General features: G+C 53.4%; 7 protein-coding genes, 2 long non-coding RNA genes and 2 pseudogenes across 14 annotated transcripts; 3 read left to right on the top strand and 8 right to left on the bottom strand.

The window, feature by feature from the left end:
• Nucleotides 1–3531: 3531 nt before the first annotated feature.
• NAT16 (N-acetyltransferase 16 (putative)) lies at nucleotides 3532–11997 on the bottom strand. The gene is given in 10 exon segments (XM_060405835.1): nucleotides 3532–5481; nucleotides 5484–5554; nucleotides 5556–5695; nucleotides 5697–5906; nucleotides 5973–6004; nucleotides 6528–6717; nucleotides 6719–6837; nucleotides 6869–6962; nucleotides 8014–8099; nucleotides 11738–11997. Coding segments are annotated over 9 exon segments (999 nt in total). The 5' UTR covers nucleotides 8092–8099; nucleotides 11738–11997; the 3' UTR covers nucleotides 3532–5416.
• Nucleotides 11998–16142: 4145 nt separating this feature from the next.
• LOC114110599 (2-acylglycerol O-acyltransferase 3-like) lies at nucleotides 16143–26174 on the bottom strand (annotated as a pseudogene).
• Nucleotides 26175–29139: 2965 nt separating this feature from the next.
• On the bottom strand, nucleotides 29140–40170 carry LOC101122246 (2-acylglycerol O-acyltransferase 3). Of its 3 annotated transcripts, XM_027961519.3 has the most exons (11): nucleotides 39915–40170; nucleotides 38275–39464; nucleotides 37214–37383; nucleotides 36422–36657; nucleotides 32460–33311; nucleotides 31697–31804; nucleotides 31370–31440; nucleotides 30898–31102; nucleotides 30413–30587; nucleotides 29640–29842; nucleotides 29140–29549 (listed from the first exon to the last, which is right to left on the bottom strand). In XM_027961519.3, the coding sequence occupies exons 5-11, from the start codon at nucleotides 32584–32586 to the stop codon at nucleotides 29395–29397; spliced, it is 1044 nt and encodes a 347-aa protein (XP_027817320.2). In that variant the 5' UTR covers nucleotides 32587–33311; nucleotides 36422–36657; nucleotides 37214–37383; nucleotides 38275–39464; nucleotides 39915–40170; the 3' UTR covers nucleotides 29140–29394. The 3 variants fall into 3 exon arrangements, with proteins under 3 accessions (XP_027817320.2, XP_060261607.1, XP_060261606.1); XM_060405624.1 differs by adding an exon at nucleotides 39578–39653 and having other exon boundaries at nucleotides 30898–33311; XM_060405623.1 differs by lacking the exon at nucleotides 38275–39464 and having other exon boundaries at nucleotides 30898–33311.
• A 10187-nt stretch (nucleotides 40171–50357) lies between these two features.
• Nucleotides 50358–55690, top strand: LOC132658587 (uncharacterized). Its single transcript, XR_009598421.1, has 2 exons — nucleotides 50358–53797; nucleotides 55199–55690. It is a non-coding gene; the product is annotated as an uncharacterized LOC132658587 (long non-coding RNA).
• Nucleotides 55691–56367: 677 nt separating this feature from the next.
• Nucleotides 56368–69286, bottom strand: LOC101117229 (2-acylglycerol O-acyltransferase 3). The gene is given in 13 exon segments (XM_027961520.3): nucleotides 56368–56775; nucleotides 56866–57068; nucleotides 57639–57705; nucleotides 57708–57812; nucleotides 58122–58326; nucleotides 58594–58664; nucleotides 58921–59028; nucleotides 59661–60505; nucleotides 61664–63520; nucleotides 63611–64877; nucleotides 65398–66101; nucleotides 66315–68306; nucleotides 68432–69286. Coding segments are annotated over 8 exon segments (1041 nt in total). The 5' UTR covers nucleotides 59788–60505; nucleotides 61664–63520; nucleotides 63611–64877; nucleotides 65398–66101; nucleotides 66315–68306; nucleotides 68432–69286; the 3' UTR covers nucleotides 56368–56620.
• On the bottom strand, nucleotides 63060–69286 carry LOC101118847 (2-acylglycerol O-acyltransferase 3-like; annotated as a pseudogene).
• A 2755-nt stretch (nucleotides 69287–72041) lies between these two features.
• On the bottom strand, nucleotides 72042–79982 carry PLOD3 (procollagen-lysine,2-oxoglutarate 5-dioxygenase 3). The gene is made up of 19 exons (XM_042240578.2): nucleotides 79509–79982; nucleotides 78825–78916; nucleotides 78515–78651; nucleotides 78267–78430; nucleotides 78024–78136; nucleotides 77799–77862; nucleotides 77148–77245; nucleotides 76817–76918; nucleotides 76487–76612; nucleotides 76159–76280; nucleotides 75829–75933; nucleotides 75588–75713; nucleotides 75133–75274; nucleotides 74930–75043; nucleotides 74674–74742; nucleotides 74053–74157; nucleotides 73390–73536; nucleotides 72832–72957; nucleotides 72042–72487 (listed from the first exon to the last, which is right to left on the bottom strand). The coding sequence occupies exons 1-19, from the start codon at nucleotides 79654–79656 to the stop codon at nucleotides 72332–72334; spliced, it is 2256 nt and encodes a 751-aa protein (XP_042096512.1). The 5' UTR covers nucleotides 79657–79982; the 3' UTR covers nucleotides 72042–72331.
• Nucleotides 79983–80589: 607 nt separating this feature from the next.
• On the top strand, nucleotides 80590–87156 carry ZNHIT1 (zinc finger HIT-type containing 1). The gene is made up of 5 exons (XM_004020994.6): nucleotides 80590–80633; nucleotides 85838–86008; nucleotides 86478–86557; nucleotides 86663–86832; nucleotides 86925–87156. Exons 1-5 carry the CDS (start codon nucleotides 80612–80614, stop codon nucleotides 86944–86946), a joined length of 465 nt encoding a protein of 154 aa, XP_004021043.1. The 5' UTR covers nucleotides 80590–80611; the 3' UTR covers nucleotides 86947–87156.
• A 4624-nt stretch (nucleotides 87157–91780) lies between these two features.
• On the bottom strand, nucleotides 91781–97071 carry CLDN15 (claudin 15). 2 transcript variants are annotated; one of them, XM_012104520.4, is made up of 5 exons: nucleotides 96628–97071; nucleotides 93776–93940; nucleotides 92576–92657; nucleotides 92378–92494; nucleotides 91781–92298 (listed from the first exon to the last, which is right to left on the bottom strand). In XM_012104520.4, the coding sequence occupies exons 1-5, from the start codon at nucleotides 96842–96844 to the stop codon at nucleotides 92172–92174; spliced, it is 708 nt and encodes a 235-aa protein (XP_011959910.1). In that variant the 5' UTR covers nucleotides 96845–97071; the 3' UTR covers nucleotides 91781–92171. The 2 variants fall into 2 exon arrangements, with proteins under 2 accessions (XP_011959910.1, XP_027816918.1); XM_027961117.2 differs by having other exon boundaries at nucleotides 93776–93871.
• Nucleotides 97072–98915: 1844 nt separating this feature from the next.
• Nucleotides 98916–102553, bottom strand: FIS1 (fission, mitochondrial 1). 2 transcript variants are annotated; one of them, XM_027961118.2, is made up of 5 exons: nucleotides 102446–102553; nucleotides 101433–101565; nucleotides 100097–100173; nucleotides 99555–99660; nucleotides 98916–99226 (listed from the first exon to the last, which is right to left on the bottom strand). In XM_027961118.2, exons 1-5 carry the CDS (start codon nucleotides 102488–102490, stop codon nucleotides 99129–99131), a joined length of 459 nt encoding a protein of 152 aa, XP_027816919.1. In that variant the 5' UTR covers nucleotides 102491–102553; the 3' UTR covers nucleotides 98916–99128. The 2 variants fall into 2 exon arrangements, with proteins under 2 accessions (XP_027816919.1, XP_060261985.1); XM_060406002.1 differs by having other exon boundaries at nucleotides 98916–99660.
• A 113-nt stretch (nucleotides 102554–102666) lies between these two features.
• Nucleotides 102667–113051, top strand: LOC121817907 (uncharacterized). 2 transcript variants are annotated; one of them, XR_006058005.2, is made up of 3 exons: nucleotides 102667–102876; nucleotides 106020–106146; nucleotides 106813–113051. It is a non-coding gene; the product is annotated as an uncharacterized LOC121817907 (long non-coding RNA). The 2 variants fall into 2 exon arrangements; XR_009598420.1 differs by lacking the exon at nucleotides 106020–106146 and having other exon boundaries at nucleotides 106925–113051.
• Nucleotides 113052–115649: the final 2598 nt, after the last annotated feature.

Raw genomic sequence — 115649 nt, 5'->3', positions numbered from 1 at the left:
CACACACACACACACACACACACACACACTCACGTGCTTTCCCTCTATAGCCAGCAGTGGCTTCTCGGGTCCATCACTGGCTCCACTTTCCCAGAAGAAAGCCCATCAGCTCTGCGGGGAAAAAGGTGGGGAGGAGTAGAGACAGAGGAAAGAGAAGAGATGGGGGCAGGAGAGGGAGGCAGGGAGGCAGGCATCTGGAACAGGTAGAAGGATCAGGCTAAAGAAAAAAAAAAAAAAGGAGAACCAAGGTGATTGTGAAGATGCCAAAGAAGGGAGGGAGAGAAGGGGGCAGCAGACCTGAGACTGGGCTTCATCCCCCCCCCAACTATCTAGGGCCTCCCCCTCCCCCTATGGGTTCCCCTCATTCCTCTTCCTCTTCATCCCACCTCCCCTTTATTCTCCCTGCCTGGTTACTGAGAGCAGTGGAATGGGGAGGGGGGGGGTCACGTTACCTTCCTGAGGAGGATGAATCAGAGAGAGATGGCTCAGACATCTGGTGGGGGGAGGGGAAGCCATCCAAGAGAGAAGGAAAGAGGGAGGGAGGCAAGGGGGACAGAGCGAGAGGCTGATGGGGCTAAGAGACCAAGTATGAGATGAGGGAGACAGGCATCTAGAGAAACTGGGTTCCCACGGGCTTGTGTATGTGCACGTACATATGTGCGCATTGGGTTTGTGTGTATAGAGATTAATGAAACAGGGGTGGAAGGAAAGGGAATGGGGAGGCCAGTTATGCATTTAATCAGATAGAGAGTGGATAGGCATGGGAGCGTTCCAATTTAAATACGTGAATTTTCTCTTTCAACCTGTGGGGCTGTGTTTTCGCCTGTTTCCAGGTGTCTGTGTGTAGCTATTAGTGTCTGTGGGCCCTGATCCCCTGAGCGCCTGTATACCTGTGCGGTTGGGGGTCTGAGTGAATCCACTCTGGGCATCTGCTGGTGTCTGAAAAGCATCATCTGGCTTGGTGCGTCAACAATGTGTGTGTACCCCTGTGTCTTTGTGCATTTCTCTGGATCCTTCCGTGCTTATTCATATATGTTGTTATGTGACTTCTGCATGCCTTTGATCTTTCCCACCTCTCCCCCACATTTACCTTCATCTCTAAATTTCTGTGCAGGAAAGTCTCAGTGTCTTGGCTGCTCTTCTGCAGCCCCCAAGTTCAAGCTTTCCCCCCCCCTTTTTTAAAGCGTATTCCCTCCTTCCTTCATTCTTCTCCAACCCTTTCTTCCTCCACTCAGCCCAGAAGTCCAGGGGAGCTTCTCAGAAATCGACATCCCAAGAGTCTCAGTCATTATGGCATGGGGGAGGGGACAGTGAGGTAGGAGGCAAGGCAGCAGTCTTGGTGATTCCACCATCTAGAATACGTCTGCATGGGCTCTGAATCTCCGGGTCTGATTGTGCCTCTCTCCATCCCAGTTCCCTGCCTGGGGTCAGTTCATTCACACACACCCCACCTCTCAAAGATGTGCTGTGCCTTTCACATCCTACTGTCTCTAGGGGCTTCTGGAAAAGAGCTGGACTAGGGACAGGTTCCTGGAATTGGAGAGAGGAGGGAGATGGCAGGAAAGAAGGAGCAATGAGACAGAGCTGGAAAAGGCAAAGCTGAGACGGGGAGTAGGAGGAGATGCCTGTTTGCTCTGAGATACTTGTACAAATCCATCTCTATGTCTTTGTTTCTAAATCTCTCATACTCTCCAGGAGGGTGCTAAGAGAAGATGGGGTCCAACCAAGTAGAGATCCAAGCTGAAGGTTTGGAAAACCAAGGAAGAGGGACAGAGCACTGGGTCTTTTCCCTGAGAAGGTTTGGGAAAGAAGAGGGTAGGGGGTTGGGTTCTCCTCCCCACCTTGCAGCTGACTCCCCTCTCTTCTTCCCTTCCCCCCAACCGGTGACTCACCTCTGCAGCCTTTAATGCGTCAGCGATGAGGGGGGGGGACTTGCAGGGAGGGGCACTTTATGAGGGAGGCTGGGGTCTTCACTTTGAATTGAAAGAAGGTGCTTAAGAACCCCCTGGAAATGACCCCATTAGAATGCATCATTGCCTATCCCCTGCCCACCACAGTTCAGGAGGGTTTGGAGTCCTGGGAAGGGGACTGAAAGAGGGCTAGGGGCTACTGGTGGGTCTGGGAAGGATGAATAATAGAAAGGGGGTCCTCACCCTGATTTTTAATCCCAGGGTCCTATTACCTCATACCCCCACCCACTCCTAGGTGGGGGAGGGGAGACCCAGCAAGACGGAGGAGGGCAAAGCCGCAGAGATGAGTCACCAAGACAGGAAAAGAGAGAGAGGAAAAGAGACAGAGATGAGGAGAGACACAAAGAGAGACAGCTACTGGAAAGACTGAGAAAGGAAAACACACACATACACCCCCCCATCACACCATGAAGATGGTGTCCACAAACTAACAAGAGAAAGGAGACTGCATTTCCATAATCCTGAGCCAGACTTCTCCAACATCCACTTGCCACACACACCACTATCATTCACAGTTACACTGATATCCTGAGACACACCCTCTTACACAAACACGATGTCACACCTAGTCTAGCAGAGTCACCCAGACACATGGTGAAGATGTAACCAAGACAGTGGAAGGGAGGTTCAGGTTGAGAGCCCTCGATTTCTTTTACACGGGATGATGGGAGGAGGTAAAAGCCCTAAAGGGATATAACTTCAAAAACCCAAGACTCACAGGCTATGCCTTGCACACGCAACAATACAGAGTCCCTCACCTCCCCATGCACACATACATGGTAACCTATCAAGAACCCTCCTTATCAAGAAGCCACTTGAAGTGCCTGGTTCTGGGGTACGCCAGGCATGTAGCCCCGAATACATCCCACCCAGACACCCCGTGACTCGTACACACATGTACAGAAACACAGACACACAAAGACGCCCATGGACACACTCACACGGACGGAAACCACCTTGCGCTCGCTGCCTCGCCCGCGTCCGCGCAGGTCCTGGCGCCCCCGCGTGGTACTTTTTGGGATCGCAGTCCCCGCCGCCCCGGAGCTCGGCTCCCGCGGGGCGGCGCCCAGGCTCCCTCCACCTCTTGCCCCTCCGGTGCGGTGCCCACCCAGGAACCGGGAGAAGAGGAGCGCACTGGCCACGAGAGAGCCGACAGCTGGGTGTTAGACCCCTGAGTCGTGGGGATGAGGCAGGCTGGTTCCGGATGCCACGGGGAACTTGCGAGAAGAGCAAGAATTTGAAACAGCAGTGGGCCACCCCTCCCCGCCACGCCGGCCAGCACACACACCCGCCCCCGGCCCAGGGGAAAGCGAGGCCCGGGGCCGGTCCAGGCGCCACGCCGCTGCCCGCCTCTGTTCTGAGCAATCACTTCTCTCTGCCGCTTGGGGTGGGGGTGGGGGCGCGCCACGGCCAGCAGCCCTCCCCAGCTCCCCTCCAGGAAGTCATTAGCCCGGTTGCCACAGGGCTTAGAGATCCTCTCTAATACAGGCTGCTGGGGAAGTGGGGGAGGACAATGCATCTCAGCCCTCCCCACTGACAAGAAGTGAAACAGACACAGAAGGTGGGCTAAGGGGCCCGTTTTATTGCAACACAGCCATGGTTGAAGTGGCAGGGAGGCTCGGCAGCTCGACCAGGCACAGGAAGCAACCAAGCAAGTCAGGGCAGCACAGCCGGAACGGGGGAAAGTGGGGGAACAGAGGCTGTCCCCTTGGCCCATCCCGGTGCACCCCCTGTCGCCCTCCGCTGTTCACGTCTTTGATTCCACCACCCCCCACCCCCACCCTGCCGTGCCGGCTCTCAGTGACTCCCTTTGGACAATGACTGTCCATTGTCCAACAGGAAGCTCCAGCTACAGTGAGGTTCTGACCTGTGCTCTGGTCTGGGGACACCTGGTTTCTAGTCCTTGCCAGGCTCCCAGCTATTGTGAGCCACTTGGAAGTCACTCAGGTCTTTCGGAGCCTCCGTGTCCTCCCTCTGCGGGAGACGTCAGGATCCCGTGGTGGAGACAGCGCTGTGCAAATGCAGCTGTTACTACTTGCATTTAAATAGAAGACTGTCAAAGTCCACAGAAAGCGTTAAGAGGATGGGAGGGGTGTCCAGAAATATCTGGAGGTGGGGGTTCCAGTTGTGCTAGAAGGCAGCCCGGCTAGAAGGACGAGATAGCCTCACACCAGGCTCTGGGACCTGCCCTCTGCTATACCAGACTCCCCACCTGGGACTCTCTGATTCACAGGCCTGGTTCAGGCTCCCAGTTGGTGGCATAGGGAAGGGAGCCAGCAAAATCCTGCAAAGCTGGGGGAAACCCTAGTCAGGGGAGGCAGCCTCAGAAAGGTGCATTGCCAGAGCATAAGCAGGGGCCAGATGGAGGTGGAGCATTATAAATATATTTCCTTTACAGAGTCTTTCTCCATATTACACACAGAGGGTGAGGAAGGGTTCATAGGGAACGGGAATGGGGGGGGGGTGCGGGGGGCGGGGGGAGGTGCAGGTAAATGAGAAATGGAGAACTAAGAGAGGTCCAGGCACAGGAGGCTAAGACTGGGCGAGGGAGGAGCGCGAGGCAAGCTCTGAGGGCCTGAGAAAAATGGGGAGGAAGAAAAATAGTATGAATTGGGCGGTTGAGCTGTCGGCTGGGCGCCGGGCGTTGCGCGCACTTCTGCCAGCTTCCCTCCAAGAAGGGGCAGAAGGGATAAGCCAGAAAGAGCAAAGTCCATTCCTAGGCCGGGGCACCGACTGGGAAAGGCTCTGAAGCTGTGAAGGAACTCATTCTTTGGCCGGGAAAGAGGATGGGTGGACAGTAACAGTAAGTGGCTCCCCCAAACTCGGCGGTTCAGATCGAGGTGTGGGCAACTGCATTTGGGGGCGCTAGAGTCCAGATGGCAGAGAGGTAAGGGGAAAAGGGAAGGGAGGAACAGACCGCGGGGAAGTGCAGGCGTCAGAGAGAGGAAGAGTTGATGCTTTTGAACTGTGGTGTCGGAGAAGACTCCTGGGAGTCCCTCGGACTGCAAGGAGATCCAACCAGTCAATCCTAAAGGAAATTAATCTTGAATGTTCACTGGAAGGACTGATGCTGAAGCTGAAGCTCCAATACTTTGGCCACCTGATGCACAGGGCCGACTCACTGGAGAAGACCCTGATTCTGGGAAGATTGAAGGTAGGAGGAGAAGGGGACGACAGAGGACGTGATGGTTGGATGGCAAAACCGACTCACTGGACATGAATATGAGCAAGCTTGGGGAGATGGTGATGGACAGGGAAGCCTGGCGAGCTGCAGCCCATGGGGTCGCCAAAGGTCGGACACGACTGAGCGGCTGAACAACAGACTGAGGACCAAGAGCAGGGCGGAACTTGAAAATAGGGGCAGGGCTTGGGCGGGGGCAGGGATCCGCGCAAGGAGGTGGGTCTAAAGTGCACCTTCTCTCCTCTCCAACTCGACTGGAGAGGCCTTAGTTGTCGGCTTCCAGCAAGTACTGTTCAGTATAACCTTGACCAGCGCGAGCTCCCAGCGAGCCTGATGGAAGTCAGCCACCTGTGACCACAACTGGGGCGCCGGGCAGAGCTGGCACACGATGCTGAGGCTGAAATGGGCTCTGGAGCTGCAGATGCCACAGAAGCTGGCTCTGCCTTTGCGCACCGTCGCTGCTGAAGGCGTCGATGCCGAGGTAGCGCCACGTGCTGTCGCCGCGGAGAGGGATGCGGAAAGGGCGCGTGCACAGCGTGAGCACCGCGCGGGCGCGCGCGGCTGTCCACGCGCCACTCCAGGCCTTTGGCCGCCAGGAGGCGCAGGTTACTCTCACTCGGCCAGTAGGGCGGCCACTCCTGGGATGGTTTCTCCTGTCGCGCTGCAAGGAGGGCGACAGCAGGAGGGAGGCGTGCCAGGTCGCCGCCAGCCTTCCATACGGCCTCCCCGGGCAGCTTCGAGAAGACGCCGGAGGCCTAGCAGCGCCTACAAGTTGACTTGGACCAAAAGGATGCCCTGCGTGGGGCACGAGTGAGCACGGCTCTGGGCGGCGGGAGAGCTGAGAGCCTGGCGCCTCTTGGCATCTTCACTTCCACAGTCACACCCATGGGCTCCCATCTGGGTCCCGGGGGAGGGCCGACGGTGCGAGGCTGGGTGGGGAGCATGGAGGAACCAGGAGCAAGGCCTCCGAATACCTGGCTCCCCGAGGGGAACTGGGGATGTGGGCCTCAACAGTGGAATCAGGGGAAGCTGATCGCAGGAGGCCCCTGATCGCGGTAGGATGGGGGAGGCGGAGGTAAAGGACAAAGGCTCAGATTAGGATGCTTCGGTCCCTAGACCGAGGCGGGACCCATGTAGGGGAGGCAGGGTCACGAAGCCTGGACGCCTGGGCTCCAGCCTCCCAGGGTAAGGATCAAGGGTTTAAAGATTGGAAGTGGAAGCTGTTTGATTTTCCCTGGGCAGCAAGGCCTGGGTAAGGACTGGGATTCCCAGGGCAGGGCTCATAGGCGCCTCCACTGGGCAGAGCGGGCCGCGAAAGAAAGGCGGTGACAGACTGCAGGAGAGGGGACAAAGCCCGGAGGCCCTTGAGGAGAGGCCCGGCCCGGCCCTCCGAGCTCCTTTGTTCTGCTTGGTGATTAGGCGGAATTTCTTCAGCCCCTGGGGCCCCAACTGATTGTCCCTGGTGAGTCGTGCCACTTTGATCCCCCGGGTGCTGTCTCTTACCAGCTGCGAACAGAAGTGCTCTAGCAGCCGGGCCACCCTCTTGCCGCGCTCCGGGGACGCCACTGCGCAGTCCCTCCGCCAGCGCCGTCTCCCCGGCGTCGATCTCGTGTACCGACTCCCTCTCGATCTGCGACCGAGGCCATTGTGTGTGTGTGTAGGGGGGTTGCTCTCCGACGGGGCTCTCCGTTCAAAGGACTCGCCTCTTCTCACAAGCTGAGCACTCCGTCGTCATTCCCCCGGGGAGCCAGGCCAGACCTGTGACCTGCCCAAGGAGCTCTCCTCAGCACCCGGTTCTCGGATTCGAGAGCCTGCAGAAAGATCATTCCCGGGCGTCTATTTCACCGCTTGAGATGCTCCAGACCCCTGCCCGTTCGCCACGCCCCCTCGCATTGGCTCCACCCCGGCGCTTGCCACGCCCCGCTGCCTCTTAGCCCCGCCCCCAGCCCATCTCTGAGCCAGCCCTGTATCCAGGCTCTCTTTGCTGGGAGAGTTCAGTCTACTCAGGGGTCCGGACCCCATTCCGGCTGCTTCCATCCCCAGACTCCTCCTTCTTGACTGCTCCCCTTTTTGTGTGTTCTTACCCCCAGAAACTCCTCAAAAGAATCCTAAAATACTGAAGCTGTGATCCTTCTCTCGGGTTCTTCGGCCGTTCCAACTCTACACACCCCACACCCACCGTCACTGACCAGGCCCCTGGATTCACACGCCCTACTCTTTGGTTCCAAAAGCAGATTCTATTTCCTTAGCAAACGGTCCAGGGCCGAGGAGAGGCTCCATTCGTCCTCTCCCAAGTCCCATGCACCCAACTCCCTTTTCACCTGCCTCCCGAACCCTCGGCTCTCACCGGTTCCTCCTAGAGCCAGCTGTGGAAGCGGCTGGGAAGGTAGTCAAGGTCACCGTCAATGGCCCCCACCCCGCCCCCAACACATACCGACACCCGAGATGGTCAACACCTCTTCAAATTCCCTTTCTGTGGCCACTCCGTGGTGGTTCAGAGGTTAAAGCATTTGCCTCCAATGTGGGAGACACGGGTTTGATCCCTGGGTCGGGAAGATCCCCTGGAGAAGGAAATGGTAACCCACTCCAGTATTCTTGCCTGGAGAATTCCATGGATGTAGAAGCCTGGTAGGCTACAGTCCACAGGGTCGCAAAGAGTCAGACACGACTGAGCGAAATTCCTCATGAAGTCCAAAGGGCCAGCCTCGGCCTCATTCCCCCATCCAGAACTGGGCTTGGACCCAGGGACTTGGCCTTGGCCTCAGGTCCTGACTCAGTCCCTAGCCTGGGAGCTTGAACTCAGCCTCAAGCCCTGATCTGGGATTGGACTTGGCCCTGGCCTCCTGGGATCTCTGAGCATACCTCTGCATCTGGCTCCATGTCTTTTTCGGGCTTAGAAACCTCTGAGGTGGCTCCATCACTGCTGGCTTCCAGTGTCATGCATGATCCTGCAGAAAAGAGAGAACCCAGTGCGGGGGTCAGAGCCCCCCCCCCACCCCCGTTTCCACAGCAGGCCCCCTCCATGCGATCCACACAAGCCCTTCCTACTTAAACACCCCTTCTCTTCTCACAGACCCTGGGAATAGAGGGCCGGCAGCTCCCCTCCCACCACCAGCTCCTAGAGCTCCCAATCTTGCGTTGTTCCACCCTCTGGGATGCTCTTCACACACTCAGGACCCCCTGAATTCCTTCATCCCTGATCACCCTGGTCACCCCCAGAACTGAGATTAAGAACAGAAGGCCCCTGGGGGATAATAGAGGGACCCCACCCCCCTTCAAGGGCCACACCACCTCTCTGCAGAACACAGGTGAAGAAATTCCCATCACCTCCACTCCCTCCAGGGCTCCTCCCAGCTGGCAGAAAGAGGGGACGGAGAGGGTTCAACTGCCCCGGCTCCCACTGCTGCTCATTCCAGAACAAAGAGTGGGGGTGTAGACATCAGATCTCTCCATATCGCTGCCCCAGTGGCCCCCACCCCACATATTCAAACATAAATTAAGGAGTGGACAGATGGACAGTTCTATTAGAAAATGTCAAGCCGTTCCTCTCAGGGTAATCAAAACCGCCCTTTCCTTCCTCTTTGAGGCTGTTCCCTCCTTTTCCAGAGGGAGACTTGGCTCCATTCCAGGGCTAGGTGATTATTTTGAAAAGAGCTCTGTTGGAGCTTCAGCAAACAAATATCCACCAAGATTACCTATGCCCTCTCCCCGCTGACTTCACCTCTAGAGATGCAGTCCCTTCCCTTCTCTCTCTCTTCTTTTTTGGAAATTTCTTCCTGTGATCCTTGCTTCATGTCCCACTCAGGCTGCCCCTGCTCTTCCCATTCCTCCAAGTCTCCTTTTTGGGTCAGAACCTTGTGTATCTGCTACGCCTTTGGCATCCAATTCTTCTTCCCCCCTCCTGCTCAGGGGCAGGGCCAAAGAGAAAGCTCCCTGCCCAAGGCCAGATGACTCCTCATTGCTAGACCTCTCTTTTCCAGACCAACAAAATAAGCCAATCAAATCCCCTCCTCTCTCAGCCAGGTAGAACTGTTCCCTGATGTAACCTACATAAGCCTCAGTAACCAACATCCCAGGGGACACACATGCCAGCTGCTTTGTGGGGGGCGATATTAATTTGAGATTGAGAGAATGAATACAAGGATGATAAGGAAAATGCTGCCCCCTTTCCTGGAACCTGGCCCAGGGGGTGCTTGAACTACATCTCCCATAGTGCCCTGGGGCACAGGGCTGCCTCAGCCTTATAGAACATGACATGGGTTTGGGAGATGGGACCAGCAACGGGTGGCTGAGCTGGTAAAGAATCCGCCTGCAATTCAGGAGACCTGGGTTTGATCCTTGGGTTGGGAAGATCCCCTGCGGTTACCCACTCCAGGTATTCTGGCCTGGAGAATTCCCTGGACTGCATAGTCCATGGGGTCACAAAGAGGTGGACACGACTGAGCGACTTTCAGTTTAGTTTCCATATCGCAAACATGGCTTATGTAAACACAATGTGCTTCCTATACCAGCAAGTTTCAAACAAGGGCTCCATCTCCTTTTTTTTTTCTTTCAGTCTAATGTTGATGCTCAAGGCTCTGCCATGTAAGCTAGGGTGTGGTCAGATAGCTCAGGCCAGTATCATAAAAGGGGGAGGGGAAGCACAGGCTCAGAGGATCTTAGGATCTTAGGGCCATCAGGGACCATCTGGCTCCATCCTTTCATGGAGATAAAATCAATCGAGGCCCAAGATGGTTAAGATCTTGCCTAAGGTGACTCAGCTTGGGCAAAGCCAGGCAAAAACTTCCATTTTACTGGCTCTGAGGCCAGTGGGGAGATCTCTGACCCCAGCCTGAAGAGCAAGGATAGGAAAGACTGGGTCCTTGGCAGGAGTCAAAGGTTCCAAGTGCTAAGGGCTAAGCTGACTCAGAACGAGAGACGAGCTTGCGAGAGGAACCCTCACTGCCATCTCTCCACTGTCAGCAATTTCTATGCCAAAAATGAGATCAATCAGACTCCTCATGCCAGGCTCTAGGAATGACGGGTCCCAGAGATGAATAGGTTAGCTTGAGGCTCCCATTTGGATTTCCAGACAACCTCACCAGCGGTTCCTGAATCCCTGGAAGATACAAGCTGGCAATTCAGTGATAACTCCAACAATTCTCCACTGCTGCCCAAAGCGGGCAGAACGTGAGCCACCTGAAGACAGCCGCTCATGCAACGGGACGTTGGTTTCCCTCTCTCTTTCAAGACGGGGAGACTGTTTCCAAAGAGTGTGTCTACATCTCAGATACGGACATGTATAAGGGGAGGGGATTCCCAGGGCCACAGGGAAGGAGAGGGAGCCTGCCCAGCCACCCTGCTTCTTTTCTCCCCAGCACTCTCTACTCCTATTCCCTTGCAGGAGCTGGAGAGGTTCCAAGGTCCGTAAGCCTTGGGGGAGGTGGGTGCTGCGGTAAAAGTGCGTTAGGGAGTCCAGGCCAAGCCAAAACAACCAGCTGGCCCCCACAACCCTTGTTACACACTCTGATCCATTCCCACCCTCCAACCTGGCTCCTTGAATTATAACTTCCATTAGGTGTGGAGGCAGAGGAGGAGGCAGCCCTATGCCCCAGGGCACTATGGGAGATGTAGTCCAAGCACCCCCGGGGCCAGGTTCCAGGAAAGGGGGCAGCATTTTCCTTATCATCCTTGTATCCATTCTCTCAGTCTCATAGATATGAATGATCCACACTGGTGAGAGGATAACTGTAGTCATCCCTGGGCATGCCAGGAGCCCAATCCCCTCTCCCCTCCTCCCTCACCCCGCACACCTGAAATATTAATGCCGCTGAGGTCGCAGCTTCTCTGAGCTGGAAGACAAACGGAGAGAGGAAAGGCAGGGACAAAGAGACGGCGGCTACACGAAGCGCCCAAAGAAAAGAGAGACAAGGATCAGAATTGAGCCAGAAAGGAGACAAAGGCCATCAAGAGAGGATCTGGGGGGCACGGATAATGAGTCACAGACAAGACACCTGGTGATTCAGAGCCCAGTAGACGCAAAAAGAAAAAAAAAAAAAAAAAAACAAACCTTTCTAGCTTGCACCCCCTCCCCAAAGAGATCAGAAATGGAAAGCAGAGTGACACGCCCCCTTCTCCCAGCGGGTGTGTGGTGGGGAAAGGGGTCAAGTAAGAGGTGACAAGGTGAAGTGGGGGCAGAGGCAAGGGATGGGGAACACCGTGGAGCTGGGGAGGGGGGTGCCTGGGGCCCCAGAGGGCCAGAATCATGGAGAGGGGGTGCTGTACTGGAGGGTCGTCCGGTCTGTTGGGGAAGCAGGAGGCAGGCGGATCCCAAAGGAAGCTACTTGGCAAGGGTCCCCCCGGACACTGCCAGACTCTGGGGAACGGTAGGAGCCAAATGATGATGGGGTGAAGGAGGGAAGGCGCCTCTGAACATCTGAACAAAGTCGGGTCTCAAGTTACTATCATCCCGGGGACTGGCAGGGGTTGGGCAGTAGGGGGCGCGGCGGCCTGCTTCTCCTGGGGGGGCGTGGCCTTCCGCTGTCCCCATCCCGCGGGGGAGGAGCACGCCAGCCTCCCGCCCCCAGGCCCCGCTGCATCCCCCTACCTCTCCCGAGCTAGGGCCAGGGCCGGGGTGCTGAGAAGCCGATCGAGGCCGGCCGCAAAGAGAGGGGTCCCCTCGGAGCTCCGAGGGTCAAATTCCGATGAGGCGCGGGGATCCGGCCGCGCCGTCCGGTCCCGACTCGGAGTTCTCATAGAAGGCGGGGTCAGCACCACCGCTCAGACCGGCTCGCGGGCTCGGGTTCCCAGCGCTTCGGGATTCGGGCGGTGCGGGTGGCACCCGCCGCTACGCTCCGGCTCGGCCCCGGCGGCGGCGCTCGGAGGGGCGGAGACCCCAGCGATGCGAAGGAAACCCGGCGCGGATCTGGAGCGGACTGTGCTGCGGCCGGGGGCTGGCTGGGGCGCGGGGCAGGAGATGGGGTGGCGGGGCGCGGGGGAAAGCGGAGCTGCCCTGGGCGGTGAGGTGGGCGCAGCTGAGTGGCCTCTAGCGTTGCAGATGAGGCCCCCTCCCCTTGTCCCCGGTGGGGAGCGGGACTGAGGGTGGGCAGGTGTCTTGAGTTTTGGTGGAGTGGAGTGACAGAGTTATCGCATCGTGCCAGCAGCATCTTTAAGTTCGGTCCCGGGAGTTCACCCCGCCGCTCAAGTTCCCCTTCTCCAGGCCCCCCAGCAAAGTCAGCCAGGCTCTCCTATCTCTGGCCGCCAGATTAGTAAGAGCAGCTGGAAAGGGGACACGGAGCCGAACACCCTGCCCAGGTCGGAGAAGCCGACAGGGGAAACGGGAAACCCAAGACGGTTGGGAAGGGAGGAGACCCCAAGAGGCAGAAGCGGGACACGGAAAGGAGCAGAGCGAGGCCTGCTCTGGGCCAGATGACCCCCGCGCCCCGGGGTCGCCGAGCAGCCTCGCCCAGCTCCGCTCAGCCGCGGGCATCTCTCCCGCCGTCAGGCCGCAAGGCCCCCACGGGGCAGCACGAGTGCACGGGGCCGTACACCTGTGGACTTCCAGGGACACCTGTGGGCATCCGAGTACACGAACACAGACCTCTGTGCGCACCGCCGGGCTCCTGGGCTGACTCCGGTGGGTGGAAGGAAGGGCCCAGCGAGCCGATTGGAACTGGAGGGACTGCAGGGCCGCCTCTGACTCTAACAAGCTAGTGGCCCAGACTCTTAACTCCTGGTGGGAGCTCCCCACCCCCATGAAGTGAGGTAAAACACCTGCAGTTGTATCTGCAAGGAGCCAGGAAAGTGATGGATGTGAACGTCCTTTAAAACCCGCACAGTGCTACTGAGGCTGGGACACCCTCCCTTGTCCCTCCTCCCACCTCCTGCCCAGCTCCCATGCTCCCTCTTCCCACCAAAGCTGACCTCTCACCTACCTCTTTCTAGTTTCACACTTTCCAAGGTGTTTGCTCTGCAACCTGGTAATCGTATCCCATTGGCTGAGCTAATGTGACAAGATGGAGGATTTGAAGGAGTTCCCGGACTCCCGCCAGCAAAGCCACCCCAAGAGTTAAAGGGATCAGAGTCATCTCTTCAGTTCAAAGGCAAGCAAGCCAATAGGTAAGTCTCCCCCATTTCTGATTTTTGAAGCTGCTAACACACTATGCATCTCATAAAGCTGCGGTTATGGTGGAATATGTTCATTCATGCGAAAGGACCTCAAAAAGCTAAAAGATGGAGGAAAAAGTCACCAGTGGCAGAATGGAGAGGCCACTCTCATTCCTCGCCTTTCTCCTGAAGCCTCCCCTCTGTGATCAGAAATGCTTGGATTGGTCCAACTTTCACCCACCTCCAGTTCTCTCAACTAATCAGAATGGAAAGTTTCCCAAAGTTCCAGTTCTCTCCTGTCCAATCTATAGGTGGTGCTGCCTTCTTCTATGCTGCTGCTAAGTCGCTTCAGTCATGTCCGACTCTGTGCTACCCCATAGACGGCAGCCCACCAGACTCCCCTGTCCCTGGGATTCTCCAGGCAAGAACACTGGAGTGGATTGCCATTTCCTTCTCCAATGCATGAAAGTGAAAAGTGAAAGGGAAGTCGCTCAGTCGTGTCCAACTCTTAGCGACCCCATGGACTGCAGCCCACCAGGCTCCTCCATCCATGGGATTTTCCAGGCAAGAGTACTGGAGTGGGGTGCCATTGCCTTCTCCGGCATTATTCTATAAAAGGCTCAAATATGGTTGCATTATTGGAATTTTCTCAGATATGAATGCTCAAGATTTAAATCCAATCAGTTGTTAGGGGCTGCAAAATAGTGATATTCTTGTTCTTTCTGTTTTTTCTTCTCCCCCCGCCCAAACTGGAATATGCTTATAAAAGGAAATTTGTTCTCTTTTACTATGATTACTCTCAGAGATAGTTTGTGATGGAAAGACTGGATAAATGCTTGAATTTCTCCCTTTATTTGTTAACTTTTAAAATAATGTGATGGTTCCCCAGCATCCTTCAACGGTGATCAATTATTAACTTTCAGGACCATTATGAACTCATGGATTTTAAGCAAGCTTAATGTAATGCATTAGGGCATCCCAGGTGGCTTAATGGTAAAGAATCCACCTGTCCATGCAGGAGATAAGGGTTTGATCCCTGGCTCGGGAAGATCCTCGAGTAGAAAATGACAAACCCACTCCAGTATTCTTGCCTGGGAAATCCCAAGGACAGAGGAACCTGGTGGGCTACAGTCCATGGGGTTGCAAAGAGTCAGACACGACTTAGTGACTAAAACACAAAGTAATGTGATGCAATCCAGCGCAGTTATTGTTCCTAACGCTGAAGCTATCCAGCTCTTTTGTAAATTGATATTTTAAAGCAACATAGAAGACAGTGCTAGATCTTCAGGAAGTGCAGCGTGGATGCAGAGGGGAAGGTGTCCTGGACCAGCTTGGCAGGTTGGCAGGTAGAAGGATATATACTGGACGTGAGACCCAAACTGAAACTCAAAAACTCCTCGCCAGATAACAAAGGAGGGCAGGGTCCCTCCTGCGGGAAGGGAAACCTGAGCTAAGCCCAGAGCTGAGAAACACCTTGCTTTGCAAGAACAAGCAATGCTGGGTTGCACCCATCCTGTAGACTGGGGCTGGCCAGTCAGCCAACGGCTTTAAGCAACAAAGTGACAGATTTGCCTTGTGAGTAGAGGGTGCCCTCTGGTGGCTACACGAAGAATGTCAGGGAAGGAAGACGTCCTGCCAAAAGGCTGTGCTTACAAGGCAAGGGGATCAAACCAGTCAATCCTAAAGGAAATCAACCCTGAATATTCATTGAAAGGAATGCTGCTGAAGCTGAAGCTCCAATACTTTGGCCACCTGATGCAAAGAGCCAACTCATTGGAAAAGACATTGATGCTGGGAGAGACTGAAGGCAAAAGGAGAAGGGGGCGGCAGAGGATGAGATAGATGGTTAGATACCATCACAGGCTCAATGGACATGAATTTGAGTAAACTCTGGGAGACAGTGGAGGACAGAGGAGCTCGGCATCCTGCATGTAGGTCACGGAGGATATGGACTGGCATGCTGCAGTCCACTGGGTTGCAAAGAGGTGGACATGATTTGTGACAGTACAACAACAATAAGGCTTAGATTAGTAAGTTAGGCTCTTCCAGATCGGAGGAGAACTCACAGAGTTCAGGGAGTCATTATTGAGATACACGGAAGGAGAAATGGTGCAGGGAAGCTCATTAATGGCTCTGAGAATAGATCCTTTAGGAAGTCTAGTGATCCATCTTCTCTCCATGCACCTGGCATGTACATTTCCCCAAAGAAATGCTCACACAGCAAATGTTTGTTATTGCCCAGGAAAACTCCTTTTCTAGTTTGCACAAAGACCATGTCTCAGTGGATGCAACCCCAGACACAAGCAGACAGTACTTTTGTGTGTCTGGGCTGGGCTCTGTTTGTGGAGTGTCTCAAATGCTGTGCCGAGGAGTTCATACCTTCTAACAGTGAGGAGCCAGCACCAGTGAGTGGGGACAATGACACGACGAAAGCAGTGTTTTAAGAAAAGCCATCTGTCATCTTGCCAGCGTGAAAAGAAGTTAGATGGGAGATGAGAGGCAAGACCTCTGCTCACCGAAGAGTGGTCACAGAGGAAGTCCACGGGAGAGATGGGGGCCTGGAGTAAGAGAAGAAGCTACGAAGCCAGGAGGCCAGGAAGTGTGACTGGCGTTCTGGAAGCTGCAGAGAGAGGAAGGAGGTGAAGGTGATTCTGGCATCCCCAACATGGAACCAGGGAATGATGTTGTCTGATGTTGTCTGTTGTCTGATGTTGGATGACGGCAGCAGGTAGTACAGGGTATAGAGCTCATTGGATACAAAGATTCTAGGCTTTGCCTGTAGATAGCTTGGCTTTTTTGGCTTCCCTGATGGCTCAGATGGTAAAGAATCTGCCTGCAATGCAGGAGACCAGGTTCCATCCCTGGGTCAGGAAGATCCCCTGGAGAAGAGAATGGCAACCCACTCCGGTATTCTTGCCTGGAGAATTCCCCAGACAGAGGAGCCTGGCAGGCTATAGTCCTTGGTATCACAAAGAGTTGAACATGACTGAGCGACTAACACACACACACGCACACACACACACACACACACACACATTTTGGCTTTTCGGGGCCAGAGGGATGAGCAGTTGGGGAGGACACAGAGGGCTAGAGCTCAGGTGAAAGGACCAGTAGGAGAAGTGGGGAGAAGCCCACATCGGGGCTTGCATGTGCAGCGGTTGAGTGGGCATGGCCCCCGGCGCAGGGCTGAAGTCTGACCCAGCGGGATTCTATCTGGGGCTGGAGCTTCCCAAACAGCTGTAAAGATGCTCTAATCTCCCTTAACCTCCTCCAGCCTCCTGGGTCAACTCCTCTACCATTTCTAAAGGCTCCGCTCCAGGCAAGCCCTTCCCCGTGCTGACCCATCTCTGCTTTCTCTCAAATGCCTTCCAGATGTTTGTTCCTGGCTCCCTGCTGGGTGAGTGGGCAGGCACCCAGAAGAGAAGTCCGAGGGTTGTGTAGCGGGGGAGCCAGTGGGTGGCAGTTCTCCTCAATCCACACACAGAGATGCCAGAGCTGCTGTCCTAGAAGCGTGAGTGCACCTCACGCACTTCCCAGGACCATCCTGTGCAAGCTCAGTTGATGAGAAACTCAGCTAGTGCCCTGGCGACTCGGCTCACAGGGCTCCCGGTGAGGGGCTTCCCTGACGGATCAGATGGTTAAAAACAAAACAACCCACATGTAATGCAGGAGACCCAGGTTCGATCCCTCAGTTGGAAAGATCCTTTGGAGAAGAGATTGGCTATCCACTCCAGTATCTTGCCTGGAGAATTCCATGGACAGAGGAGGCCTGGCGGGCTACAGTCCACGGGGTCTCAAAGAGCTGGACATGACTGAGGGACTAACATTTTCACTTCACTGTGTTATATTTCAGTAAAAAGTTTAAAGATCCCACAACTCTGAAGTAAGCAGCTCCACTGTACCAGGGGGAAACTGAAGCTTGGAAGGTTAAGTGACTTGGCCAAGGTCATGGTCAGTTGCTGGTGCCAGGTCTGTGGGACTCGCTGCTGGATGCTCTTTCTGTGCTGACCACTCAGTGGCCCTTTCTCTCTAGTGCTTCCCCATCGGTGCTGAGATGGTCCGTGGACCACTCTGGGTCCACAAACCCAGGTTCTTTGTCAAGCCTCTCCTTGGAAATATATGTCATCCAACGCTGTCCTATCTCTGCTCCCCCAAAATGATCAGTGTCACAGCACCAGGGCAGCCACGTGGCACACTTTTCTTTGAGGACCCAGGACCTGGAGGCTGGAACCAGAAGGACCAAGCTGCCTCCTCTGAGGCCTGGGCTCAAACTTGTCCTGTTTCATCTTGATTCCTGTGAGGGCCCGGGCCTGAGTCTGAATCCATCGGCCAGGCTGACAGTTGAGTTGAGGGGCTTTCGTTCCAAGTTTGGAACCCACATGACAGCAGCTGCTGGGACTGCTGTGCAAAACGCCATTCTGGGCGCTCCCCCGGTGGTCTAGTGGTGACGAAGGCACTGTGCAATACAGGGGACACAAGTCGGACCCCTGGATGGGGATCAAAGATCCCACATGCTGCAGAGCAGCTAAGCCCACACAACTCCTGAGACTTGCAACTCTGGCCTGGCAGAGCTCGTGTGTCACAGTTGAAGAGCCTGAGCGACAGAACTGCTGAAATCAACATGCTGCAACTAAGATCCTGCCAAATAAACAGACAAGCATGCACAGTGTTTTAAGGAGACAGTGAGCACATCCATCACTCCCTAAAGTGTTCTAAAAAGAAGAGCCATTTGAAATGATTTGCCTGGTACCTCGGTCCAGCGAGCTGTGCCCCTTGCCCAGATGTGGTCTGTGGTCTGCATGGACCAGCAGGAGGCTGTGCCAGGGCCCTGCCACCGGGACTCTCTACCCTTCTCCATGCCAGGCTGCAGCTCCTTAGACCAAGTCTCACCCAAGACAGATGTCTGCTGCGGGAGGGCTAGAAAGCCAGATGACAGGAGGGAAAAGGGAGTGAGGGGACATTTCCTGTACCCTTAGAGAGGCTGGGGTCAGAGCATGGCAGCAGAGCTTGCCTGGGGAGGCTCAGCAATGGGTGAGAAGCATGGCCTATGGCTTCCTCCCTGTTTTGGACGGCTTCCTGGAGAGAAGGGCACACTTAGAAGGGGGATGGTGGTGGAGGAGGCAGCCTGTGACTGGTCGCATGGGACAGGATGCCAAGCTGACTAGTCATCACCAAGTGGCATTTACCTGACTCAAGTGGACCCTGGAGGGACATTAAAGGGAGCGGCACACCTGTCGTGTTTCCAAGTTTCGTGACCCAGCTCACTTCCCAAAACCCTCAGTAGTAACAACATATCCTCTTTGGCCCACTCACCTCTGGATGCCAAGTCTCCCTTCTAGACCCAGAAGCCTGATCTTGACCTTCCTGTGCTTTTCTGCGTCATGTGGTGGCCCCTCCCCGACCCAGATGCTTTCCACGGAGGGTCATGTCCCCTTCAGACTCTTGTCTCTCCATTGGGATCAAATCTGGCCCCTTTTCTAAGAAACCTGCTCAACTGGCATCACAGGTCTTGGGAACATTTTTCCGCTTTGATTACATCTCTACCTCCGGGGCTTGTCTCACTTTCTCACTGGACTCCTTGACTTCTTCTGCTCGTCTCCAGACTCGGGCCATCCCCCCCGCAACCCCGGCAACTCCAGTTTTGTTGGTCTTGGATTTCAGGCAAAGAACTGATGGGAGATGAAGTCCCCTCCTCTCTCCCCAACCCCTGCTGCTGCTGCTGCTAAGTTGCTTCAGTCGTGTCTGACTCTGTGCGACCCCATAGACAGCAGCCCACCAGGCTCCCCTGTCCCTGGGATTCTCTAGGTAAGAACACTGGAGTGGGTTGCCATTTCCTTCTCCAATGCATGAAAGTGAAAACTGAAAGGGAAGTTGCTCAGTTGTGTCCAACTCTTAGCGACCCCATGGACTGCAGCCCACCAGGCTCCTCTGTCCATGGGACTTTCCAGGCAAGAGTACTGGAGTGGGGTGCCATTGCCCCAACCCCTACTCCTATACAAAGGTCTCGTTACTCACCTACGACCTGGCACAACCGCACGGCTTCAGAGAAAGGCATCTACTGCTCACAGGGAAGAAGGGCAGGGGGCTTCTTGGAGGAAGATCTGATCCTCGCACCCCAGCTCTTGGTAGCTGGTTCTCACTGAAGAGAGTCCATTTGCCCCTCAGGGTAAGAATCCAGGGGAAAACACATACAATGCTGATCTTGAAGTCTGGGCTTTTCATGAACATATAGTAACTAGGTCCTGCTTTCCAAAAAGGGCCAGACCAGATCACATGCAGTGTTTTCAAGCCAATGGTTGAGAAAGCAACTCTTGAGCCCCTTCCCCATCATAAGATCAGAGTTGGGAGAAGAAAGAGAAAGGGATTTGGGGAGGACTTTTAGAGCCCTACCTGCAAAGGGGAAGTCAACCAGGTTGGTGGTGAACGGCGTCAAGACTCTACGGACCTGGGGATGTCCCCAGTGTTTAGGGGCTGTGCTTGTGTGAGAAATGGAGTGGCTGACTGTATATGCCCACCCAAGAAAGAAGGGTGGACAAGTGGATGCCCTCCAAGTGTATCCAGGCCCATGATGCCCAAGCCTGGAGCTGGCTTTTTTTTTTCCCCATCCCTCTCTGCCATCTCTCTCCTCATCCTCTGACCTGGGAAACTGATGGAGTTTCTACAGGGAAACCTACATGGAATCCATGGGCAGAAAACCAGGGACCAGTGCTGAGGTACGGAAGTTCCCAGGGGACCTTAAGGGAAAACTCCAAAGAACCCATGAGAAGACTCACAAGGGAAAGAAATTAGCTTCAAAGACCTGGAACCCAGAGGACACATTGCTTCCTTAGGACAGAGCAATCAAGAACTTGGGGGGCTCCCTTTTCACTGGCTAGTGAGGGGGTTGCATGACATCCCTCCACTGCCTCTATTTCTGGCCAAGCAGGTGCACCCCCCCACTCTCACCCCCTGCTTGCAGCCAACTCACCCTCGCTCTAGACAGGAAATTTCTGTCCTTGATGAAGATCGAAGTGTTGATTGCTAATCCCACTGAGCTTTTCTAGGTACCAACATTAGTGAATGTAGAACTCATCTATCACCTGAGAAGGGCCCAGATAAGTTACAAGACTGCCGAGATTTTTATCTAGTGACAAAAGAAAAATTGTTCCACTGAATAAACTCTGAGATGGCAGAAGACAGAATTGCACTCAGTTACATTTGAACAAGTTCTTCTCGTTTAAGTTATGGATCCAGACAAAGCCAGTCAGCAAATAGGATCGACACAAGTCAAAGGATGCTATGACCTCGTAAGGTCACTCAGACTGTTTCAATTGACCATCTCCTTTCCTTCATGCCCTGACTGTGATGATGAAGGTGATGATTGTAGTAAATTCATTGGCTCATATAACCAACCTCTGTACTAAGTCCTTAAATCTTAATAATTTAATCCTCACAACAGTTCTCTCTATTTGAGCAAATGATTTTATGTGGACCTAAGGCTAGGCTTAAGGACCTAAGGAGCGGTGGCTGTGTGGGCGCAGGAGGGCCGAGAGGAGCTACTCCATGTTCAAGGTCAGGAGGGGCGGCCATGAGGAGATAGCCCTTGTCCAAGGTAAGAGAAACCCAAGTAAGACAGTAGGTGTTCCGAGAAGGCATCAGAGGGCAGACACACTGAAACCATAATCACAGAACACTAGTCAATCTAATCACACGGACCACAGCCTTGTCTGACGCAATGAAACTAAGCTATGCCCTGTGGGGCCACCCAAGATGCACGGGTCATGGTGGAGAGGTCTGACAGAATGTGGTCCACTGGAGAAGGGAATGGCAAACCACCTCAGTATTCTTGCCTTGAGAACCCCATGAACAGTATGAAAAGGCAAGATGATAGGATACTGAAAGAGGAACTCCCCAGGTCAGTAGGTGCCCCATATGCTACTGGAGATCAGTGGAGAAATAACTTCAGAAAGAATGAAGGGATGGAGCCAAAGCAAAAACAATACCCAGTTGTGGATGTGACTGGTGATAGAAGCAAGGTCTGAAGCTGTAAAGAGCAATGTTGCATAGGAACCTGGAATGTTAGGTCCATGAATCCAGGCAAATTGGAAGTGGTCAAACAGGAGATGGCAACAGTGAACGTCAACATTCTAGGAATCAGCGAACTAAAATGGACCGGAGTGGGTGAATTTAACTCATATGACCATTATGTCTACTACTGTGGGCAGGAATCCCTTAGAAGAAATGGAGTAGCCATCATGGTCAACAAGAGAGTCCGAAATGCAGTACTTGGATGCAGTCTCACAAATGACAGAATGATCTCTGTTCGTTTCCAAGGCAAACCATTCACTATCACAGTAATCCAAGTCTATCCCCAACCAGTAATGCTGAAGAAGTTGAAGTTGAACGGTTCTATGAAGACCTAAAAGACCTTTTAGAACTAACACCCAGAAGAGATGTCCTTCCCATTATAGGGGACTGGAATGCAAAAGTAGGAAGTCAAGAAACACCTGGAGTAACAGGCAAATTTGGCCTTGGAACACAGAATGAAGCAGGGCAAAGACTAATAGAGTTTTGCCAAGAGAACACACTGGTCATAGCAAACACCCTCTTCCAACAACACAAGAGAAGACTCTACATGTGGACATCACCAGATGGTCAATATCGAAATCAGATTGATTATATTCTTTGCAGCCAAAGATGGAGACGCTCTATACAGTCAGCAAAAACAAGACTGGGTGCTGACTGTGGCTCAGATCATGAACTCCTTATTGCCAAATTCAGACTTAAATTGAAGAAAGTAGGGAAAACCACTAGACCATTCATGTATGAACTAAATCAAATCCCTTATGATTATACAGTGGAAGTGAGAAATAGATTTAAGGGCCTAGATCTGATAGATAGAGTGCCTGATGAACTATGGACGGAGGTTCGTGACATTGTACAGGAGACAGGGATCAAGACCATCCTCATGGAAAAGAAATGCAAAAAAGCAAAATGGCTGTTTGGAGAGGCCTTAAAAATAGTTGTGAAAAGAAGAGAAGTGAAAAGCAAGGAGAAGAGGAAAGATATAAGCATCTGAATGCAGAGTTCCAAAGAATAGCAAGATGAGATAAGAAAGCCTTCCTCAGCGATCAATGCAAAGAAATAGAGGAAACCAACAGAATGGGAAAGGCTAGAGATCTCTTCAAGAAAATTAGAGATACCAAGGGAACATTTCATGCAAAGATGGGCTCGATAAAGGACAGAAATGGTATGGACCTAACCGAAGCAGAAGATATTAAGAAGAGGTGGCAAGAATACACAGAAGAACTGTACAAAGAAGATCTTCATGACCCAGATAATCGCGATGGTGTGATCACTCACCTAGAGCCAGACATCCTGGAATGTGAAGTCAAGTGGGCCTTAGGAAGCATCACTATGAACAAAGCTGGTGGAGGTGATGGAATTCCAGTTGAGCTATTTCAAATTCTGAAAGATGATGCTGTGAAAGTGCTGCACTCAGTATGCCAGCAAATTTGGAAAACTCAGCAGTGGTCACAGGACTAGAAAAGGTCAGTTTTTATTCCAATCCCAAAGAAAGGCAATACCAAAGAATGCTCAAACTACTGCACAGTTGCACTCATCTCACACGCTAGTAAAGTAATGCTCAAAATTCTCTAATCCAGGCTTCAGCAATATGTGAACCATGAACTTCCAGATGTTCAAGCTGGTTTTAGAAAGGGCAGAGGAACGAGGGATCAAATTGCCAGCATCTCCTGGATCATGGAAAAAGCAAGAGAGTTCCAGAAAAACATCTATTTCTGCTTTATTGACTATGCCAAAGCCTTTGACTGTGTGGATCACAATAAACGGTGGAAAATTTTGAAAGAGATGGGAATACCAGACCACCTGACTTGCCTCTTGAGAAATCTATATGCAGGTCAGGAAGCAACAGTTAGAACTGGACATGGAACAACACACTGGTTCCAAATAGGAGAAGGAGGACATCAAGGCTGTATATTGTCACCCTGCTTATTTACCTTCTATGCAGAGTACATCATGAGAAACGCTGGGCTGGAGGAAGCACAAGCTGGAGTCCAGATTGCCGGGAGAAATATCAATAACCTCAGATATGCAGACAACACCACCCTTATGGCAGAAAGTGAAGAGGAACTAAAGAGCCACTTGATAAAAGTGAAAGGGGAGAGTGAAAAAGTTGGCTTAAAGCTCGACATTCAGAAAACGAAGATCATGGCATCTGGTCCCATCACTTCACGGGAAATAGATGGGGAAACAATGGAAACAGTGTCAGACTTTATTTGTTTGGGCTCCAAAATCACTGGAGATGGTGATTGCAGCGATGAAATTAAAAGACTCTTACTCCTTGGAGGAAAGTTATGACCAACCTAGATAGTATATTCAAAAGCAGAGACATTCCTTTGCCAGCAAAGGTCCATCTAGTCAAGGCTATGGTTTTCCCAGTGGTCATGTATGGATGTGAGAGTTGGACTGTGAAGAAAGCTGAGTGCCGAAGAATTGATGCTTTTGAACTGTGGTGTTGGAGAAGACTCTTGAGAGTCCCTTGGACTGCAAGGAGATCCACCCAGTCCATTCTAAAGGAGATCAGCCCTGGGATTTCTTTGGAAGGAATGATGCTAAGGCTGAAACTCCAGTAATATGGCCACCTCATGCAGAGTTGACTCATTGGAAAAGACTCTGATGCTGGGAGGGATTGGGGGCAGGAGGAGAAGGGGATGACAGAGGATGAGATGGTTGGATGGCATCACCAACTTGATGGACATGAGTTTGAGTGAACTCCGGGAGTTGGTGATGGACACGGCAGCCTGGCGTGCTGCGATTCACGGGGTTGCAAGAGTCGGATATGACTGAGTGACTGAACTGAACTGATCCTCACATCCAGAGGGAGAGCCTGAGCTCTGCCAGCGTCTGACTTTACCAAGCAGTGGTGAGAGAACTGGCTCTTATTGGCACAGTAGCATGGCAGTTGGTGGGGGGCTCGGGCACTGGGATCAGGGGTTGGGGGTGCTGTGAGGTGGGGGAGGGTGAGGCCAGGGCTAGATGAAGGTGAGGTGAGTAGAAGCCGGGATGCCGCAGCTCTCCTAGTGGTCCTCAAACAGTTGCTCCAGAGCCTTCATGTAGAGCCTGTGACAGTGGTCCACCTGCTGCTCGGTGGGCTGCGGGCACTGGGGCACCGGGATGGGGCGGCCCGCTGCAGGGACAGAGGCCACAGGTCGGGGAGGGGCCTCGGCTGCACACACAGTTGATGGAGTCCTTCTTGGAGACGGACACTCACCCACAGTGGTGATGGGTCTGGCCAAGGGCACCAGGCCCCAGGACTTGGCTGAGAAGAGACGCGGAAGGAGATGCAAGGAGAAATGGCCAGGAACTTCTTGAAGGTGATGCTGCCAGGAGTCCGGGGCAAAAGCCTTAACTCTGAAGATGTCATTCTCCCCAAAGGAGTACACGGGCACCAGGGAGGCGCTGGGAAAGTGGGGAGACAAGAGAGAAGAGGGCTGGTCAGATCAGCGGCTCTCGGAGGGTCCCCACATTCCTCCCCAACAGGTTCCCACTTCCCGAGGCCATCTGAAGCCAATGATGGTGCTCCAAAGAAATATCTAGAAGAAGGGACTTACATTTCTTAAGATTCGTGTATACTCTAACTTCCTATATACATTTTCTCATACAGTCTCAACTACAATGTGTTGAGAGGTGGGTGGCAAGGTGGATGTTAACCCTATTTCACAAGTAAAGAAACATGCAAGGTATTGCCTGTGAGAGGGTATCATAAAAAAATGTGAGCTGAGGGAGTCTGAACTCCAGGGTCCAGCAATTCGCACTGTGATCCTGTGTCTCTGCGTGGGAGGAAGCCTGGGGAATGGGCACCAGGGCTGGGCACAGAGCAAACACCCAAGGTCTGCCCAGAGTGCCCTCTAGAGGTGGTCACCGTGTAAGCTGTGGGAACACACAGTCCACCTCCAGGGGGCGGGTGTGTAGGCATAGAGTGTAGCTCCCCAGACACACTGTGAGGCTCTGACCATCGAAGGCATCCCTGGCTGGGCCCCCGCTCACCCGTGTCTCAGTGCCAGGCGGACGAAGCCTTTACGATTCCAGAGAGTGAGGTAGTGCTCCCTGGGATGGCATACAGGGCCTTCTGGGCTCCCCCTGACTTGGATGACCACAGCCTGGCCCAGCTGGGGCTGCAACAGAATAAAATCCAGGCTCTTGTGGCTTGTAGAACATAGCCCTGTGGACAAGAGGGGGTGCAGGAACAGTGAGTACCCCCTCCTTGTACCCTTAGTACCTCACCCTGCCCTTTAGCTCAGGAAAGGTGAGATACCACCCCTTTTTTTTTCCAAACTCCTTCCCCCGTGCCTCAGTCCGTGTACCCTACAGCGCCTCTCCCAGGAAGGATGCAGGACACTTGCTCCAAAGCCCCTTCCTGACCCCCTTGGTGAGCCTGGTCAATGTTCAAGCCAAGTGCCTGCGCTGGGTGGTGAGCGGGGACCACTCTTTCCGGATTGAGGTGGGGTTGCCTTCTGTCACTCCGCCCTGGTCTCACGGCAGGACGTAACATGGTCTCCACAGACTGGGCGGTGGAACATGCCGTTCAGCGTGAACCTGAGAACCGAGACACTGGGAACTGCTGGGAGGAGCCAGTGCTCTCAGCGCAGGAGTTACAGAAGCTTCCAACATCCATGACCCCATGTGGGCGGGACACTGGCATGTAGCTCCTGTCTGGGGGCAGCTCTGCTGTTTTCACCAGCTGTGGCGGCAGGGGGCAGGATGAAGGAAAGAAAGCAGAGAAGGCAGGACCCCAGCTGAAAGGGTATCCGCCCCCACCAAGAGACCTGAGAGTTTAGGGTCTAAGATTGGGTCAAAGGCATGAGGGTCCAGTCTGGAACACCATCCCACCCCCTGCCCCGTTACCTGAACGTAAGCAGCCAGAGGTGAGAATCCATCATGGGAAGGAGAGACGAGGTGGGAGGTAAGGGAGCGGGAGGAGTGGAGTGTCACTTGGAGGGTGACCTGTTACCTTAATGGGGAAATAATTTCTCAGGTGTTTCCAAGCAGTCCAGTTCTTCAACCACTGATAACGCCTTCCACCTTGGGCAGAGAGATAAGGGGGGAAGAATCACTGTAGACACCATTTATCACCGCTCACTACCGGGGCCCTTGTTTAGTAACCTTGGGGAGCTGTGTCCTGGTCCAGAAAGAATCACACCACGTAGAGCACAGAGAAAACCAGATGGAGGTGAAGAGGAGGAGGAAGGCAAGAAGGGAAAAGAAAGGGCCTGGGGAGAGACGAGAAAGGAAAATGACCTGGATTGTGAAACCATGATGACGTCTCCCCTCCATACTGACAGGTGAGATCCTTGGGCATCTCCCAGCTGACTTCTGGCCCCTCCTCCCTTTGCCCCTCACATCCAGGTATGGGGTGGGGGTCTGTAGCGTTTTTCTCCCCACACTCCCCCTTCCCTTCTTCCATCATGGACCCCGCAGCCTGCTCCCCTCACCCAGAAAGAGTCAACAGAGCCCGTCTGTGTAGACGTCCAGTGCTTCCAGCCACTGTTTCTGCAGGGTTTTCATCGTGGGGGAGGGCGGCTGGGCGGTGGAGGCTCTCTGGTGCTCCCCTTCTGCCAGCAGGACTCTAGGACTCCAGAAAAAGAATGCTGGTTTTTTTTAAGAGTCCTGGAAGCCTTTCTGGTCTAGTGGCCAAACCCTTGTGGCCTCCGGGGATCTCTTGCAGGGCCTGTGTGGATGTGGAGACTCTTGGGTCCAGAGCCCCAGACATTTCAGGCCTCTCTACACACTGATCATGAACTTCTCCAGTGGGTCAGTCCAGGCCGGCCACTGGGTAGGGCAGGGAGGCAGGGCAGGGAGCGTGCCACAGAGGTCCACCCCCAGATGCATCCAAAATCCTGTGGGGCAGAGGTTGCAAAAGAATCCAGAGAGCCCACCCACTGGGTCCCAGCCTCAACTGTGATCTCAAAGATCCTGGACAAGCGCCCTTGTCCATTTGTGGGTCTCTGGGAGTATCAAGGCCACAAGGAGACGTGGCTTGGAGAGGGTATCTCATCCCCAAGGTCGAACACGTCAGTGGCACAAGTATGTTCCCACTTTTCATTTCAGGCCTTGCCCAGAGTCACTAAGGGGCCAGTAGTTGCCTAAGTGAGGAGGTGCCTGTGGGTGGGGACACGTACCGCGCCCCGAGCTCTTGGAACAACTGCGTGCGTGGCTCCATCTGCACGGGAGTAGGCCCCCTGGTTCCTTGTAACCTCATCGGGGTCGCCACTGTGGGCAGAGGAGCAGTCAAGAAGGGTGGTCGCTGAGATGCCTTTACGTCCCCTTCTCTCCTGAGGGATTCACTTGGACAGAGTCCAGCCTGGGTGCGAGGCTGGCAGCCAAGAGTTCAGGTCCCGTCCTGGGACTCTCACCTCCTGACCATGCCAGGGCCTGAGCCTGTGGTGGAGTTGGGGACAGAGCAGGTAGAAGCGGGGCTCATCGTCGGTGTGGATAAGCGTGAGGACCGGCAGGAGGAGGATCCAGGGAACGAGGAACAGTGGCAGGCCCACTCTCAGCCGTGGCTACACCTCCTCCTCTGCCCTTCCCCGGGTGCAGCTAGCTCCCCCCTGTTGTAAGTGAAAGTCACTCAGTTGTGTCCGCCTCTCCGGGACCCCATGGGCTGTAGCCTGCCAGGCCCCTGTGTCCCTGGAGTTCTCCCGACCAGAATACGGGAGTGGGTAGCCTCTCCATTCTCTACAGGACCTTCCCAACCCAGGGAGCAAACTGGACTCTCCTGCATTGCCGGTGGATTCTTTACCAGCTGAGGAAGTGAAAGCTGCTCAGTCGTGTCCGACTATTTGCAATCCCATGGACTTTGCTCTAACCAGCCAGGTTCCATGGGATTCTCCAGGCAAGAATACTGGAGTGGGTTGCTTTGCCCTTCAACAGAGGATCTTCCTGATCCAGGGATGGAACCTGGGTCTCCAGCATGCCAGGTTGATTATTTACATCTCAGCCAGCAGGGATGCCTTTAGCACCTGAGTTACCAGGGATTCCCAGCCTCAGATGCAGATCCAAGTGTTGATTGCTAACCCACCTGAACATTTCTAGACATGAACGTTAAGTGAATGTAGAAGTTGTCACCTGAGAACGACCCAGATAATTCATGAGACTGCTAAGAGTTTTCGCTTGGACAAGAGAAAATTCTTCCACTGAATAAAATTTCCAGCATGGTGGAGAGCAAATCGATTTGTACTCAGCTACTTTCCAAAAAGTGCTTCTCATTTAAGTCATGGATACAGGCACAATGATAGTCAGCAATAGGAGGCACGTAAGTCAAAGGATGCTATGACCACATAAGGTCCCTCCCAGTGTTTCAGGGATCCTTGGTATTTCACTGGTGCCGTGACCGTGAGGATGATAGTGGTGATGGACATGATGGTGATAAATTGGTTGGCTCTTATTTTCCTAAACTCTTTTAAATTTTTTGATGTTAATAAGGTAATTTTGGGACGAGTCCTTTCTCACCCACCCAGTGAATGAGGTTCATGTGGACCTAATGCTGGGCTTGCAGTAGGGCTTCATATGGTAAAATAAATCCCCGCTTCATATGCTCTCCCAGCCCCCAGGGAATAGGAAGGAGATGCAGATAGGAAACTCTCTCTTTTCTATCACAAGAGATCAATCGAAATCTGCCTACTAAAGGTTCCCTTGACCCCTGTCAGCTTTTGCTCACAGTATTTCACCAGCTACCCTATTGTCGTCACTTACCTACACCTCCTGTCTGCACTTGAGAGCCTAGCCCGTTGGGATCTACCCTCCCCGAAACCATTTTGATTGTCCTATATTTCTCAGCTACGTAGATGCCTTTATTTACAGAGGGAGAAAGGCCCCAACCAAGGGAAGAGATGAGACAGAGGCTGATAGACCAGAATTTAATATCTAGGAGAATTCAGGGCTCAGCTCTCAGTCTAAGGCGGCAAGTCTCTGTCGATTAGCGTGGTGGTGGAACACACGTGGGCAAACTTGCTCAAAGAGAGAGATTCTATCAAGCAGAGGTGAGAAAGCTTACTTTTACTGGCACAGTAGCATGGCAGTAGGTGGGGCTCTCAGGCGCTGGGATTAGGGGCTGGGGGCGGGGGCCAGGCTGTGAGGTGGCGAGGGGTGAGGCCAGGGCTAGATGAAGGTGAGGCGAGCAGAAGCCGGGAGGCCGCAGCTCTCCTTGTGCTCCTCAAACAGTTGCTCCAGAGCCTTCATGTACAGTGTGTGATAGTGGTCCACCTGCTCCTCGGTGGGCTGCGGGCACTGGGGCACCGGGATGGGGCGGCCCACTGCAGAGACAGGGGGACACAGGTCAGGGGAGGGGCCTGGGTTGCATGCACAGCTGATAGTGGCCTTCTTCCCTGCACATGGGCACTCACCCACAGTGGTGATGGGTCTGGCGAGGGGCAGCAGGCCCCAGGACTTGGCTGAGAAGAGACCACGGCCCCAGAAGATGCAAGGACAGAAGCTCAGGAGCTTCTTGATGGTGACTTGGAGCAGATGCTGCCAGGAGTCTGGGGCAAAAGCCTTAACTCTGAAGATGTCATTCTCCCCAAAGGAGTACACGGGCACCAGGGAGGCGCTGGGAAGGGAGGGGTAAGAGAAAATGGCTGGGCACATCAGGGGCTCGAGGAGCCCTCCCAAACTCCTCCCCCATAGGTTCCCACTTTCCTAGGCATTAGCAGCAAATGATGGTTCTACAAGAAAGATCTGGATGAAGGGATTTTCTTTCTTAAGCCCAGTGTGTCCTGGACCTTCTCATATTTATTTTCTCACACAGTCTCAACTACAACGTGGTGGCAAGGCGGGCCTTAGCTCTGTTTCACAAGTAAGAGGTGTGCAAGGTCTTGCCTGTGAGGGGGCATCATAAAAGAATGGGAGCCGAGGGCATAGGAGCCCCCAGGGTCCAGCGCTTCGCACTGTGATCCTGTCTCTCTCTGCGTGGGAGGAAGCCTGGGGAATGGGCACCAGGGCTGGGCACAGAGCAAACACCCAAGGTCCGCCTAGAGCGCCCTCTAGAGGTGGGCGCGATGGAAGCGCTGGGGACACACAGCCCACCTCCAGGGAGCCGAAGTGTACAGATAGGGGGTAGACGGCCACACACGGTGAGGTTCTGCCCACTGAAGGCAGCCGCGGCTGGGCCCCCGCTCACCCGTGCCTCAGTGCCAGGCGGACGAAGCCTTTCCGATTCCGGAGAGTGAGGCAGTGCTCCCCCGGGACGGCATACAGGGCTTCATTGGCCCCTCCGACCACGATGACCACAGCCCTGCCCAGCTGAGATTGAGACAGAACATAATCCAGGCTCTGACGGTTCACAGAACACGCTCCTGTGGGCATGAGGAGGTTCAGGGACAGTTGGTACCCCCTCACTGGCTCCATAGTCCCTCTGCTGTCCCTTTAGCACACTGAGTATTCGACATCATCCCATTCTCTCCGAATTCCCTACCCCGTGCCCCTGTCCACGTGTCCCACAGTGCCTCTCCCAGCAAGGATGCAGGACGCTTGGGGCCAAGCCACCCCCTGACCCCCATTGTGAACCAGGCCAAGTCAAGCCAAGTGCCTGGGGTGGGTGGTGACTGGGGGTCACTCTGGCCAGACTGGGGTGGGGTCACCCTCTGTCACTCAGCTCAAACTCACCACAGGACAGAAAGTACTCTCGATGGCCTGGAAGGTACAAGAGACAATTCAACACGGCCAGTGAGAACCGAAGCCCTGGGAAGACCTGCGAGAGGCCAGTGCCCTCTGTGGCAAAGTTACAGACGGTTCCGACGGCTATGATCCCATGTGGGTGGGATCCTAGAACGTAGTTCCTGTCTGGGGGCAGCTCTGCTGTCTTCACCAGCTGTGGCGGCAGGGGGCAGGATGAGGGCAAGAAAACAGGGAAGGCAAGAGCCCAGCTGAAAGGGCGTCCCTCCCCACCAAGATCTTGAGAGCTCAGGATAAGATGGGGCCAAAGGCACGAGGGTCCAGTCTGGAACACCATCCCACCCCCTGCCCCGTTACCTGAACGTAAGCAGCCAGAGGTGAGAATCCATCATGGGGAGGAGAGAGGAGGTGGGAGGTAAGGGAGCGGGAGGAGTGGAGCATCCCTTGGAGGGTGACCTGTTACCTTAAGGGGGAAATAATCGCTCAGGTGTTTCCAAGCAGTCCAGTTCCGCAACCACTGATAACGCCTTCCACCTTGGGCAGAGAGATAAGGGGGGCAGAATCGCTGCAGACACCACTTATCACCTCCTTCTACCCAGGCCCTTGCTTTTGCTGTTTAGCTGCTAACTGGTGTCTCTCTGTGACCCCATGGACTGCAGCATGCCAGCCTTCCCTGTCCTTCACTGTTTCCCAGAGGTTGCTCAGACTCATGTCCACCGAGTCCATGATGCCATCCATCCGTCTCGTCCTCTGTCACCCCCTCCTCCTCCTGCCCTTGCTTAGCACTCACCTTGCTGGGGTGTGTCCCAGTCCAGGAATAACCATACCAAGTAGAGAAGAGAGAGATACCAGAGCGAGGTGAAGAGGAGGAGGAAGCCAGCAAGGGAAAAGAAAAGGCCTGGGGAACGGTGAGAAAGCAAAATGAGTTAGATTGTGATATCGCAGTGACTTCTCCCCTCTCCCCTCACCAGTGAGATTGTTGCCTGTCTCCCTGCTAGACTTTGACTCGTCCCTCCCTTTGCCCTGGGCTTCCCTGGCAGCTCAGTTGGTAAAGAATCTGCTTGCAATGCAGGAGACCCGGGTTCGATTCCTGGGTTGGGAAGATTTCCTGGAGAAGGAAATGGCAACCCACTCCAGTATTCTTGCCTGGAAAATCCCATGGACAGAGGAGCCTGGCGGGCTACAGTCCATGGGGTCGCAAGAGTCGGGCACGACTTAGCGACTAAACCATCCCTTTGCCCTAGGCTTCCCTAGTGGCTCAGATGGTAAAGCATCTGTCTGCAATGCAGGAGACCCAGGTTCAATCCTTGAGTCGGGAAGATCCCCTGGAGAAGAAAACGGCAGCTCACTCCAGTATTCTTGCCTGGAAAATCCTATGGACAGAGGAGCCTCGTAGACTACAGTCCGTGGGGTGGGGAAAAGTGGGACAGGACTGAGAGACCTCACGTCCCTCCCTTTGCCCTGGTGGTCCAGTAGGGGGTGCTCCAGCCTTCCTCCCTCTACCTTCCCCTTTTGCCACCTTCCCAGCTGGACCCCTGCCCGGCTCCCCTTACCCAGGAAGCAGAAACAGAGCACATATTGGTAGGTGCTCAGTACTTCTAACCACTGTTTCTTTAGGGTTTTCATGCTGGGGGTGGGTGGTGGGGTGGTGGAGACTCCCAGGTGCTCCCCTTCAGCCATCAGGGCTCCCAAACCAGAAAAAATGGGACGAAGGCTTTGGTTGGAGCGCAAGAAATCTTTCTGGTCTGAGTGGCCAAGCACTTGGAGCCTCCCAGGATTGCTTGCAGGGGGCTGTGTGCGTGGGGAGACTCTCTCATCAGAGCCCCAGAAGTCTCCAGTCTGCTCTCACTTATGAACTTCTCCAGTGGGTTGGACTGGGCTGGTCCCTTCTTGCGACTGGGAGATGTACTAGGGGGCGTGCCCTGGAGGCCCAGCCCTCGGTGCATTAGAAATCATTGTGGGCGGGAGTGCTTCTTTTTGCAGAAGAAGCCAGAGAGCCCACCCACTGGGTCCCAGCCCTGATTCTTCCTGGACGAGCACACCCTAGTGTTTGTGGGTCTGGGAGTGTCTAGGCCACTTGGATGGAGAAGGCAATGGCGACCCACTCCAGTACTCTCGCCTGGAAAATCCCATGGACGGAGGAGCCTGGAAGGCTGTAGTCCATGGGGTCACGAAGAGTCGGACACTTCCTGAGCGACTTCACTTTCAGTTTTCACTTTCATGCATTGGAGAAGGAAATGGCAACCCACTCCAGTGTTCTTGCCTGGAGAATCCCAGGGACGGTGGAGCCTGGTGGGCTACCGTCTGTGGGGTCACACAGAGTCAGACACGACTGAAGCGACTTAGCAGCAGTACCAGCAGCAGCAGGCCACTCAGAGGCGTTAATTAGCGCCGGTATCTCAACCCTGAGGAGAAACACACCAACACACAAGTTTATTCCCAGGTTGAATTTCAGTCGCCAGCCACACTCCTTCAGGGGCCGGAGGCTAACTTGATGAAGAGGAGGTGTCCGTGGGCGGGGACCGGGTAGCATGGGGTCTGATCTTGGAACAGCTGTGAGCCACTCAACTGAGACCGGAGACCCAGAGCAGCGCGTGTGCATGTGCTGAAGTACCCCTTCCGCCCCGACACCCCACCCAGTTGTACCGGGATGGGGGCCCCGGCTTTGGGCAGAAGAGGATCAAGAGGGGTGATCACTGAGATGCTTTGAGGTGCCCTTCCCTCTCAAGGGATCCAGTGGGACAGAGTTCGGGGCTGGTGGGTTGGCCAAATGCCAGCCTGGGGGCGGGGCTGGCACCAAGTATTCAGGCCCCAACGTGCGACCTTCACCTCCCAACCATGCAGGGGCCTTGAGCCCGGGAGTGGGGTGTGGGCTGGGGAGCCTGGGAGCAGAGCAGGCAGAAGTTTCAGGTTTGGAAGGGCAGGAGGAGGCCCTGGGGCCTGGAACATTCGTAGAGCCACTCTCAGCAGCGGCCCAGTGTTTCCTGTGTCTTTCCACCTAGAACCCCGGTGCGTTCAGAAACTGTGGAAGGCCTCATTCTCCCCCAAAGAGAAGACTGGCACCGGGGAGGCTCTGGGGGCACAGGGGACTCCTGACTCCTGGGCCCCAGAGGCGGGGCTCCTCCCCAGCAGCCTTGCCCCAGAGGCTAGGCCCGGCTACCAACCCCGCCCCCTCTGCCAAGTTGACAAATCCCTTCTGATTGCAGATCTGCAAGCTCAATGATCTGATCTGGGATCTGGGCATTGACTCCAGCTGGTCCCTGGGCTCACTGGGCCAGAGGTCTGTGCCAGTTGGGCTTGCCATGTGGGTGTGTACCCTGAATAGCAGGGCTCCCCGTTTAACCCCGTAGCCTGCCCCTGAGGGGTAGAGGATGTGCAGGAAGCTTTAATCCCTAAGGAGTAGCTTAGGCCCCGGTGGAGAGACCTCTAGGGACATGGCTTTTTCAGAAATGCTAGGAACTGGGGAGCCCCTCTAAGAGAGAGTCCACTGCGCTGGGCACACCCTCAGGTGGACTGGGGCTGGTCCTCACGATGACCATGGCCCAGGTCAACAATGACCAGAGGTGGTGAACCGGCAGCTTTCAGGTCAAGGAAAGTGTTCTTTCGTGTTGTTGTTGTTGAGCTCCGCCGTGCCCTGTGGGATTTTACTTCCTGACTAAGGACTGAACCAGGGCTCTAGGCATTGTGAACTCACAGTCCCGTCCATTGTACCACCTGGGAATTCCTGGATCATCACTTTTTAAAATAATTTTTTAATGAAAAGCAAATTGGACTTCCCTGGTGGTCCAGCACTTAGGAATCTTCTTGGGAAGGCAGGAGGTATGGGTTCGATCCCTGGTCAGGGAAGATTCCACATGCCGTGAGGCAACTAAGTCTACGTGCTCCAACTACTTAGCTGGAGCCACAACTACCGAAACCTGAGCATTCTAGAGTCTGTTTTCAGCAACACGGAAGCCAGGGCCCGAGACGCACGTGCACCGCCAGTAGAGAGTAGCCCTGGCTTTGGGCAACTAGAGAAAGCCCGGCATGTAAAAGCAAGACCAACGCAGCTAAAAATAAAATAGAAGAAAATAAAATTTAAAAAGTCTTGCAAATATTTCAAATTATCTGTTTATCATTGGCTGTGCTGGGTCTTTGTTAGTGTGCAAGGCCTTTCTCTGGTTGCAGCCAATGGGGCTACTCTGCCTTGCTGTGCATGGACTTCTCATCGTGGAGCCTGCTCTACTTTCAGAATACAGGCTCTATGCTCACGGCTTCAGTAGTTGTGGCTTCCAAGCTCAGGGGTTGCGGCTCCTGGTCCCCACAGAGATTCAGTCTCTGTGGCCTTTGGGCTTAGTTGGTCCTTGGCATCCTTAGTCGCTCCGTGGGATCCTCTCGGACCAGGGGTCCCATCTGCGTCCCCGGCACTGGCAGGCCGGTTCCCATCCACTGGATCACATAAAGTCCCTCACAATATTTCACTGGTGCCATGCCTGTGATGATGATGGTGGTGTTGACGGACACGATAGTGATAAATTCATTGGCTCTTCTTTTGCCAAACTCTGTTAAAGTTTTTGATCCTAATAAGTTAGTTTTGCCAAGAATCCCTTCTCACTGAGTGAATGAGGTCAGGTGGACCTAATGCTGGGCTTGCAGTAGGGCTTCATATGGTAAAATAAACCCCTGCATCACGTGAGCTCCCAGCCCCGAGGCAACAGGAAGGATGGGAGCAGAGGCAAAAGGAAGCTGTGTACTTAACTCTTTCTTTCCTATCACGAAGGCTCATTCCAACTCTCCCTTCCGAGAGGTACTCTTGATCCATGTCAGCTTTTGTTGACAGTATTTCACCACCTACCTTACTGTCTGCACCCACCTAATCCTGTCCACACTTCAGAGAATAGTTCTTCAGGGATCTACCTTCCCCAATACCATTCTAGGCCCTATAACTCTTAGCTAAGCAGATGCCTTTATTTAGAGGGAGAAAGGCCCAGCCAAGGGAAGAGATTAGGTGGAAGCCGAGAGAGCAGAACTCAGTCTCTGGGGGCAGAATTCAGGGCCCTGCTGTCAGTCTCAGGCAGGGAGTCTGTCTCGATCAGGTGGAGATGGAACCCACGTGGGCAGGCTCACGCCCAGAGAGACTCTACGAAGCAGTGGTGAGAGAACTGGCTCTTATTGGCACAGTAGCATGGCAGCCGGTGGGCGGCTCGGGCACTGGGATCAGGGGCTGGGAGGGCCAGGAGGTGGGGAGGGGTGAGGCCAGGGCGAAGGTGAGGCGAGTAGAAGCCGGGAGGCCGCAGCTCTCCTGTGCTCCTCCAACAGTTGCTCCACAGCCTTCATGTAGAGCACGTGATAGCGGTCCACCTGTTCCTCGGGGGGCTGCGGGCACTGGGGCACCGGGATGGGGTGGCCACTGCAGGGACAGGGGCCACCGGGATGGGACGGCCCACTTCAGGGACAGGGGAACACAGGTCAAGGCATGAATCTCGGCTGCCCACATTGCTCATAGTGGCCTTCTTCCCTGGAGCTGGTCACTTACCCACAGAGGCGATGAGTCTGGCCAAGGGCACCAGGCCCTAGGACTTGGCTGAGAAGAGACCGCAGCCCCAGAGGATGCAAGGAGAAAAGTACATGAGCTGCTTGAAGGTGGTCTGAAACAGATGCTGCCAGGAGTCTGGCGCAGGAGGCTTAACTGTGAAGGCTCCATTCTCGTAAATCCTAGGCCCTATATCTGGATTTAGGTAACCAAAGGAGTACATGGGCACCTGAGTGAACCTGGGAAGACGGAGGCGAGAAGAGGACATCAGGGCCCCTAGGAACACCCCCAGATTATCCCCCATTGGTTACTACTTCCCAAGTCCATTTGAGGCAAAGAGAGTTCTACTAAGATAGATCTGGGAGACGGGAATTACATTTCTTAAGAAGACTGATGCAGGGCCTTCCTGTATATTTTTTCTGATACGGTCTCAGTTACAACACGGTGGCCAGGGGAGCACTAACACTATTTCACAAGTGAATGAGTTTGGAAGGTCTTGCCTGCGAGGTTGTCAGGAAGAATTTCAACAGAGGGCATGTGAGCCCCAGGGTCCTGTGACCAGCACTGTCACCCTATCTCTCTTTTCGTGGGAGGAACCCGGAGAATGCACACCGGTGGTGGGCACAGAGAAACACCCAAGCTCTGCCAGGATCACCCTGTAGGTGGTCACGGCGGAAGCTCTGGGGACACACAGCCCACCTCCAGGGGGTGGGTGTGTAGGGATAGCGTGCAGGTCCCCAGAAACACCGTGAGGCTCTGACCACTGAAGGCAGCCCCGGCTGGGCCCCAGCTCACCCGTGCCTTAGTGCCAGGCGGACGAAGCCTTTACGATTCCAGAGAGTAAGGCAGTGCTCCCCTGGAGGGCACACAGGGGAGTTCTCCCCCAGCCAGGATGACCACAGCCTGGCCGAGCTGGGGCTGGAACAGGATAAAATCCAGTCTCTGGTGGCTTGCAGAACATAGCCCTGGAGGAAAGAGGGTGTGCAAGCATTTTACAGTCCCTTACTTGGCTCCCTATGCATTCACCCTACCTGTTGGCACAGGAAGGCTGAGATAACCATCCCTTTCTTTCCAAACTCCTTACCCCTGTGCCCCGTCAGCATGCCCTGCACCTCTCCCTTTAAGGAGGCAGGACACTTGCTCCAAAGCTATCCTCTAAAGCCCACTGTGCGCCCAGCCCCTGTTCCCGTCAGGTTCCTGCTCCAGGTGGTGGTTGGGGGCACCTCTGATGGACAGGGGGTTAGTTTGCAGTTTCCCACTGAGCTGAAGACCCACCATAGCCCATCATGTCTTCGCGATAGACAGAAATGTAGAAGATGCCATTCATCATGCCGGACCAGGGCCAAAGCCCCGGGGTCAGGTGGGAGAACCCTGTGCTCTCAGTGCAGAAGCTACAGAAGGTTCTGACGCTGGTGGTCCCATGAGATGGGGGACCAGCAAGTAGTTCCCAATGGGGGCCAACTCTGTGGTGGTCCCCAGCTGTTGGAGGTGGAGAGGATGATAAGAAAGGAGTAGAGAAAGCAGGATACCAGCTGTAAAGAGTTCCCTCTACACTAACAGACTTCAGGGTTCAAGGTACAACAATGGGGTCAAGTGCACGAGGGTCCCCTCTGAAACACCATCGCAAAAGCTGCCCAGTGTGGGAACTTAGGCAGCCAGGGCTCACACTCCAGCATGGGGAGGGGTGAGGAGGTGAGGGCGGGAAGGGGAGAGGGAGGAGGAGAGCATCCCTTGGAGGGTGAACTGTGACCTTCAGTTCAGTCACTCAGTCGTGTGTGACTCTTTGCAACCCCATGAATCGCAGCACGCCAGGCCTCCCTGTCCATCACCATCTCCCGGAGTTCACTCAAACTCACGTCCATCGAGTCGATGATGCCATCCAAGTATCTCATCCTTTGTCGTCCCCTTCTCCTCCTGCCCCCAATCCCTCCCAGCATCAGGGTCTTTTCCAATGAGTCAGCTCTTTGCATGAGGTGGCCAAAGTACTGGAGGTTCAGCTTCAGCATCATTCCTTCCAAAGAAATCCCAGGGCTGATCTCCTTAGAATGAACTGGCTGGATGTCCTTGCAGTGCTAGGGACTCTCAAGAGTCTTCTCCAACACCACAGTTCAAAAGAATCAATTCTTCACAGTCAGCTCAGCTTTCATCACAGTCCAACTCTCACATCCATACATGACCACTGGGAAAACCATAGCCTTGACTAGCCGGACTTTTGCTGGCAAAGGAATGTCTCTGATTTTCAGTATCCTATCTGGGTTGGTGATAACTTTCTTTCCAAGGAGTAAGCATCTTTTAATTTCATGGCTGCAGACACCATCTGCAGTGATTTTGGAGCCCAAAAAATAAAGTCTGACACTCTATCCACTGTTTCCCCATCTATTTCCCATGAAGTGATGGAACCAGATGCCATGATCTTCGTTTTCTGAATGTCGAGCTTTAAGCCAACTTTTCGCTCTCCTCTTTCACTTTTATCAAGAGGCTCTTTAGTTCCTCTTCACTTTCTGCCATAAGGGTGGTGTCATCTGCATATCTGAGGTTATTGATATTTCTCCTGGCAATCTGGACTCCAGCTTGTGCTTCTTCCAGCCCAGCGTTTCTCATGATGTACTCTGCATAGAAAGTAAATAAGCAGGGTGACAATATACAGCCTTGACGTCCTCCTTTTCCTATTTGGAACCAGTGTGTTGTTCCATGTCCCGTTCTAACTGTTGCTTCCTGACCTGCTTATAGGTTTCTCAAGAGGCAGGTCAGGTGGTCTGGTATTCCCATCTCTTTCAGAATTTTCCACCGTTTATTGTGATCCACACAGTCAAAGGCTTTGGCATAGTCAATAAAGCAGAAATAGATGTTTTCCTGGAATTCTCTTGCTTTTCCCATGATCCAGCAGATGTTGGCAATTTGATCTCTGGTTCCTCTGCCTTTTCTAAAGCCAGCTTGAACATCTGGAAGTTCACAGTTCACGGACTGCCTGTGACCTCAGTGGGGAAATAATCCCTCAGGTGTTTCCAAACAGTCCAATTCCTCATCCACTGAGAACGCCTTCCTCCTAGGGCAGAGATAAGGGGGGAGAATTCCTGGAGACACCCTTCATCACCTCTCACTACATGGCCCTTGTTTAGTGCTCACTTTGCTGGGGTGTGTTCCGGCCCAGAAACAAACCTTATGGAGTGGAGAACAGAGAAACCGCGGAGTGAGGAGAAGAGGAGGCAGAAGGTGAGGAGAGACAAGCAAGGGCCTGGGGGAAGATGAGGGAGAAAAATGAATTAGCTGTCGGAAGCACACTGACTTCTCGCCTCCTGCTCACCAGTGAGATCTTTGCCCATCTCCCAGCCTGCCCTGTGTCCTCTCCCTTCCCTTTGTCCAAGGGCTTCCACGCAGGTGGGCCTCCAACCTTTCTTCCCCCACCCTTCCTCTTCCTTCTGTCGCAGTGGAAGCATGCCCTGCTCCCCTCGCCCATGAAGAGGAAAGAGAGCGCGCTTTGTTAGGCGTTCAGTACCTCGAGCCCTGTTTGTCCACGGTTTCTATGCTGCGGGAAGATGGCTGGGCGGTGGAGGCTCCCAGGCACTGCCCTTCTGCTGCAGGGCTCCAGGTCCTCGGGGGGCAGGGATGAAGGTTTCAGTAGGAGCCCAGGAAGGCTTACTGGTGTGAGTGGCTAAGCCCCTGGGGCTTCCGCAGGATTGCTGGGATGGGAAGCAATGTGTGGATGGGGAGACCCTGGGATCCGGACTCCAGATGTCTCCAGCCTCCTCACAGTGATCACTGACTTTCTCCAGTGGGTCAGACTGAATCCGAATGGGTCAGACTGAGCAATCTGTTGGCGGTGTATGGGGCGTGCCGCCCAGGTCCAGTGCTTGGATCATTAGGAATATTTAGGAATCTCGAGGCGGGGAGGTATCTGAAGAAGCCAGAGAACACACCCCCTGGGACCCAGTGGAGATGTGTGATCTGGAGTAGACAGCTGATCCTTAACGTGAGCCCATGCTCTGTCTGTGGGTCTCCTGGAGTATCTAGGCCACTGGGAGGCGAGGCCGGGCATGGGGACTTCTGCCAAAACAAACAAACACACACCGCAGGTGTGTTCCCACCTTTTTTTAAAAGCTGAATTTACTTAAAAATAGTTTAAACCATTTTTTCCATTTATGTAAAAGCTCTACAGAAAATAGCGTTCTAATATGGAACACAGCCCACCTGTGCTTTACCCTGTTGTGAACACCTTGCATTATTAGGGATGTTGGTTACAACTGATGGAACACTTGACCCAGGACTGTCAGCTAAAGTCCGTAGGTCCCATTCAGGCTCCCTCACTGTGTCCCACAGTTCTGTGGGTTTTGACAAATACATCTACCATTACATAAAATACAGGGTATCCTAATCGCCCTAAAAATCTCCTATGCACCGTGAAAGTGTTAGTCGCTCAGTCGTGTCTGCCTCTCTGCGACCCATGGACTATTGATTTCCACCAAGGCTCCTCTGTCCTTGGAACGCTCCAGGCAAGAATACCGGAGGGGCTTGCCATTCCCTTCTCCAGGGGATCTTCGCTACCCAGGGATTGAATCTGGGTGTCTGCCCTGCAAGCGGTTTCTTTACCAACTGAGCCACTAGGGGAGACCCTGATGCAGCAAGGTCCAGCCTTTAATTTCACTCTCCAGCACAGTCATCCAGGCAGCTGCTGGGGCCCAGAGGTGCCCCTAGGTGAAGACGCGGTGCCTGTGTGCCGGGATGCCGCAGGGCGCCTTGTCCTTTTCCAACCGCTGCCTCAGCAGCTCCATGTAGACCGTGTGCGCCTGCGCGCTGCTGGGCCTCAAGCTCGCTGTACCAGGGTCGGGGACCCCCACTGTGCCCGGACCAGGAGACATGAAAGGTGGTCACAGAGCCTCCTGCAAGGCCCCTTCTCTCCCACCGGGATCGACTGTGACAGAGTTCAGGGCTGGTGGAGTTGCGAGAGGCCAGCCTGGGGACGAGGCTGGCAGCCAAGAATGCAGGCAACAGTCTGGGAACCTTCAGCCTGGGAGTAGCCGGCTGGCAGGCATGAGAGCAGGGAGCGGAGACCCTGCCGATGGGCCGGTGGAAGGGCGGGAGGAGGCCCCGGGGGGTTGCGGGGTGGGGGACGGGAAGAGCGGAGGGACCCTCGGCGCTTCTCACCCAGGCGCCGGGCCGGTCTGAAATTAGATCTCCTTCTTCCCCAAAGAGAGGATGGCACTCGAGAGACCAGGGAGAGCAGGGGCTGCCTGCCAGCAGAACTCTGCACTCCTCCCCCGCAGCGGTGCCCCAGAGGCTGCAGGTAGGCCCCGCGTTCCCTCGCTGACTTGAGAAATCCCTCTGATTGCAGCTGCGAAAGCAAAGCGATCCAGGCTGTGTCTCCAGGGCCTCTAGCGGCCAACCCTTGGCCAGGACGGCCACCGGGCCTGGAGAGGAGACAGGAGGCACGGGCCTTACAGGCAACACCAAACCTGGGGAGGCAGGAAGGCCTGCCATCTGAGTCTTCCAGAAAGAGGGAGGAGGGCACTGGGAGATGGAGCTGGACCAGGCGCCCCCAGAGGGAGGAGGGCAGCGAGGAGGTGACCACAGGGTCTGGGGTCCTGAGACCCAGGGCTCCCCTGCTCACCAGCACGCAGGATGTAGTCCCGGAAGACAGGAAGATGGATACGATGGCACAGCTGGAGCAGGTGGGGCCAGAGGCCAGGCAAGAGGCAGGAAAAGCCTCTGGTCTCTGTGCTGAGGGTGCTGAAGACCCCAAGGACCTGGACTCCGAGAGGGTGGGAGCTCCACCAAGAGGTAGTTGTGGGAGGGACCCAAGTCTGTGGTGCCTCCAGCTGGGGACACAGGGGCACACCAGGGGGGTGGGGGTGCCATGTTTGGACTTTGGGGGTGACTGTCCCAAGAGTCTACCCTGAAGCCCAGCTCGCACCCAGCACAGAGTTCCAGAGTGCCTCTCCGAGATGGGGAGGTGGTCTTGGAAAAGTCTCCAGACGGCCCAGTGTGGACCTAGGCAGAGATATGGTCTCCTCCCGAGGTATGTTTCTCTCTCTGTCAAGCCCGTCCAGGTTGAGGACCACTAGGATCCAAGCCTGGCTTGGGAGTACAAGGAGCAAGGCAGCCAGGCACCCCTGGACTGGAGGTGGGGGCACGACGTGGAAGGACTCTGATTTCAGAAGTTTAAGCCCCAGATCCCCCTTGTGCCCTCTTGTCTCTTCCATAGATTCAGCCCCAATCTGTTCAATCCAGGGATCCCAGGACTGCCTCTCTCCCAGTTGGCATCAGGAAGCAGAGAGCCAGTCCGGGAGTTCTCAGGGCTTCAAGGACTCAGCCAGGCCCAGAAAGGAGAAGATCCTTTGCAGGAGGGCAGACACTTGGAGGCCCCCGGTGGAGGTGATTGGAGGAGGCTGGCCTTCTGTAGAAGGGAGTCACACAGGGGCCACTGTGGCTCTGATATTACCGTCTTTTGGCTTAATCTCCTGGCCCTGACCCCTGATCTGGGTTCTGCCCTGGTTCGGCCCCTTCTGCTGACCAGCACAACAGACCATCATGATCAGGAGCCCCACAAGGAAAGTATAACCACTACTTGGGCACAAGGACTCTCACCAGTAGGACAAGACGGGGGATCAGGGATGTGGCGGAGCGTCTAAGGGTGAGGAAGCTGTTTGGAATTTGTGAAGGTTGGGACTGGCTCCCTGTGGCTTGCAGGGCCGGCAGACGTCTGTGTCAGTGGGGGTCGCCTTGTGTGTGTGAACCCTGAGTAACAGGGTTCCTCGTTTGTCACCTGGATATGGGCCCTAAGAGGTAGAGGACCTGTAGGAGGGTTTGTTACCTAAACCTAGCTCAGGCCTCTGTGGGGAGACCTCCAGAGGGAAGGGCTTTGTGGGAAAGGCTAAAGATTGGAAAGCCCCTCCAAGAGAGTGCCCACTGGGCTCTGAGCACGCCCTCCAAGTGGGCTGGGGCCTGTCCTCACCGTGATTATGAGTGTGCTCAACGGAGCCAGCTCGTTTCCAGGTCAGGGAAACTCACCTGTCTTGTTGTTGTTTGGCGGTGCCTCGCCTTGTAGATACTTAGTTCCCTGACCAGGGAATGAACCTGGACCCTGGGCACTGAGATCTGGAGTCCTAACTGCTGGACTGCCAGGGACTTTCCAGAATGTGACTTTTTCTGTTTAAATTTTACTATTCTTTTAATTGAAGTCTAATTGTTTTACAGTAGCGTGTTGTTGTCGGGGAGGCAGTGTTGTCATCACTAAGTGCTGTCAGACTCTTTGTGGCCCACGGACTGCAGGGCTGCAATCTCCCCTGTCCTCCACCATCTCCCCGAGTTTGCTCAAATTCATGTGCATTGAGTCAGTGATGTCATCCTACCATCTCATCCTCTGTTGTCCCCTTCTCCTTTTGCCTTTAATCTTTCTCAGCATCAGGGTGTTTTCCAGTGAGTCAGCTCTTTACCTCAGGTGGCCAAAGTACTGGAGTTTCAGCTTTAGCATCACTCCTTTGAATGAATATTCAGGGTTCCTTCGTTAGGATCGAGTAGTTTAATCTGTATGCAGTCCAAAGGACTCTCAGGAGTCTTCTCCAGCACCACAGTTTGAAAGCATCGATTTTTCAGTGCTCAGCCTTCTTTATGGTGCAACCTTCAAATCCATCCATGACTATCGGAAAAAAAAACATAGCTTTGAATATATGCTCCTTTGTCCAAACGTGATGTTTCTGCTTTGTAATAGGCTGTGAGGTTTGTCAAGTTTTCCTTCCAAGGAGCAGCAGCACCTTTTAATTTCACAGCTATACTCACTATTCTCAGTGATTCTGGAGCCCAAGAAAATAAAGTGTCACTGTTTCCACTCTTTCCCCTTCTGTTTGGCATGAGTGCTGGGATTGGATGCCATGATCTCAAGTTTTTTGAATGTTGACTTTTAAGTCAGCTTTCGCTCACCTCTTTCACTTTCATCAAGTGGCTCTTTCAGTTCAGTTCAGTCACTCAGTCGTGTCCGACTCTTTGCGACCCCATGAATTGCAGCACACCAGGCCTCCCTGTCCATCACCAACTCCTGGAGTTCACTCAGACTCGCGTCCATCGAGTCAGTGATGCCATCCAGCCATCTCATCCTCTGTTGTCCCCTTCTCCTCCTGCCCCCAATCCCTCCCAGCATCAGAGTCTTTTCCAATGAGTCAACTCTTCGCATGAGGTGGTCAAACTATGGGAGTTTCAGCTTCAACATCAATCCTTTCAATGAACACCCAGGACTGATCTCCTTTAGAATGGACTGGGTGGATCTCCTTGCAGTCCAAGAGACTCTCAAGAGTCTTCTGCAACACCACAGTTCAAAAGCATCGATTCTTCGGCACTCAGCTTTCTTCACAGTCCAACTCTCACATCCATACATGACCACTGGGAAAACCATAGCCTTGACTAGATGGACCTTAGTCGGCAAAGGAATGTCTCTGCTTTTGAATATACTATCTAGGTTGGTCATAACTTTTCTTCCAAGGAGTAAGAGTCTTTTAATTTCATGGCTGCAATCACCATCTGCAGTGATTTTGGAGTCCAAACAAATAAAGTCTGACACTGTTTCCAGTTTCCCATCTATTTCCCATGAAGTGATGGGACCAGATGCCATGATCTTTGTTTTCTGAGTGTTGAGCTTTAGGCCAACTTTTTCACTCTTCTCTTTCACTTTCAACAAGAGGCTTTTTGGTTCCTCTTCACTTTCTGCCATAAGGGTGGTGTCATCTGCATATCTGAGGTTATTGATATTTCTCCCGGCAATCTTGATTCCAGCTTGTGTTTCCTCCAGCCCAGTGTTTCTCATGATGTACTCTGCATAGAAGGTAAATAAGCAGATGACAATATACCGCTTTGACGTACTCCTTTTCCTAGTTGGAAACAGTCTGTCTTTATTTTCTGCTTTTAGGGTCATTTGCTATCATTTGCCTATGTGAGGTTGTTGATATTTCTCCCAGCAATCTTGATTACAGCTTGTGATTCATCCAGCCTGGAATATTGCATAATGTACTCTGTATAGAAGTTAAATCAGTGGGGTGACAGTATACAGCCTTGACAGACTCCTTTTCCAAGTTTGAGCGAATCCGTTGTTCCCTGCCCCTTGTTAGTTTCTGCGGTGCGTGTGGGCTAAGTCGCTTCAGTCGTGTCTGACTCTTTGCTACTGTAGGGACTATAGGCCACCAGATTCCTCAGTCCATGGGGTCATCCAGGCAAGAACACTGGAGCGTGTGGCCATGCCCTCCAGCAGGGGATCTTCCAACCCAGGGATTGTACCCGCATCTCCTGTGTCTCCTGCGTTGCCAGACTGGCTCTTTACCACTAGTGCCACCTAGGAAGTCCCAGTTTCTGGTGTCCAACAAGGCGAATCAGCTATACGTATACATGTATCCCCTCCCTCTTGAGATTTCCTCCCGCCCCACCCCTACTGCACGCCTCTCGGTCATCACAGAGGGCCAAGCCGCGCTCCTTGTGATGTAAAGCAGCTTCTCACTAGCTACCCACTCCACACACGCTAGTGTATATATGTCAGTGCTGCCCTCTCAAGGCATCATGCTCTATGAACCCTCTCCTTCTGCCCTGGGTCGCCAAGTCCACTTTCTGCGTCTTCGTCTCTATTCCTGCCCTCCAAACAGACCCATCAGTACCACGTTTCTAGAGTGCATGCATATGCATTAATACACGATCTTCATTTTCTCTTTCTGACTTATTTCACTCTGTAAGACAGACCCTAGGTGACTTCGTATCACTACAAATGACCTGAATTCACTCATTTTTACGGCCGAGTAGTATTTCATCACATACATGTGTCACATGTTCCTGATCGACTCCTCTGTCAGCAGACATCTGGGTTGCTTCCAGGTTCACCGTTGTGAGCAGTGCTCCAGTGAATATTGGGGGTGCATGTGTCCTTTAGGACCATGTTTTTCTCTGGATATATGCCCAGGAGTGGGATCACAGGGTCATATGAGAGCTCAGTTTTAGATTTTTAAGGAACCTCCATGCTGTTCTCCATAGTGGCTGGACCAATTTACATCCCCACTGACAGAGTAGGAGGGTTCCTTTCTTTCCTCACCCTCTCTAGCCTTTGTTGCTTCCCAGAGGGACCTTAAGAGACAACTCTAAATAATCCATGAAATAACCCACAAGGGAAAGAAATTGAGTTCAAAAATCTGGAGCTCAGAGAACACATTGCTGACTTAGGACAGCACAGCCCAGAACTTTGAGCCCCTTTTCTCCTCTCCCCCATATTCCAACACCAAGGGGACCAGTCACAGAAGCTGGTAAACGAGGTAGAAAGAAGACATTGCTCCTCCCCTTTCTATTCTTTCTTCCCCCAGTTGCCTCTTCTGGCCAGCAAGCACCCTCCTTGCAGCTAGCTCCCCCTTGCTTGGAGATGGGAAATTGCTACCCTCAGATGAGGACACAAGGGTTGATTGATACAGCGATTAAGCATTTCAAGGTACCAAACTTAAGCGAATGTGGAACTTGTCACCTGAGAAGTAACAGATAAGTCAGAGGACTGCCAAGATTTTCATCCAGGGAAAAAGAAAATTCTTCCACCGAATAAATTTCTTCAAGACAGTGGAAGACAAAGACTTGCATTCAGTTACGCTCCAACAAGTTCTTTTTAAGTCATGGATACAGACCAAAAGCCAGTTAGGTGATAGGACTGGACACTCATCAAAGAATTCTCTAAGCACATAGGCCCCACAGACTGTCAAAGCTGACTATCAAAGTGCCATGCCTGGGGTGATGGTGGCGATGGTGATGATGGTAGTCAAGTCCTTGGCTCTTATTTTGGAAGTCTCCATTTTTTAAGACTTTAAATGTTGATAATTCACATATGGATGGGAGGAGATGCCAAAGCAGGTATGTACTTAACTCTGGCATTTCTGTCACTGAGGATCTTTCCAACCCTCCCTGCTAGCAGGTACCCTTGACGCTTGTCAGCACGTATTCACAGTATTTCACTCTCTACTCTGTGGTCTCCACCCACCTATATCCTGGCAGCTCTGCAAGCTTCCCTCTCCGGGGAACTCCACTCTCAGACTCCATCCTGAGGCCCAACAACTCTTAGCTTAGCACATGCCTTTATTTACAAGGGAGATGGGACCAAGCTAAGAGAAGAGACTTAGGCAAGCTCAGGCAGCAGAATGAATTCTCTTGAGGAGAATGCAGGGTCCTGATTCCCAATTTAAGGCAGCAAGTGTGAAACCATTAGGATTGTGGGAATTACACGTGGGTATCCTCACATCCTCACGGCACACAAGTGCGGGCGACTGAGAGGAGCTACCCCACGTCTGAGGTCGGGGCAGAAGTCGGGAGGACCCTATGCCCGAGGGGCGGCGGCCAAGAGGAGTTACCCCACGTCCCAGATCAGGGGCAGCGGCCGAGAGTGCCAGGCTGTGATGGCGCAGGAAGGGCCAAGAGGAGCTACCCACCACCTGAGGGCAGGGACAGCAGCTGGGAGGAGCAACCCCATGTCCAAGGAGCGGTGGCTGCACGGGCGCAGGAGGGCCTAGAGAAGCTATTCCACATTCAAGGTCAGGAGGGGTGGCGGTGAGGAGATACCCCTCATTCAAGGTAAGGAGCAGTGGCTGCGCTTTGCTGGACCAACCGTGAAGAGATACCCCACACCCAAGGTAAGAGAAGCCCAAGTAAGACGGTAGGTGTTGCGAGAGGGCATCAGAGGGCAAACACACTGAAACCATACTCACAGAAAACTAGTCAGTCTAATCACACTAGGACCACAGCCTTGTCTAACTCAGTGAAACTAAGCCATGCCGTGTGGGGCCACCTAAGACGCACAGGTCATGGTGGAGAGGTCTGACAGAATGTGGTCCACTGGAGAAGGGAATGGCAGACCACTTCAGCATTCTTGCCTTGAGAACCCCATGAAAAGTATGAAAAGGCAAGATGATAGGATACTGAAAGAGGAACTCCCCAGGTCAGTAGGTGCCCCATATGCTACTGGAGATCAGTGGAGAAATAACTCCAGAAAGAATGAAGGGACGGAGCCAAAGCAAAAACAATACCCCGTTGTGGATGTGACTGGTGATAGAAGCAAGGTCTAATGCTGTAAAGAGCAACGTTGCATAGGAACCTGGAATGTCAGGTCCATGAATCCAGGCAAATTGGAAGTGGTCAAACAGGAGATGGCAAGAGTAAACATCAACATTCTAGGAATCAGCGAACTAAAATGGACCGGAATGGGTGAATTTAACTCAGATGACCATTATGTCTACTACTGTGGGCAGGAATCCCTTAGAAGAAATGGAGTAGCCATCATGGTCAACAAAAAGTCTGAAATGCAGTACTTGGATGCAGTCTCAAAAATGACAGAATGATCTCTGTTCATTTCCAAGGCAAAGCATTCACTATCACAGTAATCCAAGTCTATCCCCAACCAGTAATGCTGAAGAAGCTGAAGTTGAATGGTTCTATGAAGACCTACAAGACCTTTTAGAACTAACACCCAGAAGAGATGTCCTTTCCCTTATAGGGGACTGGAATGCAAAAGTAGGAAGTCAAGAAACACCTGGAGTAACAGGCAAATTTGGCCTTGGAATACAGAATGAAGTAGGGCAAAGACTAATAGAGTTTTGCCAAGAGAACACACTGGTCATAGCAAACACTCTTCCAACAACACAAGAGAAGACTCTACACATGGACATCACCAGATGGTCAACACCAAAATCAGATTGATTATATTCTTTGCAGCCAAAGATGGGAGACGCTCTATACAGTCAGCAAAAACAAGACCGGAAGCTGACTGTGGCTCAGATCATGAACTCCTTATTGCCAAATTCAGACTTAAATTGAAGAAAGTAGGGAAAACCACTAGACCATTCATGTATGAACTAAATCAAATCCCTTATGATTATACAGTGGAAGTGAGAAATAGATTTAAGGGCCTAGATCTGATAGATAGAGTGCCTGATGAATTATGGACGGAGGTTCGTGACATTGTACAGGAGACAGGAATCAAGACGATCCTCATGGAAAAGAAATGCAACAAAGCAAAATGGCTGCCTGGGGAGGCCTTACAAATAGCTGTGAAAAGAAGAGAAGTGAAAAGCAAGGAGAAGAGGAAAGATATAAGCATCTGAATGCAGAGTTCCAAAGAATAGCAAGATGAGATAAGAAAGCCTTCCTCAGCGATCAATGCAAAGAAATAGATGAAACCAACAGAATGGGAAAGGCTAGAGATCTCTTCAAGAAAATTAGAGATACCAAGGGAACATTTCATGCAAAGATGGGCTCGATAAAGGACAGAAATGGTATGGACCTAACCAAAGCAGAAGATATTAAGAAGAGGTGGCAAGAATACACAGAAGAACTGTACAAAGAAGATCTTCATGACCCAGATAATCACGATGGTATGATCACTCACCTAGAGCCAGACATCCTAGAATGAAAAGTCAAGTGGGCCTTAGGAAGCATCACTATGAACAAAGCTGGTGGAGGTGATGGAATTCCAGTGGAGTTATTTCAAATTCTGAAAGATGATGCTAGGAAAGTGCTGCGCTCAATATGCCAGCAAATTTGGAAATCTCAGCAGTGGTCACAGGACTGGAAAAGGTCAGTTTTCATTCCAATCCCAAAGAAAGGCAATACCCTAGAATGCTCAAACTACCGCACAATTACACTCATCTCACACGCTAGTAAAGTAATGCTCAAAATTCTCTAATCCAGGCTTCAGCAATATGTGAACCATGAACTTCCAGATGTTCAAGCTGGTTTTAGAAAAGGCAGAGGAACCAGAGATCAAATTGCCAACATCTGCTGGATCATGGAAAAAGCAAGAGAGTTCCAGAAAACATCTATTTCTGCTTTATTGACTATGCCAAAGCCTTTGACTGTGTGGATCACAATAAACTGTGGAAAATTTTGAAAGAGATGGGAATACAGACCACCTGACCTGCCTCTTGAGAAACCTATATGCAGGTCAGGAAGCAACAGTTAGAACTGGACATGGAACAACAGACTGGTTCCAAATAGGAAAAGGAGTACGTCAAGGCTGTATATTGTCACCCTGCTTATTTACCTTCTATGCAGAGTACATCATGAGAAACGCTGGGCTGGAAGAAGCACAAGCTGGAGTCCAGATTGCCGGGAGAAATATCAATAACCTCAGATATGCAGATGACACCACCCTTATGGCAGAAAGTGAAGAGGAACTAAAAAGCCTCTTGTTGAAAGTGGAAGAGGAGAGTGAAAAGTTGGCTTAAAGCTCAACACTCAGAAAACGAAGATCATGGCATCTGGTTCCATCACTTCATGGGAAATAGATGGGGAAACAGTGGAAACAATGTCAGACTTTATTTGTTTGGGTTCCAAAATCACTGCAGATGGTGACTGCAGCCGTGAAATTAAAAGACGCTCACTCCTTGGAAGGAAAGTTATGACCAACCTACATAGTATATTCAAAAGCAGAGACATTCATTTGCCAGCAAAGGTCTGTCTAGTCAAGGCTATGATTTTTCCTGTGGTCATGTATGGATGTGAGAGTTGGACTGTGAAGAAAGCTGAGTGCCGAAGAATTGATTCTTTTGAACTGTGGTGTTGGAGAAGACTCTTGAGAGTCCCTTGGACTGCAAGGAGATCCACCCAGTCCATTCTAAAGGAGATCAGCCCTGGGATTTCTTTGGAAGGAATGATGCTAAGGTTGAAACTCCAGTAATTTGGCCACCTCATGCAGAGTTGACTCATTGGAAAAGACTCTGATGCTGGGAGGGATTGGGGGCAGGAGGAGAAGGGGACGACAGAGGATGAGATGGTTGGATGGCATCACCAACTTGATGGACATGAGTTTGAGTGAACTCCGGGAGTTGGTGATGGACAGGGAGGCCTGGCGTGCTGCGATGCATGGGGTCGCAAACAGTTGGACACGACTGAGTGACTGAACTGAACTGATCCTCACATCCAGAGGGAGAGCCTGAGCTCTGCCAGCGTCTGACTTTACCAAGCAGTGGTGAGAGAACTGGCTCTTATTGGCACAGTAGCATGGCAGTTGGTGGGGGGCTCGGGCACTGGGATCAGGGGTTGGGGGTGCTGTGAGGTGGGGAGGGGTGAGGCCAGGGCTAGATGAAGGTGAGGTGAGTAGAAGCCGGGATGCCGCAGCTCTCCTAGTGGTCCTCAAACAGTTGCTCCAGAGCCTTCATGTAGAGCCTGTGACAGTGGTCCACCTGCTGCTCGGTGGGCTGCGGGCACTGGGGCACCGGGATGGGGTGGCCCGCTGCAGGGACAGAGGCCACAGGTCGGGGAGGGGCCTCGGCTGCACACACAGTTGATGGAGTCCTTCTTGGAGACGGACACTCACCCACAGTGGTGATGGGTCTGGCCAAGGGCACCAGGCCCCAGGACTTGGCTGAGAAGAGACGCGGAAGGAGATGCAAGGAGAAATGGCCAGGAACTTCTTCAAGGTGATGCTGCCAGGAGTCCGGGGCAAAAGCCTTAACTCTGAAGATGTCATTCTCCCCAAAGGAGTACACGGGCACCAGGGAGGCGCTGGGAAAGTGGGGAGACAAGAGAGAAGAGGGCTGGTCAGATCAGCGGCTCTCGGAGGGTCCCCACATTCCTCCCCAACAGGTTCCCACTTCCCGAGGCCATCTGAAGCCAATGATGGTGCTCCAAAGAAATATCTAGAAGAAGGGACTTACATTTCTTAAGATTCGTGTATACTCTAACTTCCTATATACATTTTCTCATACAGTCTCAACTACAATGTGTTGAGAGGTGGGTGGCAAGGTGGATGTTAACCCTATTTCACAAGTAAAGAAACATGCAAGGTATTGCCTGTGAGAGGGTATCATAAAAAAATGTGAGCTGAGGGAGTCTGAACCCCAGGGTCCAGCAATTCGCACTGTGATCCTGTGTCTCTGCGTGGGAGGAAGCCTGGGGAATGGGCACCAGGGCTGGGCACAGAGCAAACACCCAAGGTCTGCCCAGAGTGCCCTCTAGAGGTGGTCACCGTGTAAGCTGTGGGAACACACAGTCCACCTCCAGGGGGCGGGTGTGTAGGCATAGAGTGTAGCTCCCCAGACACACTGTGAGGCTCTGACCATCGAAGGCATCCCTGGCTGGGCCCCCGCTCACCCGTGTCTCAGTGCCAGGCAGACGAAGCCTTTACGATTCCAGAGAGTGAGGTAGTGCTCCCTGGGATGGCATACAGGGCCTTCTGGGCTCCCCCGACTTGGATGACCACAGCCTGGCCCAGCTGGGGCTGCAACAGAATAAAATCCAGGCTCTTGTGGCTTGTAGAACATAGCCCTGTGGACAAGAGGGGGTGCAGGAACAGTGAGTACCCCCTCCTTGTACCCTTAGTACCTCACCCTGCCCTTTAGCTCAGGAAAGGTGAGATACCACCCCTTTTTTTTTTCCAAACTCCTTCCCCCTGTGCCTCAGTCCGTGTACCCTACAGCGCCTCTCCCAGGAAGGATGCAGGACACTTGCTCCAAAGCCCCTTCCTGACCCCCTTGGTGAGCCTGGTCAATGTTCAAGCCAAGTGCCTGCGCTGGGTGGTGAGCAGGGACCACTCTTTCCGGATTGAGGCGGGGTTGCCTTCTGTCACTCCATCCTGGTCTCACTGCAGGACGTAACATGGTCTCCATAGACTGGGCGGTGGAACATGCCGTTCAGCGTGAACCTGAGAACCGAGACACTGGGAACTGCTGGGAGGAGCCAGTGCTCTCAGCGCAGGAGTTACAGAAGCTTCCAACATCCATGACCCCATGTGGGCGGGACACTGGCATGTAGCTCCTGTCTGGGGGCAGCTCTGCTGTTTTCACCAGCTGTGGCGGCAGGGGACAGGATGAAGGAAAGAAAGCAGAGAAGGCAGGACCCCAGCTGAAAGGGTATCCGCCCCCACCAAGAGACCTGAGAGTTTAGGGTCTAAGATTGGGTCAAAGGCATGAGGGTCCAGTCTGGAACACCATCCCACCCCCTGCCCCGTTACCTGAACGTAAGCAGCCAGAGGTAAGAATCCCTCATGGGAAGGAGAGACGAGGTGGGAGGTAAGGGAGCGGGAGGAGTGGAGTGTCACTTGGAGGGTGACCTGTTACCTCAATGGGGAAATAATTTCTCAGGTGTTTCCAAGCAGTCCAGTTCTTCAACCACTGATAACGCCTTCCACCTTGGGCAGAGAGATAAGGGGGGAAGAATTACTATAGACACCATTTATCACTGCTCACTACCGGGGCCCTTGTTTAGTAACCTTGGGGAGCTGTGTCCTGATCCAGAAAGAATCACACCACGTAGAGCACAGAGAAAACCAGATGGAGGTGAAGAGGAGGAGGAAGGCAAGAAGGGAAAAGAAAGGGCCTGGGGAGAGACGAGAAAGGAAAATGACCTGGATTATGAAACCATGATGACGTCTCCCCTCCATACTGACAGGTGAGATCCTTGGGCATCTCCCAGCTGACTTCTGGCCCCTCCTCCCTTTGCCCCTCACATCCAGGTATGGGGTGGGGGTCTGTAGCGTTTTTCTCCCCACACTCCCCCTTCCCTTCTTCCATCATGGACCCCGCAGCCTGCTCCCCTCACCCAGAAAGAGTCAACAGAGCCCGTCTGTGTAGACGTCCAGTGCTTCCAGCCACTGTTTCTGCAGGATTCTGATAGTGGGGGAGGGCGGCTGGGCGGTGGAGGCTCTCTGGTGCTCCCCTTCTGCCAGCAGGACTCTAGGACTCCAGAAAAAGAATGCTGGTTTTTATTAAGAGTCCTGGAAGCCTTTCTGGTCTAGTGGCCAAACCCTTGTGGCCTCCGGGGATCTCTTGCAGGGCCTGTGTGGATGTGGAGACTCTTGGGTCCAGAGCCCCAGACATTTCAGGCCTCTCTACACACTGATCATGAACTTCTCCAGTGGGTCAGTCCAGGCCGGCCACTGGGTAGGGCAGGGAGGCAGGGCAGGGAGCGTGCCACAGAGGTCCACCCCCAGATGCATCCAAAATCCTGTGGGGCAGAGGTTGCAGAAGAATCCAGAGAGCCCACCCACTGGGTCCCAGCCTCAACTGTGTGATCTCAAAGATCCTGGACAAGCGCCCTTGTCCATTTGTGGGTCTCTGGGAATAGCAAGGCCACAAGGAGACGTGGCTTGGAGAGGGTATCTCATCCCCAAGGTCGAACACGTCAGTGGCACAAGTATGTTCCCACTTTTCATTTCAGGCCTTGCCCAGAGTCACTAAGGGGCCAGTGGTTGCCTAAGTGAGGAGGTGCCTGTGGGTGGGGACACGTACCGCGCCCCGAGCTCTTGGAACAACTGCGTGTGTGGCTCCATCTGCACGGGAGTAGGCCCCCTGGTTCCTTGTAACCTCATCGGGGTCGCCACTGTGGGCAGAGGAGCAGTCAAGAAGGGTGGTCGCTGAGATGCCTTTACGTCCCCTTCTTTGCTGAGGGGTTCACTTGGACAGAGTCCAGCCTGGGTGCGAGGCTGGCAGCCAAGAGTTCAGGTCCCGTCCTGGGACTCTCACCTCCTGACCATGCCAGGGCCTGAGCCTGTGGTGGAGTTGGGGACAGAGCAGGTAGAAGCGGGTCTCATCGTCGGTGTGGATAAGCGTGAGGACCGGCAGGAGGAGGATCCAGGGAACGAGGAACAGTGGCAGGCCCACTCTCAGCCGTGGCTACACCTCCTCCTCTGCCCTTCCCTGGGTGCAGCTAGCTCCCCCCTGTTGTAAGTGAAAGTCACTCAGTTGTGTCCGCCTCTCCGGGACCCCATGGGCTGTAGCCTGCCAGGCCCCTGTGTCCCTGGAGTTCTCCCGACCAGAATACGGGAGTGGGTAGCCTCTCCATTCTCTACAGGACCTTCCCAACCCAGGGAGCAAACTGGACTCTCCTGCATTGCCAGTGGATTCTTTACCAGCTGAAGAAGTGAAAGCTGCTCAGTCGTGTCCGACTATTTGCAATCCCATGGACTTTGCTCTAACCAGCCAGGTTCCACCGTCCATGGGATTCTCCAGGCAAGAATACTGGAGTGGGTTGCTTTGCCCTTCAACAGAGGATCTTCCTGATCCAGGGATGGAACCTGGGTCTCCAGCATGCCAGGCTGATTATTTACATCTCAGCCAGCAGGGATGCCTTTAGCACCTGAGTTACCAGGGATTCCCACCCTCAGATGCAGATCCAAGTGTTGATTGCTAACCCACCTGAACATTTCTAGACATGAACGTTAAGTGAATGTAGAAGTTGTCACCTGAGAACGACCCAGATAATTCATGAGACTGCTAAGAGTTTTTGCTTGGACAAGAGAAAATTCTTCCACTGAATAAAATTTCCAGCATGGTGGAGAGCAAATCGATTTGTACTCAGCTACTTTCCAAAAAGTGCTTCTCATTTAAGTCATGGATACAGGCACAAAGATAGTCAGCAAATAGGAGGCACGTAAGTCAAAGGATGCTATGACCACATAAGGTCCCTCCCAGTGTTTCAGGGATCCTTGGTATTTCACTGGTGCCGTGACCGTGAGGATGATAGTGGTGATGGACATGATGGTGATAAATTGGTTGGCTCTTATTTTCCTAAACTCTTTTAAATTTTTTGATGTTAATAAGGTAATTTTGGGACGAGTCCTTTCTCACCCACCCAGTGAATGAGGTTCATGTGGACCTAATGCTGGGCTTGCAGTAGGGCTTCATATGGTAAAATAAATCCCCGCTTCATATGCTCTCCCAGCCCCCAGGGAATAGGAAGGAGATGCAGATAGGAAACTCTCTCTTTTCTATCACAAGAGATCAATCGAAATCTGCCTACTAAAGGTTCCCTTGACCCCTGTCAGCTTTTGCTCACAGTATTTCACCAGCTACCCTATTGTCGTCACTTACCTACACCTCCTGTCTGCACTTGAGAGCCTAGCCCGTTGGGATCTACCCTCCCCGAAACCATTCTGATTGTCCTATATTTCTCAGCTACGTAGATGCCTTTATTTACAGAGGGAGAAAGGCCCCAACCAAGGGAAGAGATGAGACAGAGGCTGATAGACCAGAATTTAATATCTGGGAGAATTCAGGGCTCAGCTCTCAGTCTAAGGTGGCAGGTCTGTCGATTAGCGTGGTGGTGGAACACACGTGGGCAAACTTGCTCAAAGAGAGAGATTCTATCAAGCAGAGGTGAGAAAGCTTACTTTTACTGGCACAGTAGCATGGCAGTAGGTGGGGCTCTCAGGCGCTGGGATTAGGGGCTGGGGGCGGGGGCCAGGCTGTGAGGTGGCGAGGGGTGAGGCCAGGGCTAGATGAAGGTGAGGCGAGTAGAAGCCGGGAGGCCGCAGCTCTCCTTGTGCTCCTCAAACAGTTGCTCCAGAGCCTTCATGTACAGCGTGTGATAGTGGTCCACCTGCTCCTCGGGGGGCTGCGGGCACTGGGGCACCGGGATGGGGCGGCCCACTGCAGAGACAGGGGGACACAGGTCAGGGGAGGGGCCTGGGTTGCATGCACAGCTGATAGTGGCCTTCTTCCCTGCACATGGGCACTCACCCACAGTGGTGATGGGTCTGGCGAGGGGCAGCAGGCCCCAGGACTTGGCTGAGAAGAGACCACGGCCCCAGAAGATGCAAGGACAGAAGCTCAGGAGCTTCTTGATGGTGACTTGGAGCAGATGCTGCCAGGAGTCTGGGGCAAAAGCCTTAACTCTGAAGATGTCATTCTCCCCAAAGGAGTACACGGGCACCAGGGAGGCGCTGGGAAGGGAGGGGTAAGAGAAAATGGCTGGGCACATCAGGGGCTCGAGGAGCCCTCCCAAACTCCTCCCCCATAGGTTCCCACTTTCCTAGGCATTAGCAGCAAATGATGGTTCTACAAGAAAGATCTGGATGAAGGGATTTTCTCTCTTAAGCCCAGTGTGTCCTGGACCTTCTCATATTTATTTTCTCACACAGTCTCAGCTACAACGTGGTGGCAAGGCGGGCCTTAGCTCTGTTTCACAAGTAAGAGGTGTGCAAGGTCTTGCCTGTGAGGGGGCATCATAAAAGAATGGGAGCCGAGGGCATAGGAGCCCCCAGGGTCCAGCGCTTCGCACTGTGATCCTGTCTCTCTCTGCGTGGGAGGAAGCCTGGGGAATGGGCACCAGGGCTGGGCACAGAGCAAACACCCAAGGTCCGCCTAGAGCGCCCTCTAGAGGTGGGCGCGATGGAAGCGCTGGGGACACACAGCCCACCTCCAGGGAGCCGAAGTGTACAGATAGGGGGTAGACGGCCACACACGGTGAGGTTCTGCCCACTGAAGGCAGCCGCGGCTGGGCCCCCGCTCACCCGTGCCTCAGTGCCAGGCGGACGAAGCCTTTCCGATTCCGGAGAGTGAGGCAGTGCTCCCCGGGACGGCATACAGGGCTTCATTGGCCCCTCCGACCACGATGACCACAGCCCTGCCCAGCTGAGATTGAGACAGAACATAATCCAGGCTCTGACGGTTCACAGAACACGCTCCTGTGGGCATGAGGAGGTTCAGGGACAGTTGGTACCCCTCACTGGCTCCATAGTCCCTCTGCTGTCCCTTTAGCACACTGAGTATTCGACATCATCCCATTCTCTCCGAATTCCCTACCCCGTGCCCCTGTCCACGTGTCCCACAGTGCCTCTCCCAGCAAGGATGCAGGACGCTTGGGGCCAAGCCACCCCCTGACCCCCATTGTGAACCAGGCCAAGTCAAGCCAAGTGCCTGGGGTGGGTGGTGACTGGGGGTCACTCTGGCCAGACTGGGGTGGGGTCACCCTCTGTCACTCAGCTCAAACTCACCACAGGACAGAAAGTACTCTCGATGGCCTGGCAGGTACAAGAGACAATTCAACACGGCCAGTGAGAACCGAAGCCCTGGGAAGACCTGCGAGAGGCCAGTGCCCTCTGTGGCAAAGTTACAGATGGTTCCGACGGCCATGATCCCATGTGGGTGGGATCCTAGAACGTAGTTCCTGTCTGGGGGCAGCTCTGCTGTCTTCACCAGCTGTGGCGGCAGGGGGCAGGATGAGGGCAAGAAAACAGAGAAGGCAAGAGCCCAGCTGAAAGGGCGTCCCTCCCCACCAAGATCTTGAGAGCTCAGGATAAGATGGGGCCAAAGGCACGAGGGTCCAGTCTGGAACACCATCCCACCCCCTGCCCCGTTACCTGAACGTAAGCAGCCAGAGGTGAGAATCCATCATGGGAAGGAGAGAGGAGGTGGGAGGTGAGGGAGCGGGAGGAGTGGAGCATCCCTTGGAGGGTGACCTGTTACCTTAAGGGGGAAATAATCGCTCAGGTGTTTCCAAGCAGTCCAGTTCTTCAACCACTGATAGCGCCTTCCACCTTGGGCAGAGAGATAAGGGGGGCAGAGTCGCTGCAGACACCACTTATCGCCTCCTTCTTCCCAGGCCCTTGCTTTTGCTGTTTAGCTGCTAACTGGTGTCTCTCTGTGACCCCATGGACTGCAGCATGCCAGCCTTCCCTGTCCTTCACTGTTTCCCAGAGGTTGCTCAGACTCATGTCCACTGAGTCCATGATGCCATCCAGCCGTCTCGTCCTCTGTCACCCCCTCCTCCTCCTGCCCTTGCTTAGCACTCACCTTGCTGGGGTGTGTCCCAGTCCAGGAATAACCATACCAAGTAGAGAACAGAGAGATACCAGAGCGAGGTGAAGAGGAGGAGGAAGCCAGCAAGGGAAAAGAAAAGGCCTGGGGAACGGTGAGAAAGCAAAATGAGTTAGATTGTGATATCGCAGTGACTTCTCCCCTCTCCCCTCACCAGTGAGATTGTTGCCTGTCTCCCTGCTAGACTTTGACACGTCCCTCCCTTTGCCCTGGGCTTCCCTGGCAGCTCAGTTGGTAAAGAATCTGCCTGCAATGCAGGAGACCCGGGTTCGATTGCTGGGTTGGGAAGATCCCCTGGAGAAGGAAATGGCAACCCACTCCAGTATTCTTGCCTGGAGAATCCCATGGACAGAGGAGCTACAGTCCATGGGGTCGCAAGAGTCGGGCACGACTTAGCGACTAAACCATCCCTTTGCCCTGGGCTTCCCTAGTGGCTCAGATGGTAAAGCATCTGTCTGCAATGCAGGAGACCCAGGTTCAATCCTTGCGTCGGGAAGGAAATGGCAGCTCGCTCCAGTATTCTTGCCTCGAAAATCCTACGGACGGAGGAGCCTCGTAGACTACAGTCCGTGGGGTGGGGAAAAGTGGGACAGGACTGAGAGACCTCACGTCCCTCCCTTTGCCCTGGTGGTCCAGTAGGGGGTGCTCCAGCCTTCCTCCCTCTACCTTCCCCTTTTGCCACCTTCCCAGCTGGACCCCTGCCCGGCTCCCCTTACCCAGGAAGCAGAAACAGAGCACATATTGGTAGGTGCTCAGTACTTCTAACCACTGTTTCTTTAGGGTTTTCATGCTGGGGGTGGGTGGTAGGGTGCTGGAGACTCCCAGGTGCTCCCCTTCAGCCATCAGGGCTCCCAAACCAGGAAAAATGGGACGAAGGCTTTGGTTGGAGCGCAAGAAATCTTTCTGGTCTGAGTGGCCAAGCACTTGGAGCCTCCCAGGATTGCTTGCAGGGGGCTGTGTGCGTGGGGAGACTCTCTCATCAGAGCCCCAGAAGTCTCCAGTCTGCTCTCACTTATGAACTTCTCCAGTGGGTTGGACTGGGCTGGTCCCTTCTTGCGACTGGGAGATGGCCTAGGGGGCGTGCCCTGGAGGCCCAGCCCTCGGTGCATTAGAAATCATTGTGGGCGGGAGTGCTTCTTTTTGCAGAAGAAGCCAGAGAGCCCACCCACTGGGTCCCAGCCCTGATTCTTCCTGGACGAGCACACCCTAGTGTTTGTGGGTCTGGGAGTGTCTAGGCCACTTGGATGGAGAAGGCAATGGCGACCCACTGCAGTACTCTCGCCTGGAAAATCCCATGGACGGAGGAGCCTGGAAGGCTGTAGTCCATGGGGTCACGAAGAGTCGGACACTTACTGAACGACTTCACTTTCACTTTTCACTTTCATGCATTGGAGAAGGAAATGGCAACCCACTCCAGCGTTCTTGCCTGGAGAATCCCAGGGACGGTGGAGCCTGGTGGGCTACCGTCTGTGGGGTCACACAGAGTCGGACACGACTGAAGCGACTTAGCAGCAGCAGCAACGGGCCACTCGGAGGCGTTAATTAGCGTGGTATCTCAACCCTGAGGAGAAACACACCAACACACAAGTTTATTCCCAGGTTGAATTTCAGTCGCCAGCCACACTCCTCCAGGGGCCTGAGGCCAACTAGATGAAGAGGAGGTGTCCGTGGGCGGGGACCGGGTAGCATGGGGTCTGATCTTGGAACAGCTGCGAGAGCCACTCAACTGAGACCAGAGACCCAGAGCAGCGCGTGTGCATGTGCTGAAGTACCCCTTCCGCCCCGACACCCCACCCAGTTGTACCGGGATGGGGGCCCCGACTTTGGGCAGAAGAGGATCAAGAGGGGTGATCACTGAGATGCTTTGAGGTGCCCTTCCCTCTCAAGGGATCCAGTGGGACAGAGTTCGGGGCTGGTGGGTTGGCCAAATGCCAGCCTGGGGGCGGGGCTGGCACCAAGTATTCAGGCCCCAACCTGGGACTTTCCCCTCCCAACCATGCAGGGGCCTTGAGCCCGGGAGCAGGGAGCGGGCTGGGGAGCTGGGAGCAGAGCAGGCAGAGGTTTCAGGTGTGGAAGGGCAGGAGGAGGCCCTGGGGCCTGGAACATTCGTAGAGCCACTCTCAGCAGCGGCCCAGTGTTTCCTGTGTCTTTCCACCTAGAACCCCGGTGCGTTCAGAAACTGTGGAAGGCCTCATTTTCCCCCAAAGAGAAGACTGGCACCGGCGAGGCTCTGGGGGCACAGGGGACTCCTGACTCCCGGGCCCCAGAGGCGGGGCTCCTCCCCAGCACCCTTGCCCCAGAGGCTAGGCCCGGCTACCAACCACCCCCCACCCCCCTCACCCCCGCGTTCCTCACTGGTGTTCAGTGCCAACTTGGCAAATCCCTTCTGATTGCAGGTCTGCAAGCTCAACGATCTGATCTGGGATCTGGGCATTGACTCCAGCTGGTCCCTGGGCTCACTGGGCCAGAGGTCTGTGCTAGTGGGGCTTGCCTTGTGGGTGTGTATCCTGAATAGCGGGGCTCCCCGTTTAACCCCGTAGCCTGCCCCTGAGGGGTAGAGAATGTGCAGGAAGCTTTAATCCCTAAGGAGTAGCTTAGGCCCCGGTGGAGAGACCTCTGGGGGCATGGTTTTTCAGAAATGCTAGGAACTGGGGAGCCCCTCTAAGAGAGAGTCCACTGCGCTGGGCACACCCTCAGGTGGACTGGGGCCAGTCCTCACCTTATCCATGGCCCAGGTCAACAATGACCAGAGGTGGTGAACCGGCAGCTTTCAGCTCAAGGTAAGTGTTCTTTCTTGTTGTTGTTGTTGAGCTCCGCCTTGCCCTGTGGGATTTTACTTCCTGACTAGGGACTGAACCAGGGCTCTAGGCATTGTGAACTCACAGTCCCGTCCATTGTACCACCTGGGAATTCCTGGATCATCACTTTTTAAAATAATTTTTTAATGAAAAGCAAATTGGACTTCCCTGGTGGTCCAGCACTTGGGAATCTTCTTGGGAAGGCAGGAGGTATGGGTTCGATCCCTGGTCAGGGAAGATTCCACATGCCGTGAGGCAACTAAGTCTACGTGCTCCAACTACTTAGCTGGAGCCACAACTACCGAAACCTGAGCATTCTAGAGTCTGTTCTCAGCAACACGGAAGCCAGGGCCCGAGACGCACGTGCACCGCCAGTAGAGAGTAGCCCTGGCTTTGGGCAACTAGAGAAAGCCCGGCATGTAAAAGCAAGACCAACGCAGCTAAAAATAAAATAGAAGAAAATAAAATTTAAAAAGTCTTGCAAATATTTCAAATTATGTGTTTATCATTGGCTGTGCTGGGTCTTTGTTAGTGTGCAAGGCCTTTCTCTGGTTGCAGCGAATGGGGCTACTCTGCCTTGCTGTGCATGGACTTCTCATTGTGGAGCCTTCTCTACTTTCAGAATACAGGCCCTAGGCTCACGGCGTCAGTAGTTGTGGCTTCCAAGCTCAGGGGTTGCGGCTCCTGGTCCCCACAGAGATTCAGTCTCTGTGGCCTTTGGGCTTAGTTGGTCCTTGGCATCCTTAGTCGCTCCGTGGGATCCTCTCGGACCAGGGGTCCCATCTGCGTCCCCGGCACTGGCAGGCCGGTTCCCATCCACTGGATCACATAAAGTCCCTCACAATATTTCACTGGTGCCATGCCTGTGATGATGATGGTGGTGGTGACGGACATGATAGTGATAAATTCACTGGCTCTTCTTTTGCCAAACTCTGTTAAAGTTTTTGATCCTAATAAGTTAGTTTTGCCAAGAATCCCTTCTCACTGAGTGAATGAGGTCAGGTGGACCTAATGCTGGGCTTGCAGTAGGGCTTCATATGGTAAAATAAACCCCTGCATCACGTGAGCTCCCAGCCCCGAGGCAACAGGAAGGATGGGAGCAGAGGCAAAAGGAAGCTGTGTACTTAACTCTTTCTTTCCTATCACGAAGGCTCATTCCAACTCTCCCTTCCGAGAGGTACTCTTGATCCATGTCAGCTTTTGTTGACAGTATTTCACCACCTACCTTACTGTCTGCACCCACCTAATCCTGTCCACACTTCAGAGAATAGTTCTTCAGGGATCTACCTTCCCCAATACCATTCTAGGCCCTATAACTCTTAGCTAAGCAGATGCCTTTATTTAGAAGGAGAAAGGCCCAGCCAAGGGAAGAGATTAGGTGGAAGCCGAGAGAGAATTCAGTCTCTGGGGGCAGAATTCAGGGCCCTGCTGTCAGTCTCAGGCAGCGAGTCTGTCTCGATCAGGTGGAGATGGAACCCACGTGGGCAGGCTCACGCCCAGAGAGACTCTACGAAGCAGTGGTGAGAGAACTGGCTCTTATTGGCACAGTAGCATGGCAGCCGGTGGGCGGCTCGGGCACTGGGATCAGGGGCTGGGAGGGCCAGGAGGTGGGGACGGGTGAGGCCAGGGCGAAGGTGAGGCGAGTAGAAGCCGGGAGGCCGCAGCTCTCCTGTGCTCCTCCAACAGTTGCTCCACAGCCTTCATGTAGAGCACGTGATAGCGGTCCACCTGTTCCTCGGGGGGCTGCGGGCACTGGGGCACCGGGATGGGGCGGCCCACTGCAGGGACAGGGGAACACAGGTCAGGGGAGCGGCCTCGGATGCCTATGCAGCTCTCATTGGCCTTCTCCCCTGGACACGGGCGCTTACCCACAGTGGTGATGGGTCTGGCCAAGGGCACCAGGCCCCAGGACTTGTTTGAGAAGAGACCGCGGCCCCAGAAGATGCAAGGAGAAATGCCCTCGAGCTTCTTGAAGGTGATCTGGAACAGATGCTGCCAGGAGTCTGGGGCAAAACCCTTAACTCTGAAGATGTCATTCTCCGCAAAGGAGTACACAGGCACCAGGGAGGCTCTTGGTTGTGGGGGGGGGGGGGGGGGGGGGTGTGTGTGTGCAAGAGAGAAGACGGCTAGTCAGATCAGGGGTCTAGGAGTGCCCCCACATTCTCCCCCACAAGATACCACTTCCCAAGACCGTTTGAAGCAAATGACAGTGGCTACAAAGAACTCTCTGGGAGAAGGGACTTATGTTTCTTGAGAAACGAGTGTGTACTGGGCTGTCCTCTATACATTTTTCCACACAGTTACCAACCACCATATGGCAGAAACGTGGGTGTTAACCCTGTATCACAAGTAAAGAAGAGTGGGGCCCTCCCTGGTTGTCCAGCGGCTAAGAATCCACCTGCCAATGCAGGGGATGGGTTTGATCGCTGGTCCCCGAAGGGCCCACATCCGGTAGGGCATGAAGTCAGTGTACTCAACTGAGCCGGTGCGCCTAGGGCCTGTGATCTGCAACAGGGGAAGCCACCACAGAGATGCCCGCGTACCACAGCTGGAGACTAGACCCCAGTCACTGTAACTGGAGAAAGCCCACACAGCAATGAAGACCCAGCGCAGCCAAAATGAACACATAAATAATAGATGGATTTAAAAAAAAAGAAGTGTGCAAGTTCTTGTCTGTGAGACGGTGTCGTAAAAGATTGTGAACCCAGGGTGTCTGAGTCCCAAGGTCCAGCAGTTTGTACTGTGATCCTGTCTCTCTGTGTGGGAGGAAGCCTGGGGAAGGGGCACCAGGGCTAGGCACAGAGGAAACACCCAAGGTCTGCCTAGATGTGGTCACGGTGGAGGCTCTGGGGACACACAGCCCACCTCCAGGGGACCGGTGTGTAGGGATAGAGTGCAGATCCCCAGAGACATTGTGAGGTTCTGACCTTTGAAGGCAGCCCTGGCTGGGCCCCCACTCACCTGTGCCTCAGTGCCAGGCGGACGAAGCCTTTACGATTCCGGAGAGTGAGGCAGTGCTCCCCTGGGATGGCATACAGGGCCTCGTGGGCTCTGCCGATCACGATGACCACAGCCTGGCCGAGCTGGGAGTGGACAGAGTAAAATCCAGGCTCTGGTGGTTCACAGAACATACTCCTGTGGACAAGACGGGGTGCAGGGACAGTCAGTACCCGCTACTTGGCTCCCTAATCCCTCACTCTGCCCTTTAGCACAGGAAGTATGAGCTCTCCACCTCTTTCCTTCCAAGCTCCATATCCCCGTGCCTCTGTCCGTGTGCCCCACAGCACCTCTCCCAGCAAGGATGTGGAATGCTCGCTCCCAGACCAGTCACTGACTCCCACTGTAAGCCTGGCCAATGTTCAAGTCAGGTCCCGGGGCTGGGTGGTGGGCCACTCTGGCAGGAGTGGGGGGACCCCTCCTTCGCCTCAGGTCAAGACTTGAAAGAAAAGTGAAGTCGGTCAGTCGTGTCTGACTCTTGCGACCCCATGGACTGTAGCCCATCAGGTTCCTCTGTCCATGGGATTCCCAGGTAAGAATACTGGAGTGGGTTGCCATTTCCTTCTCCAGGAGATCTTCCAGACCAAGGGATTGAACCCAGGTCTCCCACATCATAGGCAGACGCTTTACTGTCTGAGCCACCAGGGACAAGACTTACCATATGACAAAAAGTAGTCTCGATAGACTGGAAGGTAGAAGAGGTTGTTCAGCCCGGTGGTCTAGGGCTGAAGCCTGCCGCGCTCTCAGTCGCGAAGTTACAGAAGTGTCCAAAGCACATGTGGGTGAGTGACCAGCAGCTAATTGTGGTCTGGGGGCAGCTCTGCCATTTTCACCAACTGTGGGAGGGGGGTGGGCAGAATGAGGGGAAGAAAGCAGAGAAGGCAAGATACCAGCTGAAAAGACCTCTCTTCCCACCAACAGACGTGAGAGTTCAAGGTCCTACTAGGGTGTCAAGGGCACAAGGGCTGCCCTCTGGATCACCATCCCATTGCCTGACCTGTTGCCTGAACTTAGGCAGCCAGGGCTCAGACTCAGCCTGGGGAGGGGCAGATAAGGGACAGAGAAGAAGCAGAAGGTGGAGGGTGACCTGTTACCTTAATGGGAAAATAATCCCTTAAGTGTTTCCAAACTGTCCGGTTCCTCATCCACTCAAAACGCCTTCCGTCTGGGGCAGAGCGATAAGGGCGGGGTGGAGGAATTCCTGGAGACACCCTTTATCACCTCTTCTCCCCGCACCCTTGTTTAAGCGCTCACCTTGGCGGCGTGTGTCCCGGTCCAGGAATAACCATACGGAGTAGAGAACAGAGAGCCACCAGAGGGAGGTAAAGAGGAGGAAGAAGGCAAGAAAGGAAAAGAAAGGGCCTGGGTACAAATGAGAAAGAAAAATCAATTAGCTTTTAAAACCACAATGACTTCTCTCCCCTCCACTCTCACCAGTGAGAACGCCACCCATCTCCCAGCTGGACCTCTCCCCCTCCCTTTGTCTTGGGCCTCCACACAGGTGCGGCTCTCCTTCCCCTCCCCATTCTTAGGCTCCCCTTTTCCCTAGTGTACCCTGGGCACTGCCCTGCTCACCCATGAAGAGGAAAGTGAGCATGTATTGGCAGGTGCTCACTACTTCCAGCCAGTTTCTGCAGGGTTTTCTGGCTGCGGGAAGGCATCAGGGCGGTGGAGACTTTCAGGTGCAGCCCTTCTGCCAGCAGGGCTCCTGGACCAGGGGGACAAAGGATGGAGGCTTTGATAGGAGCTTGGGTAACCTTTCCAGTCTGAGTGGCTAAGTCCCTGAGGCCTTCTGCGATTGCTCACAGGAGACTGTGCAAGTGGAGACCTTTGAATCTGGAGCTCCACAGGTCTCCAGGCTCCTGACAACTGATCTTGAAACTTCTCCAGTGGGTGGGTTTGTGTGATCACTGGGCGAGGCTGAGCGGTGGGTTAGGGCCTGACACCCAGGTTCCCCTCCAGGTGCATTAGGAATCTTGTGGGGGAGGGGTCACAGAAGAAGCCAGAGAGCCCACAGACTGGGTCTCAGCCGAGACCATGTGATCTCCAGAATGGCTAGCAGATCCTGGGCTCTCGCCCCATTTCTGTTTGCAGGTCTCCGGGAGTGTCTAGGCCACTGTGGGGTGCAGCCAGGCACGCGGATATCCATGCTGCGCACAAACCCACCAGCCAGTTCCGTTCGGCCGCTGAGTCGTGTCCGACCCTTCGTGACCCCATAGACTGCAGCACATCAGGCCTCCCTGTCCATCACCAGCTCCCGGAGCTTGCTCAGACTCGTCCTGTCCATCCAGTCAGTGATGCCATCCAACCGTCTCATCCTCTGTCGACTCCTTCTCTTCCCGCCCTCAATCTTTCTCAGCATCAAACCCACCAGCACAGCAGGTCAATCAGGACAGAGTCCAGGGCTGCTATTGTTGTGATAGGGCAGCCAGGATTTCAGGCCCCCAAAAGGAACCTTCACTTCGCAGAGCACACTGGAGTCAGCGGGAGGAGTTGGGGGCGTGACACCAAGGCCCACCCCCAGGTGCTTTAGGGACTCTGTGATCTCTAGTGTGGCCAGCGGATCCTGGTGTGTCTGTGGGTCTTCGACAGTGTCTAGGCCACTGGGAGGTGCAGCCAGGCGTGTCGATATTCCAGCCAAGCACAAACAGCACAGGTGGTTTCCACCTTTAATTTCAGTCCCCATGACATCCACCGAGGGAACTGTTAGGGGAAGCACACTGACTGAAACCACCCACCCTGGCCAGGCACCATAGTAACTATTTGCATGAGTTGTTTTATGACAGGAGGTCCTGCTGAGGAACACGGAACTAATTAGCTACCACCAACCGGAAGAGTTCAGGAAAGGTCAAAAGGAGACACCACATGTCCGACCACCTCCCAGAAAATCTTCTCTCTGGCATCCATCTTGGCTGAATAAGGTGTACACCACCAGGAAGGGCTCTGAGTCAGAATGATTGGCTAAGGACAACCCAGAAACTAATCCCATCACCATAAAACCCGAGACTGTAAGCCATGTGGCAGAGCTGTTCTCCTGGGTTCCCTTACCCTCCTGCTCTCCACCCGGGTGCCCTTTCCCAATAAAATCTCTTGCTTTGTCAGCAGATGTGTCTCCTCAGACAATTCATTTCTGAGTGTTAGACAAGAGCCCAGTTTCGGGCCCTGGAAGGGGTCCCCTTTCCTACAACAGAACCACTGCGGGCTGGGGGCTGCCTAGCTGAGGAGGAGGTGCATGTGGCTGGGGACGCCATAGCGTGTCCTGTGCGCTTGGAAAGCTGGGAGAGCCGCTGCAGAGAGGCCACACTCAGCCATCCACCAGCGCAGGGGTGAGCCTCGGGGTTCGCTGCACTGGGGTTGGGGACCCAGCTTGGGCGGAGAGAGGCCAGAGAGGTGGCTGCTGCAACTCCTCTTCCCGGCCCCCAGGATCAACTGGGACAGAGTTCACGGTCGGCCCAAGTGTCAAGGACCAGCCTGGGGACAAGGCTGGCTGCCAGAATTTCAGGTCCCAAACATGGACCTTCACCTCTCAGTGCAGTTAGAGGCCTGAAGACTGACATCTGAGTCCTCCTGAAAAGAGGGAGGAAGGCACTGGGAGATGCAGCTGGGACCAGGCACCCCCAGAGGCTAAGGAGGGCAGGGAGGAGGTGACCGCAGGGACTGGGGGTCCTGAGACCCAGGGCTCCCCTGCTCACCAGCACACAGGATGTAGTCCCGGAAGACAGGAAGATGGCCGGGATGGGGCAGCTGGAGCAGGTGGGGCTCGAGGCCAGGGATGAGGAGGGAGAAGCCGTTGGTCTGTGTGCTGAAGGTGCTGAAGGTTCCACCAAGAGGTAGTTGTAGGAGGGACCCAACACTGTGGTGCCTCCAGCTGCGGACACAGGGTGCACACCAGTTTGGGGCTTCTAAGTTTGGACTTTGGGGGTGACGGCCCCAGAGGTCTACCCTGGGACCAGGGTCTACCCTGAAGCCCAGCTCCCACCCAGCACAGAGCTCCACAGTGCCTCAGCGAGATGGGGAGGTGGTCCCAGAAATGTCTCCACGTGGCCCAGTTGGGGACCCAGGCACAGCCACGGCCTCCTGCCCAAGGTGTATTTCTGTCTCCATAGAGCCCATCCAGGTAGTGAATTCTAGGATCCAAGCCTGGCTCAGGAGTACAAGGAATAAGGCAGTCATGCACTCCTGGGCTGGAGGTGATGGGAAGGGGTGTGAGGACTCTGACTCCAGAGGTTTAAGTCCAAGCTCTCCCCTTAACCCCCTTCCCTGTTCCATCGTTTCAGGTACATCTGTCCAACCTACATCTTTCTCATCTCTTGAAGGAACCCCCCCAGCCCTGGCAAGAGATCCCAGCCTCGCCTCCCTCCCACCTTGGCATCGGGAAACAGAGAGCCAGACCCAGGGGTCCTTAGGGCTTCAGGGACTCACCAAGCTCCAAAACGGAGACGATCCATCGCAGGAGGGCACTCACCTGGAGGCCGGTGGAGGCGGCTGGCCTTCTGTAGAGGGGAGTCACACAGGAGCCACTGCGGCTCTGAAGCTTTCTGTCTTCTGGCCCAACCCCTGGCTCTGACCCCTGACCTGGGCTCTGCCCTCTTTTCTGCTCCCTCTGCTGACCTGCACAGTGGACCATCATGAGCTCTGGAAAGGGAGGGTTAACCAGCTCTTTGGGTTCACAGGGTTGGGATCAATAGGGCCGAAAGGGGAGACCAGGGACATGGCTTGGAGTCTGGCGGTGAGGAAGGTGTTTGGACTTTGTGGAGGTCAGGACTGGCTCCCTGTGATGAGCACACTGGCAGCGTCCTGGGCCAGTGGAAGTTGCCGTGTGTGTGTGTACCCTCCACAGCAGGACTCCCCATTTGTCACCCAGGCCTGGCCCCTGTTGGTTAGAGGACCTGCAGGAGGATTTACTCCCTGAGGAGCAACTTAGGCCTCTGTGGGGAGACCTCTGGAGGGAAGGGTTTTATGGGAAAGGCTAAGGGTTGGGGAGCCCCTGCAAGTGCGAGCCCCCTGGGCTGTGAGCACTCCATCCATGCCGGCCGGGCCAGTCCTCACTGTGACTATGGCCCTGTTCAACATGGCTAGAGGCTGCAGAGCAACCACTTTTTCCAGGTCAGGGACTGACACCTTTTTAAATTAATTATTTTTTTTGTCTGCGCCTTGCCTTGTGACCAGGGATTGAATCTGGGCCCTTGGCCATAAGAGGGCAGTCCTAACCACTGGACCTACAAGGAATTCCTAGAATGTCACTTTAAAAATCTTTTTAAAACATTTTGATACAATTTTTAAAGATTACTTTTCTTTTAAAAAATTCTTGGCCACACAGTGCAGCCTGTGAGATCTTAGGTCCCCAACCAGGGATTGAACCCTGACCCCCTGCACTGGGGAGAGGGAGTCGTAGCCACTGACTGGCCAAGGAAGTCCCTAAAGGTCACTTCTCGTTTCTAGTTCCTACAACATGTTGGCGCTATTTCCCATCTTGGACAAACATCCTTGAGCCCATCTTAAACTCAGTATTTTATGATGATGCTGATTTCCCCACCCCTACATCTTGACCCTCCTCACTGGTAGGACATGTCTTTTTTTTTTTTTTTTTGAATGTCACTTCTTTATCTTTTAATTTATTCATTTGGCTGTGTTAAGCAGGACCTTTCATTCCAGCACACAGACTCTATAGTTCTGGCACAAGAGTTCCCCGTCCAGAGGAGCCAGGGGTTGAGCTGCATGGGCTTAGTTTCTCTGTGGCATGTGGGATCTTAGTTCTCCGACCAGGGATCGAACCAGCATCCCCTGCATTGTAAGGTGGATTCTTAACTACTGGACCACCAGGGAAGTCCTGAGCCACGTTAAATGTCACTTCTTTTACGGAAGTCTGACACGCAACTGTCAGAAGCCTCTGTCACGCATCACATTCTCTCCTGGCACAGAATACTTTCTCTCCATCACCATGATTTTTAACGTGGACCATTTTTACGGTCCTCATTGAATTTGTTACAATGTTGCTTTTATTGTTTACATTCTGCTTTTTTGACCATAAGGCATGTGGGATCCTAGCTCCCCAGTCCGGGATCAAAGCCACACCCACTGCATTGGAAGGCAAAGTCTTAACCACTGGACCACCAGGCAAGTCTCCCATCATGGCAATTTTCTGATCAAAGTCTCCCACACACCGTGAGCAACAGAAAAATTGTGCTCATCACTGCAGCCGTCAAGATGGGTGCCCAGCGCATGGGAGACGCTCTGTGAATGAAGGGTGGAGACAGGATAGGCTTAGGCTGACACACCCTTTCTGCCCCTGTCCTTGGCCTCACACCTATGCAGCTTCACTGACCAGGGACCTTCTGTTAAGAGGGATATTTCCTCCTATCCCTGCTCAGCCCACTCGCATCACAGGGCAAGTGATGAGGGTGGTGGGGGCCTGGGTGAGATGAACTTTAGAGTCTAGCCAGAGAGACGCTCAGTCCACGTGGGAAGGTGACCCACCCAGGGGTCCAGGAAGGATGGAAGGATGGTTTCATGCATGAAGTTTTCCTGGGAATCTGGGTAGGAGGAAGGAAGGACAATTTAGCTGTGGATGCAAGTGGACTGTTAGAAGCTGGAAATGTCCTAGGACAGGTGCTTGATTTTTAAAAGGCGTCCGCCAGGGAACATTGGGAGATCAACACAGGAAGGCAGCTGGTGTAAGGCTGGGGAGGACCAGGCTAAAGGGGCCTGCTCTGCTGTCCTCAGGGTACCTCCAGGGGTCTCTGCAAGCTTTTGATGCTTGAGACTAGAGGCAAAACCAGCTCTAGGAGGTCTTTTTTTTTTTTTCAAGGCTGCTTCCCTTCCCCTTCTTCCAGGAAGCTTTCTTGGGTTCACCCTCCAGATTCCCCTCTCCTGATACCATGTGACTAAAAGCTGAGGTCCAAGCGCTCTCAATAAGTTTCCACCCTGTCTTCCCTCCTACAATGCGTGTCCCAGCACTATCCCTGGACCCTAGCTCAGGGCTGTGCCTCTCTCATCCTTTCTGCATGGGAGAAGATGCCATCAGGTGAGGAGAGAATAGGGGACGACAGTTTGGGGGCTGTGCGGGAGTGGGGGCCTCTCATCTCATCCTGACAGGGGAAGTCCTTCTCTGGGTCTGGCCTCCAACACACCCCTCCCGAGCTCTGGAATGACAAGGAAGCTTCTAGATTCCCACTCTGCTCTAATATCACGTTTCTGTCATTTCTCCTTTTCAGTTCTCCTTTGGGGTCACCCTCGGTGTCCCCTCTGCCCTGGGTGGTGGGATGGACAAGGGGTCCACAGGTAATGAAACAATAAATGGGCTCAAGAATTACAAACCCTCCTTTATTGAGAGGGAGACTGAGAAACAATAATTTATCATGTAGCGAACCCCCAGAGGTCCTGTCCCCATGAGCCCTTGGGGACCGGGGAACAGGACAGGGGGCTCCCTGAGCTTCCTGAGGGCCGTGTGGTGGGCAGCGAGGCGACACATTCAGTCCCAGGCACACAGACCCCATATACCCAGGAGGCGAGGAGTCCACACCCACCCCGCCCCAGGAGGCAGGGCGCGGGAAGGCACGATGGCACGGAAGGCTGGGCAGAGTGGCTGAGTGTCAGGGGTCGACAAAGGACACCATGATGTAGCGGGTGCCCCGAGTGGTGGGCAGCCCCTCATGGTAGTGGGTGAGACGGCCCGGGTGCAGGAGCCCCCAGCCCTTCCTGGGGGACGAGATCACACAGTCGTAGCGCAGGAAGCGGCATCCACCTCCCTGGAGAGACGAGAGGGGAAGGGGCTGGAGAGTGCGCAGACGTGGGGACTGGGTGGTGAGCTGCCCCGAGGCGAGAGAGGCCAAACTGGGCATCAGGGAGGGAGGGGACAAGAGGGGTGAGCATCGGCAGATGGGGGACACAGGACACAGGGGGTAGCCAGCCCAGAAGGGGTCCAGAATATGACCCCAGAGGTCACTGGGAGATGTGACGAGGGCAGACAAGGGGCAGGGAGGTGACCGTGCCTGTGAGGGGGCTGGACACAGGGCCTGGGGGAGGGGAGTGCGTGTGTGTCTGTGTGTGTGGAGGGGCCCGGGGGAACCCTGAGTGGAGGGTAGGGACTCACCTCATAATCCAGGCCCTTGTGGTTGAGGGCGACATTGAGGGTGAAGGTGGATGAGTCGTGATGCGGCCGCAGAGAGGGCTGCTCATCCGGTCGGTAGCGGACCACGAAGTTCATCACCGCCCGGGTCTGCGGGCACAGGGGAGGAGAGGCTGGGGGGATGGCCGGGAGGGTTCTCACTGCTCCCTGGGGGCTGCTCCCCCAGAGCTTCCCTCCTGCAAGGTCTCACTCTGTGTGTTTGACTCTTTGCGACCCCATGGACTGCAGCCTGCCAGGCTCCTCTGTCCATGGGATTCTCCAGACAAGAACACTGGAGTGGGCTGCCGTGCTCGCCTCCAGGGGATCTTCCCGACCCAGGGATCCACCCGACCCAGGGATCCACCCAGGTCTCCTGCATCACAAGCGGCTTCTTTACCATCTGAGCCACCAGGGGAGCCCGGATCTCACTCTATGGGGCCTATTTAAATGTTTCACAGGCCAAAAGGCATTGTGTGGAGCCGTCCAGCCAGCACAGGTGTGGGAAGGCGGAGGAGGGAGCAGGGGTGGCGTGCAGTGGCCCACCTTGGTGTGGTAGCCGGGGAACAGGCTCTCGGTCATGGGTCCCACATACGTCCTCAGGAGCTGTAGCCACTGGTCCTCGTAGCCCACCTGTTTCATGTGGATGTCCACAGTGGGCACGTTCTCGTAGCCTCCCGCCAGCCTAGAGTCCTGTGGGTACAGAGCTGACGCAGTGGTGCCAACTTCTCCTCCTCTTGCTCCCAGGCCTTGGAAGTCTGCGCTCCCTCCTTCTGGAAGTCTCCGCCACGTCTTAGCTGACTCACACCTCCTTCCTCTAAGTCTCAGCGAAGATGTCACCTCTTCTGTGAAGCCCTCGGTCCCCCCGCATCTGGGTCAAGTTTCCCACCTGTGACTCCCGCAGCACTGAGGCTGTCCATCACAGACTTCAGAAGCTAGCTCCCTGCTGCTACTGACGGCAGGTGGGGCTGTGGAGGGCAGAGCTCCACCTGCACGTCCAGGTCAGGGGCTGGTGTCTAAGGACCTGCCCAGGGAGTATTTCTTGAATGCACGGTGGAATGAAAGAATACAGAGGTGCCCCCTGTCTGCCTTTTCCTGCTCGGGGACCCCCTCTCTGTTCCCACTCTCCAGATTCCATTTTCCCTCAATCAGGGAAATGCCCCCTCCCTCCTCCTGGGGGCCCCCTCCTCCGCGGTCCAGGCCCCTCACCTCATGCCGGCCTCCTGACCACTGGCCGTAGTGTTCCATTTCCTCCACCAGCTCATCGCACATTTGCTCAGACAGGAGAGGAAACCAGTACACGTCTGGGCAGGGCTGAGTCAGGACGGGGCAGGGGAAGAAGAAAACAGGGCTGGGTGATGCTCCAGAAGGGGACAGGCAGCCAGTGGGAGGAGACAGAAAGCAGGGAGCAGAAAGGTAAGCCAGGACAGGAGAGAACGTGGAGGGACGGGCAGCTGAGCGTGGGGATGGGCTGGTCGGGGGAGTCAGGAAGGGGACCGATGCGGCCAGAGAAGGTGAGAGCAGTGCTCAGAACTCGGCACAGACAGCACGGTTGCTGGAGCCCTGGGTTCTGGGACAGTGGTTTTCAACCTCGTTTTAAAAAATGTCATTTCACCCATACACCAACACACCCAACGGACAAGGGAGGACCACTGGGATGAATGTTGGGCTGGGGGCTGCATGCCTATCAACTCAGCCCTTGCCTTTGTCTTGCCTGAGCAGAAAACCCCCAGGCACCTGGGCAAGGACCCTGGGAGAACCCCTCATCCAGGTGGTGGGCCCCAGGGGCAGCGGCCATCCCCTTGGGCCGGGGTCCTGAGCGGGGCTCACCTGTTCCACGAGCCCCTCCCCTTCCAGGGCCCGACTGTAGTTCTCGTGAATATACTGCTCCTTCCAGTCCTAGGGGAGAGTGGGGGGGTGCTCCTTGACCTTTGCCCTCTTCACACCACTTGCTCCCACCTGGGAGGACCCCTGCCCAGGCGGCAGGCGACCCTGCCCAGTGCGCACGCGCGTGTGATGGGGCCGGGGCGTGGCATTCCCCTTCAGGGAAGGCCCGAACCATCTGAGCCAGGGGCTGCCGACTCACCAGGGGGTTGTCAAAGATCTGCCAGAGGTCAGGGTGCAGGTGGTCCGTGTCATACCGGGAGGTGGCCAGGAGGCGGCCAAATTCATGCTGATTGCTGAGGTGGAGGAAGATGCCCTGGCAGTGGGCAGAGGGTGTAAGGAGGGCGATGGGGAGCCAGCGTGCTGCCCCCCAGCGCCCCCACCAGGAGCCCCAGGCCCCCTCACCTTGTCCCGAAGGCTCTTACAGAAGGCCATGTCTGGGTCGGTGTCGCTGCCCGAGAACACCTCCCGCTGGGGTAGCTCCATCCTCAGGGTCTCCCCACGGATCACGTAGGCCTGGGATATGTAGGGCACGTTCCACACGCCCCTGGAGGCCCACACAGGGGTCAGCTAGGTGGGTGCCCCCTGCGGGCGGCCCCCTGCCCCCCCCCACCGTCCTGCCCAGTTCACCCCTGGAGCCCCTTCCCTCGGCAGCTGAGAGCTGCGAGGTCCCTCTTGCTTCCCCAGGGAAGCCCTGCTGGTCACAACCCTCTCACACCCGGCTCCACCATCAGTCCTTAGCTACCCCACAACCCAGCACGCCTTCGTGGTGGCCACATGGGGCCCCCGAGTTCGGGCCTTTGGGGCAGGATGGAGGGGTCTGGGAGGGCTCCTGGGTTGGGGGAGGCTGCAAGACTCACACTCGCTTCCTCTGCACCAGCTCCACGTAGTCCTCCGAGCGCGCGTAGTACTCGTCGGGGCTCAGGGCCCCCCAGAAGTTAGACCACAGCTTCCCATGGCGAGACAGCATAGGCGCTATGACCTTCCTGTGGACAAGCGCAGATGAGGGCAGGGAGGAGGCAAGCCCCATGGCCAGAGCGGGAGGTGAGGTTCCCTGGGGACTAATCTGGGGGCCCTCTGGCCAAGCCCGGTGAGAGAGACCTGTTTGCTTCAATGAGGATGCGCAGGGTCTGCGGGTTGGTGATGACGGTGTCAGCGTCCAGGCTGAAGTAGAATTCACACTTGGGGTCCTGCCGGCAGATGTCCCTGGAGGGAACAGACCAAAACACAGATGAACAGGAGCAGGTGGGGGGGGGGGCGGGGGCTGGGTAGGGGGTGGAACTCCCCTGACCCGCAACCCGTGGAAGAGAGAGGAGGGAAAGGGAGTAGAAGGAAGCTGACCAGCTGGAAGTCAGGAGGGAGGAAAAAAAGACCGTGGGGAGCAGGGGAAGGGAGGGAACGGTGCAGGCGCCCCGCCCGAGGCTCACTCACATGGCCATGTCCCTGGCCTCTCCTGGGGTCAGGGCTTCCTCGGGCCCCACCAGCTTCACAGCAGAGAAGTGGTCCTGGAGCTGGGGCCAGGAGTCATCGATGTGGGGCTCGTGGTACACCTCCTGGAGGTGCGGGGAGAAGAGACTAGAGTGGGGACGCCGGGAGGGCAGAAAGGTGGCATCTAAGGGACAGGACGGGGCGGGAGGAACACTTCCTGCAGGAGGAAAGGCTACAGGAAGGAGTCTGGGCTGTGGGGAGAAGTCTGATCTGGGCAGCAGGGGTGGGGAGGTCCCTTGGGAGGGAGAGGCTGGCAGTCGGGGTGTCTCACGTTGTTGTGCAGGAAGAGCGTGACCCTGTCGGGGGGGTAGTCCAGGAGCAGCAGCCGCTGGAGGAAGCGGGGCAGGAACGGGGTAGGTTGTTCCACAAACACAGCCAGAAGTACCCGGGGGGGAGGCTGGAAGATTCAACAATGTGACAGGTCTCAGAGGAAAGCCCAGCTCCCCTACCCAGTTTGTCCTCCGCACCCTGCCAAGTTTAGTGGAGGGTGGGGAGGCGGGGGGATCTCCAGGGGCTTTGCCTCCACCCCTACTGCCCAGCACCCTCCTGGTACCCTCTGCTTCAGAGCACTCTCCCACCCACCCTGGCACCCCCTCCTCACCTGCCCCCCCGGGAGTGGCCTCCGGTCCTGGTTACAGAAGCCACAGCCTCCTTCAGGAGTCCAGCCGTTGGGGACGTAGTTTCCCAGGTAATTCAGCTGGAGCTGTTGGGAGAGGCGGTGAGAAGCTGAGGTGGGGCCAGGGGTGAGGGAGGTGGGGGCAGGGACCGGAGAAGGGCAGGGGGAGCGTGGGCACAGAGAACCTCTTCCAGCTCCTGCGCTTCCGGGGCCGGGGAGGTCTCACGGCTCGGAAGGCCTGGAGGAAACTGGGGGGCTGTGGGATCAGGACTGACTGGGGCAGGGGCTGGGCTGAGGGGAGAAGCGATTGGAGCACCTTCGTGGGACCGTTCCCATGGACTACAACAGGAAGCGTGTCGTAGGCCACATTCCGGATACGCACTCGATTCCGACCAAACTTTAAAACCACCTCATCTGGGGAAGAAAGTCCAGGCTTTAGACTCCCTTACTCTAGAAACTGCCAATCAGCAGGTGCTTCTAAATACAGTGGAGGTGGTGGTGGTGGGGGTACCCAGGTGTTCTAGAGGATGAAGGACCGTGGTCCATGGGGCAGGGATGGGATAACGTCTCTCTCTGAGGGCACTGGCCAGGCTGCTGCCACCTGGGGAGCCCCATCACTTACTACCTGTGCCCCCCGGGGAAGTCTCTGGCCCCGCAGGGAGGTGGTTTCCCCATATGTAACCAGTGGGTAATCACAGACCGCCTTTCATAGGATTGTTATGTTCAATGAAATTCAAGAAGGAAAACCCTGACCCAGAGCCTGGCACGTAGCAATGGACGTGTACAACAGGGGCTGCTGCTATTCCTGGTAGCAGAGTGCACCTTATTCTGTGGGCCATTCAGACTTTTGCTGAAGTTAACACAGAGGTGAGCTGAAGTTCACCCCTGATCTACCAGGAGCCCCGCCCACATTCAGGATCCCTAACAGCCTCTCTCATCGTCCCTTTTCTCATTGCTGTCTCCTCACCTAAAGCCCCGTTGAGGTTCTGAAATATCCGCGATTTATGATCCAGACTAAGGCCGAGTTTCTCCTGGATGGGATGAGGTAGGGGCAGTGAATTAAAGAGGAGCTGAGACATCTCTTCCCACTCTTTCCTCTCTGTGTCTTTCTGAAAGCCTCTTGACTCCTTTCCTTAGGGCCTGCCACCCCCCAGAGCTGCGGGGATGGGGGCCCTTCTCGGCCTCTCCCTACCCTCAGTCCTGGGTCCAGGTAGAGCCGAGTGTAGAAGAGCTGATCGTCATCGTCATCTTTGTACTTCCACTGGCGGACGATTTGGTGGATGGTGGGGGCGAAGCCGATGAATCCTGGCAGGGGGAGAGGATGCGCTGACTCCCAGACTCCCCAGTGTCCCAGGGCCGGTCCCCACTCCCTCGCCCGCCCTCAAGCACCTGGGACACTCCATTCCCCACCACTGCTGGACCCTCTGCCACTCACCACCAGAGTTGAGGAAGCGCTTCCCTGTGCCCACCTCAGGGTACTGCTCTGCTAAGCCCCACTCAGGCCAGCAGAAGCTCTCTGCGGAGAAGAGCAGGCGGCTGCCACTCTGGATGAACTTCTTCAGCAGCTCCGAGGGGCCGCCAGCCAGAACCACATCATAGCTGAGGGAGGCAGAGGGCGATGAGGAGGACGGCCACTAGGAATCTCCCTATCCTCTCCCCTTCTGTCCGCCCCCTCCCCTTTACCTGTCCACAAACATGATGACCATATCTTCCCTCTCTGCATATTTCTCCATTTCCTTCTTGAGCCACCTGACTTTCTGTCCTCCACCGACCGTTCTGGCGACATCACCGCCTCGCCACTCCTCTCCCAGGCCCAGGGTCTGTGGGGAAGACCCAGAATGCCAGGGAGGGTCTCAGGTGGCCAGGTGGGCTCATCGCCCTTACCAGGCTCACCGGAGGGTCCCAGGCATCCAGCCCTTGGCCCACTCTGGGTGGGGGTCCAGGCGCCATCCCGACCCCTTCGAGGGGCCCGGGAGGGTGTTCCTCTCCTCACCCGCACAGTGTAGTTGAAAAACTCCGCTGACTGCAGGAAACGCCGGTATCCCTCTGTCTCCGCTGTGGCCACGGTGATCACCAGCAGCTTTTCTGTCACCAGACAGGACTCAGCACCCAGCTTGCTGCCCCATGTACTCAGATCACCGACCACCTCCCCTCCCCCCACTCTCCCCCACCCCCAACGCTGCTCCTGACCCTGTGTGTGTGTTAGTCGCTCAGTGGTGTCTGGCTCTTCGCGGCCCCATAGACTGTAGCTCACCAGGCTCCCCTGTCCATGGACTTCTCCAGGCCAGAATACTGGAGTGTGTTGCCATTCCCTTCTCCAGGGGATCTTCCCGACCCAGAGATCGAACCCAGGTCTCCCCCACTGCAGGCGGATTCTTCACCGTCTGAGTCACCAGGGAAGCATACCCTCTTTTCCCTTATCCCTTCTTAAATTATTCTAACCCAGGGAAACGTCAACCCCAGTGAGAGCGGAATGCTAGTAACACTCAGAAATTCGCGGTCAGTGAGCGAAGTGGAGCGGAGGGGTAGCTGGACACCCCAGTTCTGGGCGAGGCATCGTGTGATTCAGCCCTAGGGAGCCCGCTGACCGAGGGAGAGGCCAGCCTAGATCCCCCTCCCCGGCCCAAGCCCGCAGACACGTCAGCCCAGCGCCGGTCGTCCCTCCTGGGGTTCTCACCTGGGTTGACGGGATCGCTGCCCCGGTGTCGATCTGAGGCCGAGGCGGCAGGAGACGGCGACAGCAGTAGCAGCAGTAGTAGCAGGGGCCGGAGTCCCGGGCCCGAGGCCATGGCGGAGAGCGGGCCGAGCTGCACACAGGCCCGCATCCGGCTCTGGCTGTCTGCCTTGGATCCCAACTCGGGAGAGGGGCTCTAGAAAAAGGACCGGGGCTACTGTACGGCCAGCAGCTAGGAGGAGCCCAGTTGGGGCTCCGCCCTGGGGGTGAAAAAAAAAAAAGGCGTAGCCGGAGGTTACAGAAAACTCCAGATGCCGGAGCCCTAGACAAGGCGAGGATTGTCCCAGGCCGCCGGCAGAGCTGTACGAGCGGAGGGGGCGCCCGGCCCGGAGGCGGGGGAAGGGCAGGGAGTGCGGCTGGCGATCCCGAGCCGAGGTTCTTTCAGAGCCAGCCCGGCCCCCTGCCAGCCTAACACTTGAGGAAACTGAAACGCGGAGAGGGGAAGTGACCCCTTGAGGGTCCAGGAGGACCCGGAGGCGGGTCTTTGCCACAGCCCAGCCTGGAGCAGCCGGGCGGAAGACCGGGAGAGCTAGGCAGTGGGGCCGCGCCGAAAGGGGACGGCGGCAGGGACGGAGGGGGCCAAGGAGGCTGCAGTCTCAGGAGGGCTGGGGGTTGAGGTTTTGGCAGAGGATCCTCTGGGACTTCCCACTTAAGCCTGCCCATTTTCTTTCGCTACTCTGGCCCATCATCTCCACGGCCCGGGGGAGGGGCTCCAGGGGCTGCCTCTGTGATGATTCTACGTTCGGAAGGGCCAAAGGAAAATGACGTTTCTTGAAAGATCGCTGGCACCGTCTCTTTAAAATGACCCATTTCGGGGGTTCCGAAATAACACAGCTGCACCGAGGCCGGAAGTAGTTTTGCCCGTAAAAAATATGGCGGAAAGCTTTCTGGTCTCCAAGGGAACACCGCGTAATTAGTCAAAAACCTGTGGGCTGACTCCGCGCACGCGCAGGAGCACTCGTCGCCGGACGTCATGATGCCCCGACCCACTGCACGTGATTTAGCACGCGTGCGCAGTAGGTCCATCTTGCAGCTGTGTTGTGGAAATGGTGGAGAAGAAAACTTCGGGTAAGTGAGCTTCTGGCTGTTGTCCCACTCTCTTCCTCTCAGATTCGAACCTGGCCGAGGATTCCCTCACCCGGTTATTAGTCTCAAATCCCTCCTCCGGCGCTCGGGTACTGACAGCCCCCTAAACCCGGGGCAGCTCCCCTTCTGTTCACGTTTTATTCATGCCTGCTGCAAACCGGGCGCTGGGGATGAAGAAAGAAGGAAGATCTTTTGCATCCAAGAGCTGCTTTCCGGGAGCGGGCCGACACGCAGATCTACCATTACGTTTCAGAGTGATACGTGCTATGGTAGAGGGATGCAAAGCTCCTGGACTCAGGGAGGAGTGGCATCCAGCCCAACTTCTGGGAAGGAGAGGATAGGGAAGGCTTGGAGGGAAAGAAAACGCTTGGACTATGTCTTGAAAGTTATGGTTTCGCTTCGTGCAGGTGCGTGGGGACTCCTTCCCTGCAGCGGTAATTGCAGGCGCCAAGGCAGGAGAGCAAGAAAACGTAGATCGCTTAGGAAATCAAGTTCACAGTTCCAGGGCTTGTGGAGGAGAGAGAGGCTGGAGGACAAGGGAAAGGTCCCCTTGAAAGGCATTTTAAACACTGCTGACGAGTTTAAACTCTATGGAGAGGGCAGTGAAGAACCTTCAACGGCTTTTAACGCAGGGGATTGACGCAAACAAATTTATCTCTTAGAAGAGGACTTAAGTGCAAAGGGTGGATTGGAGGGGCTATAGCCACGCTGTCCGGTAGAAATTTCTGGGATGATGGGAATGTTTTTAATCAGCACTATTCAGTATGGCAGCCAATGGCCGCCTGTGACTATCGAGCACTTGAAATGTGGTTGGTTAGACTGAGGAACTTAATTTAAAATTGCATGCATTTTAATGAATTACATCTTAATTAATCTACATCTAAACTAAAATAACCTCATGTGGCTAGTGGCTGCTTTATTATGTAGCACAGGTCCAGAGATTGGAAGGCCAGTTAGGAAGCTATTGAGTAATCCAGATAAAAAGTGGTGAGGGTGGGAGCAATCTACCAGATTGACTTGTAATAAATCCAGTCATGTCCTCTTAAAACCCCTCACTGGATCTCTGTCACCCTCACCATAATCCAAGCCCAGGAAATTCCCTGGTGGTCTAGTGGAATGGACCCTAAGGACCTTTCACTGCCAAGACCTGGGTTCAATCCTTGGTTGGGAAACTAAGATGCCACAAGCCTTGCAGTGCAGCCAAAAAATAAAATATGATTCCCCAATCCAAATTCATATAGACACTTAAAGGTAATATTCTTAATGGTCTGCCTGACTTCATTGAAGGGATTCCCTGGTGGCTCAGAGGTTAAAGGGTCTGCCTGCAATGCTGGAGACCTGGGTTCAATCCCTGGGTTGGGAAGATCCCATGGAGAAGGAAATGGCAACCCACTCCAGTATTCTTGCCTGGAGAATCCCATGGACGGAGGAGCCTGGTGGGCTACAGTCCATGGGGTCGCAAAGAATCAGACACGACTGAATGACTTCACTGACTTCATATCCCCTGCCTACATACTTTATAATACCAGCCATATAGAACTTTAAAAAATGTATTGAAGACACTGCAGTCTTTGATCCAGGCCTTCTCTCATGCTGGTACCGAAGTCTAAGACACGTTCCCCTCCTCCAATCAGGCTAACTGCTGTCCATCAGTCAGGCCTCAACCTAGGCTTACTTTCCCCTGGAAAAGCTTCCTGACTACCCCAAGACCTGGTGGCTCAGACGGTGAAGAATCTGTCTGGAATGCAGGAGACTCGGGTTCAATCCCTGGGTTGGGAAGATGCCCTGGAGAAGGAAATGGCAACCCACTCCAGTATCTCTGCCTGGAGAATTCCATGGACAGAGGAACTTGGTGGGCTGTAGTCCATAGGGTCTCAGAGTCAGACAGGACAGAGTGACTAACACACACCCCAAGAACAGGCCATGTGTTTCTGTTGTGTGTTTCGTAGTACTTTGCACTTCCCCATCCTAGCATATACTCTCCTGTACTGTGCTTGTTGATGTGATCATTTATATCCCCCACCTGATGTTAAACTCTGGTTGTCTTCCCAGAACCCAGGGCACCGCCTGGTACTAGGAAGGGAGGCAGTATAGTGCAGTGATCAAGAGGATTTTTTTGATGCTGGGCAGTTCTGGGCTTGAGTTCTGACCCAGGAGCTGCTTATTAGCTGTGTGAACTTTGGACAGGTTTCTTAACCTCTGAACTCCAGTAAACTGGAGATGATAGTGATAGCTGTCTCATAAGGTTGATGTAAAGATTAAAGGATTCCCTTTATGCAGAGAGATTAGTACAGTCAGACCTCAGATATGCAGGCTTGATTCTCAACCACCGTGATTAAGTGAGTATCACAATAAAGTTGAGTCACACCAATTTTTCGATTTCCCATTGCATATAAAAATTATGTTTACACTGTAGTCAATTAAGTGTGCAGTAGCATTATGTCAATATATATGCTTTATTAAAATATTTTTTTGAAATTTATTTGGCTATATTGGGTCTTTGTTGTGGCATGTGAGATCTTTCTTTTATTTTTTACTTGTGGCATGTGGAATCTATTAATAGTTCCCTGACCAGGGTTCAAACCCAGGGTCCCGTGCATTCTAAGAACAGTCTTAGCCACTGGCCTACCAGGGAAGTCCCTGTGTATGCTTTAATTTAAAAATACTTTTTGCTAAAAAGCACTAGCCATCATCTAAGCCTTCAGCACATTGTAACCTTTTTTGCTGTTGGACTTCCTTTGTGGCTCAGATGGTAAAGCGTCTGCCTACAATGCAGGAAACCCAGGTTCGATCCCTGGGTCGGGAAGACCCTCTGGAGAAGGAAATGGCAATCCACTCAGTACTCTTGCCTGGAAAATCCCATGGATGGAGGAGCATGGTAGGCTGCAGTCCATGGGGTCGCAAAGAGTCGGACAGGACTGAGCGGCTTCACTCACTTTCACTTTTGCTGTTGGAGGGTTTTGCCTCAGTGTGGGTGGCTGCTGACTGATCAGGGTGTGGTTGCTGAAGGCTGGGGGGCTGTTGCGATTGCTTAAAATAAGGCAGCAGTGACGTTTGCCACATCGGTTGACTCTTCCTTTCATGAAGGATTTTTCGGTAGCCTGCAATACTGCTTGATTGCGTTTTATCCAGAATAGAACTTCTTCCAAAATTGGAGTTCATCCTCTGAAACCCTACCGCTGCCAGGGTTTTACATCAACTAAGTTATGTAACGTTCTGAATCATTTGTTGTCGTTTCACCAATCTTTACAACATCTTCACCAGGTGTGGTTTCCATCTTAAGCACCACTTTCTTGACTCATCCATGAAAATTGTATCATAAGATTGCAGCAATTCAGTCCCATCTTCAGGCTCCTCTTCTAATTCTAGTTCTCTCACTATTTCCACCACGTCTGCAGTTACTTCCTAAGTCATCCTTGAGGGTTGAATCAGCTTCTTCCAAACTCTGGTTCGTGTTGATATTTTTTCCCTCTCCCATGAATCACAAATGTTCTTCATGACATCTAGAATTCTGAATCCTTTCCAGGAGGTTTTCCATGGACTATGCCCAGCTCCATCAGAGGAATCATTATCTATGGTAGCAACAGCCTTATGAAATACATGTCTTAAATAATAAGACTTGAAAATCAAAGTTACTCCTTGGTTCGTGGGCTGCAGAATAGTATTGTGGCATGAAAACAACATTGATTTTGCTGTACATCTCCATTAGAGCTCTTGAGTGCCTGGGTACATTGAAAGGCATCTTTTCTCCTGAGAAGTAGGTATCAACAGTGGGCTTCAAATATTCAGTCAACTATGTTATAAACAAATGTGCTGTCATCCAGGCTTTGTTGTTCCATTTATAGAGCAAGGGCAGAGTAGATCTAGCCTAATTCTTGAGGGCCTAGAATTTTCAGACTGGTAAATGAGCACTGTCCTCAACTTAAAGTCATCAGCCACTTGAGCCCCTAACAAGAGAGCCAGCCTATCCTTTGAAGCTTTGAAGTCAGGGATGGACTTCTCTCTAGCTAGGAAAGTCCTGGATGGCCTCTTCTAATAGAAGCTAGTTTGTCTACACTGAAAGTCTATTGTTTAATGTAGCCACCTTCATTAATTGTCTTAGCTAGCTCTTCTGAGTTTTCCTCTTTTGGCCAGACCATGCAGCATCCATGATCTTAGTTCCCCAACCTGGGATCAAACCTGGCCCCACAGCACTGAAAGCATAGAGTTCTAACCACTGGAGCACCAGGGAGCTCCTTTAGGTCATTCTTGCTGTAGCATTTATTGCACTTTGCACTTTTATATTATGGTGACATCTTCTTTCCATAAACCTCACGAACCAACTTCTGCTAGCTTGGGACAGCTGACTGGTGGAGCAGCCAGAACTCACACCCATTTATCCATTACATTAGCTGTCCTGAGTGTGACTGGTTCCCGTTGAGTGAGAGTTGGTTTGCTTGGGGTGAGTTTGGAGTGGAAGAGAGGTAGGGAAATAAAACGTCACATGGACTGTGCTCTCACAGCAGAGTGGCTGTGAAGTTAGACACATGAGAATTCAGCAGGTTTTCCTATGGAGGAGAAAGTACCAGTTGAGTGGGGGGTGGGGGTGGGGGTTGAAGATGCAAGGGAGGGGGAAGACTTGAACTCAGAGTGAAGGATTTGGGTTTAGCAGTGGGACTTGCGGGTGCATCCACTTGGAATGGAGGGAGACGGGGGTACCCGTGCAGTCATGATTGAGCGTGGGCTGATGGATAAGCATCTCTCTGTGGTGGCTTGTCCTTTGAGCTGGAAAATGAGATTGCTGTGCGTAAAGGCTGAGTGCCTCAAGGTCCCGGTGGTGCCTGGGAAAGCCAAGTGCACTGTGGTCTCCACCGGCACAGTTGTGTGGTTTCTGCCAGCAATGAGAGGTCTCTAGGAGACATTTCACTGCCCAGGTCTGGGATTGGGAGGAAAGAATGGGGCCCAAAGGATGGAAACCAGGCATGAATGGCTGAGACAGTGGTCTTAGGTGGCTGAGAAGGAAGCAGCCAGAATGGGCGATACATTGGGAGGAGATCCAGGGGCCAAGGGTTTGGGGACTAGGGTGAGGTCAGAGAACTGTGGCTCCCACCCCCTGGACATCTTCCTTCCACCCACGGCCCAGAGCCGAGGCTGCCCAGCGTCTCTCTTCTCTGCTCCCGTAACTCTTGTGGCCCTGTCCCATCTAGTTCGCTCCCAGGACCCTGGACAGCGGCGGGTGCTGGACCGGGCAGCCCGGCAGCGCCGCATCAACAGGCAGCTCGAGGCCTTGGAGAATGACAACTTCCAGGACGACCCCCACGCAGGCCTCCCCCAGCTGGGCAAGCGGCTGCCTCAGTTTGATGACGACGCAGATACTGGTGAGGCGGGTAGAGGAGGAACGGGGCGCCGTGGGGTGGTGGTGGTGGGGCAGGCCCGGGAGGCAAGGCTGCAGGAAGAGGGAAGAGCCTGGCTGGGTCAGGGTTGTGTAAGGATGTCGGGCTGGGGGATGGATGGCCTGCGAGCTCCTCTGGCTCCCTTCAGCCAAGCCCTCTCCCAGTCTCTGCCTCAGTTTCCTTTCCTGTGTGTAGAATAAAGAAGCCAGGGGGAGATGAGCCCTTAAGATTGCCTCTGGCTCTGATGTGGAGCTTTAGGTATCAGGAGTGTGGAGATGGAGGAAGGCTCGGGTTGGAGAAGCGGGAGGCAGGGAAGGATGGTAGAGAGAGGCCAGCTTAGAACCTGGCAGGCACCTGGGCAGGGAAGGGACACAGGGGCATTGGGAACAGTGGGGCAGAGAAGCCGGTGTCTTCCTGGGTGAGGGCCAAGTAACTCATCGCCCTTGATGTCTAGGAAAGAAAAAGAAGAAAACGCGAGGTGATCATTTTAAACTCCGCTTCCGAAAAAACTTTCAGGCCTTGCTGGAGGAGCAGGTGAGAGGAGCTGGCTGGGAGGACCCCACGGGGCAGGGATGCACCTGGCGAGATCCCTGTGTGGGTGGAGCAGTCAGAGCCGGCCCTGCCCCCTTGTCTCTGCAGAACCTGAGTGTGGCTGAGGGCCCTAACTACCTGACGGCCTGTGCAGGACCCCCGTCCCGGCCCCAGCGCCCCTTCTGTGCTGTCTGCGGCTTCCCCTCCCCCTACACCTGTGTCAGCTGTGGCGCCCGGTACTGCACTGTGCGCTGTCTGGGCACCCACCAGGAGACCAGGTGAGAGGGGCCTCCCCTGGCCCACACCCTCCCCCTCCTCCCTCCAGCAGCCTAGGGACCCTCTGCTCATCCAGGGCTTCCTCTGCCCGCAGGTGCCTGAAGTGGACTGTGTGATCCTGGGTGTCCCCAGAGAGGAAGGCCCCGTGCATCGCCCAGCTGCAGAGAGAGCGTCACCGAAGGAAAAGATGCTCCTCCCGGAGCAAGAGGGCAGCCCAGCAAAGCCCATGTCCTGTCCTCCAGGGAGACCAGCCTCGCTTCCAGGGCCGGAGGCAGGGTGGTGCCTGAGCCCTCAGAGTGCAGTTGTAATAAAAGGTCTCGTGTGAGGAGGAGCCTGCCCGGGTGGTTCTGTGGGATTTTGGGGGTGAGGCTGGTGGGTCCCTTGTTTCTCGAACTCGCTGCTCTGTGTCTTTTCCTCCTACCTGTCAATCACTCCTTCCATTGTCTGCCCCTCTGGGTCCCTGACCAGGAGAGATGCTGTCCTATTCTTCCGCTATGTCATTGCATTTCTCGGCTGCTGCTTTTGGTCGCTTTTTTGGTTATTGATCTAGTTTTTTTTTGCATTTTCTTTCTCTAGTTCCTCTGAGTGTATTTTGAGTCCCAGGACTGGTGATGGGAAAGTGGAGTGAGGGCTGGGGATGGGAATGTAGAAGGGTAACACAGAAGGAGCCAGCCCTGTCTTTGTCTCTGATTCTTACCCAAAGGGGAGAGACTGGGCCCTTGTCCTTGGTGCCGCCCATCCAAGTTGTCCTTAGGAAGCCCGTCTTATCATGGACTGTGGTGTGTGAAGTTAGTAGTAGTAGAGAAAACCCAGACATTTCTGGGAAGCGTCAGGGAGTTCATGGTACAGAGGCCTCTGTTCTTGGAGGCCCTGATGCTATTAATATAACCTTGTGGCCCTAGAGCTTCTTAAACCCACACCTTTTCTAAGTGGATTATAAGCCGTGAGCTGAAAAACGCCTCGGAGCTGCTGTCTTGAGGCTGAGTACCTCTTTGCAACATAGCAAAGCAGATGCTTAGGAAATATCTGTGACACAGGTTATTTCAATAAGATATTAGTGAGATCCAGCCAGGCTGGTATCAGGGGCCGCCTTAGGCTCTTCTCCCCGCTTTGGGGGACTTTCTTGTGGTTGGGCTTTCTCGCAAGGTGTTACCAGTCTCTTCCTGGGAAGTTGCTTGCTCTTTCTTCTGGAGACTGGTGGTTGGGCAAGTGGTGTTGGGTGACAGCGTCGTGTTGAATGGTGGTAAGGACAGGGTTTAAGAGACAATCCTCAGCGTGGTGGTTTTCAGAAATGGCTGTAAAATTTTTTACTATCCTTCAAGCATCAAAAAGTGGCTCTTGGTCCCCTTCCCCTGGGATCTGGTCAGACCTAACAACTGCTTGGCCCAGTAGACAACGGTAGAAGAGTGATCATGGGACGTGAAAGGCCAGGTGGTAAAAGACAGTGCAGCTTCTGCCCTGTCCCTCGATACTTGCCTTTGGAGCCCTCGGCTACTTTGTAAGAAATCCAGGCGTTCTGAAGCTGCCATGCTGTGAGGAAGCCCTCTGTGTGTAGGTCCTCCCGTTGGCAGGTCCAGGTGAGCAAGCCTTCAAGCCTTCCCAGCCCAGGCTTCCATCATAGTAGTGAAGCTGCTTCCTGATGATTCCAAACCCCAGACATAAGTCACCCTCACCCATTTGAGTCTTCCTAGCTGTGTCCTCAACATCTTGGAGCAGACACTGGCCATCTCTGCTCTAAATTCCTGACCTACAGGATCTATGTGTATAATAAAACAGTTTATGCCTTTGAGCCTTGGGATGGTTGGTTGGACAGCAATAGTAACTGGGACATCAGGAATTCAGTCTACTGGCTGCTGACTCTTTGGCCTAGATTAATTATCTTGCTCTCAGGCAGGGAAACCTTCCTGGGTCCTAGCCTTTCTATTTTCCTCTCTGCCAAGAAGTGCACTCAAGAAAGAAAATAGAAGGAATTTCCTGGCGATCCAGTGGTTAGGACTCGGTGCTTTCACTCAGCTGGGCCCCAGGTTCGATTCTTGGTTAGGGAACTAAGATCCCAAAAGCTGCACGGTGTGACAAAAAAAAAGACCATTTCTTGGCTGAGGAACACCTGTGCTTCGCTGTGATCACCTCCTCCGGATTTCCTGTTGGATTGCTGCTGAGTCAGCACTGTCTCCTTGGTTTGTTTCCTAAGTGTACTGACTTTGTTTCATATTTGTTTGTTTCATATTTGTTGTTCCGCATGGTGTAAGATTTGTCTACTCTGACACACACAGTCTTCGTCTGCTGGCCTTGATAGGATCCCGGGGCCACCTCATGCTAACTGGCTCTACAAATCATTTATTGATCTTTTCTGGGAAGGATCTCCAGACCCTAATTTAAAACTATAATTCCTCAAGGAAAATATTGAGCAGTTTTTGCCAGCTTTCTATGTTCTAGTGGACACTTGGTCCCCACCTCGGGAAATACCTGAGTCTTTGGGAAATCCCTGGTGGCTCAGATGGTAAAGAATCTGCCTTCAATGTGGGAGACCTGGGTTCAATCCCTGGTCAGAAAGATCCCGTGAAGGAAATGGCTACCCGTGCCAGTAGTCTTGCCTGGGAAACCCCCTGGGACAGAGAGCCTGGTGGGCTGTCCGTGGGGCCGCAAATAGTCGAACACTACTGAGCAACTAACACTTTCACTTCACTGTACTACTAATTATTAGTGCTGCTTACAAGGTTGGACAGACCACTTTGCCCCTCTGACTGTTACAGCCACCTCCCAGAAATCAGAGGACTAGAGACTGTACCAGGCCCAGTGCCTGGTTTTCGGTGAGTGCTCAGCTATTGACCTCATTGCCCAAGACCTAAGCAGTTTGTTGAGCTTTTTTATAGCCAGTTCCTTGGAAATCAGAGGCTTCTTGGAACAAGCAGCCGTAGCACCTTGCCCATTACGTGGTAACTAGCTGTCTGCATTTTTGTCTGCTCCCAGCCTGTGAGTTCTCTGAGGGCAGGGACCAGATCTTGCTTCTGTAGCTTCTAGCAAAGAAGAAAATAATGTTAAAAAGGGTTCAAAAGTAGTTCGATAGCCGTTTATAGCCGTGTGACCCTGCTTGATGGACAAAGAAACCAAAACTTAACCCCATGGTCATATGAAGGCACGCAGTCAAGGCTCGAATGTGAAACTTGGCTCAGGTTGGTTTTCCTGAAAGGGGGAAGGGGTGAGAAGAGGCAGGTCAGCATCACGTGGCCCAGGGCCTGTCCTGCAGGTTGTTACACTGAGGGCCTGCGTGAAACCCGCTTCCCAGTGTCTATGTTTCTGTACAGTCCTTTCCACGTGGACTTTGGACTTGGCCTGGGGACAGCCACAAATGGTATGAAAGCCGAGTGTTGGGGGGGAAGGGGTAGGGAATAGCATAAAAAGCATGTGTTCTGGGCAGAGCCCAGTAGGAAGCCCTGATTCGAATGTGTGTGTCCACGTGAGCAGTCCAGCTTACTGGGAGACCATGGATGTATGGAGGAATAGTAAGAAATGGGGATAGAAAGGCAAGCTAGGGACTTCCCTGGTGGTTCAGAGGTTAATCTGCCTGCCAGTGCTGGGGACGAAGGTTCAATCCCTGGTCGGGGAACTAACATCTCACATGCTGAAGGGCGGCTAAGGTGGTGCGCCACAACTGGAGAGAAGCCAGCTTGCTGCCATAAAGAGCCCACGAGTGTGGAGTGTGGCAACTAAGACCTGATGCAGCCAAATTGATTTTTTTTTAAAAAATTGGGCTAGGGCCAGGCAGCGTGCCACGGTGTAATTGTCTTTGTCTTTTTCCTGCAGCACCAGGGTGCTGCTGCCAGGGCAGGCTGATGAATAGGGAGGAATGGGAACTGGGTCACAACGCTCACTTAAGCGGGTTCTCTTAACATCAGAGTCTGGGGATGGGGGCTGGACCCAACACCAGGCGGGACAAGGCAGAGAACTCGGTGGAAGTGGAAAGCTCTGTGGAGAACTGATATGATTTGGCTGCCAGCTGAGGGGAAGGTGGTGAAGAGGAAGTGAAGGAGCAGCCAGAGGCTGCTCTATGAGGCTCAAGAGTTTGGCCTGGAAGAAACTGTGATTTGGGGGGAAAGTGATGGATTCACCCAGCCTGGTGACAACACTCGAGGGCTGCACGACTCCTGAAGCTCAGGAGAGGGCCCAGTTGGAACGCAGGTGTGGGAGGTCTCTACATCCCAGGAGAGTCAGTGCAGGTGAGCAGATGGGATCAAAGGAAGGTTAAGTGCCACGCCACCGCCAAGGGACTCGGTCCTGTATGCAGCACGACGGGATGGGTGCCAGGGTAGACCCTGCTCTCTGCTCCTAACACTGGATGCCAGGCTTCTTTCCCTCAGCCTCAGTTTCCTGCTTCAAGTGTGTACCGGCTCTGCTTGGTGCTGGCTGGGCCTGTGCCAAGCATGCCCACGGCCCCGTAGCCACGTCTGAGCTGGATACCATTCAGTCACACACACACACGCACACCACCAATACACAGGCCTCTGAACAGACCTCCAGTGCCTTTTCTGGAAGTTACTGAACCATCCCCAGAAAAATGTACTTGCTCCAGGCCTGGCTGACTTGACACCATTTCAAAGGGCTTGTCAATTTCTGATATCCACTCTCAGGTCCAGGTAAAGAAACTCTAGACCAATCATGTCCTTGTGCAGCTGTGAGAAAGGTCCAGAGTAAAAGGAATGACTTGTTATCAGTCTGGCCAGAGGGTATCTGCTATTCCAGTCCTTATCTGCTCCTTATTGGGCCTTATCAGTAGTTGTGAGAATGCCACACTCTACAAACTACTTGCAACTCCTTTCCTCCTTTGCCAGATGGGGCAGTCCAAAGGCAGTGGACAGGTGACAGCCTGGGGTCCAGGAACTGATGTGATCCTGGGTGTTGCCTCAGCCACCCCTTGCTGGGTCAATTGCCTCATGACACCTTCAACCCCAGAACAGTTCACAAGTTTATTTACGCATGAATTTATACAGACTGCAAACACTCGGGGACGCCTTGAACCGTTTAACGGCCCGGAACCTAGACTCAGAAGGTTAAGAGGGGTCCAGCCTCAGAGGCCAGAGATGAGTTCTCAGGAGGTCGGTTGTTGGCCACAGAGCATCCGGAGAACCAGAGGAAAGAGGCGTAGCCAGGGCGGAGCTCCCATGGGAAGGCGGAGCCTGAGGCCAGAGCTGGGTGTGGCTTCCGGGCAGGGGGCGGAGCCAGAGCTTGGCTGGCCCTGAACTCGATAACCTGGAGCAGGGGCCCGCGCCCGCAGCCCAGGTATTCCAGGGACCCCTCTCCACTGCGGGCAGTGGGAAGGGAATGGGTCCACAGGCCCGGCTGCCTATACGTAAGCGTTCTTCCCGTACTTGCCAAAGCTGCTGTCGCCCTCTTCATCCGAGGCTGCGGCGGGCAGGCGGGCAGCGAGGCTGGCGGCCGGTATCACGGGGGCTTTGTAGGGAAGCTGGACGCTGGCCGGGGAGAGGACCCGGTCAGAAGGATGTGCGGCCCTTGCCCCGCACTCCGTCCCCGCGGCGCGCCCTCCCTTACCCAGCGGCGGGGTCCCGGTCCTGGGAGCAGCAGCAGTTAGAGAAGAGGCAGATGCCGCCCAGGATGGCGAGCAGGCAGGCGCTCCAGCCCAGGTAGAGGGCAGGGCCCAGCTCGTACCTGGGGACGAGGACGGTGAGCAGGTGGCGCTAGTTCAGGAGTCGCACTGAGACCCACCCACCCGCTGTCCCCCACACTCACTTGGTTCCGGCGTACAAGGGGTCGAAGAAGTCCCTGGTGATGTTGAAGGCATACCAGGAGACGGCCACCATCCCGCAGATACCTGGGGGGAGGAACCGGAGAACCCAGCTAGGCCTGGCGGAGGAAGGGGCAGCCCAGAGAAAGGACATGGGCATCAAGTCCAAGAGCAAGCTTCATCGGATCCCTTTCATTTCCTCTCGCCAGCTACTCACTTCTGTTTCCTACGTCAACGGCAGGCTGCTCCATCCAGCACCCAGGACACACTGCAGCCCACCTTTCTTGTCTAGCCTCCACTCTGCTCCTCGGCCCCTCTTCCCTCTGTTTATCCCACACCTGCCCTGTCCCTCCTACCTCTAGTGCCTGGACCACAGTTTCTGCAGTAGGAATCTGCTCACCAGCTCCTGCTGCTGCTGCTGCTAAGTCGCTTCAGTCATGTCCGACTCTTAGCGACCCCATGGACTGCAGCCTACCAGGCTCCTCCATCCATGGGATTTTCCGGGCAAGAGTACTGGAGTGGGGTGCCATTGCCTTCTCTGTCACCAGCTCCTACCCATCCTCGAAAGCCCAAGCAGTCTTCCCTGATCAGCCCTGCCTGCGCTGACACCCATTTCCTAGGCCTTATGGCTCAGTGCATGAAGGCCTGAAGCCAGCCAGGCTCCTGGACTAGTGGTCCAGCCTGGCCGGCCCCTGGGGCTGTGTCTTCCAGTATGCCGCCTGGCTTCTCTGAGCCTGTGTCCACATCTGGAGAACAGGACAAGACCTGCTCTATCTCACAGGCGTGTTGTGAGGGGATGTGCACAGACATGTTTTGCAAATTGAAAAGGGATGGCAAGTCTTGTGGTACTGTTATTGTGCACAGTGTGTGTGTATGTGTGTGCGTGCGTGCACGCCCTAGCTCTGATCTTCCCAGCCAGACTGTAAGCGCTGGAGGGCAGGAACTCTCACCTTTGGATTCCCTCCCACACCTTGCTCATGCCTAGCACCTAGTGCAGGCTCAAGAAACATTGCTAACGGACTGATTTGTAACCAAGGGATTTGGTGAGTATGGGTGGGGGTGGGGTGAGCAGGGAGAGGGGGCAGGTGTCAATGCAAAGGGGAAGGTGAGGCAACCCTGGGGTCTGGGTTGTCCATCCCACCCCCACTGCAGCACCACCCCCTCCCACTGCAGCGCGGGGTCCACCCATGACTTCCCCCGATTACCAGCCAGGATGTGTAGGGCTCCTGCGGTGGCCGCCAGCTTGGTTTTCCTGGAGAGCTCCAGGCCCCCAATGTTCGTGCAGCGCAGCCCCACCATGCCTAGGAAGAGGCCCAGGAAGCCCAGGAGGATGGCGGTGATCATGAGCGCCCGGCAGGCCTGGATGTACCCTGGGGAAGCGGGGCGCAGCCATGGGTCCCAGAGCCGGCCCTTTCCCCTCCGCCTGCTCTCCAGCCTGTGACAGTCAGTCCCTACAAGCCCTCAAGTCCTCTGCTTCCTCTTTGGGCCCCATCCCATCTGAGGGGTCACACCCCCTCCTTCCCAGGAGCTTACCTCCGCACCCCTCGACCCTCCAGGTGCACTTCGCCTCTACCTCTGTTACAAGGCTTCTGCTCAGCGCCACTTAGACACTTTGGCTAATAATGCTTTGTCCTGGGGGTGATACTCCTTTTACAGGATTTTTTTTTTTTTTTTTAAATTTTTGGCCACACTACTTGGCATGTAGGATCTTTGTTCCCTGACCAGGGATCAAACCTGGTGACCCCCTGCAGTGGAAGCAGGGAACCTCAACCATTGAACCACCAGGGAAGTCCCTGCATTGTAGGGTATTTAGCAGCATCCTTGGCCTCTGCCCACTAGACGTCAATAGCAGTCCCCCCAGACAGGACAATCAAAATCTCTAGATATTGTCAAAAAGCTACCACTAGTTGAGAACCGCCATGCTCTGCTGGGTGTTACAGACACTACACTCTGTGAGCACCCCTCCCCTTGCTCACATCTGGGAGGTCCCATTTATCGCCCTGCACAGTGCCTGACATCCTGAACCCAGCCTCTTCCCGGAGTGACCGATAGGGGGCAGCAGTGGCAGCTTCTAATCTGGAAGGTGGGATACCTGGGCCTAGGACGGGTGTGAGGCAAGCCTAGCTCATATGCTCCTTCCTCAGAGCCGAAGGAAGGAAACGGCTGCTCCCTTTCTGGGCCCCCTTCCTCCTCCTAGGTCTTCGACAGTTGCCAAGCACTCCCAAGGACCTTGCACCCCTTCCCTGGGTGGGGCAGTGCCACCCGTGTTGAAGGGGAAAGGCTGGGCCCCTGCCAGGAAGATGTGAAGTGGCCCAGAGTTGGGGGGCAGGGAGGAGGGGCAAAGTTCCCTGGGAGCATTTTCTCCTTTCCGGTCACTTCCTCTGGAGTTCCCCCAGCCTCTCCCCCTACTTACCCATCCACCCACCCACCCATCCCCACCTGGGCAGACCAGCTCCGGATCCCCAGGGAGCTCTTGTAGATAAGGAGACGTTATTGAAGGGCCCATAAGCAGCTGCGTGGCTGCGGTGTGAGTAAGTGACAGGACCCCCCCAGGACCAGAACTAGCCTGGGAACGGAGTATCGGCTGGCTCTGAATTCCAGCCCCCCAACCACCTGGGTGGCTCAGGGCAGGTCACCATGCAGTTTTCCTGCTCCTGAGATGAGGTTACTAATGCTGCCAATGGCGGGGCTGTAAACAGCACTGAAATGGTGCACGCAAAGCACTGATGATGCCGGGAGCCTCAGCCCATCCCTGGACAGCTGCGTGCTCTCTGCCCTCCCCGCCCGGCTCGCTCGCCCTTGCATCTCCGCCTTTCGTTGTCTTCTGTGCGCAGTCATGAGAGCAGCAGTCCCAGTGGGGCCCCTCCTCACACCACGCTGCTGAGTGGCTGCAGCCAATGTCCCTCCTGCCCACCCACCAGTCTGGCGTCCGATCCTGGTGTCTGACCCAGATTGTACTCAGCTTTCATAGAAGTTCTTTTTTTTGGCGGGGGGAGGGCGGGTCCTGGATGGGATGAGAGCATGAAGCCCCTGTAGCTGCCTCAGGAGACCCTGGGAATAGTAGGGGCAGGGGAGACCCACCCAGACTCCCTAGCAGCTCATAGCATCTCTGATACTCGGGGAGGCAGTTTCCTGGCATGCTGGCCTCAGCTCCTTCCCCTGCCACCCGGCCCCTGCAGCTGGGGACCCTGGAAGGGCATGATGGCTCCAGCAGCCCCCAGTGAGGGCACGGGAGCTGCAGCGCACTGGTGAGGGCCGGGCCGACTGAAGGGCTCCACGGGTTGGGGAGTGATGCGTACTGCTCACAGCATGAGCTCCAGGAACCAGGGAGGGCCTTTTGGAGCCAAAAGAGCTGTAGGCTCCAGCCCACCAACAACCCCAAACACATATGCACACACATCCCTGACTACAGTGCATACTGAGACGTGCAAGAGGTCTCCATTTAAAACAGCCTTCTAGAGCTCGCCGTGGCAGTGAGACCAATGCCCCAGTGGAAGCCTGGTGCAGTTATTGAGACTTCTAAGTATCTCAACCCCCAGGAATCCAAGGTGGGGTTTCCTCTTCACCCCACAAGCCCCAGTACTCTCACCCCAAAACTAAAGTGCTGGATTTGATTGAGCGAGCGTAGACGCCAGCCTGGTGTTAACGTTTTCTGCACATTTCATCTCACATAATCCTCACGACCACCCAGTGAACCAGTGCTATTCTGACCCGAGTTTTAACAGATGGGTCAAATGAAGCTCATCTTATCAGGAGGCACGGAGCAGGTCCAGGGCAGGTGTCAGGGCTGGCACTCTAGCCCCAGTGCCGGCACTTGTAGCCACAAAGACAGAGGGTCATGCTAGAGCAGGGGGCCACGTGGCGCGGCCTCTGCTGGAGTTCCAGACAGAGAGATGCCCCCAGCACTCCTGGCTGCAGGAAGCAGGTCTCCTCACTGCATCTGGCTTCCCTGGGCTGTATGGCGCCCAAGGTCCAACCACAGGCAGCGCCCACCCTCCCTGGGGTCTCTCCAGCCTCCCGCCTCCCTCTGCTCCCTTCGGCTCTCCCCAGCCCGTACCGGAGAGGGCCAGCATGGACGGGAACTCCCAGCAGTTGTGGACGCCCATGGAGTCGGTGGCACAGCTGTACCAGAGGTTCTCGAAGATGGTGTTGGTAGTGATGACATTCCCATGCACGGTGGACACTCGCCAGCTGCTGTGCGCCAGGGTCACCCCCAGCATCAGCAGCCCCACAGCTGTGAGGAAGAAGCCGAAGATCTCCATAGCCACCGGCATGGTGGGCCACAGGCCCCGGGGGAGCCCAGGGCCCCAGAGAGGGGGAGGGGCTGGGCCCCGGGGGAACCCGAGGGGGCTTTGGCCAAGGAGGGTGGTTCAGGCAGGCTAGGGAAAGAGAGGGAGGCAGGCTGCAGCCTCGGCCTCTTCCGTGGCCCAGGTCCGTCTCCGGTGTGTCTCCTGCCCTCTCCCCCGGTCTCTTCGCTTCCCCGCAGGTCCGTCAGAGGAATGAGCCAAGCGCGCACAGCAGCTGTTGACGAGGAGATGGAGGGAATAAACGAAACGGGCCAAAAGTCCACCCCCTCCCCCCTGGCCTCTGGGCTGCCCTGGGCTCCCCGCCCCTCGAGGGTGGGGGGAGAGGACTTACCGGGGAGTGACTAACGGACGCGCCGCCAAGGAGGGGCTCCCATGGGAGGCACTGGGAGCCAAGGGGAAGCGCTGGCTTCTGACTCAGCTTTCGTCGGGGGCCAGAGAATGGAGTAAGAGGGGCAAGGAAAGAGGAAGCGGCTGAGGCAAGAGACCGAGGCTGAACACAGAGAGGCCCCCTGCACCTTTCGGTGGGGAAGGATCAAGGCAGCTGAGCCACCCTCTGAATGCTGGTGAGAACAGTTCAAGAAACTCAGAGACCTCAGGGTTGAGTCTCCAAGGGAGAGTAAGGTTGAATGAGGGAATGGGAAATCTGGGGGAACCCATGGCTTTGGAATCCAACCAACCAGGATTCCAACCAGGTCCTATCCTTGACCAGCGCGCCACGGGCATGAAGTCGGAGCCCCTTGAGCTTGTTTCTGCTTCTGTGAACTGAACTGCTCCTCCTCACTTCGTAGGTTATGTTGAGAATTGTGACCTCATATCAAAGCTCCTTGCGAGTATGAACTGCTCAGTACCAGGTGAATGCCCTGGGTGTCCAAGGCCCAGGTTGAGGCCACCAGGGGCTGTTCTCCAAACTTCCAACTTCCTGAACTTGAATTTCGCCCCTTGTTGGGTTGATCTTTGACTCTCGGCAAAAAGCTTGATCTTGCTGCCAAAGGGGCCCTAAGTGGGATAAATCACAAGCCCAGGACGTGATCCTCTGATAATCTAAGCAGCTCAGAGTTATCAGAACCGTCACCGGCTCTACTAATTATGACAGATTAGAAACCTCTGGGTCCCCACCCCAAGCCAACACTGAGCACCTGTCCTGGCAGAGACGGTCTCATTTCCCACAGCTGGGACAGCTCCGGTTCCCTTCTGGCGAGCGTGGCTGGGGCTCAGTTCCAAGGGGCTCATTCTATACCCAGGCAGTCACACGGGACATCACTGTGCTGAGGTGTAATCCCCATCCTCTTCCCTGTGCCAGGCTCCTCCATGCTGCCTGCAGGTGCCTCCTCCCCTGTCCCCCCAGTGGGGATAAAGAATGAGAGGTATGAAGTGAAGCAAGACAGGCCCAGGCTGAGCCTGGCACGGGCTAATGGGTGTGAGGCCAAGTGGGCTGGGTGGAGACTGGGTTCCAACCTTCCTTCTGCAACTGGGATGTCCTGGGTTCCTGACCTCTTCCGTGACCTCTGCCAAGTCCATGCCAAATGCCCATTTCCTACCCCCCCTGCCCCGCCCCCGGTGGCCCCCCTCCCTTAAGGAGAGGGACAGGGAGGAGGAAGGGGAGGACGCAGGACAAAGGGAGGGAAGGGCGGAGGTTTTGGAGGAAGCTGAGTGGGGGCCTCCCTGGTGTGGAAAACTCCACGCTGAGAGGCAGCTGAGTGGGTCAGAGGAGACATCAGTCTTGCCTGTCCCTTCAGCTCTGCCCTTCCCGCCTCTGGTCAGTTTTTTGTCAGGATTCTAAGGCCATGCAAAGGCCACATCCCTATGCTGCCTGCCACTGCTCAAGGACATGGCTAGTGGTGGGGGAAGGAAGGAAGGGTGTGGGGTCTGGGCAGCTTGGTGGACAAAGGAGAACCCCACAGCAGCCTCCGGGGTAGGCGTAGGAGGGCGCAGAGCAGGAAGGGCACACGTGTGACCCCGTATGCTTAGCCATATATTCCATTTTCTGATCTCCTGGGCCCAACCAAACCCACCCCTTTCTCAACATGGACACAAGAGGTTCCCAAGCCCAAGTCCAGGTTTATTTACACTCATCTCCAAGCACATGATTTGGGGATAGGTGACAGCTCTCAGGGGAGAGGAGGGTGACGTTCACAGAGGACAGGGATGCAGTGCAGGAGAAGAAAGGGACGGCCGGGGGGGTGGGCCTCTCTTCCAGTGTCCTCCACGGGCTCCCACGTGTCCCTGCACAGACGCAGGGATGCCACCTCCTTCAGGATTTGGACTTGGACACAGCAAGTCCGATGAGTCCAGCCAGTCCCGCCACGCCCAGGGCCATGCCTCCAACGATGGCCATGCCCACTAGTCCATCTGGGGAGAGGAAAAGGGAGACTGTCACGAGGCCAAACCCAGTCCCTGCGGGGACCTGGGCTACCACCTCACGGCCTGCTGCTCCTTGGCAGAAGACATGCCTCTCTCCCTGGAGTCCTGGTGTGAGGGGCCCTCAGGGCCGGGGAAAGAAGAGGGTTTGAGGAGGAACTGCCTGGAGGGCATCATCTGAAGAGAGACCAGAGGGTCCAGGCACGGGCGACAGAAGAGGAGTTAAGAGAGTGGAGAGGGGCCCGGGGATGCTGGGGGCCAAGGAAACATGAGGGCAGGGAGTGGAGGGAGGCAGAGGGGCAGAGAGGACGGCCTTCACCTTTCTTCATGGCCTTGTCAATGAGCCGTTCCAGTTCTTTGGCCTGGTTGTTCTGCGGCTCTGTCTGCAGCAGCCCTCGCACATACTTCAGGGCCTTTTCATATTCCTGCACTCAGGGAAAACAACACACACCCCCTCAGAATTCCATCCCTCCGCCTGCCCATCAGAGGGGCCTTCTCTCCGCTGGCCCTGGGGCTCCTCCCTCTCCCTGCACCCCCTCCCTTGCTCCAGCCCCACCTAGAGGAGTAGAGTCCACAAACCACCCCAACTGTGTGGGGGTGATAAGCTGAAGGAGATAACAGCCCAAGGCTTGGGGCTGCACCCCAGTGCTGACATCACTTTGCTCCCCACACCCTCGGCACCCAGATCCTCCGTCTCTCGCCTTCCCTTAGTATCTTGGCCTGCTTTCACCTTGCACCTCTGTACCCAACACCACCCCCTGCCTACTGCCCTCTCTGGCCTGGGCTCTACCCTGGAGGAGAGAGATGAGTGCTTGACCACCCAGGCAGGGTGGAGGGGGAGAAGGAAGTGCTCTGCTTTACCTTGAGCCTGTAGTTCCCCACGGCCAGGTAGAAGACATAATCCCGCTGCTCCTCTTTGCTCCCTTTGGGCAGCAGCTCTGGGGAGTAGGGAGGAAGGAAAAGGGTGAAAACCCCTTCTCTTCTTTCTTAGTGCCTGTGTCCCAGACACCCCCTTCACTCCCTAAATTCACTGTCCTGAGCCTCCACTTCAGCTCCAGTCACTCTGGGCTTCCTACCCAGAGCCGTGGGGCAGCATGAACCCCAGCCAACACTGAGGTGTACGCAGCCCCCATATCAACACTCCAGTCAACTCTGGTTCATCCAAGTGAACTAAAAGCAAATCAGGGCAGTGGACAAGCCAAAGGCATCTCTACTCCAGTTGCTTGCTGCCCAGAGTAGTGTTCAAAATAAGTTTTCACTCCTTCTCTTTTTAAAAAAACAGCTCCAAACTTGCCTTCAACTACCCCTCCCTGAAAGATCCCATCTAACTTTCTAAGTTCAGTGACTTCCCATAAGGTTACGCGTTCAGCTGTACTCTGTGTACTAGAATTTGTTGCTAAGTGGGCAGGTGTTTATACAGCTTCCCAAGCGTCTGTCAACTAGAATGGCAATGTTTAGAGACCACTTCTGCAGCTGTGTCCTATTTCTTAGGAACTGGAGGCTGAGATGATTTGCATTCAGGAAGATTCTTACTTTTATGGATTTACAATAGGTATCTTTGGCTAGTTTAGTGATTGTTTATACACCATTACTTGACCAAGAGAAAAGGGGTACAGAGAAATTTAAAGGTCAAGTATTGTGGCCTCTGACAAATGCTGACCTATCCAAAGTTAACAGGAAACAGTATTTTGATTAAAAAAAAAACCACCATCTGCTCACAGGTTTTGAGGATGGTCTTCTGGACTTTTACGTGACTCGCCCCAAAGGTTTTCAACAATAGCTGCTAAATAACCAATAAGGTGAGGTGAGGGGGCAAAGACAACACGACTGGGGCACATGAAGACAGGAGCTTCTGTTCCCAATTCAGCCATTAATTAAGCAGCTGTCTGACCTGAGACCAGTCCCTTTCCTTCTGTCTAGATGACCAGATCACCAAAGTCCCACGGGGACTGACATGCTATGACTGTCTGGCAAAACACCAATGAGGTAGCAAGTAGCCAAAAGCACACTGGGAGAAGTCAGACTAAGTGCAGCCCTTTCCTGCAGTGAGTTTACTGGAAGATAACTGAACGCTGAGATCCCATGTTGAAAGGATCCCCACACTGGAGATGGAGGGAGCAAACCAGGCCAATGGTGGCAGAGGACGACGATGGCAAGTTGGGAAGGGGAGAGTTGGGGAGTCAGCCTAGCACCTCACCCTCCAGCAGAGCAAGGCCTTTACGGATGTCGTCGTTGTACTTGCTTCGCACCAGGCACCAGGCATATTCAAACTGCGTGCTCTTGGACACCGAGCCTGCTGCCTTCTCAGACTTAAATTTCCTTTCAAATTTCTGCCACAGGAGAGGAGAGGAGTCATTTAGAAGTGAAGGGGGCAAGCTGAACTCTAGCAGGACCTGGGTGTCCCTGTTACCCATCTTCTCCCTTGCCACAACCCCCGTTCGGGTCTTGGGGTACCCGACCATGGGGTACCCCAGGTCCTGCAATCTTCATCTCTGGGACCCAGGCATTCTGCTTCTTAGTGCCGGGTCGTCTCCTTTGTCTCCTTGGACCTCCCCTCTCTGCTTCCCTCCCCCTAGTGGTGCCGAGTGGAGATGCCACCTGGTGGCGGCCCCAGGCACCGCTCCCGGAGCAGCTGACCCCGGGAGGCTGGCCTGAACAGTAAACAACAGGCTGTCAGAATAGCTCAACAACAGTCCAGCCCACGCGGCCCCTCGTCGGAGACTGCTTCTCTCAGCCCCACCCTGCCTAGTCTGGACCCTATCTTATCTGAAGGAAAAAACCGTAATAAACCTGCCTACTTCCTGTTAGAGCTACAAAGATTGAGACATCCCCTACAAGGGACTTAGCGCTGTGCCGGATCGAGTACTATGTGAAACTTTACGGTGGTCGCTGTGTTCCCCCGCCACTGAAGGAGCACTTAAAATCAAGTGCCCGCATCCTGACCTCGAGCTTCTGGGAGAACCTAGCACCCGTCAGACTCCAGGCCCCGAGTCTGAGGCGTGGTGGCACAGGAAACTACAACTCCCACTAGGCTCTGGGGCAAAGTGGACCCTCTGGGCAAGAGCCGAACGCTGCTGGGGCTGCCGGGAGCCGTAGTTCGGCTTCTCTAGGCAAAACTGATGCTGGGAGGAGAGTTTGGCCCCTACCCGACTCTCCTCAGGGCCCGCCCCTCCGAATCTTCCTTTTCCCTCCCTCGGAGCCGGGCCTCACCAGCAGGTCCTCCACAGACACCAACTCGTTCAGCACGGCCTCCATGGCCGCCGGCCCCGCAGTCCTCACAACTCGGACGCTACACTGCCACTTTCTCCATGGCCCACTGACAGGGGCGGAGAGTCACTTCCGGTGTCCGGCGGAAGCGGGACCGCCCTCCCCTACGCAGAGCCAATCGCTTCCCGTAGCCGCCGCCGAACCCGCCTCCGCCTACCGCCGCCGCGGCGCGCAGATGGTCTCACTGATGCGCACGCTGCAACTGGTCCCTCTCCCTCACCAGAGCCCGCAGGCCGCGCACGGCGCCTGGCCAGTCCTAAAGCTGGTCTTCCTGGGTACCCTGCAAGTGCCTCCGTCTACAGAGGCTCCCTGAGTGAAGTACGAGACGGTGTCTTGATGGTTAGCCCCCAGACTGAAAACAGCGTAAAGAGAAGGTGGGGATCTGGGCATGGATCCCGTAATTTTAAGATCTAGTCTAACCCTCTCTCTTCCTCCCTCCCCCCTGCCCCAACTCCCTGCTCCCAGATATCTAGGACCCTAGGGGCTACGTGACTTTTTAGTGCCTGCAAGAAAATCATAACTAGTACCAGGGTTTCCAGGGCCCGGGCGGACTTATAATGCAAGAGCAAAGAAAACTAGATCTGTCAAACGTAAACCAGAGACTGGAATACATACTAATGGGGGATGCTATTAATGGGAGTTTAAAGAAAAGCTGTTGCCTCTGCTTGCACAGAAGGTCCAATATTTTAAATATTATTTAATAAAGCATCCTCTGGGTGTACTAAAGGGGGAAAGGCCATTCATGTGGGGTCATGGGCATTAAGGAGCTTGGAAGTGAGAAGCAAAAAAACATGGAAAGGGGAAATGCTGCATGCTGCTCTGGCATCTGTGTTCTGTGCAGTGAAGCGTAGGTCATGAGGGTAGCTCAGTCGCCTCTAACTCTTTGCAACCCCATGGACTGTAGCCTACCATGCTCCTCCGTCCGTGGGATTCTCCAGGCAAGAATACTAGAGTGGGTTGCCATTTCCTTCTCCAGGAGATCTTCCCAACCCAGGGATCGAATCCAGGTCTCCTGCATTGCAGGCAGACGCTTTACCATCTGAGCCACCAGGGAAGCTAAGTGACTCTCAAATTCTCTTTACCTTGACCCACAGTACTCCAGCACACCTGTGAATGTAAGTTCCCCGAGGGCAGAAACTGTATCTTGTTTATCTGTCCATCTCTAGCTCTGAGCACAAGGAAAATGAAATGTTCAAGAAATATTTCTTGAATTGTCAGGAAATAATAGTAATGACCGCAGTGCAAATGCAGGGGGTTAGCATCCAAACAAACACCCTTCACATTTGCAAAGCCCCTTGAATCTTTTTTTCCTCATAGCCTTGTGAGTTAAAGTAGGGAGTTATTCTTTTCTGTTTGGCTTGGACAGTTGATATGAGCTCAGTAAAGTTTAAGAGAAACCTCAATTTAGGGAACTGGCTCCATAATAGTCAAGGAGAAAAATTTACGTTCCTTCAAAGATGTAGTGGGTGCCTAAGTTTGGCTGGGCATTGGGGTAAGCAGAGAGGGTAAAAAGGTGTACATAATATGAAGCAGATGAGTGAAAACAGGGCTGAACACTAAGGGCAAGTAGAACTTACCTTCCTTTGAAGGCAGGGAATTTAAGAAAGGCAAAAGTCCACTATTTCTATCAGGATGTTACTTTCCTCAGGTGGCCTGCTACCCCTCATCCATGTTTGCATCTGTTGTAGCTCTTGGCACAGGCCTGGCACATGGCAAAAACTCCATCAGGGTTTGTTAAATGTAATTTGTGGGGGGGAAAAGAATGTGTTACATGGCTCGATTCTGTGCCAATGAAGAGATCTTAAGTTTGTTCCTTGGGTCCAGTAAGCACAGCCATCCACCCTGGATTATAGGGATAAGAAGTAGTGCCTGTTCATTTTACTTCCAAATTACGTTTCTCCGTCTTTTTCAAAAACATCTGCTTTATTGACTATGCCAAAGCCTTGGACTGTGTGGATCACAACAAACCGTGGAAAATTCTTAAAAGAGACAGGAATACCAGGAATACCACCTGACCTGCCTCCTGTAGGTCAAGAAGCAACAGTTAGAACTGGACATGGAACAACAGACTGGTTCCAAATCAGGAAAGGAGTACATCAAGGCTGTATAATGTCACTCTGCTTATTTAACTTACAGGCAGAGTACATCATGCGAAATGCCGGGCTGGATAAAGCACAAGCTGGAATCAAGATTGCTGGGAGAAATATCAGTAACCTCAGATATGCGGATAACACCACCCTTATGGCAGAAAGCAAAAAACTAAAGAGCCTCCTGATGAAAGTGAAAGAGGAGAGTGAAAAGCTTGGCTTAAAACTCAACATTCAGAAAATGAAGATCACGGCATCCAGTCCCATCACTTCATGGCAAATAGATGGGGAAACAGTGAGAGACTTTATTTTTGAGGGGCTCCAAAATCACTGTGGATGGTGACTGCAGCCATGAAATTAAAAGATGTTTGCTTCTTGAAAGAAAAGCTATAACCAACCTAGACAGCATATTAAAAAGCAGAGACATTACCAACAAAGGTCCGTCTAGTCAAAGCTATGGTTTTTCCAGTAGTCATGTATGGATGTGAGCGTTATGACTATAAAGAAAGCTGAGCGCTGAAGAATTGATGTTTTTGAACTGTGGTGTTGGAGAAAACTCTTGAGATTTTCCTGGACTGCAAAGAAATCGAACCAGTCAGTCCTAAAGGAAAATAGTCCTGAATATTCATTGGAAGGACTGATGCTGAAGCTGAAGCTCCAGTACTCTGGCCACCTGATGCGAAGAACTGACTCATTGGAAAAGACCCTGATGCTGGGAAAGATTGAAAGCAGGAGGAGAAGGGGATGAAAGAGGATGAGATGGTTGGATGGCATCACTGATTCGATGGACAGGAGTTTGAGTAAGCTCTGGGAGTTGGTGATGGACAGGGAAGCCTGACATGCTGCAGTCCATGGGGTCACAAAGAGTGGGACATGACTAAGCTACAGAACTGATCTTTTTCAATAGCATCCAAATGCAAACTATTGTCACTTTGGAGTAGGCAGAGAGACCTTATAAAAATACAATTCTCAGTTTATCTGAAACCCTTTAATAGCTTCTCACTGCTGTTAGAACAAAGGCCAAAACCTTGCAGCAAAGCCCAGAAGGTTCTCTCTAGTCTGGTCTGGCTCCTGCTCTGCGTCATCTCTCCTTCACTGCCTCTCCCTGTCTGTACACTAACCCCACAGGCCTCCTTTCAGTTCTGCAACCCCTAGTGGCCACAGGCCCTCTGTACATGCAGTCCTTGCTATCTAGAACATCTCCCCTCCGCCGTGAAATGCCCCCCGCTTTGCTTATATGACTCATTCATTCATCTATGAGTTAGTTCACTCAACAGATACTTATTGAACACCTGTTACGTGCCAGGCACTGTTTAAGTATTTGGGATCAGCACTGAATAAAGTTCCTGTTCTCAGAGAACTTGCATTTTAGTGGGGAAAACAGAAAAAATAATCAAACAAGTAAATAACTAGAAACACAATAATGGCAGGGTGCTGTGAAAACAAGAAAAGCAGGGGAAAGGGACTGTCAGAGAAGAGGATGCTGGTGGAGGAGAGCTCAAAGAAGCCCACCGTGGAGAAGTGACACCTGGAGAGAGAACTGAAGTAGCCGTGCAGGTGAATGGGGAGAACATTCCAGGGAGATGAAACGGCAAGAGCCAAAGCCTTAAGGAAGGAACACATAAGAGTGGTTTAGAAAATGAGGGCAGAGAGGTAGCCAGGGGCAGATCGTGGGGGTCCTTGTAGACTATGGTAAGGAAACTGGACTTAATGTGACCAGTGATGGGAAGTCATTGGAGGGTTTTGGGCAGCAGAGTGAAATGATCTAGCATAGAGCAATCCCTCCGGTGGCTACTGGGGTGGCCCAGGCAAGAGACAGTGGTGACCTGGTCTATAGCGGCAGCAGTGGAGGTGAAGGCATTCAGGATATGTGGTCAGAAGGTGTGGTCAGCAAGAACTGCTGATGGACTGGATGTGAGAGAGGAGGGTAGGATGACACATAGGTTTGTGCCCTGACTGACCTGGTGAATTCCTACTGACGTCAGTTCTAAGCTCTAAGACTCCTCCTTAGGGAAGGCCTTCCCTGGCATCCAGATTAGGAGGGCTCCTGTTGAGAGGCTGAGCACTACCCATCCTGCATTTTCAGAATATAAGACTGAAACCCGCTCATTCTTTTCTTAGTTAGCCCTGTGTTTTTGTGAACCACACGAGTTTTGGTTTGGGTATGGTAATAACATCTTCCAGGAGCCAAAGACTATTCTGCTATTCTCTTTTCTTCCCCAGATAAAGGAAGGCTCACATGTGACCTGTGGTCCAAAATGACACCAGGAAGGTAAGAGTTCTGTTTGATCTATGAGGAAACTGAGACTCAAAAAGCTTAATTCATCTCCCCTAGGTCACAGAGCTAGAAGTGGAGGAGCTGGGATTTAAACCTAAGTCCTGCTTCAGCATCAGAGACGAGGAGTCAGTTAAAGAATAAACAGACAGACAGGATATGATGACTTTGTAAGTATGCTCCAGTTTTTATCTTTAAAAAATTTAAGTGTAAATTTTTCATTTTTTTTGTTTTTTGTTTCGCACGGTAGAGGACTTCCCTTAAGCAGCAGATGAATGAGGAAGGAACAATTCAGATTAATTCAGAATGAAAACAGGCAAAGCAACAGCAATAACCTCCCTCCCCCTTTTTTAGTAAAATACAGTAAAATTAAAAACAAAACCCCCCAAACCACCAACAATGCCCCTGCGATTGTTGTATAACTGACTTCTGTCTCTTGGCAAGTGGCTTGTGTTTTTAGTTCACAGTATGTGTTACTTTATGTTTCCCCTCATGAGAAACGCTGAGCTGGAAGAAGCACAAGCTGGATTCAAGACTGCCGAGAAATATCAATAACCTCAGATATGCAGATGACACCACCCTTACGGCAGAAAGTGAAGAGGAACTAGAAAGCCTCTTGATGAAAGTGAAAGAGGAGAGTGAAAAAGTTGGCTTAAAGCTCAACATTCAGAAAACAAAGATCATGGCATCTGGTCCCATCACTTCATGGGAAATAGATGGGAAACAGTGTCAGACTTTATTTTGGGGGCCTCCAAAATCACTGCAGATGGGGATTGCAGCCATGAAATTAAAAGATGCTTACTCCTTGGAAGGAAAGTTATGACAAACCTAGATAGCATATTCAAAAGCAGAGACATTACTTTGCCAACAAAGGTCCATCTAGCCAAGGCTATGGTTTTTCCAGTGGTCATGTATGGATGTGAGAGTTGGACTGTGAAGAAAGCTGAGCACTGAAGAATTGATTCTTTTGAACTGTGGTGTTGGAGAAGACTCTTGAGAGTCCCTTGGACTGCAAGGAGATCCAGCCAGTCCATCCTAAAGGAGATCAGTCCTGGGTGTTCATTGGAAGGACTGATGGTGAAGCTGAAACTCCAATACTTTGGCCACCTCATGCGAAGAGTTGACTCATTGGAAAAGACCCTGATGCTGGGAGGGATTGGGGGCAGGAGGAGAAGCAGACGAAAGAGGATGAGGATGAGATGGCTGGATGGCATCACTGATTTGATGGACATGAGTTTGGGTAAACTCCGGGAGTTGGTGATGGACAGGGAGGCCTGGTGTGCTGCGATTCATGAGGTCGCAGAGTCGGACACGACTGAACGACTGGACTGAACTGAACTGATGTATTACTTTCTAATTATACACTTGTGTGATTTGCTGATGAATGCCACCCTCCTGTATTAGACTGGAAGCTACAGGAGGGAAGGGTCTGTCTGCTTTGCTCATCTTATGTCCACAGAGCTCAGAGCCTCTACCAGTAGATACTCAATTTGTACTAATTATTGTTGCATAAATGGTTATTGCAGTTGCTATGATTAACTTTTTGGAAAAGAAACCAGCCAATATATAGTAAGAGCTATATTATTTGACTAGTAATCTACTTCTGTGGGGGAAAAAGTATTCAACAAAAGCCAAAAAGAAAAGAAAAGCAAGGAAAGAAAAGGCATGAAGAAATTCATTCCTGCATATCTCTGAAGGTAAACAAACAACTAAATCACCAAGGAATGGTTTTATTAAATGATGTTACATCAATATTATGTTACATCAATGTAATAATAAATAGTCCTAAAGTCAGTCAGCTGGATTGTAGGCTGATCATATTAAAAACAAAACAAAAAAGTATGACCTTCTCAAATTCAGTCCTGTGAGTGGGCAGAAAGGAAACTGACATTTTTTGCTGGTGGAACCAAAACCTAGAACTGGTACTTGGTGGCAGTGGCCCTCCTTTGACGACACCAGAAATTGGAGCCTGTTTCGGACTTCTGCCTTACAGCATCTTGTCAGGTCGGCCCAGGAGAAGTTCTCAGCAAACACCCACCAAACAGAATTCCACTATTATTTTTAAAAAGTTAATAGGAGATCAAACCGGTCAATCCTAAAGGAAATCAACCCTGAATATTCACTGGAAAGACTGATGCTCAAGCTCCAATACTTTGGCCACCTGATGCGAAGAGCTGACTCACTGGAAAAGAGCCCGTTGCTGGGAATGATGGAGGGCAGGAGGGGAAGGGGTGACAGAGGATGAGATGATTAGATGGCATCACCGACTCAATGGACATGAGTTTGAGCAAACTCCGGGAGATAGTGAAAGACAGGGAAGTCTGGAGTGCTGCAGTCCACGGGGTCACAAAGAGTCACACATGACTTAACGACCGAACAACAACAATTTATTATTTGGCTGTGCCCAGTCTTAGTTATGGTATGCAGGATCTAGTTCCCTGACCATGGATTGAACATGGGCCCCCTGGGTGGGCGTGCGGAGTTTTAGTCACTGGACCACCAGGGAAGTCCCAAGTGTTCCACTATTTGTGTTCTAATCTTCAGTGATCAGTCTCCTCTACTTTCCACTTTCATCTACTGTTTAATTAGACAGGAAGTCCTGTCAACTCCCAACTGGTTCATTCATCCAGCCAACAAAACATTTCTTAAGGGTCTGCTGTGTTCCAGGCACCCTTCTAAGTGCTGCGTAAGAGAAATGAACTAAACAGACGTAAATCCTTCTCCCATGGAAGTCATAAATCCTTCTCCCATGGACGTCAATCTTAGGGGAAGAGAAAAGACAGCTAACGAATAAATAACATAACATCAGGCCACCGCTGCCTCCATTCTGTCGTCATACTCTTTAACAGCCTTCACCTGTTTTCCTCTTTCAACCCAGCCTGGCTGCCAGCTGCATTTTAAAGTGCAGATCAGACCCCACATCGCTTGACTAAAATACCGTCTAGACTACTCAGGCCCACTCCAGTACTATTGCCTGGAAAATCCCATGGATGGAGGAGCCTGATAGGCTGCAGTCCGTGGGGTCGCTAAGAGTCGGACACGACTGGGCGACTTCACTTTCACTTTCGTGCATTGGAGAAGGAAATGGCAACCCACTCCAGGGTTCTTGCCTGGAGAATCCCAGGGACGGCGGAGCCTGGTGGGCTGCCGTCTATGGGGTCGCACAGAGTCGGACACGACTGAAGCGACTTAGCAGCAGCAGCAGCAGCAGCAGCAGCAGCAGACTACTCAGGACATGGTTGAAATTTCTTATGATGCATCAAAGCCCTTCAGGATCGCCTCTGCTTACCTCTCCAGCTTCGTCTCCAGGCACCCACGCGCCCTGAACACGGCGAGTTTTCATGACGGCCACCTTTCTTCCACTCGGAATGCTCTCCAATCAGAGCTCTCCATCCACCAAACACCTGAGTCCCTGCGTGGCCGGCAACTAACTCCCAGGCTCAGGGCCGTTACCCTCCGGGGCAGCGCTTATCACCCAGTCCCACAGTCCTTTATGTGGACAGGGACCGTGTCTTGTTTATCTCTCTGCCAAAGGGCAGACACCCCAGAATTGTTCGTGGGGTGAATGAGAGAGTAACGCAGGCATTCTTAAAAAAAAAAAGACGCTAAGAACCTCGGAGACATCTGCACTTCCTGGTAGCGGCTCGGTCGGCCCCGGAGGTAAGGGTGACCCCAGGGTCTGCTCTAGGAGGAAGGCTCGGTGACCCGGAGGACCCGCGAGGACTCGCGCGGGAAGAGCGCGCAGTCTGCGTCTGTGCAGTCTCCGCCCTCTGGAAGGAGGCGGAGCCGAGACGAGCCCTGGGCGGGGCACGGAGGCCCCGCTGGCCAATTAACGTGAGCATCTTCGCGGGGGGGCGGGGCACGGTGAGGCTGTGAGGCAGAAGGGGCGGTGCCGAGGCCTGGGATCCGCGAATCTCAGTTCTCGCCCTTGTGGTCCGGGATGAGCGGGATTCTTCTTGCTAATCCTTAAACCAGAGACGCTCTCTGTAAATGAAAATGTATCTGTTGCCTCCTTTAGAGTCTGTCTCCCATCTATGTGATGAGGGTGTACACCGTGCCCAGGAATCACCTGGAATCTTACTAAAAGTGCAGAGTTGGTTCAGTAGGTGTTCGGTGAGGCCCGAGATGCTGTGTTCCTAATTAGCTCCTAGAGGACATCGATGCTGTGCCTGATCTCTAACACACTTTGAGGAGCAAAGGTGTGAAACAGTGGTTCTTAAAGGTGGTCCCCGGACTAGCAGCTTGGACATCATCTGAGAATTGTTTAGAAATGCACATTATTGAGCCCGGCTCCACACCTGCGTAGCAATCTGGGGTTGGGGCCCGGGAGTCGGTTGTTTTTACAAGCCCTGTGGGTGATTCTGGTGCTCAGTGCTCACTGGACTTTGAGAACCACTGAATAAGAACAAAAAAATTGAGCTTCATTTCTCTACAGACTGTGACTGTGTCAGTTTGCTTTATCTCGTTAAGTTTCTTCAGCCGAAAAGTCAGGGTGAAAATACTGATGCCTTCCTAGTGAATCTCTTAGGAGGAAACGTGAGAATGACTTTAAAGCACTTGGCATACATAATAAACATTTTATAAGGGTTATCAGAGCCTAGGGAGCTTAGTTTCATTAGTGTGAGAGGACAGAAAAAGACTTTAAAAGGAATGAGGGATGCGGGGAGATCTCATAAGCATATACAGAAGTGATTTTACTCTTGCAGGTCACTAAAGTGGAAAAGACGGCTGCAATGGTAGCTAACACAACAGTGTTACCTCTCAACTGTGGTGATTATCCATAAAGCCTTTCATTTTGACAACGAATTAATTCACTTATTTGGAATGCCTCTTTCAGATGAGTGAATTTTAGAGAGCAGTAATAGACAAAAAGAAATTTTTTGCTTTGTGTGTGTGTTTTTTTCAAACAACAGATGTGCCTTGAACTATGTAGGTGTGATTTTCCTATTTGTCTGTTCTGGGAATGACATCACCATTTACCATTTTGGTCGTAGGATGTAGAAAGGGGATAAGGCAAAATCAGAAACAGGTAAGAGAAATTTCTGGATCAGTTTTTATTCAGCAATGAATTCAAGCTGCCAGAAGAACTAGAAAATCTGTCGCCCCTGCCTCATACACTGCTCTCATCCAACCATGAGCTGCCAGAGTACTGATTCTAGGAATTCTTTCAGAACTCATTGACCTTCCAGGATGAAGCTGTATACATTACCAAAGATGAATAGAGTTTCTTGGACCAGGGTCAGAGGGCCTCTTTCTAGACTGTCATGCTGCTGCTACACTGGAGTGGGTTGCCATTTCCTTCTGCAGTGCATGAAAGTGAAAAGTGAAAGTGAAGTCACTCAGTCGTGTCCTACTCGGGAGCCACCACGGGAGATCCCACCCATGACAAGGTCATGTGGAAGAGAACTGTTAAGCAAGGCTTCAGAACTCAACGGGCTCCCTAGGCTTTCTCGAGCATCTACCCCGAAACCAGAATCTGTCTGTTTTACTATTTCATGACTTTCACCAACTCCTCTGGCATTAACAGGGGTCTATTCCTGACCACCTTTCTCTGGATAAAATTAACTTAGGGCTATAGCTAATAAGTCTTCTGGACATAAGAAGAATATTTCCAATCAAAACCCCTCTGTTAGCATTATGGCTTGCTTGGCAGATATATTCAGACCCTTGCAGCTACGCATATGATTATTTACATCCTCCCAACTGTGAGAGGCATGGAAAGCCTAAAACATAGAGCCTTTCCAAGAGTTAAAAGTTATTAGAGTAGTGTTAATGTAGGATTTCATTATTGGGCCAATGCTTGTTGCTAAGTTCCCATATCTCTTATCCGCTCTGCACCTGGGAGTGCATTAGTTAACATAGTTGGAAAGTAAGAAAAACAAGTGTAGCCTTGAAATTAACCGCATCAGACTTTTGAGCTAATTGGTTCTTTCTTGTAACTCACTGCACCTTTGCTTCGTGAGAAATGTAACTTGTTTAATACTTTTTGAGGCTGACATAGATTAGAAATATAAGAAAAAACATTTCAAGGGAAAATAAGTTTTTTGGTTGAACAGCCTTTATCAAAAGAGGGTCATAAAATGTTCACAGGCCTCCAAGGCCAGAAGATAATGTACACAATATTGTTTATGGGAAAGGTTTGCAGAAAAAATCCTGGTTTCAGTAAAGACGAAACAGATATAATGTTTGGGCTGACTCTGTATGACTTTGCATCTTTCATTTCCCTCTATGTACAAGTAAAAGTATAAAATACCCTTTTAAAAATAAAAACAAGGGGCCTCGCTTGAAGAAGCTTGGTCACCCCGTGTTTTTCTTTTTTCTCTTTTTTCCTCTCTTCCTTTCTTTTTCAGGCTGATCTCTTGGAGCATAGAGGCTCCCTGCATTCACTTATCTGCCCGGGTTTCTAAGACCTGAATGGGAAGACGTTCTGCGTCTTCACTCCCTCAGGAGACCGGGAAGGCACCTGTGGCCTCCGTGAACAGGGCAAACTTCTTGTCTCGAAGTTTTATTGGCTTTCTATGTAAACCAAAGAATATCAGCCTCTTTCTCTCCTCTATTTTCTCATCTATAATATTCTTTCCTTATCTCTCTCTAAATCAATCGCCGACACCGTTTTTCCTTCAGGTTCCCCTGGATCCTGCGGGGGCTGGACCCCGGCAATTGACCTTCCAGGATGAAGCTGTATACATTACCAAAGATGAATAGAGTTTCTTGGACCAGGGTCAGAGGGCCTCTTTCTAGACTGTCATGCTGCTGCTACACTGGAGTGGGTTGCCATTTCCTTCTGCAGTGCATGAAAGTGAAAAGTGAAAGTGAAGTCACTCAGTCGTGTCCGACTCAGCGACCCCATGGACTGCAGCCTACCAGGTTCCTCCGTCCATGGGATTTTCCAGGCAAGAGTGCTGGAGTGGGGTACCATTGCCTTCTCCAAGACTGTCATGCTAGAGAATTACAAAAATGTGGGTTTTGTTGGTAAGGATTCTGCCTTGTAGAAAGGAGGCCTTTTGAGTTTCTGTTCTAGTGAAGATTTATTGCTCTAATGACCACAACTCTGAATTTAGCCATTATGTGCATGTAAATTCCATTTTGTTAATGTTATGGAGGGAGGTAAAGTAGCATCATTCCCTATGAAACTAGAAATCAATCACAAGAAAATTATGGGAAAATCACAAAAACGTGGGAATTAAACAATATGCTATTGGTCAACCAGTGTCATCAAAGAAGTCAAAGGAGATATCGAAACATACCTAGAGACAAATGAAAACAGAAATATAACATACTAAAATTTATGGAGGAGGGGTACTTCCCTGGCAGTTCAGTGGTTAGGATTTGGTGCTTTCCCTATAACCTGGCTTTAGTCCCTGGTTGGGAACTAATATCCTGTAAGCTGTGTGGCCAAAAAATAAAGAAAGCTCAAGAACAATAGTTTAAAAACCAAAATATTTTTTAAAATTTCATAAATTGCTTGACTAAGAAGTAGCCGTACTTGTAATAGTTGAAATAGTTTGTTATTCTCCGTTTTGAAATGAGCTCTGTTTTTCTTAGAATGAAGTTGGACACTGAATACAACATCCTCTTTGCTCCCTAATAGTCCAGCAGACATCCAGCATCCTTGATGCTGGAGGTAGGTGACAATATCTACACTTGGGCTTGAAAGAGTTCCTAAAGTCCACAAAATTGTATGCAGATAAAAAGTGTACACATATGTAAATATGGTTGGGGGAGGAGATTGGGTTCATAGTTTTCATCGGATCCTAAAAATAATAAATATAGGAAAGCAAGACATGGGGACCGGGCCCCATAAGACATGGAGGGAGCATAAGGGCCAACTCAGCAGAATCTGTTTTGGTTAAGATGGCAAGGCCTTCTGATTGAATTGTGGCTAACTGTGGATTGCTGCAGCAGAGTCATGGATGTACTCTATAAACCTGGCTCCTCTCTTGGGCTACATCTCTGCATTGCTCAGGGGTATTTGATGGACTTTCCGTGTGGTCCAGTGGTTGGGAATCTGTCTTCCAATGCAGGCAATGCTGGTTCGATTCTTGGTCGGGGAACTAAGATTCCACATGCCCCCAGGCAACTGAGCCCATGTACTGCAACTAAAGAAGCCTTCACGCCACAACACAGCCAAAAAAAAGCGGAGGTTGGAGGGGGGGGGTGGATATTTGAGATGAGCAGTAGCTGGGTAACTCTGCTGAAGGTCAGAATTTAATCTGTATTTTTTGGGTGAATTAGGAGGATGCCAGTGTGATGAAAGCTGCATGTTTGTTTTACATCAAAACTTTAGAAAGGACTGAAGACGTTTCCTTTAGCCACTCGCATTTTTTAAGTGAAAAAACAGGATTAAAGAAATGAAATAGCATTCTCAGTTCCTCGGTCTTCCTGTTCTTGATCCACAGCAGTTTTTCTATGCGCTACTATCTCTTTTAATATGTGGTAGATCAGCTTTTCTAAAAAAGTAATTCTGATGCACAATCATCAGTTTCTGGTAGAAAGTTAGGTAGCTCAATCATTCATGAAGAAGAATGTCTGCGTGAGCTAGATTACTCAAAGTGTTCTGGTCTCAAAAACATCCCCTCCCACCACTTGGAAGTGTTCAGATGCTAGAAGGGATGTTGCAGAAGGTCAGCTGTGACTAAGAGCTGAACAGAGGCTGCTTCCTCTGAAAAAAATGAGATCATATCAAGCTGTGTACATCTGAGAGCCAAATGTCAAATGCCAAAATTGTTAAGGTATTTTTTAAAACGTTAAGACTTTTACTGACTTAATGGCTGAGACCAGATGA

This window comes from Ovis aries, chromosome 24 (genome assembly GCF_016772045.2).
Source record: "Ovis aries strain OAR_USU_Benz2616 breed Rambouillet chromosome 24, ARS-UI_Ramb_v3.0, whole genome shotgun sequence".
Lineage (NCBI taxonomy): Eukaryota > Metazoa > Chordata > Mammalia > Artiodactyla > Bovidae > Ovis > Ovis aries.
Note: the sequence above shows the minus strand (reverse complement) of the source record. Positions and strands in the feature narration are given on the sequence as shown.

Coding starts and splice junctions, on each gene's coding strand:
- LOC101122246 (XM_027961519.3), bottom strand. CDS start 32,586: ATGGCTGAAGGGGAGCACCTGGGAGTCTCCACCACCCCACCACCCACC. Junction 31,441..31,696: donor CTGGGACACACCCCAGCAAG/GTGAGTGCTAAG, acceptor TCTCTGCCCAAG/GTGGAAGGCGTTATCAGTGG. Junction 29,843..30,412: donor CGCCTGGCACTGAGGCACGG/GTGAGCGGGGGC, acceptor CTCCCTTCCCAG/CGCCTCCCTGGTGCCCGTGT.
- PLOD3 (XM_042240578.2), bottom strand. CDS start 79,656: ATGCGGGCCTGTGTGCAGCTCGGCCCGCTCTCCGCCATGGCCTCGGGC. Junction 76,281..76,486: donor CGCTCTTCCTGCACAACAAC/GTGAGACACCCC, acceptor CCGCACCTCCAG/GAGGTGTACCACGAGCCCCA. Junction 74,743..74,929: donor AGATCTTTGACAACCCCCTG/GTGAGTCGGCAG, acceptor ACTCTCCCCTAG/GACTGGAAGGAGCAGTATAT.
- ZNHIT1 (XM_004020994.6), top strand. CDS start 80,612: ATGGTGGAGAAGAAAACTTCGG. Junction 86,009..86,477: donor TGATGACGACGCAGATACTG/GTGAGGCGGGTA, acceptor CTTGATGTCTAG/GAAAGAAAAAGAAGAAAACG. Junction 86,558..86,662: donor AGGCCTTGCTGGAGGAGCAG/GTGAGAGGAGCT, acceptor TTGTCTCTGCAG/AACCTGAGTGTGGCTGAGGG.
- CLDN15 (XM_012104520.4), bottom strand. CDS start 96,844: ATGCCGGTGGCTATGGAGATCTTCGGCTTCTTCCTCACAGCTGTGGGG. Junction 92,658..93,775: donor AGCCCTACACATCCTGGCTG/GTAATCGGGGGA, acceptor TCCTCCCCCCAG/GTATCTGCGGGATGGTGGCC. Junction 92,299..92,377: donor GACCGGGACCCCGCCGCTGG/GTAAGGGAGGGC, acceptor CTCCCCGGCCAG/CGTCCAGCTTCCCTACAAAG.
- FIS1 (XM_060406002.1), bottom strand. CDS start 102,490: ATGGAGGCCGTGCTGAACGAGTTGGTGTCTGTGGAGGACCTGCTG. Junction 101,566..102,445: donor TGTCTGTGGAGGACCTGCTG/GTGAGGCCCGGC, acceptor CTCCTGTGGCAG/AAATTTGAAAGGAAATTTAA. Junction 99,661..100,096: donor TGGGGAACTACAGGCTCAAG/GTAAAGCAGAGC, acceptor CCCTGAGTGCAG/GAATATGAAAAGGCCCTGAA.